Source organism: Pinus tabuliformis, chromosome 7 (genome assembly GCF_031772625.1).
Source record: "Pinus tabuliformis cultivar Carrire ecotype Pingquan chromosome 7, CPIR1, whole genome shotgun sequence".
Taxonomy (NCBI): domain Eukaryota; kingdom Viridiplantae; phylum Streptophyta; class Pinopsida; order Pinales; family Pinaceae; genus Pinus; species Pinus tabuliformis.
The window spans coordinates 1,605,220,426-1,605,364,604 of NC_142293.1; the positions used below are offsets into that span (position 1 = coordinate 1,605,220,426).

General features: G+C 38.7%; 1 protein-coding gene across 4 annotated transcripts; it reads left to right on the forward strand.

Moving 5' to 3' along the window:
• The first annotated feature begins 21,959 nt into the window (after window positions 1-21,959).
• On the forward strand, window positions 21,960-118,618 carry LOC149254284 (protein EMSY-LIKE 3-like). 4 transcript variants are annotated; one of them, XM_089460121.1, is made up of 10 exons: window positions 21,960-22,116; window positions 43,758-43,957; window positions 44,309-44,418; window positions 44,523-44,772; window positions 44,947-45,183; window positions 84,325-84,393; window positions 84,475-84,705; window positions 117,436-117,504; window positions 117,667-117,721; window positions 117,915-118,618. In XM_089460121.1, exons 1-10 carry the CDS (start codon window positions 22,089-22,091, stop codon window positions 118,034-118,036), a joined length of 1,371 nt encoding a protein of 456 aa, XP_089316247.1. In that variant the 5' UTR covers window positions 21,960-22,088; the 3' UTR covers window positions 118,037-118,618. The 4 variants fall into 4 exon arrangements, with proteins under 4 accessions (XP_089316247.1, XP_089316249.1, XP_089316246.1 ...); XM_089460123.1 differs by having other exon boundaries at window positions 21,961-22,116; window positions 43,755-43,957; window positions 117,828-118,618; XM_089460120.1 differs by having other exon boundaries at window positions 21,961-22,116; window positions 43,755-43,957.
• Window positions 118,619-144,179: the final 25,561 nt, after the last annotated feature.

The following is a 144,179-nucleotide window of genomic DNA, read 5'->3' on the forward strand; positions in this document are numbered from 1 at the left end:
AACCACTATGCGTATGGAAACGCATTATTTATAGCAAATGTTTACATAACTGATTTCCTAAGAACTGCGCTGACAGAGGACATGTGAACAACAACGTCCAGGGATCTAGCATCATGGCTACCATGGTGATTAAATCTATTGAGGGTGGATGTTGGATTCACCTTATGGAGCAGTCCACAGGTGTTGATATGTCCCCAGAGATCTAGGAACGACCACGCAAGTCTTCATGTGGTGAAAAACGGAGTTCTGTCACCGTAGGACTCTTCTGTTGACCACCGCTTGACCACCGTTGACTATGGCCTCCTTTGATGAATTTGACTGAGCCAATAGGACTCGGTCCATGTCCACGTCATTTCCAACTTGCCCATGTGGCTCGATTTGCCTGAAGACACCTGCAATATAGACTTTAACAAAAAGGCTACGGAAAGTTGAATTGGCTGCGGAAAGTGACAAGATTCCGCAGCTTATGAGCAAAATTCTAATTCAAACAGCAGACACAAGACATAGTTAGAAAACCACTTTATGTGCTTTTTAAAACTCAATATGCAATGATGTTAACAACTTAGGAGGTCCAGGTAAATGGAAAAAGTCTAGAAAGGTGTATAGGAAAGATGCAAGTTTGGGGCTTAACAGGACTCTTGTAGCCCTACAAGAAATTCCAAATGCACATCAAGGTATGAAAAGATTTCCACATTCCATTGTTGCAGCAAATTCTTTTGGAGATTTACTTTTGCATGACCAAGAGTCAAATCTCATTGCTACTATAGAGCAACTTGGTTGCACTACGTTGTGCAACATGGAAACACTCAAGAAGGAATCAAGCCATCATTCTCATGAGCCATTGTTGGATTGTACATCACATTGGAGGTTGGGGTTTGAAGCCTTGAAGATTGATGGTAGACATCTTGGAGTAAGAAACCTTTTCTCCCTTCAAGATGACACTTTCTCAATGAGCTCTTCTCAGCTCAAAGAGGAACTTCTACTTTCAGATCCAAGACCTCATTGGTTTTGGAAGACTATGGATGAAAGGGAGGTCTCAAGGAGAGATCTCATTGGAGATGCACTTCGACACACCATGGAATGCAATGCTTTTCTTCCCTTCTCACAAGAGCAGATAGAAGATGGAGGACATCTTAGGATGGATAACATCTCTCATGCTTGTGTTGGACATCCCTTGAGCCATACACATCATGATGGGAGGTTTTTGCCTACCACCTATTTGATTCTTGATAGGGTCTCATTGATCCTTGAGAAGCTTACATTTCAAACTCCCATAAAGTGCAAAGACAGGAATTTGATTTGGGAGGATGGTAGCCCTCATGGGAGGAGTACCAGGATAAGGAGAAGAAGGAGGCATCCACAGGTGATTGAGTGGATGTGGTTGATGAGCAAGGAACTAGGAGGCTACTTACAGATCTATGATACAGGGCAGCAGGAGGCTTGGCTGCGCTGGTTACTCTTGAAAGAGTTTGGCCATCACTTGGAAAACACTCTTCCTAAGAATGGGAGGATGGAGAAAAGATGGCAGGATACTTGCATCATTGAGCAGCATAGAGAATGGATGCATGATGTTGATGTGTCTTCATCACATGAGATGTATGATGGAAGTATGAGGAGGCAGCAAAATACTTTGTTGCTTTGCTTGGGAGAGCAAGGGCAGATTTTCTCTCACACTTTGTATGATGTTGCAGGAGGAGGGGATGGCACTATCTCCTTGATCTTTGATGATGATTGGGAAGCACTTCCATCTTGGGAAGTATTCCACATTTGTTGCAGCATTATTGGAAGAATCTTTGACAAGGAGCATGTCAAAGAACATAGTTGTATATTGACAGGAGCTTATTTGCATAAGCTCACAGCGTTGTCACCTTGGAGTAAAGACTTATGGATGAAGTGTGCCCAGCAGAGATATGGTGGATCCATAACCCATAGGTCCCAGGATCACTTCATATTTGTTGCACTTGATGAACAAAGAGGAGGTAATGATGATAGAGACATCTATGGCATATTCTTCTTGACTTGGGTTTTCAAGCATAAGGAGGATTATCTTTTTGCAGCACATGGTTCATTCTTCTTCATAGCATGCCAAAACACTATGAAGGACTCATGTATGGACCCATGTACCATCTTACTTCTAGCATATGGTGAGAAGCTTGTTTATACGTTCATTGATTTGCACACTCTTACCATTCTTATGCAGTGCATTGCTTCACAAGAGGGCAAGCTCGTCAAATTGCTCCATGAATTGTATTGGGCCAATCTACATGATGGAGGCAGCCATCTCTTTTGCGGCCTTGGGCAAATGTTTTATCACCACATGTATGTTTAGTTGCTGACATGCATGATTAACCATGTAAAAAGAAACATTTTTCCATGTACTTTTATCAAGCAGCAACTTGCAAAACTGCGTTGTCACTACGGGGAAAGCTGTTGGTACCTTCTTGCATCACTTGTAACCTTCAGCATTTTCTTTATTTTGCTGCTGATCATGTCTTCATTTGCTGATATAGATCAGATTTGTATGGGAGGCTTGATTATGAGGGAGACACATGAGCTGGATGTGTCCGTGAGTGGGAAAAATTCTCACAATTTCTGCACTACATGTTCTAATGGGAGCATGAGAGGAGATATGGCCAGCACAGCCAAATGTTTGTTCTCTTTTGAGGTGGGCCATAAGATTGATATTCATCCATTGTACAACCATGGGCAAGTGCTTGATCATGTATTATTGTTGTTACACTCAGCCATTTACTATCCTTTAGTAGATGTGATGAATCATGGACATTGCTTGCCATGTAATTTTCTGAAGTTGCAGTGGATGAGACTGCGTTGTATCCTTGTGAGAAATTGTTTGCATCATGTATCATCATGTAAAACCTTCAGCAAACCTCTCATTAGGATGTCCCATGATGACCATGTCCTATTCTTCATGGATGGATTGTTTTGGGCCAGCTTGTTCTTCATTGTTGGAGGAGCCTTCTTTGGAGGATTGTTCTTCACTTTGCCATTGGAGGGCAATAATTTTGCAGCCCAGGATCAGCATACACTCTACACTTGTCATGAGTGGAGAGAAGGATAGCATGGGGTAAGCTATGATGCTTGCCAAGTTCAGATTTTCAGCCCACCTTCATTACCGGAGCTTGAGGTGGAAGGAGATTTTCAGGAGTTGCCTTGTTGGGAGGTGGCTAATTTTGTTTGGATGATTGCTTGGGGATGGAGGATCCACATAAGGGAGATGTTCCTCATTATATTCCAGACTCCATGCCTTGAGTGGCGATTCTTCAGTTCTATCCTTGCAGTTGCTTGGGGACAAGCAACATTTGGGAGGGGAGGATTGTAATGTTCCAAATTTTTCTTCAATAAATTGGAACATTAAATTTTGTCTAAACTCATTTAGGAGATGAATAATTGGGTAAGGAGGCCCAAAGATAATAAAAACATAAATAAAATCCCTCTAGTATGAAAAGGGATCAGCCATGGAACCAGATTTCACACCCTCATGTGTGAAAGGAGATATTTGCAAAGAGGTTTGACCAAGTCAACCAGCGCAGGGTATGAGTTGGAAAGCACTACATGACAACATAGGAGGGAAGCTTCTAGAGGAAGGGCCCATGAGGAGTCTCCAATTGCTATATAAATGGAGGGGAGGAGAGTTATTTGCATTCATGCATATGTTTATGATATTGAGTTGGTCATTTTGACTGCTTGAGCATGCTGGTTGTTTAACTAGTCTACAGCATTGTTTAGTGCACCGAGTGTCTCCGTTCGAAGATCTCACCCTCAGCCTCGGGGGACTTCGAGTGCCTACTCGGGTGAGGTTGTCCCATCGTTATTTTGGCTCGAGATGGAAGCATCATCCTCCAGGACAACGTTATTGCTGCAACAGCATAATACTGTGTTGTAGGGTGTTGCCGTGGAGACTCCACAACACCACTTCCATTGCTTGTTTTTCAGAGGGAGAGTCCTTCTTTCCTTTGGAGGATCAAAGTGGAAGACATTGGATCTGATTTGTAGATCTTGGCATCAGGACGATGTGTTCTTCATGGTATACTGCGCAGTTCTTTCCCCAGATCTACGTTATTGCTGAAGGAGTAGCGTTCCAGGGTTTTTGGCATCATTTTGGAGCTAGATCTCTCATGTGAAGGAAGCCTCCTTGCATCAAGGGTGATCCTTGGATTGGCCAACCAATCCAAGTATATTTCTGATCTGATATATTTACTGAAGTTTTTGCTTCACAAATTCTGAATCATTCTACAGATCTGTTGTAGTAAAACTCATATCTGCTCCGGCATTTTCATGTATTGCTAAAATCCCCAAGGGGAATGTAATAAAGAGCCCTTTGGGCATTTGGTTTCATTATAGATCTTTGTTTTCATGTATTTATCAGTTGCAGATCTATAATATAATAAAAATAAGCTTCATCCTCCTGGAAATAACGTTGAAGGGTTTCTGGGTCATTCTCTTGTCTTACAGCACCTCAATCTTGAGGGATTTTCTATGTAAAATTGTTGTTTAACCTTGCTTAATGCCTATTCCATGTTCCTAAACTCATTCTCTGATTGTTCATACTGTTTTACATCTTATACCTTTAGAAAATATGCTTCCCTTGCTTCAGTAAATTTCTGCATACTCAAAGTCATGGGAAATCAAGGTTTTTCTTGACTAGTCGGGAAGGAGGAACTGTTTAACTTAGTAAAACGCCTTTGTTTTTGCTGAAATTATACATGCATATCCTTATTGACCTAATCTAACATATTCCAGAACCTTGACCCTTCATTTTACGTATATTTTCTTATACACTCATTTTAGGGCCAAAATCCTCACTTTTCCCCACCTTTTTTCCCATAAAAGCTGAGTAAAGGTTGCTGCAGTATTTGGAGTGGGTTTCTAAGTGTTTTTAAACACGTTTTATGATATATGAAGCCCACTTTCCTGAAAAATTCGTTTTTCAGGCATGATTTGCTGAGAAATCCATTTTCAGGATATTACATTCTAGGTCTGCATCGGGGTGTTTTACTACAAAAGGGCACCGGTGCTGTAGTTGTATATAACACTGACAATTTTTAAAAGTTAACCTTTTTCCGATGCTATCGATTATTCAAGCGCCAATGCATTTTGTTATTTAGTGCACTGTGTTTTTTTATTTTATAAAAATAAATCTTCCACAATGCACCATGTTCTATTCGACATCAGCGCTTATATGGATAGTAAAGCATCAATGTGTTTGTATATTGTAGACACACCATAAAAAAAAAAACATCCGCCCACCCACCTCCGTTAATGACCTTCACTACAAATAGATTTTTGGGCTATTTTTATAGGGGCCTCCACAAAAACCTCTGCTAAAAGGTATTTTCCTTGTAGTGACCTAGTCTAATGATCAATAAATCTCATCTTATACATTGTATTCGTTATAAAATGAGGTTTCGCCCTCAAAGTGGACTGTGATTATTGGTTTCTTATCATTTTTAGGGTACAAGTTTCACAATAAAGTTCATCACAATAACTCCCTAAGTGAGTATACCTTCAACATTCTTCTTAAACTTTTGGTATTAAGGGAGGTAATGGAAATATTGCTATAAAATTAGTGATGGGGTTTGTCCCTAACCTATAAAGTCCTACTTGTATAGAGATATTTCCTTCATGGTTATGGTCTTCCATGAGATCTTTAATGGAAATATTGCTATAACATTAGTGATGGGGTTTGTCCCTAAACTATAAAGTCCTACTTGTATAGAGATATTTTCTTCATAGTTATGGTCTTCCATGAGATCTTTAATAGACTAACTCTCTGGGGCCATGGAGTGGCTCTTTTATCCAACTCCACCTTACACCATAAAACCAAGTATTAGTTAAATTATAACATCATCGTCATCATGAAACCAAGTATTAGTTAAATCATAACATCATCATCTAAACACGATAGAAAAAAAATTACATGGTACTTTACACCATCACACAAATCAGATAACCACATACTATCAAGAGAACATAACTTCATGGCGAAAATCAGACAATCACATACTATCAAGAGAACATAACTTCATCGTATAACATATTGTCAAATAACTACATGCCATTAGAAGAGGTGAAAATTTACAAACTAACTACTACCTGCCATCACAAGAACATAACTTTAAGAAACTACCATAAATATCAAAGAATTAAATGCTAGCTATCACATGCCATAATAAAAGCCAAAAGTAAATCTAAGTATAATAAAACCACATGTTATTAACATAATATCACCATGAGTAGCATAGAACTTCCTCACACTATCATAAATATCATAGAATCGAATGCTAGCTATTACATGCCATATTAAGAAAAAATAATAGAACCACCTGGAACCACATGTTGTCAACCTCATATCATCATATAACATAAAACTTCCTTACACCATCATAAGAAACATAACATCATGAAACACTCTTAATCTTATTGTGATTAACATCACAACAAATAATACATGTAAAAATGTGATAACTAGTCATAAATGATCATAACACATTTATCACGTCTGATGTCATCATAAAAGACCATCTTAAAATACTACTTAATATTCAAGTTAATTTGTACCAAATTCACTAAGCTAATGGACTATAACAAAAATAAAGTATTATAAGATATCTTTTTAATGTAAAATTATCTCTCTAATACTCATAACAATTAAATCTAAGTAATGCATTAAACTTCATAAACAAAATTTTGGCCATAAATTTTATAAAAAAAAGGCCTAAATATTAATCAAAGTAAACCAAATCCTTTAACATCGGCTCTCAAGTGACGTTTAGTCTTACATTACTCTCGTTTTTTAAGCTTAAAGTTTATATTGATTATCTAAAAGAGCGTACATCATTTTGTTTTGTCCATAGTTTGTTATTAGGGAAACCAAACTAGTCCACGGTTTGTTATTAGGGAAACCAAACTAATGACAGAAAAATAAGTTTTTGGTCTAAAATATCACATAAACATCATAAAAAATGTGACCTAGCAATGTCTCAACAAAACATATTGTTATCATATACAGACATAGATAATTGTTTATAACAAAATTGCAATCACACTGCCTATATCCTATAATAGTTGTAGGCATCCTTTTCAAGTTAGGCCACATTTTCCGACTGCAAAAGAAACCATGATGTTGACTAAGTTAACATGGATACATCAATTGGCGCCTTATGGGTATCTGGAGAAGTTGGTCCTTTTCCCTTAGAGAACATGGCGTCAATTCTAGCAAACCTCATCGCCATATCATGGTGTTCAAGTGACATTTTTTATTCTTTGCGAGAAGAGTGTTCAGCTAGAGAGAAATCTTGCCCTTGTGATCGTCTTTTTCTTCAAGCGCCTTGCCAAGGAGTGTTTTCATGTGCCAGTAGAGTTCTACTATACAAAGGTATTGATTTTGATGGCCATGAGTGTGGCCTGGACTGGTATCTAATTCACAACCTGGGTGAGAATGTTTTCATCTGAATGGGCATCTTTTTCATGCATGCCTCAGCCACTACTTGATTGAAAATGTGCTAAATATTCTCGGGAGTGGTTTCCTGATATCTTTGCATGACATTTTGAGCTTGCATCGGTCCCAGGAGCTACCCTCTCCCCTGCCAATATAACCACACTTGCCACACATCTGCTAGTGAGGCAAGGTGGGTGGGAGAAGATGGTCAGTTCTAGATCGATCACTGTGGAGGATGAGGGGAGTGACCACTGAGAGAGACACCTCTCTAGCACAACCAAAGATATGCTTTGATAAATAGAAGGAGGTATGAAGGAGCATGAAATTCTAGATGACTACATAAATCAAAACTAGACAGGAAAAATACCAACGAACAAAGTTTTTAGGCCAAACAAACTTCATGGGTGTTATAGACACTTAATGAAATGTATTAAGCTAAATAAAGAGATTTGAATTATGAAATAGCAACAAATAAATAATAAATGTAACCTTCACCAGAGGTGTTTTCCTACAAGCATAAGAATTATGAAGCCGAATAATGATGAAAGCAGACATCTTTCTACTATGCGTGTAGCAGGAGCCTCGTCCCTTCTCCAACATAGAAATTGCCATGCCGAGAGATGGTTGAGTTAGACTCATAGTTGAGAAATTTCCTTAAATTGCAAGCATAGGGGAGGCAAGGTCATGTTGAGAAATTAATGCTTATAGGAATTAGGGTTTGATTCCTCTTTCTTGATAATTACTTGTCAATTATGTTGCCTTCTTTTACTTCTTTATTAGTTTATCTTTCATCAAGCAATTACCAGTTTATATGTATATGAAGACCACGAGAATAAGAAACAAAAGATGTAGGCACTCAGCCAGGGCAAAACCCCTTGAAGGGGAAAACCCAGTCCAACTCTTCCACTCGTGCATTCAAATTTAGATGAGACTCTTCAAGACCTCTTAGGCCTAGACAAAGGCCTCCTCCAACCACCGAGCCAACCCTTCCCTTCAATACATGATCCTTGTCCATGTCTCCAAGTAACAATTCGCCAACAACTTCATTACATAATTTCGGCCCCCCAGCAACAAAACTTTGACCCCCAACAACAAAATTTCGGACTTGCACTAGACACAGAATTTTGGCGCTAGCAAGTGTCCAAATTTTTTGCATGTATGAGAGATAGATAGCCCAGAAACTCGAATTAGTTCTTCCCAACAAATTTCATCCTTATTTAGCCACTTCACTCTCTTTTTTGCCTCCCTTCCTTGAAGATCGAACTTATTGAATGAATGCACCAAATAGGTCGAATTGCCTCTCTATATATAGCCTTTATGCTGGGTCGAATTGCCCTAATGTAGATTGACTTCATGGGGACAAGGTCGACTTGGTGTGGAGGTGACAAATTACCTTTTTTACTAAAAAATAATTCTTTTTACATGATACAAAATCCCAAGATGTTGAATTTCCACGATCTTGGGTCTAGTTTAGAATCTTAGAATCCTTGACGCTACCAAACCAAGAATCTCAACAAGAACTACTTTGCACAGCGGAAAATATAAAGCAGTAAATCACATATGCACAAGTATACACAATTTTTAACAAATATTGTACAATATTGTACAACTCAATCTTTGTTATATTAAACCAATCTGAATAATGCAACAATATATGGAATACAAGATACAATGACAATCTTCACTGCAACTTCTGTGTCATATATTTTCCTGTTGTTCCTTTGTTTCCATACTGCTCTCTAGCTTCCCCTTAGTCCTTCAAAGTACAACACATAGAAACCAGGAGGGTTACCATCTAAGACTGTGGCAAGTCACTTTTTCTCCATGTACACGGGATGATCCAATCTGCTCTCTAGGCTGACCAATCCTTGAGCTTCAATCCACCAATCTAGAAATCACTTTTGTCCATCAAAGTGTTGCACATTAGGCACCAAACTTCACCCAACCTTCACCTCTCTTCGTCACTTCAATATTTATTGTTTAGGGCTACTTTGGGTAGCCAACACGCTGCCCTCCATCAAACCAATGACACCCAATCCAATCACTGTATGATCTACTCCTATGAAGGCACCCAATCACCAAATCAAGCCTTTAACTTGGCTCCCACAGGTTGCAATAGAAACTGATCCAAATCATGGATCCAACACCTACAAGAATATTTCACCAAACATACCTTAGCTCATTGTTTTAAGGTCTGCCTTCATTGCTGCAAACTAGGCCTAGTTAGGGCACACCACAGTCCCTTTTCCAGCCTTATTCTTCTCCCATATTTGCTCCAAGAGGATGCAGTTGCCCTTCCTTGAGAGGATTGGACCCTTAGCTGAAATGCTGGGCTATTCTAGCCCTCACAAAACACTCAGCCTCCCTCCAATCTACTGCAGCGTAATAAAACAAGGTTGTTTAAGCCTGCGACAACCTAGATAAGGGTCTAACTACCCTAAATTGACCCTCAAATAGTCCCTCCTTGCCTTGTCCCTTTAGTACAGCTCCTCGACCCTCCAACTAGCAACTCGATCACCTAAAATGGGCCTCAAAACAAACCTTTCCACCCTTGTTGTTATGCCTTCCTGCTGCAGCTAAGAACATGGGTATCTCTCTCCACCAACGAGTTTCTTTCTTGTAATGTGTTGCACAAATGGATGTGTAAAATGAATCTAATTCACCTTGTATTTATACACACACAAGTGCTCCTAAAAACATCCATTATGGGGCTTGTCCAGCTGTCAAGAGGCTTAATAAACTTCAGCTGATATTAACTCATTTGGTGCAAACCCACTCCATAACTTCAAAAATTCATAACTCCATTTTTACAACTCAGAATCAAATGATCTTCATTACGTTAGATTTGTCTCGACTAGAGCTATCATCCTCATCTATCACATGTAGAAATGTGCCCATGGTTTTGTCCCAAATCATGGTGGGTGCAAAATCCCAACCTTGGGTTCCAAGCCCACAAGTGACTCTTGTGGCGATTTTCCCTCCAAACCCTGAACCTTAAGGCTAGGAGTACCTCCCAAGCTACTAAAAAATCAACACTCCCTCTTAGCGAGGGGGGTACTTCCGAGACTAGGAAGTAACTCATATTCATCATCACTACTCGCAACACTTGCCCAACCCTTGGCTCTCAACACTGCAGTAATCCCTATAACATGAACTACGCCTCTCTCGGAAGTGTCGTTGTCACTGGAAGCATCTTGCTTCTTCTTCTTTTCCTGTATCATTTTCCAGTCCCTCCATGATTCCTTCTTGCCAGATGTGGAAGAACCCTTGCTTCCCACTACCCATGTGCTCTTCTTGGGTTGCAAAGTCTCCCTCTGAATTTACAATCTCCCGCTAGAACTTGACTCCCTCTAAGTCTCTAGAACCTAGATCTTCTTCTCGAGAACCTGTACCTTTGAAGCCTGCACCTACAATTACTTCTCTAGAACATACACCTGCTTCTTCCCATCATTTATAGGCTTGCCCGTTAGCCTGTTTAGACCATGCACTCTAAATCCAAGCACAATCCCATTGGAGCTAGAACCTCTAGGTTTGAGTCTTACCTTCCCATCCTAGAACAAGACCTCAAACCCCTTCTTCTCTATCATCGAGAGAGAAATCATGCTATATCTGAGTCCTGATACAAATATTGCATCTTGGACACGCATCACTCGTCATATCTCCATCCTGAATGGCACAACTCCCATCCTCGAATCTCCTTCTGACTCTTGTCTCCCAACACCATGTGCAACTTCGTGTCCCATTCAAATACAACCTTGAAAACCTCCTGTGGCCCTGTCACATGTTTCGTCGCACCACTGTCCATGTACCATCCATCCTCATCGATAATACCCTGCGATAAATGAGAGATCATGGCAAAGTCCTCCTCCTCTAATCTACTAGTGAGAGCATCTATCTCAGCAGAAGTGGCAACACCGATGACCTGCTTCCCTTTCTTCTTCTCATCATCTCCCTTCTTCTTCATCAGACATCTCGACAAAAAATGACCCATCTCACCACAATTGAAACAATTGACTTTACTCAAGTCCTTCTTCTGCTTACCCTTCATTCGTGTTGCAAGTGCCATGTCATCCTCTAAATCCCTCTTCTTCAGATGAAGATCCTTGTCTTGCAACTCTTCCTGAATGTAGTCGTCCCACAACTTATTCCAGTCAGGAAACTTCTCTCTGATAACAATCCCTTTGATGAAGGGCTTTCATTCATCGGTGGACCCTTTCAAAGCAATCCTCACCATATCAGAATCTAAAATAATCACACCGACGACAGTAAGCTCATATTTGACCTAAGACAATCTCTTCAAATACAAAGTCGCGCCTTCGCCCTGTATCATCTTGGTGGACTTCAACTTATCCTCTAATACCAATACTCAGTTCTCGTTCTTATTATGGAACAAATTTTGAAGATCCATCCACATCTCATGTGCAATGTTCTTCCCGGATAAATGAGGTATTAGGGAATCCTTCACACCATCAAGGATGATCAATCTCGCCCTCGTATCCAAATCTTCGTACACTTCCAACTCCTTTGGGTCAATTGGATTCTTGATGGCTTTCTCGACGAACTCCTAGATTTTTTTTGACCCGCAAGACCTACTTGATCCTTTCCTTCCATGGACTATAGTTGGACAACCCCTCCAACCTATCCTCATACCGGATCCCACCCTGCAACTTCGACATTGTCACCTACAATGTGACCAACTCCCTCTTAAGTTGTACTTCATTGTTCACAACTTTGATTCACTAACTTCCAAAGTAGCTCAGACGTTCTGATACCATGTTGAATTTCCATGATCTTGGGTCTAGGTTAGAATCTTAGAATCTCTGACGCTACCAAACTAAGAATGTCAAAAAGAACTACTTTGCACAACATAAAATATAAAGTAGTAAATCACATATGCACAAGTATACACAATTTTTAACAAATATTGTGCAATAATGTACAACCCAATCTTCATTATATTAAACCAATCTGAATAATACAACAGTCTATGGAATACAAGATACAATGACAATCTTTGTGGCAACTTCTATGTCATATCTTGTCTTGTTGGTCCTTCACTTCCATATTGCTCTCTAGCTGCCCCTCAGTCCTTCAAAGGACAACACATAGAGACTCCAAGAGGGATGCCACCTAACACTGTTGCAAGTCACTTTTTTTGCATGTACACGGGCTAATCCAATCTACTCTTTAGGCTGGCCAATCCTTGAGCTCCAGTCCACCAATCTAGCAGTCACTTTTGTGCATCAAAGTGCTGCACATTAGGCACCAAACTTCACCCAACCTTCAACTCTCTTCATCACTTCAAGATTGCTTGTCTAGGGCTACTTAGGTAATCCAACACTCTGCCCTCCACCAAACCAATGGCAACCAATCTAATCACTGCAAGATATGCTTCTATGAAGGCTCCCAATCACCAAACCAAGCCTTCAACTTAGCTCCCACAAGCTGCAATAGAAATCGATCCAAATCATGGATCCAACACCTACAAGAATGTTTCACCAAACACACCTTAGCTCACTATTTTGAGGTATGCACTCATTGCTACAAACTAGGCCTGGTTAGGGTACACCACAATCCATTTTCTAGCCTTATTCTTCACCGAGATTTGCTCCAAGATGATGCAACTTCCCTTCCTTGAGGGGATTCGACCCTTAGTTGTAATGTTGGGTTGTTCTAGCCCTCACAAAACCCTCATCCTCCCTCCAATTTGTTGCAACATGCTACAACAAGGTTGTTCAAGCCTACGAAAACCTAGATAAGGGTCTACCCACCCTGAATTGGCCCTCAAACAGTCCCTCCTTGCCTCGACCCTCTAGCACAACTCCTCAGCCCTCCAACTAGCAACTCAGTCACCTGAAATGGGCCTCAAAACAACCCTTTCCACCCTCATTGTTATGCCTTCTTACTGCGGATAAGCACAGAGGTATCTCTCTCCACCAACAAGCTTCTTTCTTGTTATGTGTTGCATAAATGGATGTGTAAAATAACTCCAATTCACCTTGTATTTATACACATACAAGGGCTCCTCAAAATGTACATTATGTGGCTTGTCCAACTGTCAAGAGGCTTACTAAACTTAAGCCAACCTTAACTCATTTGGTGCAAACCCGCTCCATAACTTCAAAAATTCATAACTCCATTTGTACAACTCGAAATCAGATGATCTTTGTTGCGTCAGATTCGTATTGATGGGAGCTATCATCCTCATCCATCACATGTCAAAATGTGCCCATGGCTTTTTCCCAAATAACGATGGGTGCAAAATCCCAACCTTGGGTTCCAAGCCCATAAGTGATTCTTGTGGCACTTTTCCCTCCAAACCTTGAACCCTAGGGCTTAAAGTACCTCCCAAGCTACTAAAAAATCAACACAAGAAGGGTCTAATAAAAATGACAATGACTCTAATGACTTAAGACAAAACCTAAAAGCCTTCAATGGAGGCTTTGACCTAGAAAACATTGACCCAAGCATGAAACCCTTGCTTTAATAAGTCATTTTTCTTTAATAATATTTTTTTTTTTGACAAGTACAATTATGAAGACCAACACTAGTTACATTCTTCGACACTCACTCTTAACTAGGGTGGTATTCATAATTACGTACATATAAGAGTACATGGAAGACCTCAAACTGAAATGAACTACGAAGAGTTCTAACACACTCAGTGCTACAGATTAGAGACCTGACCATGGTACTCTAATCAAGTGGGACTAAGATGGACTCAAGCTTTAGCCACTCTAGGTACCATTAGGTTTTTATTCTCTACCATCAACCTAGGGATCTAGGTGTGTATCCAATGTTGGAGCTCCATGACCAACACCACCCTCAATACTTTGGGATCTAGACATAAACACATAGGCCGCCTAGATGTCCTCCCAATCATCTTGCCATAATATGCTTCATCTCTTCCTATCAACTAAATCTATAACATCAACCAACCCAGCATGCTTTTAAAATATTCAAACTTCTTATTCAGAAAAGATTTCATCAACACATCAACTAGTTGTTCATCTGTTGGGATATATTTTAGCTTCACGGCCCCATCTTGTACCAAACTCCTAATGTAGTGGTACTTGTTATTGATATGCTTTGTCCTTGCATGGAATACGGGGTCTTCAAACATCTTAATGCTACTTTGATTATCACAATTTATCATTGTAGGATCTAGAGGCTTTCCAAACAAATATGAGGGGATTTTTCTTAACCAAACAACTTCCTTTCCTACTTCACATGCAACAACATATTCTTCTTCAACACTACTTAACACAACAAGATCTTGTTTTCTACTCATCCATGAAATCATTGCAGATCCCAAACTGAAACATCCACCGATAGTGCTTCTTCCATCAGTGTCACTTCCAACCCAATCGAAATTGGTAAAACGTGTTATCTTGACTTTCTTTCCATCATGCTTTAGACAATGATGTATTGTGCCATGTAGGTATCTCAAAATATGCTTGGCAGCTATCCAATGGTCATGACGAGGATCCAATTGAAATTGACTAAGAATATTTATAATGAAACACATATCAGGTTTCGTATTCACCAAGTACATCAGAGAACCCACCAACTTACGATAGCTAGTAGTATCGTCGAGACTACAATTAAAGCTTCTCAACTTCTTAAGATTAGTGATCATGGGAGTAGTCATAGGCTTGGAATCCATCATACCAAATTTTTGCAAAATCTTGATTATGTATTTACCTTGACCCAAATAAATCTCATCGGGTTTCTGCCAGACTTCCAAGTACAAGTAATAGTGCACGAATCCCAGATCTTTCATCTCGAACTCATCTGCCAACATTTTTTTGCATTCTAGCATTCTGCGCTCCATAACTATAATAAACAAATCATCCACATATAGTAGTATAATGATTGTTTCAATTCTTCAGCACCTTAATGTAGAGGTTTTCATCAACATAACTTTTGATGAACCTAATTCTTAAGATATATACATCATCCTTGCATACCATGCCCTAAGAGCTTGCTTCAAGTCATATAGGGTTTTCTTGAGTTTGTAAACATGTTTATCTTTGCTATTTATTTCGAAGCCTTCCGGTTGTTCAATGTATACTTCTTCATTAATGGTTCCATTTAGAAATGTTGTTTTGACATCCATTTGATGGATATTGCATCCCATAGTAGCAGCTAGTGAAACCAAATATCTTATAGTAGTATACCTAACAGTAGGATAAAAGGTTTCTTCATAGTCTATACCTTCCTTTTGTGAGAAATCCCTTGCAATGATTGTAGATTTGTATTTGCCTATGTTTCCATCAACAAGATGTTTGATTTTATAAATCCATTTTGAGGTGACAACTGATTTTTCACTTGGTCTAGGAACGATTTTTTAGACCCCATTCTTCATGATGGATTGATATTCTTCTTGAATCACCTTCTTCCATCCTTCTTGATGAACAACTTCTTCAAATGTAGTTGGTTCAACTTTTATCAATTTTGTCATGTATGTTGCATATCCCGAATATCTCTTTGGTCTTTTTCTTTATCAAAAAGTTCCTTTAGTAGCTCCATGCCCTTCAACATCTTCAAGTGTAGCTTTTAACCAATTTGGCCTCTTCTTTGTTTCGGGAATGATCACAGGTTAAATAGGCTCACTTGGTCCTTGTTCTTCTTCTTCTTGGTTTGTAGTTGTCTTGTCGTAATGCTCTTCTTCTTCAAATAGTGGTAAATCTTCATCATTAGATTCAATTAGTATATCCTTGGATATTTTGTAGGCATTATTTTCATCAAATATAACATCCCTACTAACTTCAATTTGTCTTCCTTCCTTGATGTAGATTCTATACGCCTTTGAAGAAAGACTGTAACCAACGAAGATCCCTTTTATGCTTGTAGAATCTAATTTCTTTCGCTTGTATTTTGGAACATGGATGTATGCAGGACACATAAAGATTCAGAGATGGTCTACACATGGCTTCTTCCATGTGAATGCTTATTTTGGTGTCATATTATCAAGAATTTTATGAGGATTCCTATTTTTTATATATATTGTTGCTTTTCCCCATAGAAATCTTGGTAGATCTTGATCAAATATCATAATTTGTACACATTCTTCAATTGTTCTATATTTCCTTTATGCAATTCCATTATGCTCGGGGTTGTAGGGAACAATGAGCTCCCTCTTACTACATGCTTCTTTACAATATGCAATTAATTATTTTGAAGTATATTCCCCTCCAATGTTGGATCTCAACGTCTTTATTTTTCTTTCGGTTAAGGTCTCCACCTTGGATCTAAATTCCTTCAATTATTCAAATACTTTCTTATTTGTCTTGAGAAGATAAAGCTATGTCTTTCTAGAATGGTCATAAATGAAAGTTACATAATAAAGATGGCCTCCAAGAGATTTGTTAGAAATTGCCCCACACACCTTGGAATGAATGAGGTCTAATATCTCCTTAGACCTTGTATCACTACTTGTAAAAGGTTTCCTTGTATTCTTTCCCAAAGCACATCCCTTACACACTCCTTCATGATCTTCCTTGATGTTGGGGATGCCCTTTACCATTTGACTAAGTGAGGGTATTATCTTGTAATGAATATGCCCATATCTTCTATGCCATAGTTCAATAGGATTGATTTCCATGTGAACTAGTGCTTGAGGAGATGGAGTTATAACTTTATATAGCCTTCCTTCACAAACTCCAATAACTTTTGTTTTTTCAATACTTGAATCCTTTCCCCAAACCAAAACTTTACCGTCTACAAAGGCAACCCTATCTCCTTTATCTTCTAAACAAGAAATGGAAAGTAAATTCTTTTTCAATCTTGGGACATAGAGTATGTTGTTGAGGTGTAGCTTTGCTCCACTGTCTAGCTTCAGTGATGTATATCCAAGGCCCTTGATTGCATAGTTGTTGTTGTCTCTTAGCTCCATTGCATGTGATGATGGTTCCCTTGATAGAGTATTAAGTTGTCCACTTTCTCCTGTCATATGTCTTAAGGCTCCACTATCAATGATCCATGCGTTGCCATCATCAGAAGTACCTGTAAGTGCATCCAAGAATCCTCCACTCTTGACTTTCCTAGATAGATTATAGACGGTTCTTCCAATCCAACTTCCGACAATTCTCATGATATTGAATCCCATATTCAAGTAACTTGTCATAGATAACCTTTTTTTCCAAGCCAACAAAGTGATCTTCAACCTTCGTTGACCTTAGCTCTGATACCATGTTGAGAAATCAATGCTTATAGGAATTAGGGTTTGATTCCTCTTTCTTGATAATTACTTGTGAATTATGTTGGTTTCTTTTACTGCTTTATTAGTTTATATTTCATCAAGAAATTACCAAATTAAATGTATATGAAGACCACATGAACAAGAAACACAAGATGTAGTCACTCAACCAGGGAAAAACCCAGTCCAACTATTATACTAATAAATTCAAATCAAGGTAAGACTCTTCAAGACCTCTTAGACCTAGACAAAGACCTCCTCCAACTACCAACTCAACCCTTCCCTTCAATAGACGATCTTTGTCAAAGTTTTAAAGTAACAACTCCCCAAGAAATTCAATCCAGAATTTCGGCCCCCCAATAGGAGAACTTCGACCCCCAACAACAAAATTTCAGACCTACAGTTGACATAGAATTTTGGCCCCAACAACTTCCTAGAAACTTCACATGTGTGAGAGATAGCCCAAAAATTCAATTAGGTCTTCCCAAAAAATTTCGTCCTTCTCCAACCACTTCACTCTCTTTTCTAACTCTCTTCCTTGAAGATCAAACTTGTTGAGTGACTTTGACCTACCCCTTAATTAGAAATGGAAACAACGTAGAGCCTTGCAGGTTGAAGAAGTTGGATGACACGTTACCCTTGACGAAACTTTTCTTTGGAAGAGATTGTACACTCAGGAGGAATTATCTCCGTAGCATTAATCTTTCCCAACCCCTGTTTCCATGAGCCTTTGATATTTGCAATGCTTGATACATGTACCATGGGTGCCAAGGTATTAATGAGATGCACCAAGTGGAGGAGGGTTGGCCCTGCTTCCTCCCTTGAAGGAGTAGGGAAATGGTGGAGGCCCTGACCCCCTCCTCTATCGCATGTTTTACAGGAATGCCACATCGATCAGGAAAGTCTGACATTACTCTTTGAAGGGTTCACCTTTCACTTAAGACTAACCTTAAGGGAAAACCTTTCAGGCTCATTTCAAAGTAGCTTCACTTTAAAATGTTGTAAGAGATGAGGTTGCAAGGAAAGGATTAAATGGTAAGTTGTTTTTTTTTTCCTTCCAACAAGGGTATAAGGAAAGGATTAAGTGGCACTTTTTTGGTTTTTTAAATATTTCCCTACAATTTATTTTTTTCAAAGAAAAACTATTTTGTTATATGTGTAGATTCAAAATTTTTAGATAGATTTATAAATTTATGTTGAAAATTTAAATTAAAATAGCTATAATATTTTTTCATTATAATACATACATTAAAATTATTTAAAAAAAAATGATTATAATAAGTATTAACAAGTAAATATAAAAATTCATAGTATGATAATAATATTATATGTACAAGTTTGTTGTTGTTGTTGTTGTTTTTTTTGTTTTTTTTGGCTTTTTGTTTTTGTTTTTGTTTGTGACTAGAGGAATTTGCAATTGGGTTGGTCTCGCACTTGTTTGACATGGGTTGATTCCAATAGCTACCACTATAACTCCTAGGTGTCTAGGTATCCCAGTTCCGTTGGCACAGGTGAATTGAGGGATTTGATCCACCAACATCCTAACACATAACACTTCATTTTCATAGTTATCCCTAATTAAATTGCCCCCAAAGACTCTTATGTATCCCATTCCTACTTCAAAAGAATTTATTATATTAAAAAATATATATTCTCACATAATTTTTAAAATGTAATTATATTAAATTATTTTTCTCTACTTATTATTAAAAATTAAATTATTTTTTGAAAAATAAAAAATATTATTATAAATAATTATAAAGTAAAAATATTAAATTAGTTTATAGTAATAATTGTGAAATTTCTTGATATTGTTAATGTGTGAATGGATTGATGATAGTGTCCAAAGTTTCGAAGCATACATAGAGGCCAATATCACTTAGAGAGCCAAAATTCTTAATGCTCAATTAAGGACTAATTCTCATCAACTCCCTTGTGAAACAGGGCGTTGGAAAAAGCCAAAAGAAGTGTGGGAGGAAAGAGTATGCATTTTTTGTTCGTCCAGAAAAGTGGAAACAGAAAAGCATTTCATTTTAGAATGTGAGGCCTTCAAAGGCAACAAGGGAAGTTATGCAGATATGCTGGCAACTATCTCTTGGGATAATCTATTTAGCGAGGGGTTTGTTGAGAAGCTGAGAGAATTTATTGTGAAGCTTCACAGAAAAAGGGACAAATACATCAAGCAGATGAAGAAACAATCTGTCCCATAGGCTATCTTTAGCCTTGTGGACTTTAAAATAATTTCTTTCTTTCTTTCTTTCCCCAAGGACTAAAGAAAGTTAAGTGATTAGAAAATAGAGCATGTAGGGTTTTAAAAGTGAAGTGGAAGAGGCATTAGAAATGCTAAGTCAAAAAGAAACATTAGGATTGTTAGGTCAAAAAGAAATTTTAGAATTAGGAAAACTAAAAGCAAATGATATAATTATAGAAATGAAAATCAAAGAAAGAAAGAAAGAAAGAAAGTTATTTTAGCGCCCACCAGGCTAAAGATAGCCTTTGGGACAAATTGCTTTTTCAATACATTAAGATTTTTATTTTATTTTAAAGATTTTGAATAAATTTAAAAGAAATTGAAATTTGATTTTTTTTTAGGAATTGAAGATACAATAATCAAATTCATTAAATTAATGAAATAAAGAGTGAGATTTTTTTTGGAAAAAAGAAAGAGTTGGAGAAAGGGGTTAAAAAATAACAATAATAATTATTATCACTTAGCTTCCTTGGTCCATAAGGATGGGTGGAGTGTCCACCTGACACTTGGGACACTATCCTCAATCAATTCACACAATAACAATCCATAAATTTTTGTATTCAGGCTTTGTGATCCATAATGAATTAAGCAAAGTCTTTCGGTAGAAATCACATAAGAGAAATTTTTGGCCAACTCGTTTCTGGTCGTGATGATGAACCACACTTGTTGGTTCGAAACGCGTCGACCAAAAATTTATGTTATGTGATTTCTACCGAAAGACTTTGCTAAATATCCATAAATTTCACCATTATCACTATTATTATTATTATCCAATTTCAAGGTCCCAACCAAGCCAAACACCAAATTGATGTATGAGACCCCCTTGTTTGTGGGACAAGGGACCCACCTCGGGCAACGATTTGTTTGCTAAGTCTATAAAGGCATACATACTCTACCCCTCCGGTTTTGAACCTGTAACCTCTTATGAGGAAACACATTCTCTTAACTATGATTATGCTGTATGAAAACATATTTTCTCTTATTATTATTATTTCTATTATTATTATAAAAACAAAAATTTATTACATTCGCAATTTCTCATTTGATAATGATAATTTATCATCTTATAGATTATTTGATAATGATTTTATATTTTATATTTTTTCATATCCATTAAAAATTATTAAAAACTTTTCAAAAACCTAATACAATTTATCTTTTTATTTTATTATTATTGTAATTTATCTTTTTATTTTATTATTATTGTAACATTATTATGTTAAAACTATTTAAAAATTACACTCATATATATATATATATATATATATATATATATATATATATATTAAAATTGCTTAAATATTGCATTCATAGTTGATAAACATAAATAAGATAAATTTTAATTCGATTATGGAATATTACTCAAAGGAAATTAATAAAATAGAAAATTGAGTAAAGAAAGGTTCTCTACTTTGGTACGAAAGAGATGTTATAATGTCTTGTCTTGTTAAACATTTAACTCTTTCAAATTACATATACAAAAATAAAATAAAATAAAAATTAAGTTTTAATTAAAATAAAATAGAAAAATAAATTAATAATTAAACCACACTAAATTCATCTTATTATATATTTACCAAACATTTTTCGATTTTTTTAAGGTACAAATTTTTACTCTAAAATAGATTCGACCTCTCTTAATCTTGGCGAATTTGTATAACAAATTAGGAAATACCTATATAAAAAAAATAATAATAAAAAATAAATAAATAAGTATAATTTCGAAACAACGTAAATTAACTTTTGAAATAATACTTTATTGTATGAACAACCACAAACAACTCAAAACAGAGGGTTTGATAAATATGTTAAACTACCACTATTTTAATAACACAACAAACCCTTACTCGTTTCTCACGAGATTGAAATTTGAAATCGAAACGACCCGTCAAATAAAGAGAGAAATATTTACCGTCGTAAATAAATTTTAACCACAATTTACCCGATAATTCTCTCTTTTCCTGCCCAGTTGGTCTCTCCCTTGTAAGGACTCGTGTCTTCCGCCAAAGACGCCCCATCTAAATATAATGTGTATATATCCCCCATATATATACGCCATGGTGAGTAGCTTTTTATTGGTGTTTCACTTGTAAGAGATACATTTGTTCGTCAAAGAAGCGCTCATTGGGGCATTTTTCGGCGGACGATTCCTTGAATTCAAAATTTCCAGAGCACCTATGGATTATGGTGACTCAGATAGCAGCGGTATGTTACTACTTCTCTTCTATCATCAGTATTTTCTATGGCTTTTTAACTGAAAAAATGTAACGGGCCAGACGAATCCATTTGAAAATTGAATGAACAGTCGCTCGTTTATTTCTCCTTGTTGGCATTGAGGCCTGCATAATGTTTTCGTGCCTCGGCTCCTTTGGGGATCAATCTTGTGACCAACAGGAGAACCAACTAGTGTTGGGACTCTTAGGAAACCTAGATAATATGATCAGAATGCAAGGGACTGTCATATAAGCGGGCATAAATTATTGGAGGAGATCCAAGGTTCCATTCTCAGGGAGTCTTGTATCTGTTGTAGGCGTGTATAATATTGTACATTTGCTAGAGCAATATAGGCACCTGGTAACTTTGCTAAAACTTTCATTCTCTTTCTTTCCTTTTGTTTTTTTGTTTTTTGTGAGAAGTTGCTTCTAAGAAACATTAACATACCCCGGACCCAGAGTGCTACACTGCAGCATACATAGTCTTTTCGGTTCATATGTCGGGCCTTAGTTATTCTGCCCAAATTGCCTAGGACTCGTATTTGGCCTCATCCTTTCTGTAATGCTGCATTCAGGTGGGGCAGATCACAATGAGAATTGAACCCTTGTGATCACAATGAGAATGGAAACCTTGTGAGTGGCTTAATACTCTATGGACTTGACAGCAAACCAAGGATCCATTGGCACAAGTACAAGATTTTATTGTAGACCAGCTAGGGATATTTGAATGGGGCTAGAATGGAGAGTTTAAATATTACGACGTTCTTTTCTATAATATGTATTTTGGTGGGGATAGCAGGTCTACATTTCGTTTTTTTCTTTTCTTTTTCAGAAAGTTGATTTTCATCTCTATCTGTTTTTTTTTTTCGTTGGCTAAGCCCATGAGGGCTTGAACCTTGAATTTCATTGTTTACATGATACTTCATATAATGGAATTGCCAATTGAGCTGCACCCTGTGGGCATCTCTATCTGTGTTTTTATTGTGTAAGCTGTTGTCTTTTTGGTGGGGATTGCAGGCAATGCTTTGAAAAAATAATTGCAGGTCTATGTTTTGTTTATTTTTTCAGTGGGTTGATTTTCATCTCTGTATTTTCATTGAGCAGTTTGATATGTTTTTTGAGTGAGCACCCTTTTTTTAACCACGCTGGGAGATGGTAAATGGCCTTATTTCAACGTGGGTTATACCTTTTATTCAGGTGCTATAACCAATGGATATCTATTATTTCTTTCACCTAGGACTTGCACGTAGTCTTATTTGTTGAGATATGCTTCATCTGTGGGCCATCAAATCCGCTGAGACTTGAAAGACTAAGACCTTTCCTTTCGTGGTAAATTGCTGCTATTTACACGGGAAAGACCTTGCTGGTTGGGTTAGACTTTAGAACTTGCTATGTTGCCAGGAAACGTGGGTTCGGGGACGGGAACGGGGACGGGGACGGGGATGGCATTTTTGGAAACAGGGTGCGTGGGTTCGTTGGGTAATATAATAATATTAAATTATAATAATTATAAATTATAAATTATAAATTTATAATTAATAATATATATGAAATTTGAATTTGTATATTTTTTCAACTTTAAACGAGAAAACTTTAATGATAATCATTTAAACATGCACATCATTGAACATTCAACATTGACATTGAAATTTCAAAATTTATCACCAAAAAACTGTTCATTGTTTACATATTAACATGAATCATGGTATGGAACAGATTTTGTCACACACAGCTGACTGAGATACACTATCCAAGTTTCCTACAAACTCAGGAGTACGCTCAACATTTTAAACTTTATTTTATTGGGCTGCCTTGTGTGTTTGGTGGGACAGCAGTGAAATATATGCTGCCAGCAGCCATAATTTATACTTTAATGTAGCCACAAGCCTTAAAAAAACCACAGAATTTATATGTTAATGTAATGATTCAATTTTTCAAAAATTAAAATATATATACTATGAACTGTTTTACTTTTTCCTGAACAATTTCTGAACCATTTAATTGGATTTTGTTGATCCATGGTGAAATTACATTGCAAGGGCAAGCAACACCATTGTTAGAGGGTAGATAATGAATTGGCTTGAATGTTGTGTAGATGATTGAGTTGAAATACATTCTCACTGAACGGTTTATATTGTAAAGAATAGCACAAAGTTATATTTAGTGTATGAATGCATTTATGTAATGCCATTCATTAATGCAAAAAATGATGAATATTTTCTGCGCTTTATTAATCTAATTGCAACTATTTCAGGTTAAAAGAACTGAAACGTATACTTCTCATATTATAGTATATAGTATAAAAAATTAAAAATTTAACAAGTCTGGGCTGAGTAGAGGTAAGTTTGTGGCATTGTCATCTCTGTTTAGGGCTTCAGTTGGGTACAGGAGTCTGCACAGGGAGGCCGAGGTCTGTTCCTTAGTGAACAGTGAGCTGTTTTGTGTAAATAGTGGCATGAATCAAGCCCTACAGCTCAGCGTTTGACAACAACAAGGAGGAGGGACTATGCCACAGCTGTAGGAGGCAAATTGAGTGTATAAAAGTGGACTAACAGTTGTGGCTCATGTTGCAGACAGTCCGAAACAACAAGAAATTGTGACATTCATTCCGGCAAGCCTTTAAAAGAACCCAAAGAACCCAACCCGAAGAACCCAAGAATCCAAGAACCCATTAAAGGAAAAGAACCCAATTTTTTTTTTTTGAAGAACCCGGTTCTTCATGGAAGAACCCGGTTCTTCTGGGAAGAACCCGTACCCGAATCCGGTACTTGGGTGCGGAAACCCGGGACGGGTTCGAGAACCCCACCCCCGGGTGCAGGAACCCGTGCAACATAGTTTAGAAGTAACTTTGCCTTTGACTTGCCACCATTGTTACCTAGTCTGGATGGGATAGCTATCTCTGTTGGCCACATGAATGCTGCAACATGTTTTTAGGGGGTTTGGAACTTTGGTCTGGATGGGATAGCGGACTTTGTTTGCTACATGAACACTGCAACATATTTTTATGGGGTTTCATATTGATAAAGCGATTTAAATCTTTATTAAAGTGATTTGATTTAATTTCTTGACTGCAATTTACTAAACTTTTAAATCAATGTAGATTAAGTTAACCCTGGATCTATCAAGTTTTGAAAAGGATCAAACTTTTTGAGCTATAGTTTTTTTCCTCTCATCAAAAATATTTTTTTTTGTAGGTCAAAATCTGCTAGTACCCACTGTCTCAAAGAAGCTGCTTAGTTCTCCTGCTATATATTGAGGCCCCATGCCACTTTTAAAAATATGTCAACTATCCCATCCATTTACACCAGCTTATCCTTGTTTTGGATCAAAAATACATATATAACCACATATATGCTGTTGACTTATCATTTCTGAAAAGACAAAAACATATAAAAAGTAGCATTTTCATTTAGTTCCAGGTGTCATGAAAAAGTTCTGTATGTTGGAATTCCTTTGTTGCTGTGATTTTCAATGTGCCTAGGTCCATTTCCTTTCCAGCCTTGGACAATCTATTTGCCTCTTGATTTTTGTTCCTGTAGACATCGTCAAAGGAGATGTAACAAAAGAATGAAAGGTGTTGTTTAATAATTTGAAAAAGTGGCTGCAAGTGGTAGCTCATAACTCTAGAAGCTCCTTTCAACCCATTTATGACTAACATGAGCCCCCTAAATATGGAGATAGGAGATCTTGTGTTCTTGAGCAAGCTGAAGAAGTTTTAGAGCCATCAGGTCTGCGTAGTTGTTTGAAACAGGGCCAATGCTAGCTGAAAAAGAAACACAGTGTGACTGGGAAAGAAAAAGAGGCCCACTAGCACCTCCTTCAGATGGAGAACCTTGGGCAGCCCCATCTAAAAAACCCAAAGGGTCATCAATTTTGATAGAGATGTCACTTTGGATGGAGCTAGCCAGAGAGGTTTTGTGAGGCACCTAATAGTTCATAATTGCCAGGCTTTGAGTGGCTACTTTCAAAGAGGAAATTCCAGCATTATTAAAGATTGCATGGTTTCTCTCTATGCTGAGCCTTGTGTTGACCTAAAAACCAATTTTGGAGGGCCTCTTCAATGGAAAGGCTGTGAAAATTTCAAGTCTGAAATCCTATTGTAGTGATTGGAATTAATTCTTCTAATTATTAATTAATTAAAAAATTTATTTGCTACAACAAATATCGAATAAATCACATTGCAACCTTCACAAATAAAATTGCGGAAAATAATAGCACTGGAAACTGAGAAATATTCTAGCACATACACATAAAAATTGACACTTATTTTTGGACAAATGTACCTGAAAAAACCCAACTTGGGAAAAGCGGTACAACAACGGAGGGTTTTTATTATTATGCAGCACCGAAATTATTTGAGTACAATCTGGACGCTGGAAATTGACAATCCTGCAGAGAAAATACTAGCAAAAATCTAGTGAGGAATTTTCCTCACCCCACAAGTAATTTGGGCTTTTATTGCAGCTCCAAGTGAGCCGTCCAAGTAGCCTCTGCGCAGGCCTATGTCATGCTTGCACAGTCCCTTTTGCATTATGGCTGAATCAGTTGCTCCTCAAGCCGTCTAGTCTGCTTTTGATTGAGAAATTGTCTCTCTTGGCCTCTAGAATGTCTTTCTGGCCTTTGGAATTGAAACTTTGCTTCTTCCTATCAAAATTGAATTGCCTGATGAGGCTTTTGCGTTGCCTCTACGTAGCCTCTTTGTGGCTATTTCTGCCTCTATGCAATGTACTTCGCCGGATCTAGAAAACTTCCTCTGGCTTCACTATCCTTGCCCCTCTCTGGCTTTGCTTCCTTCTTTGGTTCAAACTCTTTCGACCGCTGCCTCTGGAAAATCAAACTCTCCAAGGAAATCGATCTCTGTGTGTGTGTGTGTTTTCCATCTACCCATCGACTTCTTATAATCTTTTGTTGGACCTCCAACGACCAAGATTAAAACTTAATCAAAATCTCCAAGGAAATCGATCTATGTGTGTGTATGTGTTCTCCATCTACCCATCGACTTCTTCTTATAATCTTTTGGTGGACCTCCAACGACCAAGATTAAAACTTAATCCAGGGTCATGATCATATCAGAGTTGATCTGTGTGAGTTTCTATATGATTCACACCGTATCTCAATTAATTTTGATTAATTAACTCTTTTTCCTATGTTTAGACTTAGAAAATATTTAAAAATAGGGTAATAATCTAATTGAGACACTTCTAGGTAGAATTTTCAGAAATGATTTCTGGGTTATGGAGAACTCCTGTGTTTTAGCCTCTCCACAAAGTTTTGAAACTAGAACACCTCTGATGCTACAAAAACTAACACTCCCTCTTAGTGAGGAAGGTGTTCTAGTCAATGTGGAAAAAGTCGAAGTCGGGATTAATTCGGCAAGGGTCCAAAAGTTGAAAAACTTGGCAAAGTCGGGAGTTTTTTGAAAAAGTCGGCAAAATTAAAAAAAAACACAAAGTTATTCATTTATTTTTTATTTTTTTTAACAGCTAGAGTATCCACAACATCAAATAAATGCATTTCCACATAAACATGTAAAGAAAGCTAATAATATAATATGTATATGAAGTCTACTGCTACATCACATATCAAAATAGTGAATCAACTCTTGAATTTTGAGTCCTGTCTGAGTCTCAACTCCCAAGAGTCAAAACAAAACAAGGTCTGCAAAACTTATTAGGTTTTCTTCAGATAAGAGATTTGGAAGGCTTGATATGCCACAAATGTAATTTTTAGACCCACTGAACAGTGAACACTTAAGCATGGAACATTACAGTGGTCAGCCACATATATGTAGAATCCATATATGGATAATGGCTATGTTCCGCTGCCCGCATAGCCATATATATTTATTATTATATGTTAAAAGTTATACATATAACGAATGTGGAATTTTGGATAATGGCTTTCCGCTGCCCGCATAGCCATATATAATATTAAATATATATTATATTATGCATATTACATATATGAACATTGAATAATGATATTACAAATTTATTACGAGACAATCTGCTGAAACTTGAAAGATTTAAGAAACATTTAAGTTTTTAACAACCTACAGGTATCTCGGGTAACGGGTTAATTAGAAATCTGAAGACTGAAGTCTGAAACATACCTTGCGGGCTCCTCTTAACACAATGGCAACTTTGCAAAGTTCAAACGGAATGTTCGAAAGTTGAAACCCTCGATTCTCCATAGCACGGAATAAGCTAAAACAGTGAAAACACACAGCGAAAATGAAGCGAAATGAACGATTGCGGCATTTTATCCACGTGTTCATAATGGAAGCTGATTTTTTCAATCGACTCTCGATTAAATCGGGATTAATTCGATAATATTGCGATTTTTTAGTTTAAGAAAAAATCGCCAAAAAGTCGCACGATATAATCGTTTTGCCCAAAAAATCGTGATTTTAGGAATAAATTGTGAACTTTTTAGAACTTTTTCCACACTGGTTCTAGTGCTGCACCATTGCTACGACAACCTGTCTCTGTATCACCCTTTCTCACGCTGCTGATGTTTGGCCACTGTCACTGCTTGCCACTACTCACCAAACACTCCGCAACTTTGATGTTGCATTTGTGCTGTTCCTGACATTGCTATACTGTTGCCAACTTTGCATCTGCACTGCAACAACCTCTCATCTGTTGCTGTTGCAACTAAGAAGCATTCGAAATATTGAATCAACTGTATTTGCACTGTCTATTGAAGAATCTGTGCTGTTGTTGACTCCGCACTGTGCCACTTTGCACTACTGCCAACATTGCACTGCGATCCTTAGCACCTGACTGTTGCTAGTCTGCTATTGACACACCAGAATTTGACCGCACCACTGACACTGATCCAACCTGCTATTGAACACTGTGGGCCCTTGTAGCAAGGTAAAGATCCATGAGGATGGCACCTCAATGGACCTTGCCCATGTCTGTGCTGCTCCGGGATTATACCTCTAGATTGCCTCACCTCTCTCCTAGAGGGACTATACCTCTAGATCGCCCCACCTCTCTCTTGGAGGTATAGTTGTAAACATCGCGAAATCTTCCTCCAGCCTGGAGGGAAACTTATCGATCTTAGCAGACGCTGCTGCCTGGTCCTGCTTCTCCTACTTGTCCATCCTGAGAGGACACTGTGCACTGTAGTGGCCGAACTCATCACATTTGAAGCACTTGACCTTGGGCATGTCCTTCTTCTTCTTCTTTTCCCCTGTCCCTGACTAGGACTCTTTGATGCTAAGGCCACATTCTCCTCTTCCTTCTCACCCTTCATGCCCTTGCTGTTGCTACTGCTAATGGTACTCTTTACTAGAGCCCTCCTCAACTCCTCTTGCTGTAGGTTGGACCACATCCTGTCCCATTTAGACTTGGAAGAACTCTGAAATAGCTCGGAGAGAGCATCCCACATCTCCTTGGCCATACCTTTGTCTGCAGCACGTGAGACTAGATGATCTTGGACTCCATCCAAGATCATCTGCTTCGCCTTTGCCATCTCTTTTATGTACTCCTTTAACTGATCAGGGTCCTGGGATATTGCCACCACATTCTCTACATAGGCTTTTAGGCCATATTTATCTAGAAGGAAGGACACCCTAGCCTTCTAGATGGCATAGTTGGAGGCTCCCTCCAACCTATCCTGATCTCTAAGCCCAATTGTGGTCATCTCTAAATCTGGTAAAAAATCTCCCTCTTTCCCTCTACTCTGTTGCTGGATTTGCTACACGCACTCCCTTCTGGAGTGGGGAAATATGCTCATAGTTACTGCCAATCTACAGCTGGAAAAATTAGATCTCTAAAACTAGAGATCCCCTGAGAGAAATTTTCCCTCTGTGTCTGCTATTTCTTTTCCATTCGGTGTTGATTATGCTTCTGCAAACTGTTGCAAAACCCTCTGCCCCGAAACAAAGAATCTGCTTAACAAAAATGCCTGAGCTACTGCTCCTTTTGCTTTCTAGAATGACTCAACTGGAAAGCTGAATTTTTCTGCCAACCTGCACTGAAAAAATCGAACTTCCCTAAGCAACTCGATCTGCTTGCCTTAGGCTCTGCCCAACCTCCATAAACTTGCCCGGTTGCTCCTTGTCTCTGCTTCTGAGCTTCCTCATCTGATCAATCATGCTTTAATACCATGTGAGAATTTCAAGTATGAAATTCTATTGTGGCAAGTGGAATTAATTCTTCTAATTGTTAATTAATTTAACGATTTATTTGCTATGAGAAATATCGGAAAAATCACACTGCAACCTTCACAAATAAAATTGTAGAAAATACTGGAAACTGAGAAATATTCTAGCACACACATAAAAATTGGCACACTTATTTTTGGACAAATGTCCCTGGAAAGACCCAACTTGGGGAAACTAGTGCAACAATTGAGGGTTTTTATTATCATGCAGCAACGAAATTATCTAAGTACAATTTGGATGCCGAAAACTGGCAATCCTACAAAGAAAATACTGGCAAAAATCTAGTGAGGAATTTTCCTCATCCCACAAGCAATCCAGGCTTTGATTGCAGCTCCAAGTGAGGTGTCACCCTTGTGCAGTCCCTTATGTGTTTTCCTTGAATCAGTTGCTCCTCAAACCATCTAGTCATCTGTTGACTGAGAAATTGTCTCTCTTGGCCTTTGGAACGTCTTTTCGGCCTCTGGAACTGAAACTCTGCTTCTCCCTAGCAAAATCAAATTGCCTGATGAGGCTTCTGCATTACCTCTGCGCAACCTCTATGTGGCTATCGCTGCCTCTTTGCAATGTACTTCACTGGATCTAGAAAACTTCCTCCGGCTTCACTGCCCTACACCTCTCTATCTCTGCTTCCTTCTCTGACTCGAACTCTTTTAGCTGCTGCCTCTGGAAAATCGAACTTTTCAATGAAATTGATCTCTTTGTGTGTGTTCTCCATCTACCCATTGACTTCTTATAATCTTCTGTTGGACCTCCAACGACCAAGATTAAAACTTAATCAAGGGTCAAGATCTAAGTCACAGGACACGTCCCTTAGGGTCACGTGTCCCGTATTTCACATGTCGAACATGAAATGACCTAAAATGTGTCCAAAACATTTTTATCGTGTCCTCCAATCGTGACACACGTTTTTGACGTGGAAAAAACGTGCCCTAACGTTTTTGCCCCTTAGGACACATGTCCCACAAAAAGTCACTCATAAAGCCCGCACATGGTTCATTTTTTTGGTTTTTTTCGGTCATTTTTCGTTGTCGAAGCTCGCTGGAGTCGTTGCTATGTTGGAACTTGGTCATTGTTTGCTCGTTGGAGTCATTGTTGTGTTGCGTTGGAAGTTCCTTTAGCGATTCCCAAATGTCAACTTCACATCGACCTGGGTCCTGGATAATAGTGTTTATGATTTGGGGCTTAAATTTCTTGTTTTTGAGCGTGTGGGGGCTGGGTCAACATTTTCTTGTATTCCATACGCCCATACCTATATAATTTGTATCAATGTATTCAAGAGCCTTTTCATGTGTTGGCTGCCATTCACGATTTTTAACTTTTGAAATAGCTTTCTTCATGGTCTCTATAGCTCGATTCATTTGCTTGTTCTCTAAATATGCATCGACAAACATTTCCCATGTTTTGAAATTTGGTTTTCCTCTTTTTTTCTAAAACATGTTCAAGAAAGACTCTGTGGCCTGCCTTTTCAGTCATTCCTTGTGATATAGGCATCAATTAGTACATTGGGCACTCTGATATCATAACTTAGGCCATCAAATTCCCACTCTTCAAAACATTTTTCGACTCCTTGCATATCTCCAAGTTTGACCAACGAAGAATGCATGCATATATAGCCATTGTATTGTTTTAATTGCAAATTTCAATGGCAACAGATAGTTGACTTAAATATATAGGGCTCTACCTAGTTGAGTCTGTCTCGCAATTGCCCACATTTTCCAAGATGTGCAACTTGAGTAAGTCAGATTCATATACTAGTCAACAAGAGAGCTAGAACTGTCGAGAAAGAAAATATTAGTGTCTGATGTCATATGTGCAATATGTAGAATGCCCCTGATCAGTAACTTTTTTTCCCCTGGGAAAAAGTCGTAATTTTCATTAAGGTTAAGAAAATTACATTTTGCAGATGCCGTAGCATATTCATATGCAGGCTTAAGCCTGTCGAGTTCATTTTATAACTGCTATATACAAAAAGTCTCCACGCAGGGAGCATTCAAAAATAAGTCAGAACTATGTTCAAAATTTATACTGGCTCTTCGCAGAGAGCAATACATACTGCTGTAATAAAACAAAAAGTTGTAGTTGTATCTACATACTGTAATGAGCAAAAAACTGCATGTGAATATAGGCTTATAGCCCATCATTCCAGTTGTTCATCAAAAGGACGATGATAATACTGATAAAATGTGCCGTCGACTTCCTCTTGGATCCACCATTCTTCCCCTATTCTGTGCGCTGCCTCTTTTGAGAGCTGGTCTGCAGTGGTGTTCTGTTCCCTGTAAATATGATGACAGACAAAAGATTCAAAGGTAGTGATCAATCTCTTTGCTTCGTCAAGAATATGTCTCAAAGCAAAAGCATGACAATGTGATGCATTATTGAGCCAATTGCAAACAACTTTGGAGTCACCAAAAATCTGTAAATGTCTGCATTGTTTAAGGATAGCAAAGTGAATGATGTGCTTGGCTGAGCTGAGTTCTGCGAAGTTGTTAGTGCCTCTGCCTAAGTTAATTTGTATCTTGTAGCAGTGTCTGTCATTAATGTGAAGTATGGCCCCCCCCCACAACCATCATCTTGGGCAGAGCCATCAAAAAAAGCCCAAGGCTTTGTATTATCAATGGGGATAGGTCTGAGAGTTCTCGGTGGGATGGTGTGGTCCTCATCAGGTAACAAATTATAATCAGCAACTGTGTGAAGAATGATCGATGGCCAGTGAGGCATTTTAAGTTGGAAGATAGATTGGTTACGGGCGATCCATATAGCCCAACAAATCAGCAGAGGTAGGTTCTTGGCCTTGCCTGTATGCTCTAAGCACCAGTTAGACCAAGCCTCCTGAAGGGTGTTCCCATGCCATTCCTTCAAATGCGGGATATGTGATGATATTGACTGCCAGAAGGTAATGGTCGAGCTGCAGGATAGGAACAGGTGCTCAGTGCTTTCATCAGCATTAAGGCATAGATGACAGCGAAAGGGTCCATAGAAGGATCGCTTCATGAGATTAGAGCCTGTGGGTATTTTATCAAAGATAATATTCCACATCAGAAGTCTCGTCCTGGGCGCGGCCTTGAATTTCCAAATCGACTTCCAGGTGGGATGAATGTCAGGTGGTTTATGTGGCTCCATAAGTCTGAGATATCCCAGCTTAGGTGAGTATACTCCATGTTTTGCATGTGCCCAGATAATCTCATCTGGTCCCTCCGTAAGTCTGATCTGTGCCTGTGTGAGAGCAGAAGTATAATCCTTCCAATCATCTGTCCATTGGTTAGGCAGGTCTAGAGCTCTGGCGGATAACCAAGCCTGCTGGAGGAAGGAGGAGTTAGCTTGGTCACCAATGTGTTTGATGTGCGTGATGCCTCTGTCATGGAGATGTTGGATGAGATCAGCTGGCAGTCTGTGTGTATTCCCGCATCCAACCCAAGGGTCCACTCCAATACGTACTGCATTCCCTTCTTTTATCCTCCAAGTGATGCCATCTCTAAGCAGGGGAATTGAGTCAATGACAGCTTTCCATATGTTGGAGAAATGATTATTGTGTCCATGTCTAGTACAAATCCAATCTAATATGGATAGAGGCTTGATGTATTTGGAATAAGCCACCCGGGTCCAGAGACTGTCTGCTGTGAGTAAACTCCATCCAAGTTTGGCCGCCAGTGCTTTAGAGAAAATGGCCAGCCTCTTTATGCCCCATCCTCCCCAACTCTTAGGCTTAGTTATGGTCTCCCATTTTACCCATGCAAATAAGCGCCCCGGCTGGTGTCCTTTCCAAAGGAATCTGCAGCATATGCTCTGCAGCCTGTTTAGGATGCCCCTTGGAATCCAAGCAAGGGCCATCCAGTATACAGGTGTGGCTTCTATGACCGCTTTGATGAGTACTAGTCTGCCCGCTCGCGAGAGGTGTTTGTGGTACCAGACTTGTAGTCTCTTCTCTACTTTGGAGATAAGCCATAACCAGTCTGCAATTTTGTAGCCAGATGGTTTCAATCGAAAACCAAGATACTTTATTCCATCAGTTAATTCCAAGGTGACAAAAGGGAAGCGCTGTGTGGCATAGGTGATTTCATGCACCGAGCAGCCAACTGATGTAATAGTGGATTTATTATTGTTGATCTGCATCCCCGTGGCCTGCTGGAAAAGAAGGAAGGAGTTATGTAATGAGGAGGAGTCACCGATACTGCCGTTCAGGAAGATGAGAATATCATCAACGAATAAAAGGTGAGTAAGGAAGAAGTTATCCACTATTTTGATGCCAGTAATTTGTTGTCGATCTCTGGTGGATAAGATTATCCTACTCAGTCCTTCCATAATAAGGAGAAAGAGCAGCGAAGAGAGTGGGCATCCCTGCCTGAGCCCTCTCTCAGCAGTGAAAAAGGTAGTAGCTTCTCCATTGAGTAGGACACTGTATGATACATCAGTGATGCAGCTCATCATCCATTTGATAAAATCATATGGGAAACCTAGATGAGTAAGCAGCAACCTAAGGTACAACCAGTTTGTTCTGTCAAATGCCTTAGAGAGGTCCACTTTGAGTATCATACCTTTCTGCTTCTTGATCTGGAGAGTATGCATGAGTTCCTGTGCTGTGGCTATGGCTTCATGGATCTGTCTGTGATGCAAGAAAGCAAACTGTTCAGATGATATGTGTTGTGAGAGGATGGGCTTGAGGCGGTTTGCACCCTGATCAGTAACTTAATATGGGCTAGGAACTATATTTCAGTATTATATATATATATATATATATATAAAATGTGTCCCTCGTGTTCTGTTTTCGGGGTTGTTGTGTCTTGTGTTGAATACTCATATTTACGTGTCCTTCGTGTCTCGTGTCATGTGACTTAGGTCAAGATCATATCGGAGTCGATCCATGTGAGTTTCTAGATGATTCACACCTATCTCAATTGATTTTGATTAATTAACCCTTTTTGCTAAGTTTAAACTTTAGACTGAGGAAATATTTAAAAATAGGCTAATAATCTAATTGAGACACTTCTAGGTGGAATTTCCATGAATGATTTCCAGGATATGGAGAACTCCTGTGTTTTAGCCTCTCCACAAAGTTTCGAGACTAGAACACCTTCGATGCTACAAAAGCTAACAAAGGCCCTCCCAAACATAAGAGTTGCCTCTAGATTGTGGATATACTACCATACTATTTGCATAAAGGGACATTTGATGAAAAGTTGTTCCATTGATTTAGATGGTTGAGAGCATATGACACATTTGTTAGGGCTATGCAAGGAATGCTTTTGCAAGTTGTCCCATGTCGGGGCCTTATTACTAAGGAGTGACATGAATAATTTTGCCTTTGGAGGGCACTTTGATTTCCAAAGCTTTTCCCTCACCAGCGAGGATTTGGATGCAAGTTATCAAGGAACAACTTCATGTATCCAAATTTTGGCTCATAAGCTCCCTTGGGATTTGGAGCCCAAATGAGTTGATCCAGTTTCTCAGATAGAGTAACAAAAGTTTGTTGGAGTGCTCTAGTGAAAGATTCCTAGATTGCAGTATGGTCACCTTCCAGTTGTAAGTCCCCTGAAGAGAGTCACTCTTGAATTCCCCTAATATTGTCTCTCTTAGAAATATGATTTAGAAAGTGGAAACCCTCTTTGTTCTATTTGTTTATAAGTGAATCAAGGAACGCATGATTTGTTAGACTGTGAGTCCCTAGACAATCACAAAGTCCAAGAATACAATTGTCATGACTTGTAATTCTTATATTGATGAGGTTTTGTGATGATCCATTGATGAGTTGTGAGTGTGATCTAGATCTAGATTTAGAAGATCTAGAATGGTCATTGATGTATTATAAATTCAAACCTTGAGATCAATACAGTACAACACAAAGGCTTGGCCTTTTCCGCTAGTTTGATTGTCTTATCTTGCTCTTACCAATTTGTAACATGATTTGTCAAACTCCCTATCCAAAGGTCTTGCCCTATGATATTCTCTGATATTCCATCGCAGTCCTTGGCTCACAATAGAAAAAGCTTGGATGATGGCCTTCGGGATAATGGAGATTTTCGTAGGTTTTTTCATTGGATCTCTTACCCAGTCAATGGTAGAGGAAGGATTGATGTATTTATGGTGAATCACCTTTGGCCCATAATCCTTCCCCTTCAATTAATCTCCAAATTTGTTTTGCTACTACTGCGAACCCTTCCGTTGCTTTTGGGAATGTAATAGATTTTCATGAAGATGAGACAAAGGGGCATTTTTCTGGTTTACCCGCCCATAAGAATCTAGTGGAAATTTGTCTAATTTTGTTTAGAATGTTGGAATTTCTAAGTCTAACCGTTAGAAATTCTTCCTGTACTATCTGATTTATTTCTTCCTACTTGTTCAGTTACTTAACAAGTTATTTAGCATGTAAATACTGAAAATAAATACAAGTACAGTATCAACACATACAGATCATCAACTGAAAGAAACAAGCACACAAGTGACACCGTTGATTTTGGACTAATGTCCTCGGAAAAACCCAATGCGGGAAAACCAGTGCAACTATTCAGAGGGTTTTATTATTATGCAGTTTCAGAATACAACTAGGGTGCCAGAAATGGCTCACCCAACAGAGAATTCCCTCGGCAGTAGTACCTCTCAGTCGGAGACAGATATTTGGACTAAATCACCGGATGAATGATCCCACAGCAACAATATAGCTTTTGCTGTTCTGTGTCACCCTGATAGGGACTGCGTCACCCTATCCAGCTCTCCAGCTCCAATTTGTCCCACGAAAATCTCCCAACGGTGCCTCTAGGGCCTGCGTCATCCTATTTGGCCTAGCGTCAGCCTCTCGGGGCTTTGCGTCAGCCTCTGGAGCCTCTGCGTCTCACACGCTGGCCCTCTCTGGCTCTGTGTAGCTCCTCGCTGCCTCTGCGTGGCCTCTAGCTGGCTCTGCGTCAACCTCTTTCGGCTTCTGTGCTGATCCTCCCAGTACTAACTCTGCCTGTCTGCTATGTATTCATTGCCCCTCAGCTGCAACTGAGATCACTCACTCAATTTCCTTAGCAAACCCTGCCCGAGAAAATTGAGTTCTTGATCTCTCTCGGTGTATTCTCCAACTGACCCTTAAGTTTCCTCTTATACTTTTCTCGTTTGTCCATCAACAACCGAGATTAAATCTCTAATCAACGGCTAAGATTAGATTTGGCTTGATCCATGACTTTTGGACCATTCTAACTCAGTTTTATATTAATTCACATTAATATTTTATTTTTCCTAAGTTTAGACTTAGGAACTCTGTTAAAAATATTTAATATTTTTAAATATCCCAAACTGGTTAGATTCTACCCAAACCATTTATGGGTCTTGGAGATCTCATGTGCTATAGCCAATGTTTTAAAACTTTGACTCCGACTCGGAAATGGACGAGGGTTGACTCCGACTTCAACTCCGACTCGGTATCGACTCGGCCAGTTTGATTTCAATGACTCGGTTGTTGTAAAAAATACATTAAATATTTATTGTTTTATAAAAACATAATTTTAAAGATTTTCATTCATGTTTCCAAACACAAAGATTTAGAATATAGAGAGAAGACAACGATCAAAGTAGGCTCATGAATATATCCATTATATCAAAATGGCACCTAGTGCACTGTCCAATACAAAGTGCATACTTAGCCACCAATGGTAGGGTTCTTTTTTGCCTTAGTCTAAAGACAATCACTAGATTACAACAATAATAATACCAATTCTCTGCCCCTAATGAAGTTTCAAAACCCTTGATTTAATTATGGTCAAGCTCCTAAACAATCAGAGGTAAATATGTATTTATTAGTCCATTGCCAACACGTTTGCCTTTTTAAAAACATTGTATGGCTCAATTCATTGTTTCAGTTTTCTAATTCATGCCACTAGGATAACCATACTCTGGCCTTGTAATTTTCAAAACTTTCTCACAGTAATAGATTACTTTAGGGCTATAAATATGCAATAAACAACAACCCAACCATTAATATGTAGGAGGCAAGACAACTTTTGACAAATGTGCTTCAGGATTTTTGCTAAAGAGGCTAGCCGACTGAGTTGTTATCGAGTCGGCCGAGTGGCCCGAGTCGTTATTGAGTCGGCCGAGTTGTTACTGAGTCGACTGAGTCGATGACTGGCTCGATAATAACCCAAGCAACCGTTCCGTTTTGGCCACCGAGTCGACCTGGCCAGACATTGACTTGGTTTGACTCGGCTAAGTCGGAGTCAACTCGGTCGTTTTTTAAAACAATGGCTATAGCCACTCCACCAATTTTCGTGGCTAGAGCACATCCGATGCTACCCCAAATCAACACTCCCTCTTAGCGAGGACTGTGCTCTAGTAATACTCCTCGCTGAGTATCCCTGATCATCTAGCATCGGTCCCTGTGCTGATGCTAGGCCTCCTTGCCCAACATCCTCTGCACTGTTGCATCATGTACTGCTACCCATGGCCCTGCCACTGCCATTGCTGCATCTGTACGACAGCTCCCTCTGCATCCGTGCTGCTGCCCATGGCCCTGCCACTGCCACTGCTGCATCTGCACTGCATCCCCTCTCATCATGCTGCATCGTGCTGCCCATAGCATTGCCACTGCTAACTGCTGCACTGCAACTCAGTTACTGAGAAGTAAGTAACTGATCCTCCCAACTCTGACATCTTTGTCAGGCTAGAAACACTCCCGATGCTGAAGCTCCCTCTATCGCTGACAAGTGCTCCCTCTACTGACCTCTGCGCTGCTGCAACAACTCCATGCATCTTGCACTGCTGCCCTACGTTGTCCCGAGACTCCTGCACTGTAGCATTCTCTGTCACTCCATCCACATCAGTCTCTACCGACATCCGCCAGTCCTGCTACTCTTCTTTGGGGCTCCTGTAGCCTATAATCCAAGAGGTTGGGTACCTCGAGGATCTTGCACCTCATCGCCTGTAGTCCGTCTGACTACACTTTGATGTCTCCCCACTTCCTCTCAAGTGGTGCATGAGCACTCATGGCATAGTCGTCATCTGTTTCCACTTCTTCTATGCCCTCGCTGGCGCTCCCTTGGTCTCAAAAGCCTCTCCCTTGCTCTTCTTCCTCGAACATTGGTTTGCATAGTGACCCAGTTCTCCATAGTGGAAGCATTTGACCTTGGAGAGGTCCTTCTTCCGTTTCTCCTGCCTGTAGATGCTAGAGCAGCATCCTCCTCTTCCTCCTTGATTCTGACTCCCTTGCTGTTGCTTCCTGTCTTGGTTAGCTGTCTGATATCTTCTTGACGAAGATCCGTCCACAGTTCCTCCCAATTCGGAAGGCTTGCCCTGCCTAGTGGATAAATACCTCCCAATCCTCTGAGACTGTGTTCAATGTGGTCCTCACCAACATCTCCTCATCCGGTGTGGCCCCTATGGAAGTCAGCTAGTCATGGATCTCTGTCAATCGCCTGAGGAAGATATCTATCTGCTCTACCCTCTGCATCTGGTATGGCTGCAACTGATTTTATAGAAGCATCTTCCTCTGCACGGAAATATGCTGATACAACTTCTTCAGGGCATCCCACATCTCATTTGGTGTACCCTTCTCGGCAATATGTGGTACCACATGATCATTGACCCCGTCAAGAATGATGCACTTAGCCTGGCCATTGCCTCCTCATACTTCTCATTTTCAACCGGGTCAACTGGGATCGCTATCGCTTTCAAGGCGAAGTGTTTGATGCGATACCTGTCTAGAATGGACAAGATCCTGGCCTTTTAGACTACGAAGATCGAAGCTCCATCCAGTCTATCCTGATCTCTTAGTCCATTCATTGCTATTTCGTTGCTCCTCTTTTGACTCTTTCGAGTCTCTCAACTTCCCGTTTGGAAGTTCTCAGTTTGACTCCCTCTGAGCCGCGATTTCCCTTTTGGAAATCCCTTTGCCAATGTCGAGATGCCCCACTCTAATCATTTGTGCAACTGTACCACTGATCGGGATTTCTTGGCTAGAAATCCTCGGCAGCTACTCCCTCCTCCTTGGTCTGGCCCTGTTAGGTACTGTTCTGACTATAGTACCCCACCAGCTTCGCTTCGCAACTTACCCATAGCCTCCTATGCCCCAACAACCTGGAGGTTAGAGCCTCTAGGCTCTGCACAATCCCGACACCGACATAATTTGCACCTCTTGGCCACAGTGTCGATCCTCCCTGACTGAGAAAGATGACTGAGCACTGCATAGGTCAGGTTTGCTCCTCTCTGCCTCAGCGCTGATCCTCCTCCTGGCTCGAACTGATGACGCTGGCTCTTTGCGTCACCCCTTCCTTGTTGCTTTCTGCTAAGAACAACTTCTGTCACTTGAGATAGCTGTTTTTGCTGCTGCTGCTCTGCTCGGCCGATGCCTTTAGTTATCCAATGATCTGCAACCATGCTCTGATACCATGTTGGAATTTCTAAGTCTAACCGTTAGAAATTCTTCCTGTACTATCTGATTTATATCTTCCTGTTTGTTCAGTTGCTTAACAAGTTATTTACCATGTAAATACTGAAAATAAATACAAGTACAATATTAACACATACAAATCATCAACTAAAAGAAACAAGCACACAAGTGACATTGTTGTTTTTGGATTAATGTCCCCGGAATAACCCAATGCGGGAAAACCGGTGCAGCTATTCAGAGGGTTTTATTATTATGCAGTTTCAGAATACAACCAGGGTGCCAGAAATGGCTCACCCAACAGAGAATGCCCTCGGCAGTAGTACCTCTTAGTTGAAGACAGAGATTCTGGCTAAATCACCGGATGAACGATCCCACAACAACAATACAACTTCTGCTGCTCTGCGTCACTCTGATAGGGTCTGCATTACCCTATCCAGCTCCAATCTGTCCCACGAAAATCTCGAGCGCTGCCTCTAGGGCCTGCGTTAGCCTATCTAGCCCAGCTTCAGCCTCTCGGGGCTTTGTGTCAGCCTCTGGAGCCTCTATGTCTCACACGATGGCCCTCTGTAGCTCTTCACAGCTCCTGGCTGCCTCTGCGTGGCCTCTAGCTGGCTCTGCTTCAACCTCTCTTAGCTTTTGCGCTGATCCTCTTGGTACTAACTCTGCCTCTCTGCTATGTATTCATTGCCCCTCAGCTGCAACTCAGATCACTCACTCAATTTCCTCAGCAAACCCTGCCCCAAAAAATCGAGTTCTTGATCTCTCTCGGTGTATTCTCCAACTGACCCTCAAGCCTCCTCTTATACTTTTCTCGTTGGTCCATCACGACTGAGATTAAATCTCTAATCAACGGCTAATATTAGATTTGGCTTGATCCATGACTTTTGGACCATTCTAACTCAGTTTTATATTAATTCACATTAATATTTTATTTTTCCTAAGTTTAGACTTAGGAACTCCATTAAAAATATTAATTATTTTAATATCTCTCAAATTGGTTAGATTCTGCCCAAACCATTTTTGGGTCTTGGAGATCTCATGTGCTATAGCCCAAACCATTTTTGGGTTTTGGAGATCTCATGTGCTATCCCCTCTCCACCAATTTTTGTGGCTAGAGCACATCTAATGCTACCCCAAATCAACATAGAATGCCTCTTGAAATTCATGCTAGAGAGGCCTAATTGACAGGAGTTGTTTCTATGAATTTATTAAAACTAGTTGTCTAGCTTCTGCTCAATCTTTCTCTAGAAGCCATCTCTAGTTTGCCTTTAAATAATGGGATGGCTTGAGGAGGAAGCCCAGGTATTTTAGGCCTCTCCTGATATCCACAGGTTGTAAGGAGAATAGCAATTCAATCCTTTCTTGTTCCTATTCAGATAGACTCCATTGAAATGTTTGTGATTTGTAACCATCCCAGTTGCCAATGAGAAATTGAGAACACACCATGTTTCATACGTTTCCATCCAAGAAGATCAGGATGTCATCCACAAAGAGATGTGTGAAGAAGCAGTTTTGACTTATAGAGATATCTCTAATATTATTCTTGGATTTTGCATCCTTTATCAGTCTACTAAGCCCTTCAGTTACCAATAAAAAAGGCAGCGCAGAAAGGGGACACCCATGACGAAGGCCCCTTTTTGCAGTGAAGAGGGGCATGTCTGCCCCATTGATAAGAAGGGCAAAAGAAGTAGAATTGATGCACTTCATGACCTGGGAAACAATGGAATGATAGAAACCTAAATGGATAAGCAGATGTTGAGATATAACTAGCTTACTTTGTCTAAAGCCTTAGAGAGGTCTACCTTGTATACTACAGCTTTTGGATGGCCCAGCTGAATAGAATGAAGTACTCTCGGGCCAAACCAATGGCCTGATGGATTTAGTGCCCTTTGAAGAACCCAAACTGTTCAGAGGATATATTTTCAGAGAAAGTGTCCTTGATACGAACAGCAATAAGTTCAGAAATAATTTTGTAAATGGGGTTGCAAAGGGATATTGGCCTGAAATGTTCAAGTGATGAAGGGGAGTCATTTTTTGGGTTGTCGGCTATGACGGTTGAGTTGAAGGGAGCAACAATCTGACCTGAAGTCCTGGAGAATTTGACAACCTTTAGAAGATCTTGACCAATTCTTCTTTCGTGACCTCTGCCATAAGCTGATCATTTCCTTCCTGATCAATGAATCTGGCAAAAGCACTTGCTACATTGAGGATATGATCTATATTGGCTCTTCTATTTTCCTTAAAATTGGATTTGAAGTGATTCGAGCCTTCCTCTCCTAAGTCTCAAAAGGAAGTGGCAGGTGAGCCATCCTAGTGATATCCCAGATGGTATTTACAGGCTTCCTATGATTTGCAAAGGGATAATTTGGAATTGTCGTTCCTAGCCTGTAACCAAATAGCTTGGCTTTTCATCCTACAGTTTTTCTCCTATTCAAGAAGGTTGGAATTGTCGTCCCTAGCCTATAACCAAATAGCTTGGCTTTTCATCCTACATTTCTTCTCCTATTCAAGAAGGTTCTTCCTTCTGTTGTCTTCCAGAGACTTAAGCTGATCTCTAATCAAGTTGGACATGGGACCTTCCATATCCTTATCCAAAATTTCCTTGATTTTAAACTCCACTTCTGCCAGTAATTGTGTCCTCTCTTTTTTTCCTTGCCCAAGAGATAATGGCTGCTTCAGAATGTTTTAAATTTTCCTGCAATTGTAAGGCAGGGGAGGCTCTCTCATTCAGATTGTTTGGTCTCCAGCCTTACTTTATCTCTTTTATTCAGATAACGCGCAATTTTTTTTTTCCTTGAAACTGAATATGATAAGATAATCTTTACCCATTTACTCGATAATACCTCTATAGTACTGGGCTGTAGATCTAGCTCCTTTCAGCACAATGATGACTTTATGTATTTCTTAGAAGAAAAAACAACTTATTTTCTGATTGTGTAAAGTTTTAGACTTAACTGCCTATTTGATTATGCTGCGTTGAGTACTTGTAGGGCATTTCTTTCTTATAGCTTTTGATTGTGCGGTAGATACTTTAAAAAGTCCAAATTTGCAACCACATCAAAGGTTGAATGTAACTGAATGGCTTTTGAAATTGAAGCAGGAACAGCTGATGATCTTCCTCCTCATTCAAGTCGAATGCAAAGAGGAGGACGAGTATCTGGAAATGGCAAGTCTGCAGTACAGGAAATTCAGTTTGGAAGACAACACAATGATATGGAATCTAAGATTCATTTTCTTGAGAGGGAGGCCTACAGTGCTGTTTTGCGGGCTTTTAACTCACAGTCTGATGTAATTACCTGGGTATTCATCTATACTCATTCTTGTTCATCAGTTATGCTGAATGGCATTCAAGAGATGTGACCTTAGGTTTACAATGTTTGCAAATAAATTGAGTCAATTGCATGGTTGTGAAGTTTTGCTTGTTTGGTTAAAGAAATTATTTTTAGTGGCTGTGAAAATGTCACTTTGAACTTTATTCAAGGTATTCATTTGGGAGTATGGATGGTATATTTTGTATCGATCAAGTATTTCAGTTCAGGAATTTTCTTCGAGATGTGGATTATGTGGCTTTGTAGATAAATATTATTAACTTTGCAACCACTATTGGATCTGTTTTAAATAAGTCATGATTCCGTCAAATTGTCTTATCAGGGTAAAGAGACATTAATGACCGAATTAAGGAAAGAACTAAGGGTTTCTGATGCGGAGCACAGGGAACTTCTAGGGAAAGTTAATGCAGACAGTGTACTTAGACAAATAAGGTCTGAGGTTTGGTTGTTATTTGTTGTTATCTCATCAAGATCTTGACAACATTTTTTCCCCTTTCTTTGGCGATTTTTAATGCATTACTTTGAAGTGTCAACAGACAATGGAGAGAGTCAGGCTTTCACCAACCAGGATTTACATCCAATGCTGTACCTCCTTCCGGTCCTACACACAGTCCCACTGTTTCAGTATCACAAAAGAAGCAAAAGACTACACATGTAATGTCAAGTATGCATTTACAGCCTCCACCAAATCGCCATCAGTCACCAGCTCCGTCATCATCAGTCCCATTTGCAGCGACATCGAAGCAGGGAGATCCTCTGGGAGTTCGAGGCAGGAAATCCAAAGTAGTGAGAAAATTGTGTTTTCTGCTTTTAAATATTTTTTGATCTCTCTAAGCTATATTTGCAGGATCATTTCTGAATATTTCTACTTTAGAATGGCTTATGATGACAAGAAAGATAAGTTTTTTGTTTTTAAATTTGCAGCAGAATACTCCTAATATGGATCGAATTTCTTGTCAGGATCACTCGCTGCTGGTTGTGCCTACAGTAGTGAAACGTCGACCTGTTCCAACATCAGTTCCAGCATCTGGGATGGAACAAAATGTACATAAAAGACCACTGGGGAGGCCACCTGGAAAAAGTCATTCTGCAGTAGTAGCCAATGTTGATTCTTTGATAGGTCGAAAAGTGATGACGAGGTGGCCCCAGGACAATAATTTCTACGAGGCTATTATCACAGATTATAATCCTGAAATGGTACTAGCCCTATGCTTATCTGTGTGCGCACTACTTTTGAAAGCTCTATTTTTCACAAATATGAATTGTGTTCTGCTTTGTTCTTTGTTTCATGAACTTGAATTGTGTTCTGTTTACTCACAGAGCAATATCACGTTCTTTATCTATAAGATGAGAGACCTATTCCTTTCTTAAATCATGACTAAAAAGCGTACACATTAATGTCAGCAAGTTCTTGGAAAACAATAAATTTATAGTATTTCTTTATCTTTTCCAGATAAATTTATATTATAGTCTCAGAATTATTACAGTTAAGTGCCTGGAAATATGTTGGAGTGATGATGATAGGGCTTCTGTCAAAATGGGAGAGCATCATAACTAAAACTCCTATGAAAATACCTTTCTTGTTTAACCCCTCACGTTCGTGTTATTACAATCTGATTATGGCAACATTATATGTGCCATGACATGATAAGTCCTCCTGACTTTGGCAGCCTTGTACATGCTATGAAATAATGAAAAGGCATGCAAACCATGACCCAAGCATATAAACAAACAAACATATACATATATATATATATATATATATATATATATATATATATATATATCCCTGATTGTCTCTCGCTGCAATAATGTTACTCATCCGCCTCTTCACCTGTTAGGTGTGGTATCTGGTTGATCTGGTCCACAAGGAGGATGAAGTTCTCTTGGAGCATTCTCTATTCTTCCGAAGCAACTATAATTGTTTTCATAATGTATTATCTCGACATATTCATGTCTGCTTCCCTTTCATAACCTCACTCGTTGCTTTTTTATTTTCATCTTTCTAATCAATGTAATATTTGTAATTTTTTAAGGTTACTTTAAAGAGATGGGTTTGTATAATTTTGCTTCCTTTGCTGCAATAATGCTACTCACCTGCCTCTTCACCTGTTAGGTGTGGGCTCTGGTCTATCTGGTCCACAAGGAGGATGAAGTTCTCTTGGAGCACTTTCTGTTCTTCCTAAGCAACTATAATCGTTTTCATAATGTATTACCTCGACATATTCATGTCCGCTTCCCTTTCATAACCTCACTCGTTGCTTTATTATTTTCATCTTTCTAATCAATGTAATATACCTAATTTTTTAAGGTTACTTTAAAGAGATTGGGTTGTATATTTTTGCTTCCTTCAGTCAATCTGATCTTTATTTTTGAGGTTAGTATGTCTTCGACTCGTTAAAAACTTTTCGATGATATAAATTTCTTTCCAATCTGAGTCTAGGACACCAAGTTAAGCTCCCTTGAAGATCTAGTAATTGGTGCCATGTCAGCATGATTGTATTGCTGACATGTGATATTTGATGGGACAACCCAAGTCACCATGAGGTTGGTGCTTTGTTGACAGCAAGCTGCTAAACCCTGCCATATCATCAGCTATATCTAATATAAGTGCTTTTATAAATATTTAATTAAGATTATGAATAATTAACTATTGCAATATATTTGTTTATATATTACATACTATAAATATGTATATTATTAAGATTTCATGTATTATATGTAGTTTTAATATTCATTCATTTATGTAAACCCATGTTTTGAATCCTCCAATCATTAAATGTGCTGCATGCCTCGACATCATACCAATTAAACTCATCATGTCGCACGCTTTGGTACATCCAAGTGAAATCGACAACAGAGAAGGCATATCGGGACTTTTATTTGGAGATGGGATATTTTCCGCAAAAGTTTTGAAACAATGGATTGACCCCAAACCGCTCAAAGGGCATATGGTGCTCCACCATTGGTGATGGGATCTTTACGATCCGACCAAAATTGCTTGGCCAAAGTCTTGATACCATTTTTGGTGACTAGATGGTTTTCCCTTGTCTTTCCACATCATTCCATCATTCATCTTGCTCGACATCTCATTGGCGTGCTCCAAGTTGAGTTGTCACAAAAATTCCAATAACCAAATCAAATGAGACCAACAAGACCTCTAGACAACAACAAATCTTTCTCCAATCCACCAAGAAGATTGATCAATCTATTGTCAGGTTCTCCATGAATCAACACAAGACAACTCTTTCAAAGAAAATCAACAAGGGTTTTGACCCTCTCTACAACTCCTGAACTTCGGCCTGCAATGGCTTGTCCCTGTAGTAACCCTAGCTCGCATGTGTGATAGAAAAACACAGATGATTTTTTATTTATTATTATTTATTATTTTTAATTTAATTTTTTTTTTTTTGGACAAGTGTCTCTCATTCCTTTTCTCTAGCATTTTAATTTATTTTAGCCAGAAATTTTAATTAATTGACTCATGAGGGGATTATTTATTTTTCCAACCCTCTAATATTTAGCCGTGGTATCTAACTATGAGGGACCATGCACTTTTTATTTATTTACATGAAATATTACATTTCTAACCCGTGAAGGGGGAACACCCGTTCCATATAGATCCTCAATAATTACCCACTTTGCGACACAAAATATGATCTAGTAGACTAAGTGACTTGTAATAAAATAATCTAACCAAATAGTTGGAATTATTTCCAAATCACTTTTACAGAGACTCAATAAATAACACTAGGACTCATTTAAAATCTTGACAACAAAATCCACTCTAGCTTTTGGGTGAGGCTGGAGGGAAAAACTCTGCCGATCATCCGTGTTTAGAAACACATATGAATTTTGGGTGAGGCTAGAGGGAAAAACTCTGCCGATCATCTGTGTTTAGAAACACATATGAATTGGTGATACTAAAAACCTCCTAGGATAGAAATCATCATCAGAAAAATAAATTTACCGAGGTTGTTACATACATTTGTCTTACTAGGATCATTTAGATTACAAAATGCAGAATGGGTTTACAAAATTCCAGTGTACATATAGCTGATAATGGTGAACTTGTGGATCATCTGAGTGCTCGGACATGATGGAAATCCATGCACGAAAAGATGTATAGCTATGGGGTAGTTGATATGGAGTGGTCAACAGTGAACACTACCAAAAATTATATCATCAATGTAAACAACAACAACCAAAAGATTCTCATTATCAAATTTTATTTATAAATTGCTATCAGTTGTTCCTCTCTTGATGCCTTGCTGCTGTAGATACTTGTCTAGTTTGGAGTACCATGCCTTTGGAGCTTGCTTCAGTCCATATAGTGTCTTTTTCAATTTGCATACATCAGCGGGATTGTTTGATAGTTGATAGCCTTCATGTTGTTCTTTATACACTTCTTTTTCAAGTTCTCCATTCAAGAACGCTAAATTCACATCCATATGACATACTTTGAAATTCTTATGACACGAAAAGGCTAAGAACATTCTGATTGCTTCTAATTTTGCTAAAGAAGCAAACATTTCTTCAAAATCCAATCCCCCTACTTCAGCATAACTTTTGCATACTAATCTGGCTTTGTTTCTGATCATTTGTCCATCTTCATTTAATTTGTTCTTGAAAACCCATTTTGTACCTATAATCTTTTTACCTATTGGTCTTGGAGTCAATTCCCAAGTCTAATTCTTCTCTATTTGATCCAACTCCTCATTCATGGCATTTATCCAATATTTATCTTGGCTTGCTTGAGAATTTTTTTTGGGTTCGATCATGGAAAACATGGCAATTTGTGCCCTGACTAGAAGTGCCTACTAGTTTTCTTCTTTTCTGAACTCCTACTTATTACCAAGAATTTGATTTTCAGTATGTTCTTTTGTACATACCTTGAAGAAGATTTTGAATGAGTGTATTCTGCCTCTGTTTCTTCCTCTTTTATTGATTGTTCAAGCTGTTCTTTCTCCTCTTCACTAACGGTCTGACCAGGTGGATTAATGAATCTTGTCTGCTTGCTTTTGAAAGGTAATTCCTCATCAACTTTTACATCAATACAATCAACTATTTTGTGTAACCTTTTATTGTAGCATCTGTAGCCCTTGCTCTTTGTTGAATAACCTAAGAATATTCCTTCATCAGCTCTAGCATCAAACTTACCCAATTTTTCATCATTATTTTTTATGTAACATTTGCTGCCAAAAACTTTGAAGTGTTTTATTGATGTTGGTTTTCCATGCCACAATTCGTAAGGTGTCTTGTCACTATTCAGCCTGAGATGTGCTTTGTTCAAAATATGGACTGTTATATGTATAACTTCAGCCCAATATGTCAGTGGTAGATTTCTTTCATTCATCATTGCTCTTGCCATTTGTTGCACTGATATGTTTTGCCTTTCAGCTACTCCATTTTGTTGAGGCGTGTTTGCAGTTGTAAATTGTCTCTTTATGCTATTTTCTTCACAAAAGTCCTCAAACTCATTTGAAGCAAATTCTCCATTGTCTGACCTTACACACTTTATTTTGCAACCTGTTTGATTCTTAGCTAGAGATTTGAAGATTTTGAACTTTTCAAATGCTTCTGATTTCTCCCTTAAAAAATGCAACCTAGGTAAGTTTGGTGTAATCATCAATAATCAACATGAATCACCAACTGGAGCCTCTGATCTTGATGGTCCACATAAATCTGTATGAACTAATTGTAATGTTTTTCTGGTGGATAAATGCTCTTTTGTTTTGAAAGACACTCGAATTTGCTTTCCCATTTGACATGTCTTGCAAATTGTATTGTTTGGCTTGGTAATTTTTGGTAAATCTCTTATTGCTTCCTTTTTGCCGAGCATTAAAATATGATTGAAATTAGGTGCCCCAATCTTCTGTGCCATCTACAAAAGGAACATCATTGAACTTTACCTGGAGCGTCATTACCAAAAGTGACATTTCTTGATTTATTTTCATTTAGTGTTAAGAACTTACTTTTATCACCGTTCATATGCCTGGAGCATCCACTATCCACATACTAGTGGCTATTTTGATTTTGAGCAGATAAAACATGGCCACATTTGGCTTTTTTTTCTTCCAAAACTTGGCTTCTTCTTGCATTTGCTTATCGTGAGATGTTGATTTGAAGTTTCTGACTCTTCACTTAGTTGCTTTGTGACCAAAGATATGATAGGTAAAACCAATGTTGCACGAAGCGGGGACATATTTTGGAAGCGAATCCGTGGAAGCGTCATTTTCCAAAAATCTAGGAAGCAAAGTGTCTAGGAAGCGTCTACATATATATATATATATATATTTATATTTTTTTGCATTTATGTTAAAAAAATCCAAAATACCAAATTAGTTGTAGAAGACATGAAAACATTCATATTTTTACATAAATCAAGATAGATATGGCATCCATTGTAGATCAATGATTAATTATTCCAACAGCAACCATCTAGATGCATCAACTATCTAGAATCTAGATTCCTCTTCTCTTGTCTAGCCTTTGCCTCTACCTCGATTCTGTTGGGATATTACTCAACATTGCCCAATTTTGATCAAACGACCTAATCCAAGCCTTATATTATGGTATAGAAAGCTTAACATGCCTGATCAATGATTTTCACTTGAGTGGAGGGTACATTTTTGCTAAGGCCATGACAAAGGAGTTCAACAATCAACAACACCAACACTAGGGTACATATAGGGCTCAGTGCTCTTGATTAAATGCCAATCACATGTTCTCATACATGATATAATCCAGTGAAACGCCACAATCACATTGACGCTAAAAATTGTTATGTCTGCCGAATTTTGAATGAGATACGAAATTCTAATTTTTCCATATGAACTCTGATGAGGTTGGAACTACTCTCAAACATCTCGAGTCATTTCATGGTAATGTTAAAAATTTAAGTAAAAGTGGGATGAAAATGAAAGATAAAAGAGAGCATGTAGGAAGTGTTTAGTGAGCATTAAGGGGCATGTTGGGAGTATTCAAAAAGAATAGTTCCTCACATAACAGTTTGAAATTTCAAAAAAAAAAACCCCGCGGAACTGGTCCATCTTCTCTCGGATCTGCGGCGGGTACACGCCAAAACCTCCACGGATCCACAGAGGATCCTTTCTGGATTCGCAGATCGGGGAGCTGGAATAGCGGATTGGGCCCCCTCGGATCCATTTTTCTAGGAATTGCCAAAAAATGGCGGAACTGCCGATCCGATTTTCAGATCCACGGTTCCGCTGGAGGATTGGTGGCGGATCCGTATGGGACGCGGTTTCGCCTCCTGGTCCTTTGGGGGGTGAGGACGGTTCCTGCAACATAGGTTAAAACATTCAATAGCATCGAATAAGGGAGCAAAAGGATTGCTGTCCCTGCAATTATTTCTACATGAATCTACAAATTTGTTATTTCTATTTGACTGATAATAATCACTTCTTTGGTTTTTTGTCTGATTTTTTCTTCTGCAGTTCACAGCCTTGTGACCAAATTTTTTGCGGAAATAACAATAGTCATAGAAGAATCTTCTGTACCTGGGAGTTGATTGCCTTTGCGAGTATTATCTCCTGGGCGTTTGATGACATTGGCTTTGAGGAATGCAGGGCTTTTGATGATTTGTTGTCTCATTACGAATTTTCTTCGCTGCAGCTGAGTGTTGCTGTCGATTTGCTGCTGCTGATTTTTCACCTATTCAATGTGTTTTCTGTTGTAAATCTTTATAGGGTCTTGCTGAGATGCATTACTGTCATTTTTAACCCAAGCTAGTCTTTATTATAGGGGATCTTTGAGCATTAAGAATTTCATCTAACTTTTGAGATCCTTTAATTTACTTTAGATTCTGATTTAGTTGAGCCTGTGTTTCTCCAATTCGTTTCTTAGTGTGACTACCACTTCATCCAATTTTTCAGATTCTTTGCTTTTCTCTTGCTGCCACAATAAAATGTCTTCAACCCTCTTTGCTTCTTCCAATTCTACTTTTACCAGAAGAAGTCTTTCAGATTTGGGTTCTTCTTTTACATAATAGTTCTTTTTGTTTCTTATTCTTTTTCTTTAGTCTATCAATTTCTTCTAAGGCATTTATTAATTCATCTTCTAGGTATACTTCACTTTCATCTTCACTTAATTCACATTCATTATGTCCTTCATTTTGGATTTCTAAGGCCATAAGCATGAAATCACTAACCCCCTCATAATTGGAAGATCGTTCATGATTATCTTTAGAAGCACTACTATCTTCTTCAGTATAGAAGTTTTTCTTTTTGAAGTTCTCCTTCTTAGTTGTCTTATATTTATTCTTTTCTTTGCTATCTAAATTTATTTTCCTTTTTGAATGGACATTTAGATGCATAGTGGCCTATTCTTCCACAATTAAAATATTTGAAGGGCAACTTACCATTATACTTGCCAGTTCCTTTCTTCAGTCTTCTGACAATCTTAGCCTCTTCTTCATCAGATCTAGAACTTGAGTATTCTTGGTCATCTTTATGTTTTCTATCTGCTTTAAATGCTACTTCCCTTGATGTGGATTTGCCTTTAGCAATTCTCATTTCATAGTCTGTTAGAGATCTAAGTAATTGAACCATTGTTAAAGTTTCAATATTAGAAATTTCCTCAATAACTGACTCTTTAGGATTAAATTTGGCAGGAAGAGACGTCAACACCTTCTGAAAAATTGTGGACTCCTTTATCTTTTCATCTAGTCCTTTTGTGGTATTTATGATTTCATCAAATCTAAGAAATAATTCTGCCACATCCTCATCCTCATTCATTTTTAATGACTCAAACCATATTCTATAGACTTGTAGCTTGACCCTTTTTATTTTTCCATCACCTTCATAGTTGGTCTATAATTTGTCTCATATTTCTCTCACAGTCTTACAATGCATAACTTTAACAAACTCTGATTCAGACAATCCATTGAGGATTGCATTCATTGCTTTGGCATTAAATGAGAATTCAAACTTGTCTTCTTTATCAATTATTGCAGGTGGTTCTTCATAGCCATTTTCCACTGCAACCCAAACATCTTGCACCAAGGGACATTAGTTATGTCCTCATTCTCACTTTTCAGAAGGTATAACTTGTACCATTGAAAAGAGGAGCTTTATTGGTAGAACATCCTTCTTGGCTGTCGATGTATCAGGTTTAGATCTTCCTTCCAGTTGTTAGACTGATGCTGAAGGAACCTGCTTTGATACCAATTGTTTGAAACTAAGAAAACACTGAGGTGAGGGGGGATGAATCAGTATTTTAAAGCTTTTAACAATATTTGACCAATTTTAACAACGAGCAGAGTTATTTTAAATATTAAACAATTAACCATGAAGTCAATGCACAATAATACCATCAACATCACACACATAAACAACACATAGAGACACCATATATACGTCGAAACCCATAAAGGGAGAGAACCGCCAATCTTTTTGTTTTGATGTAAATGCAAGCTCTAACATCTTTTTACATATATTATGTAGGCACCAACCATGGCCGTCACCATGTTTTTAATTCCTTGAGCACCAAATCAATAAATTCCATTGTCTTGGCTCCTCTGTGATAGAACCATGGGTTGTGACCTTGTTTTTTACTTCAGGGGCTAAAGGTGTTCGTTTGAGTTTGGGGTTCTTTCCTTTTGTATCCCGAACACTTCATAGACCCGAATAATCAAACTGGGTCCCATGCTGGTTTAGGGTTCGGGACCCTTTCCCCTGCACACTTTCAATATTTGTCCAAATGCCTAAAGGCCCTATCGTCCCTATGCCTTGTTTTGAGCCCACTATAACAACCCGAAGGTCCGAACTACCATTTTTTGTAAAAATTTAACACGAAAGCCCCCATGAATCTATTGTCCTTGTCACTAACAATGGTCTTAGGAAGACCATGTAATCAGAAGACCTCCCGAAAGAACATCTCGACCATCTGAGAGGTTGAAGATCTCGATGAGATGGCGAAGAAATGGGCGAACTTGGTCAATCTGTCGAGCACAACGTAAATACATTCTCGCCCCTGTGCAGTTGGAAGCCCCGTGATAAAATCCATGGACACGCTCTCTCACTTCCTTTCCGGAATGGGGAGTGACTGTAGTAAACCTGCGGGATGTGACAACTCCACCTTGTTCCTCTGACAGTCTATGCACTCCTACACGTGCCTTAGTACATCTTCCTTGAGTCCCCACCATGAGAACCTCTCCTTGATGGCACGATGTCTTGAGGAACCCAGGGTGTCTTGCTAGAGGGGAATCATGGGCTGCCTGCATAATCCTCTCAAGCTGAGATCTTGGCACCAATTATATTATGTCCTCGTAGTAGATCATGTCATCCATCACATGAAACATGTCATCCTTGTGTGTGCCATCCAATAGCTCACAAGCCTGCCTGTCTTTGAAGTACTCAACCAAAAGTTGAGTCTTCCCTCATGAGTAACGTCCATCAAAGAGGACCCTTTCCCTTGCACACTTTCAATATTCGTCCAAATGCTCAAAGGCCCTATGGGCCCTATGCCCTGTTTCGAGCCCACTATAACAACCCAAAGGCTTGAACTTCCATTTTTCGTAAAAATTTAACACAAAAATTCTCCAAAACATGTCCTCCTTGCACAAACTCCAAAGCCCTACCACATCATAATATTGTCGTCATGCTAACGTCATTTGGGCCACGTGTTACTTGGACTTGGCCCACCTAGACACCCAAAAACGCCAAATCAACATGCCACGTCACTTTACTTATGTCACCTTGCCACATCATCAAGCAGTACGGAGGGAAAAGGTTTGGGTTCAGGTGAAAATTTCATTTTTCCTTTGTAAATTTCTTCAGAGCCCAAATGCTTGAAATCCATTTGAAGGCCCAAATGGCCCAATTAGCCCGAACCTGGGATGGGTCCCACGTAGGTTTGGGGGTCCGAGGCATTTTCTTTGTGTACTTTTCAATATCCGCCCGAATTGGCACTGGCTTGAATGATTGGGTCCCACACGTGTTCAAGGGTTTGGGGCTTGAATGGCTGGAACTGACACGAATGGCCCAAACTGGCTCTTTGCTTGAATTTACTGGCAGACTTTAAAATGAATTTTCTCATCAATCCTTGGGAGATTTTCTAAGTGCCATATACCGTTGGAAAGGTCTTTTTGAGGCTTATCCATCTAAGCACTTTGTAGGAGTATTTGAGTTGATCCGCTACACCCAAAATGCCTTCAAAGCAAACATCAAACACACATCAATGACTAATTGACATCAATGACAACATTTTTCTCAACATGTTGTTCTATGGATGGATGGTATCTCCTTAAAGGAGGCTTCCCTAGTAGATCTCAGAGATTAACCCAAGGATTCTCAAGCTAAATACGATCCAAATATTCTTCTAAATAAATGCCCAAGAATAATGTTCAATAAGATAGGGCTTCAGGTGAGATGATAAAATGAGTTCAAAGGACCTATGATGAAGTCTAGAGGGCTAAAATAGTCTTGGAGATGCTCAAATAGATCCCAAACACAAGCTACCTTTAATTTGATGATTGTTATAAATTTAGGGTTTATAATTAGCATAATTTAAAACATACAAAATTTATGATAACACTATCAAAGCAACCTATGATTAATGATAAACAATAAATAAGGAAGGCTATTTAATGAGTAAACAAAGGAGAAGGTTGCAACAATTTTTTTCAATGGCTAAAAATGTATAAAATTGTGAAAATTCTATCATTGCAACATCTGATTCTTTGCCTACTTATTTTCAATAAGTTATTTACGAAATTCCTTCAATAAACATTAAATTAAATTCTGCTGTAGATATCAGACCATAACACAGAAACAAACACATGCATAAGAATTAACACATCGACACAAATATTTTGGACAACAGTCCCCAGAAAAACCCAATGTGGGAAAATTGGTGCAACAAGGGAGAATTTTATTATTCAGCAATTCTTCAGTACAACGGGTACCAAACTGGCTTACCCAACAGAGAAAAAAATTCTCCAGCACTTCTCCCAGTCCCAACGTCAGCTTGGATGACCTCTGCGTAGCTCCCACACACTCTGCGTCAGCGCTTGCTTGTCTGCATCAGCCCTGGGCCACTCTGTGTCACCCACGCGGGCCCTCTAGTGACTGCGCAGTCTCTTGTTGCCTTAGCGTCTGTCTGAAAGGCCCTGCGTTTGCCTCTCCTGCCTTTGCGTTGGTCTTTTGTTGTTGATCATGACTCTCTGCTCTGTACTTGCTGCCTCCTACTGCTCTCCAAACCACTAGTTCGAATTTCTCAACTAAACCCGCTGCAGAAATCGAACTGACTGGTCTCCTTCAGTGTATCCTCCAACTGACCCTCAAGTCTCTTTTTATACTTTTCTCGTTGGTCCATCAACGGCCGAGATTAAGTCCCTAATCAACGACTAAGATTAGATCTGGCTTGATCCATGACTTTTGGACCATTATAACTCAATTTTATATTAATTCACATTAGTATTTTATTTTCCCTAAGTTTATACTTAGTGACTCCGTTAAAAATATTAATTATTTTAATATCTTCCAAGTTAGTTAGATTCTGCCCAAACCATTTTTGGGTCTTGGAGATCTCATGTGCTTTAGCCTCTCCACCAATTTTCGTGGCTAGAGCACATCCGATGCTACCCCAAATAACACTCCCTCTTAGCGAGGATTGTGCTCTAGTAATACTCCTCACTGAGTATCACCCTGATCATCCGGCATTGGTCCCTACTCTGATGCTAAGCCTCCATGCCCAACATCCTCTGCACTGTTGCATCCTGTGCTGCTGCCCATGGCTCTACTTTTGCCACTACTGCATCTGTACGGCAACTCCCTCTGCATCTGTGCTGCCGTTGGTCCTTTTCTCCCAACACTACATCTGCACTGCAACTCCCTCTGCATCCGTGTTGCTATCACCCCCATTTCTGCTACTGAAACGAGTTCTTTATCATCCCCATCTTTTCCCTGAAGTAGTCAAACTTTGTCCTTCCAAGGGCCTTAGTGAGGATGTTCGCCACCTATTCTCCTGTAGGAGTGTAGCTCAACTGTACAACTCCTTGTTGGACACAGTCTCTGACAAAGTGACACTGGATATCAATATGCTTTGACCGATCATGAAACACTGGATTCTTAGAGAGCTTGATGCAACTCTGATTATCGCACATGATCCTGGTCGCCTCCATTTTCATTCTGAATAGGTTCACAAGCAGTTTTCTAAGCCATATGGCCTCACACGACGTTGTGCTCGCCGCCATATATTCAGCCTCAGATGAGCTCAGAGCCATAGACCTCTATTTCCTACTACACCAGGAAGTCATTCCTGATCCAATGTTGAAACAATACCCATAGGTACGCTTCCGATCCACTGAACTTCTCGCCCAATCTGCATCAGTGAATCCACTCAATTTGATATCCTTACCCCTGGTGTACAAGAGTCCATAATAGACTATTCCCTCTAAATACCTGCGAACGTGTTTGGCTGTTGCCCAGTGTGCCCTCTTCGGTTCGACCATAAACTGACTGAGGGTGTTGACAGTTTAGCAAATTTCTGCCCTGGTATTGACCCGATACATCAGGGACCCTATGAGCTGCTCGTACATTGTGGGATCAACATCCTTGTCTTCTGATGCATCAATCTTCTTCCAGTTGGTTATCATTGGAGCAGCGATGGGTCTGCAGTCCTCCATCCTAAATCTTTTCAAGATTTCTGTAGCATACCTCCCTTGCCCAAGGAAGATGTCTCCCTTTTGCTGCTAAACTTCCAACCCTAGGAAGTAATGCATTAGTCCCAAATCCTTCATATCGAATTCTGTGGCTATATTCTTCTTGCAATCCCCAATGAGCCTGGATGATCCTGCCCACCCATCTTCTGCAAGTAGCCATCAATTCGACCATACCATGCTCTAGGTGCCTGTTTTAGCCCATACAAGGCTTTCTTTAATCTGCATACATGAGACTTCTTCTCATGTGTCTCAAAGCCCTCTGGTTGTTCAATGTATACCTCTTCTTCTATTACCCCGTTCAGAAAAGCTGTTTTGACATCCATCTGATGAATCTCCCACCCCATTTGAGCTGCAAGAGATATCACGGTCCTAATAGATGTATACCTGGCTACCGGGGCGAAGGTCTCCTCGTAGTCAATTCCTTCCTTTTGAGCATACCCCTTAGCCACAAACTTGGCCTTGTATTTCTCAACATTTCCGTCTGTAGCGTATTTGATCTTGTAGATCCATCTCGAACCTACTACTGATCTATCTTGAGGCCTTGGCACTACCTCCCAGACATCGTTCACCATTATGGAGTTGTACTCCTCTACCATTGCATCTAGCCAAACCTGATGTTGAGCTGCCTCCTGGAAACTGGCCAGCTCCCCATACTGAGCTACTAATGCCTGATATCTATCTGGCTGTTTTCGCTCCCTGCTAGTTCTTCTTTTGCCAGCAGGTGCCTCTGTTAGCTCCTCCTCATCCTGTGAATCTTCTTGATCCGAGGAAGAATCCTTTACTTCTGTTGGTTGAAGAGGTTTAACCAACGACTCTTCTTTTGATTGCTCCTTGGAAGGCATCTCACGAGATTTTTTGAAAGCCCTGTCCTCCATGAACTTTACATCTCGTCGAACCACTACCTTCTTGCTCCCTGGAAGATAGATTCTATATGCCTTAGCGTTCTTGCTATATTCCACTAGATATCCCTTTTCTGTAGTTTGATCTTGCTTTTTCCTCTTTTCCTTGGGTATGCTGCAATATGCTAAACTCCCAAATATCCTGAAATGACTGACTTCAGGCGTCTTCCTTGTGAAAACTTTCTTTGGAGTAATCTTGCCTAACGCCTGATGAGGAGTCTTGTTTTGAACATAGACTATTGTGTTGCATGCTTCTGCCCACAAGAATTTTGGCATATCGTGATCATACATCATGGCCCTAGCTGCTTCTACAATAGTCCTGTTTTTCCTTTCTGCTACCCCATTCTGCTCCGGATTGTAGGGAGTTGTCCACTATTTTCTGATGCCCTCCTTAGCGCAATAATCAATGAAGTCCTTATCAACATACTCTCCTCCATTATTTGAGTGCAAAACTTTTATTTTCTTCCAAGTTAGATTCTCCACCAGAGCCTTGAACTCCTTGAATCGACAGAAAACCTCATCCTTGGTTTTCAGAAAATAAATCCAAGTTTTCCTCGAGTGGTCATCAATGAAGGTAAGGAAATACTCGGCACCACTGAGAGCTTTGACAGACATAGGTTCGCAGATATTTGAGTGTATCCATCCTTGTACACTCTTGGCCTTGTGTTTACTCTTAGGAAATGCTGCCTTGGCATACTTTCCTAGAGCACATCATCTGCATACATCATCTCATTCCGTACTAAGATCCGAAACTCCTATTACAACTTACAATGCTCTTGAGAATTCTAAGAGCCCCATGGTGCGAATGTCCCATTCTTCTGTGCCATAGTTCGTTCAAGTCCTTGTTTCCATGATTGCCTATTAGTGCCATTGGTGATTCTAGTTGTAATCTGTACAACTTATTACTTTTGATCCTGATCTGCGCTTTCTTTTTCCAGCTTAGGTATTTGACGTATACCTTCTCCTTGATGAGGTAGACGTCATAGCCCTTGCCTTGAAGTTGCGACATAGAAAGTAAGTTCATCCCCAATCCTGGTACATGCAACACATTTGTAGTGCGGAATCGTTCTCCCGATTTTGTTTGAAAAACTATGGTATCCTTCCCTACTAGAGTACACTTTGCCTTGTTCCCCATGGTGATCTAAAAGCTCATCTTCTCTTCTCGATACTCTGAGAAACATTCCCTGATTCTCGTCATATGCCAAGAGGCTCAACTGTCTATATACCATACTTCTGATGATGCATAAATAGTCATACAAGCCACTTCTTCTTCCATCTTGGAAGCCAACTTGGAGAAATCGAAATCTCGTGCAATTTTCTAAAAATCTGTGCGAGTCCGTTGACGTGGATGCCTCTGCATCATGGTCTCGACCCATCACTGATTTTCCCTTCTTGTCTCTGATTACTTGCTTTGATACCATGTGAAAATTTTATCACTGCAACATTTGATTTACTTTGCCTACTTATTTTCAATAAGTTATTTATGAAATTCCTTCAATAAACATTAAAATAAATTCTGCTGCAGATATCACACTATAATACAAAAACAAACACATGCACAAGAATCAACACATCAACACAAATATTTTGGACAACAGTCCCCGGAAAAACCCAATGTGGGAAAACCGGTGCAGCAAGGGAGGATTTTATTATTCAACAATTCTTCAGTACAACCGGGTGCCAAACTGGCTTACCCAACATAGAGAAAAATTCTCCAGCACTTCTCCCAGTCCCAGCGTCAGCCTGGCTGACCTCTGCGTAGCTCCCAGACACTCTACGTCAACCCTGGGCCTCTTTGTGTCACCCACGCAGGCCCTCTAGTGACTGCGCAGTCTCCTGTTGCCTCAGCGTCTGCCTCTCCTGTCTTTGCACTGGTCTTCTGTTGCTGATCCTGACTCTTTGCTTTGGTCTTCTGTTGCTGATCCTGACTCTGCTTCGTACTTGCTACCTCTTGTTGCTCTCCAAACCACTAGTTCGAATTTCTCAACTAACCCCGCTCCAGAAATCGAACTGACTGGTCTCCCTCAGTGTATCCTCCAACTGACCCTCAAGCCTCTTCTTATACTTTTCTCGTTGGTCCATCAACGACGGAGATTAAGTCCCTAATCAATGACTAAGATTAGATTTGGCTTGATCCATGACTTTTGGACCATTCTAACTCAGTTTTATATTAATTCACATTAATATTTTATTTTCCCTAAGTTTAGACTTTGGAACTCCATTAAAAATATTAATTATTTTAATATCTTCCAAACTTGTTAGATTTTGTCCAAACCATTTCTAGGTCTTGGAGTTCTCATGTGCTTTAGCCTTTCCACCAATTTTCGTGGTTAGAGCACATCCGATGCTACCCCAAATCAACAAAAACAACCACTAAACTCTATATGACAACACTAAACAATTGATTGAAAAATGCACAAGGATACTATTTTTTCCTTTTTCAATTTAGAAGATGCAAAGCCCAATACTATTAATATGAGGTGCAAGGTATTTTTTGCTAATTTATGCTGATTTTGGTGTAACCTAACTCTACTTTACTCAAAATATAAAAATGGGAAAAATATTTTATTTGAAATATAGACAAATGACAAAAGATTAGTGCCTTTATCAATTTTGGGTATATGGAGTCAAAAAGGGTGAGGCCATTGGTAGAACACATTGATTGCAATGATCTAAAAGAAAGAGAACCTCTCATTCTAAGTGCTAGCGACATTCAATCAATTGGATATTTAATGTCAAGGAATGATATACTAAATTTCCTTGATGGATACTTGGTGACAAATTTTGCAAAGTTGATATTAGAGCCATAAAAGGTTCAATATATCAAGATGAAAACTTCAGGAAAACCCTAATTCTACAATATTTGCAAAATGGAAGAATATAATAAAATAACACAATCCAACATTGAATCACTTCATCAATCCAAGAGAATATCCCCCCAAGCCATACTTTCTTCCCCAAGACAATTCACTACCTTAGTGCTCCATTGCGTCCAAGACACAAGAAGTCATCGTCAACATGTTATCATGAACCAAGCCCACGACATCACTCCAAGCCTCATGAGGGTCGTGTCACAAGGCCAGGGCATGATGTCGTCATCCAGAAATTTGTACCATCCCTTCCAGAGGGATGTTAAGGCATCATCAAATTGGTCTAAGAACAAGATAATGATTATCTAGAAGGTGTAATGCTAGCTTGGGGGTGTCTTATGGTCTCTACAGTACATCTCTTTCTAGACAATGTCCTGGCTTCATTGTGTACGCTACAGAGGGAGAGGAGCAGGTCACCATCAGTACTAGCTACATCCCAAGATCAATGCTCCTTATAAAAGTGGTCAATGTCCTAGTTATGGTGTCATGAAGGTCATTAGGTGGGGTTGGACGTTCTCTTTGAAGTGCAAGAAAAGTTTGAATCAATCCCTCAATGGATGGCAATGTAGTTGGGAGCAAACATCTGAAACATATTGTCAAAAGCAAGGAAGATCATCATCATAAGTAAAGAAACCATAATAGTATCACACTCGGCCATATCTAATGCAAAAGGAACCAAAGTACTTACACAAATAGCATCTTTAAGTGTCTTCCTAGCTTAGGGTTTGTAAACAAGTTACCATGCCTAGATATGGGAGGGTTATCGAAAGGCCCTATTAGGTGCTTGCAACTCTAAGGGGAGGAACAGTTCCTAGGTTGACACATCAATACACAGGTTCAAGTGAAGAATGGCATGGTGGGGGTTTAATTTTTGGAGGATGCCATAGTCTTTGAACTGGCTATGGAATTCCATCATTCTTGAGTGTTATGATGTGAAGAGGGATTATTTGTGTGACTTGAGTTATCCCTTTCCTAAACCTATTTTTACCACCCCTCTTGTGTGCCTTTTTCTTCATAGATTTTCTTTTTCTTGCATAGCTTGGCTTACAATCTTTCATTTATGCACCATTCACCCCAATGAAGTGGTTTTATTGTTCATTGAGGTTGGGATATTGAAAGTTCCTTTCTTTTTGAGTGCTCATGCATTAGCCAGGAAATGAGTGAGGGCTAATGAGGAGGGTAGAGCCATGGTCACACAACGTCAATCAATGCCTCCTCTTTGTGCCCCCCTTAGAGAGTGGAAAGAAAGGCCTCAAGGAAGGTCACACTGGACTAGGGGTAGAGGATAACCATGAAGGTGAAGCATGGGAACAAGAATACAACCAAAAGAAGTCTATGATCAAATTCAATCTGTGATCCATATTAGAATGCCCTTAAACATCGAATGAAAGCACTTGATTACAACAGTGGTTAATGTAATTGACAATGGATGACTTACCTTGATCAAATGGGTAAGTTAGATGTCAAAAAGCATTGACCAGAGCATGGATGGAGGGCCTTTGAGGCTAGCGATTGTGGATCATTATAGGGTTGCTGGCTAGCAAGTTCATCATAATGGGAGAAAATAATTCTCTTAGGGGTTACCCACTTGGGTGGGCAACAAAGACATATTACTAAGATCAGAGGGGAAGTTCTTTGTGATTTCTATGTGGCTCTACAAAATCAGACATGTAGTAGATGATAGCATTGAGAAGTTCAAAGCGATGTTTGTGGTGAGAGGGTTCTTTTTGAGAGAGGGAGTGGACTATCAGGAGACTTTTGCTCCAGTTGCAAGGTACACTTCCATTAGAGTTGTTATGAGCTTGCATTTATTTATGGGATGGAGGATATATCAGATGGATGTGAAGTCAGATTTCCTTAATGGGACTGTTGTGTAAGACACAACTTTCCTTAATGGGTTTGGTGAGGAAAAAGTGTATCCAAGGCAGGAGCACTGAGTGGTAGAGATACTTGTGGACACGTATTTGAGTGGCACAATGGAGTATGTTCTGAGATATCTTGGAGATGGTGAAGTGAAGTTGCAAGGTTATTCTAACTTAAATTGGGCAAGTAGTGCAACAAATAGGAAGAGCACACAGTGTGTGGCTTTAGCTTGGAATAGACAATGGTATCTTGGTTCAGCAGGGAGCAGACTTCCATGCTCGCTTACTTTAGTAGAGAGCAGAAATCACTTCATATGAGACATGATACAAATGGGAGAAGTGAAGCTCTAGTTAAAAAGTGAAAGTCTTATATTTAGCTGTTAATTCTAAAAAAAATGTATCTCATGCATGCATGACTTAGATTGGGAGTAAACTCAATATATTGGGGTTCTGGTCTCAGCTAAAAGTATGAAGACAAGTCACAATAGAGGTTTTCACATACACACAAACAGTTGAGCAGGTTGCTAAGAGAGAGAGAGAGTAGGGATCTAGGCAGAGGTGATTCTGTGCAACTGATAAATGTCTCTGTAGTCATACACAAAGGCCATGCAGGCTACCCAGCAGATCATTAGCAGTTTTCTAGTTTTCTAGCAGTCTGTACCTCTCAAGCAGACCGTACATTCCAGCTATTATTTTACTTAAAATTCGTCCCACTTCCTCTCAATCTTCTCAACAGCAACTCCACAAATGAACACATTGATTATAAATGAAAATAAAGCTGATATATAAGATGTATAAAATGTTAAGAGGTACATCACACATGGATGCTAAAATATGATATCTGCCCTGGGTCACAATTCCTGACAGGATGATACAAAATCACATCAAAACAAAAAATAAATATATCTCGTGAGATGAATCATGTCAATGAAAACAATGTATTTTCCATATCCCATGAGATGAATCACGTCCATGAAAACAATGTATTTTCCCTTGTTTTCTTGATGGAAAATAGTCACAGTATCCTCAGGGCTCAATTCTCATACTCACTTCGGTAAAATGAGGGCTAAAAGACTAAGAATCTGTTTATAAGGCGATATTGACGCAGACAGGGTGATAATTTCCATTGATTCATGATAATTACTGAAATTATTGTGATAATTTTAAAAATGAAATTACCATGATAATTATAGCCAATATTTTTGACCTGGGGGATGACTTGCAATAATTATTGCTGATAATTTTTGGCTTGGTGAGTGACTCGCAATAGATCACTGATAAATGCAACACTGCATACAACTGATAATACCTTGATCTGTCCAAAAATTTAATCCATATCCCCTAAAAGTCCCATTTATCCATCTATTACATATTTTACAAAAAATATCTTCAAAACTGGAAAAACCAGTGAGTTATAAGCAGTCTTCAGTATCTCCATCATATGTAAGAAAAAGATGTCAGATTCTTTCATCAAAAAAATGTAATGGTATTTAAAACTGCAGCAAAACAGTGGTTCCTCAGCATTCATCATCTAGGAAACCATTAACTTGGTTCCTTCATCGTACTTGGCCATAAGAAGAAACAAAGAGGATGTTCAGTGATAACACCCTCCCTATTTCCACGAGTTTTAATATTCCGAGTTGCATTTGCAGTCCATCCTTTCACTGTTTATCTGCCACCTTGTTATGTCCACAATAAGCATTTTTGTAAGAGAAATTGTTAGAATTCCATGCACCCCAGGTCTGTTATATATTTTGGCAGTTTCATACGACTGAAAACATAAACACAGTGAAGTGCCTAACCTTAAAAGCAACTTTTGCACATCTGAAAATATACCAGCAATTAGATCATGCACAGTAGATAGAATTTAATTGCCAAAATCAATTTATTATAAGTACTTTAACAAGAAATTCAAGGGCTCCCACACCAGGGATAATGGCCTTTTAGAGTACCTGGACAATGCCCAATTGTAGGCAAACCCTTTGTCAAGTTTCCTATGGCAGAGGCCAATTCCCTTAAGTCCTCTTCTGCCCAACTACAATGTCCAATGGCTGTCCTTTGCCACCAAGAATTACAGCCACCAGTTTGCCCAGCCAGCTCCTTTAGGCACAGGCATCCATGAGAGGCCACACATTGCCCTTCCGCCATGTCAATTTGGCACCATTCCTAGGCCCAATGGCCTTCCTTCCTCAGCTGCCTAGGGTCCTTTTAGGCTGCTGATCACTCCTGCACTGGCTGCTGCTCCTTTATCAGCCTTCAATCAACCTTAAACAGTCTGGTTATTCCTTAAACCGGCTTGTTCAGATTTCCAAGGCCAGTAATAGCCTCCGGCTGTCCTCAAACTTGCTGTAGCAGTCTTCTGTTCACTTCTAGACAGACCTGCAATCCTTTATCTGCTGCGGTCTGCCCTTATCCTGTGCCGCAGCCCTTCCTCAAGTTGCAGCTAGCCTTCAAATCATACCCGGCAGTCCTTAGACCTTGCGGCCAGGCTCCAAACCACCTCGGCCTGCACCTTTTACCAGTTTTAAGTTTTAACACAGGTTCCTAGGGTTGCGGCTTAGTCTCTTAGGGCACAGGCCTCAGCTCGGCCCTCCTGAAACAGTTCCATGGTTCCACAAAGAATACCTTGCTTACCTAAATGCAGGCCTGCAATAACCTCAGAAAATCAGAACCCGAAAATCTCTGAAATCTGTCCTAAAATCCCTAGAGGCTTTGCGCAAGCACTGCACAGAGGGTGACGCAGAAGGTTTAGCGTATGGCTAGGGAGGCAATTTCGGTGGCAGAAATTAGCTGTGGGGTGAGAGAAAATTCTCACAATAATTTCGCTAGTATTTTTCTCAAATTAGATTGCCAGTAGAGCATTTAAATTGTTGTACTCATAATTGCTGCTGAAGAATAATAATGAAACCCTCATCTGATGCTTTGGTTTTCCCACATTGAGTTTTTCTTGGGACATTTGTCCAAAAATAACTGTCAAAATTCTTATGTGTGTGCTAGAAATTTTCAGTTTTCAGTGTTTTATTTTCCGTAGTATTTTTATGGTGAAAATTGTTGTGATTTTATTCATTGTTTGCCGTAGCAAATAAACTGCATAATTTAATGTACAATTAGGAGAATAATTTCCAGTTGCTGCAATAGATGAAATTTTCACATGGTATCAGAGCTAGTTTAGCATATTGGTAACTCCAATCAAAGAAGCAGGAATTTTATTGTTCAGATGGTGCAACAGTAGAAAATTTGTAGAGGCTGCACAAATTACCTAGCCAGTCAGTACAAATTGCTTGGGAAATTCGATTTTCAGTTGCCAGTCAGTACGAATTGCTTGGAAAATTCGATTTTCAGTTGCAAGTGGTAGAAAATGATCTATTTCCAAAGATTAGTAATTCCAGTAGGCAGAGGGAGTAACAACAGAGTTATTTTCGAGAGTAGATTACTAATCTGTGGCACAATGGGTTTTGTAGCAATTTGCAGTAGCAAAATCATTGTCGAGGGGAAGAGGAATAACACACAATATGGACATGGATCGATTTGATATTCAAGTTGCTTCAGAGTTGTCTTCCAGATTGGAGGATGAATTTGTTTGCTTATCAGGGTCAGCATGACAGGGTGTCTGGTATATAAACAGTGGAGTGTCAACTCATATGATAGGAGTTATAGAATATTTCTCTAGCTACAAGGAGCAGATGGACTTCCAAAGTACGATGAGAAACAAAACTAAGTGTACTCCAGTAGGGAGAGGTATTATCAATTTTCAGAGAGTCAGGGGCAAGCACCAACAACAATACTACAGATGTACTGCATGTGCCAAGATTGGGTGTGAACCTGATTTTAGTATCCCAGTTACAGGATAAGGAATATAATATCCACTTCGTAGGGAAGTGTTAAATTATGGTATGTTCTATGCTTAGAGCAGTTTACTTATTTTTCTTCTTATTAGCCACAGATTAGCAATCACATATACATTAAGTAAAGTGCAGATAGAACATTAAATGATCAACAGAAAACAAGCCAAGACAAGAGACACAAGATGTGGCGGCTAGCCAGGGACAAACCCCAATGCGGGGAAACCGTTTGATCAAATCTTCTTTTATTTTAATAGTTCAGCAGAGAGAAATAGTACAAAATCTGAATTCTATAATTTTATATCAGCAACAGCAAACCCTAGATCGACAAAGTCAAACTTGGTCAAACTAGTTGAAATTGACCTCAAAAATACTTGGTCAATTTCTGGTCAACTTTTCCTCGAATAGCTTGAAGAAACAACCCTTGAACAACCCCAAAAGTTTAGTCAATTTGCAGATTTCTGAAGTCATCTACAGCCCTAAACTAGGGCAGTCAACATCGGTCAAACAAGAGGTCAGATCACCTCGATTATCATGCCAAAAATTGTGACCTGCCTAGGAGAGGTAACCACACCCAATCCGCACTTCTGAATGGTCAACGCTAGTCAAAGAGATGACCTGCTGTCCTAGCGTCCTTCTTTCTGCGTCTTCCTTGCCCTAGGACGTCTTCCTTTCAGCCACACGTGTGAGAGAGAGAGGGGCTACTTTTATGCATAGGAGAGAGAGAGAGAAGATGAGTGAATTAAATTGTTCAAATGAGGAGAATGCTTCTTGTATTTATATGCAAACGTTGAGGTTGAATAGACATGACTGCTGGGCTTCTGAGCCTACATAAGTTTGATGGCTGACCTTGACAATTTGTCCATAATCAAAATAAATTCATATCTCCATAAATACTTATCGGAATCGGATGATATTTAGATCAATCCTACACCTCTCGATGAGAGGAATCTAGGAAAATTATCAGAAGCCATAAATAAGGTGATCCACATGGAGTTTGGCCCTAGTTGCCAATTTTAACACTCCCTCTCAACTAGGGAGAACTCCATCTGCAATTCGTCAGATCGTTGCTGCTATCCATCCATCAAATGCATTATCCTATACAACCTAACCCCACTTTGCTCTGCTCTGCTCGAACTATGAAGAAGAAGAGATGACCAAGGATGTATCATACCATCCTCCACTGACCCGAAGTCAGTCTCAGAGTGTGAACCACTCTCACTGATCCCAGATTAGTATCATTGATCATCAATGGAGGTCATCCTAGCATAGGGAGTACGATAGATACAGTGATGCCTCCATTGATAGTACTACTATGGTCCCTATCCTATGCGTCCATCGATAGTACTACTATGGTCCCTATCCTCATTTCCCTGCTCATTGATCAGATGAGAGGTACTTCCTATGAGTCCCAGACTGCATGGGTAGGATGCCTCGATAGGAGAACTAATCATCTTGTCCACAAGAGAACGAATCATCCTGTCGAGTGGATGCCACAGAGAACTAATCATCCAGGCTTACAGGAGAACTAATCGTCGTGCTCCACAGTCGCCACGGAGAATGAATCATCCTAGCCCACAGGAGAACTAATCATCCTGTTCCACAGTCGCCACGGGGTGTCACAGGGGAAGGTTGAACCTTTACCTTGTATATAGTGCACCACCAGGGGATGGTGAGTTTGCCCTGTGGTCGCATGTCGCTCTAAGAAGTACCCCGCGCCCCCCTGGAGCTCCCAGAGCTCAATACATCATACTCGACCCTCATAAGAGGGTCTCCGAACGACACCAAGTCGTTCCCGGAAAGTCATGAGTTTGACTTTTCCTAGGGGCTTTGTCAGAATGTCGGCAACCTGTTCATCTGTACCGATATGTTGGAGCCTTATTGCTCCTCGCTGCAACATATCTCGAATATAGTGGTACCTGATATCGATATGTTTGGAGTGATCATGAAATACAGGATTCTCTGATAAACAGATCCCGCTCTGGTTGTCACATAGAATCACGGTGGTATCCAATGTAAATTGAAACAACTCACTGAAGAGATTTCGCAACCAGACTGCCTCATAGGAGGCCATGCTAGCAGCAATATACTCTGCCTCGACGGTGCTCAAAGCCACCGGCTTCTGCTTCCTGCTCATCCAGGATATCGAGGCAAATACCAAAGAGAAACAACACCCGGAAGTGATCTTTCGGTCCACCACATTGCCTGCCCAATCAGCATCAGTATACCCAAGTAGTCTCACATCTTCGGTAGTGTATCTCAACCCAAGAGTGATTGTGCCACGAAGATATCTCAACAGATTCTTGGCACCAATCCAATGTGAGTGGTGAGACTCAACCATATGTTGACTCAATGTGTTGACTGCAAAGCATATATTCGGACGGGAGTTCACCAAGAACATTAATGCTCCGACGAGTTGACGATACTCGGTAGCATTTCGTAAAATAGGTCCGGCAACACTATTGCTTAACTTCTTGAAGTCAAGCTCCATCAGGGTAGTTACGGCTTGCAGTCCACCATGCCGAATCTCTCCAATATCTTCACCACATATTTTCCTTGAGATAGGAAAATCTCCTCTGGTTTCTGCCATACTTCCAGTGCTAGGAAATAGTGCATAAGTCCTAGGTCTTTCATCTCGAACTCAGAAGCTAGCTCCCTCTTACGTTCGTGAATGAGAGGTTTTGCATCTGTTAGAAAGATGTCATCAACATATAGCACCAATATAAGAGGCTTGTCATCTATAACGTTAAAGTAAAGGTTAGGGTCGACATCACTCCTAGTGAATCCTAGCTTCATCAAGTAGCTATCGATCCTCTCATACCATGCTCGGGGTGCTTGCTTTAGCCCATAGAGGGCCTTCTTCAACCTGCACACATGAGATTCTCGACTATAAATCTCAAATTCTTCGTGTTGCTCCACATAGACCTCTTCTTTGATTGAACCATGTAAGAACATAGTCTTGACATCCATCTGATGTAGGTTCCATCCTTGCGAAGCAGCAATGACTATGATCGAGCAGATGGTGGTATATTGGGCAACAGGTGCAAATATCTCGTCATAGTCTATACCTTCCTTTTGGGAGAAGTCACGAGTGACAAAACGAGCCTTATACTTTTCTGCACTTCCATCAACTGCATGCTTTATCTTGTAAAGCCATTTTGAAGTGACAACTGCTTTGTCCTAGGCTCTAGGGACCACATCCCAAACATCGTTTTTCTTAATGGACTCATATTCGTCGGTCATAGCATCCTTCCATACTTGATGCTTGACGGCGTTTGTGGATGATGAAGGCTCATTTTGGATGATCGTGCTCATGATAGTCAGGTATCCCTGATAGGCTTCTTACTTTCACGGAAGGTTCCTCGGGGTGGAATGTGTCCTTCAGCGTCATCAAGTGTCCCCCTAAGCCATGAGGGTCTCTTCCTAGAAGAGGAAGGCTCTTGCGGAGGAGGGTCAATAGGATCCATAGGTTCTTCCATGTTAGGCATCGACTCATCTTCTTTTTCCTTCGGTTCCCCGATGTCAGCTTCTTTAGATCCCCTTAAAGTAGGAAGATTGTCTACCTTGCTAAGAGCCATATTTTTGTCAAAGGTGACATCATGATTAATCTCAACTTCCCTTTGACCAGCTACATATATTCTATAGCCGTTAGTATTTTCGCTATAGCCCACGAACATTCCTTTCTTTCCAGATGTACCCAATTTATTCCTTTTCTCTTTCGGCACATGAAAATATACAAGGCTTCCAAAAATTCTAAAATAAGATACGTGAGGTTTGTTACCGATGAACATTTCTTCGGAAGTCTTGGAACCCAATGCTTGATGAGGGCATCGGTTTTGTACATATACGGCGGTATTTGCAGCTTCGGCCCATAGAAACTTCAGAAGTCTTTGATCATGGAGCATAGCACGAACAACTTCCACAATTGTACGATTCTTCCTTTCCACCACACCATTTTGCTCAAGAGTATATGGTGTAGTAGTCTCCCTCTTAATGCCAGCCTCTTTGCAAAAGTCATGAAACTCATTGGATTCATATTCAGTCCCATTATCAGTCCTTAAGGTCTTGATCTTCTTTTCAGTTTGATTCTCGATCAAGGCTTTGAAGTGCCGAAACCAGGAGAACACTTCATCCCTCTTTTTCAAGAAGTATATCCAAGTCTTGCGAGAATAATCATCTGTAAAGTGAGGTAATATAAATATCCTCCTAAGGAGTTCTTAGGCATCATACCGGATATGTCTGAGTGAACCAACTGCAATATATTAGAGGTCTTGCTTTGGCTTGAGGGGAATGGTCCCCTTTTGAGTTTTCCTTCGGCACATCTTGGACATACACCTTCTTGCTCTAATCTGAACTCGGGCATCCCGGTCACCATTTTCCTTACATCGGGTAGAGAATTATAATGAACGTGAGCAAACCTTTGATGCCATAGTTTGGACTGAAGAGATGTGTCACAAGACATGACACCTAGCGGACTTCCTCTGACCTGATAATGAATCAACTCGAAATGCAAGAGTAAAAGCATCTTTAAAGTTCTTTTTCCATACACGTACCTTGCCATCGCTGAATGCCACTTTGTAGCCTTTGTCTTCCATTGCTGAAATGGACACCAGGTTCTTTTTGAGATCAGGCACATATAATACATCTTGTAAGTGGATGGTATTACCTTGATTCAATTGAAGAGTGACATTTCCTACGCCTTTCACGAGATATTTTGAATTATCTCCAAGAACAATTTCCAGGTTGGTTTCCTTCTCTATCAGATTATAGAGAGCTTCTTTGTAACCAGTGAAGTGCCTTGAGGCACCACTATCAATAAGCCAATTTCCCAGCGAGTTCGGGGGAGCAGTAGTAGATAGAGCTGTTGGTAGATAATATTCATCTTGCTTATTGTTAACAGTGTTAGATTCATACCTGGAATTTCTTGCCTTCTTGAATGGTTGTCCTCTTCCTTGATTTCCGACACTTCATTTACCTCTGCCATTTGACATGCCATTCCTTTGATTGCCTTGAGAGGTATTTTGATCATCGTCCCGGTGTGAGTCCCTTTTATCAGGGCACTCCTTTGCATAGTGACCAGTTTTATTGCAATTGTAACATTGTCCTTTTCTTCCACCCTTTGGTCCAACCTTTCCTTTGAATTTAGCCCCGAAATTGTTTCTTCTTTTAGTGTGAGAAGAAAAGGCAGAGGGATGACCCTCCTTGTGAGAAGTATGGGCAGTTCTTGCTCTTCCATCCTCGTTTCTTCTTGAATGCATCTGGCCATAAATTCCTCAAATCCAGGAATTACGTTATTGTTGAGAAGAGTAGTCTTGAATATATACCATTCAAATGGTAGTCCTCCAAGAGTTGTGAGTGTCATTTCCCTGTCAGGAATTACTTCCCCAATAGATAGGAGATCGTTTTTGATCTCAGTGATCCTTAAGAAATATGCTTTCATACTCTCATATTTGCCCTTCGTAATTTCCTTTAGCTTGTTTCTAAGAAACAAGACTTGATTTGCATCATTAACTTTAAATAAACTCACCAGTCTATCGTAGATTTCCTTGGCGGTGTTCAGCTCGGAAACATAGGCCACCAAGCGCTTGTCGATAGTCCCGGATGATCTTCCTTGCTTTGACTTCTCCCTTGGTCCATTTGTTCCTAGCAGCAGCGGATGCATTTGATGGAGGCTCAACAATTCCACCTCTCACATGGTCCAACACTTCCTGTTTTTCTAATGTTAGATTGAGAGACATCTTCCATCCGTGATAGTCAGATTTCTCACGGAGTTTGTCTTCAGCAGGGAAATGTGTTGAGGACCCCATGATTTATTTCAGATAGCCTTGCCAACCTTCTCTTCGGTGATTACTCTTGCTCTTGCTTGGGCTTTGTCTTCACCTCAGCTCCGATACCTGTTAAATTATGGTATGTTCTGTGCTTAGAGCAGTTTACTTATTTTTCTTCTTATTAGCCACAGATTAGCAATCACATATACATTAAGTAAAGTGCAAATAAAACATTAAATGATCAACAGAAAACAAGCTAAGACAGGAGACACAAGATGTGGCAGCTAGCCAGGGACAAACCCTAATGCGGGGAAACCCTTTGATCAAATCTTCTTTTATCTTCAATAGTTCAGCAGAGAGAAATAATACAAAATCTGAATTCTGTAATTTTATATCAGCATCAGCAAACCCTAGATCAGCAAAGTCAAACTTGGTCAAACTTGTTGAAATTGACCTCAAAAATACTGGGTCAATTTCCGGTCAACTTGTTCTTGAACAACCTGAAGAAACAACCCTTGAACAACCCCCAAAGTTTAGTCAATTTGCAGATTTATGAAGTCAACTGCAGCCCTAAACTAGGGCAGTCAACACCAGTCAAACCAGAGGTCAGATCACCTCGATTTTTGTGCCAAAAATTGCGACCTGCCTAGGAGAGGCAACCACACCCAATCCGCACTTCTGAATGGTCAATGCTTGGTCAACACTGGTCAAAGAGATGACTTGCTATCCTAGCGTCCTCCTTTCTGTGTCTTCCTTGCCCTAGGACGTCTTCCTTTCAGCCACATGTGAGAGAGAGAGAGGCTCCTTTTATGCGTAGGAGAGAGAGAGAAGATGAGTGAATTGAATTGTCCAAATGAGGAGAATGCTCCTTGTATTTATATGCAAACGTTGAGGTTGAATAGACATCACTATTGGGCTTCTGAGCCTCCATAATCAAAATAAATTCATATCTCCATAATTACTTATCGGAATTGGATGATCTTTAGATCAATCTTACACCTCTCGATGAGAGGAATCTAGGAAAAATATCAAGAGCCATAAATAAGGTGATCCACATGGAGTTTGGCCTAGTTGCCAATTTTAACAGGAAGAGAGTGTTTATTAAACACTCAAGCTAGAAGAAGGTAAGACAGATTGGAGTCTGAAGCAACAAATTGTACAGGTTGCATCTCTACTCTCCAATGGCACTAATAGGCAGTGACAATAGTGGTGGGGAGGATCTGAATGAGTTATGGCATAGGAGAATGGGACATCTACACCATGGAGCACTCATGATGCTCAAGGAAACAATAATAGGAGTTTCAGAACTTGGCATGGAACACGATGATGTGTGCAGAGGATGCGTACTTGGGAAGTATGCGAAGGCAACATTCCCAAGAAGTGACAACATAGTAGATGGCGTGTTAGGACTTATACATTCAGATATTTGTGGCCCGATGTCCACTAGAGCTCTCAGTGGTGTTGAATACTTCGTCACCTTCATTGATGACCATTTCAAGAAAACCTGGATCTACTTCTTGAAGACCAAAGATGAGGTCCTCGATGTGATAGGGAAGAAGATCAAGGTGCTTCGCTTAGATAATGTTAGAGAATATATTGATAAGGACTTCACAGATTTTTGTGCGAAGGAATGCATTAGAAGAGAATGGACAACCCCGTATAATCCACAACAGAATGGGGTAGCGGAGCGGAAAAATAGAACCATAGTTGGGGTTGCAAAGACTATGTTTTATGACCAGGATTTGCCCAAGTTTCTATGGGCAGATGCATATAACACAACATTGTATGTTCAAAACAAGACTCCTCATAGAGCATTGGGGAAGAAAATGTCAGAAGGGGGTCTTCACAGGGAAGAAACTAGAAGTTAGTGACTTTAGGATCTTTGGCAGTGTTGCTTATTGCCACGTGCCAGATGAAAAACGCACCAAGTTGGATCACACTGTAAAGAAGGAGTTTCTCGTTGGGTATAGTGAAACCTCAAAGGCATACATGATCTGCATTCTTAGCGGTAGGAAAACTGTGGTGAGATAACATGTGAAGTTCATGGAGGACTGAGCTTTTAGGAGATCTTGTGAGATGCCTGCAGGTGATCATAATCAATCAACAAAAACTCCTTTGGTTTAGTAGTAGGAGCAACTAGTGTGACCAACAGGAGGATAGTCACAAGGGTCGAGTACAGTAACTAGTACCAGTATTTCCTTAGGTGCAGGAGATCCAAGGAGTTCTCAACAGACGGAGTGTGAAAATTTCTAAACTGAAATTCTATCACTGCAACATCTGATTTATTTCACCTACTTATTATTCTCAATAAGTTATTTACGAAATTCCTTCAACAAATATAAAATAAAATAAATTCTACTGCAGTTATCACACAATTACCCAGAGAAAAAATACATGCACAAGAATCAATCACATCGACATAGTTATTTTTGGATAATTGTCCCCTGAAAAACTCAATGCGGGAAAACCGGTGCAGCAGATGAGGGCTTTATTAATCTTCAACATTGATTGCTTTTACAAGGAATTATTTTACAGGGAAACTGAAAGAAAACACCTGAGACTTTCCGTTTGAGATCCTCTGAGACTTTGGAGACCCTGCTCCCACTTCTTTGTCACCCCTGCGTCACCTCTGATTGACCCAGCGTGTCTCTGAGTAGCTTTGCGTCCCTCTGAGTTAGCCTGTGTAGGCTTTGCGTCAATCCTCTGGACTGCGTCTCTCTTTCTGCGCTGTCTTCCACTGCCCCTGTGTCACCTCCTCCTCGATCACTGCCTGTTGCTGAAGCCCTCATTTTCCTCCACCTTGCTACTCCTTCTAAAATCGATCTCCTCTTCCTTGAGAATCGAATTTCCTTGAGATACTGAGTATCTGCCGGTGTGTCTCCAATGACCCTCAAGTCTTCTCTTATACTTTTCCTGTTGATGAATCAACGACCATGATTAAATCCCTAATCAAGGGCTAAGATTAAAACAAACTTGATCCTCGTCTCTTAGAAACTTCTCATCCTTATCTTTATTAATACCCATTAATATTTTTATTTCCTTAAGTTAGACTTAGGAACCCATTAAAAATATTAATTATTTTAATAACTCCTCATCTGGATGGAATTTCCCAAAACGATTTCTGGGACTTGGAGATCTTATTTGCCTTAGCCTCTCCTCCAAATTTCAAGGCTAGATCACATCCAATTCTACCAAAAATCCACACTCCCTCTTAGTGAGGAATGTGCTCTAGTACTGTTTCACTATAGAAACATCACACTAATCTTCCGCATCGATACCTGTCTTGATGCTTGGTTTGCTGCCTCACATCCCCTGCACTGCTGCGTCCTGTACTGCTGCCCATGACACTGCCACTACCACTGCTGCTCCTGTACTGCAGCTCCCTCTCAACCTGCTGCATCACACTGCCCATAGCACTGCCACTGCTTATTGCTGCACTGCAACTTCTGATACTTATCCATTATTGAAATGGATTCTTTACCATCCCCATCTTCTCCCTGAAATGAACAAACTTTGTTCTTCCTAAGCCTTGGCGAGGATGTCTACCACCTGTTCTCCTGTAGGTGTACCTCAATTGTATTGCCCCTCGTTGGACATAGTCTTTGACAAAGTGACACCTGATATAAATGTACTTCGACCGATCATGAAATACTGGATTCTAAGAGAGCTTGATGCAATTCTGATTATCACACATGATCGTAGTCGCTTCCATCCTTTTCCTGAATAGATTCACAAGCAATTTCCTAAGCCATATGGCTTCGCACGAAGCTGTGCTAGCTACCATATATTCTGTTTCAGCTGAGCTCAGAGCCACAGATTTCTGTTTCCTACTACACCAGGAGGTCATTCTTGATCCAATGTTGAAACAATACCCAGTTTTACTTTTCTGATCTACTGAACTTCCAACCCAATCTGCGTAAGTGAACCCTCTTAACCTGATATCATTGCCTCTGGTGTACAATAATCTATGCTCGACTGTTCCTTGTATATACCTGAGAACATGTTTGGCTGCTGCCCAGTGCGCCCTCTTAGGTTCTACCATGAACTGAGTGAGGGTGTTGACAACATAACAAATGTCTTGCTTGGTATTGACCAGATACATCAGGGACCCTATAAGTTTCCTGTACATGGTGGGATCAACATATTTATCTTTTGATGCATCAATCTTCTTCTAGTTGGTGATCATTATAGTAGCCATAGGTCTACAGTTCTGCATCCTGAATCTCTTCAGGATTTCTGTAGCATATCTCCCTTGTCCCAGGAAGATCTCACCCTTCTACTGCCAAACTTCCAACCCCAAAAAATAATGCATCTATCCCAAATTCGTCATGTCGAATTCTGTGTCTAGGTTCTTCTTGTAGTCATTGATGAGCCTGGATGATCCTGTCAGGAAGAGATCATCCACATATAACACTAGGATTAGAGGTTCATTCTCTACACCCAAATAGTAGAGATTAGGGTCTGCGTCACTCTTGACGAACCCCATCTTCTGCAAGTAGCCATCAATTCGACCGTACCATGCCCTAGGTGCCTGTTTTAGGCTATACAAGGCTTTCTTTAATCTGCATACATGATATTTCCTCTCATGTGTTTCAAAACCTTCTGGTTGTTCCATGTATACTTCCTTTTCTATTACTTCGTTCAAGAATGCCGTCTTAACATCCATTTGATGAATCTCCTACCTCATTTGCGTTGCAAGAGATATCACGATCCTAATAGAAGTATACTTGGCTACTGGGGCAAAGGTTTCTTCGTAGTCTATTCCTTCCTTCTGAGCACACCCCTTAGCCACGAACCTGGCTTTGTATTTCTCCACACTGCCGTCTGCAACATATTTGACCTTGTAGATCCATCTCGAACCCTGCTGATCTGTCCTGAGGCCTAGGTACCACTTCCCAGACATCACTGACCATTATAGAGTTGTATTCCTCCACCATAGCATCCACCCATACTTGATGCTGAACGACCTCTTGAAAACTAGAAGGTTTCCCAACATAAGCTACTAAGGCCTGATATCTGTCTCACTACCTTCGCTCCCTTTTACTATTCCTGGGTGCACCAATGGAGTCTTTTGCATCCCGTAGAATTTGTTGGAGTTCCCAACTCGTTCTTCCACTGGTAGTAGGTACATCTGTCAACTCCTCTTCTTCCTGAGATTCCCCCTGTTTTGAAGCCTTGTCTTCAGGAAGATTTTTGGTACTAGTTAACGTTGGTTGAAGTGGTCTCACCAACGGCTCGTCTTTCGACTGCTTCTCGGAAGGCATTTCCCGGGATTTTCTAAAAGCTCTATCCTCCATGAACTTTACATCTCGCCAAACCACTACCTTCCTACTCCCTAGAAGATAGACTCTATATGCCTTAGCATTCTCGCTATATCCCAAAAGATATCCTTTCTCAACAATAAGATCTAATTCTTTCTCTTCTCTTCGGGTATACGACAATATGCCAAACTCCCAAATATCCTGAAATGACTGATTTCAGGTGTCTTCCCAGTGAAGGCCTTCTCCGGAGTGATTTTTCTCAATGCTTAGTGAGGAGTCCTGTTCTGGACATAAACTGCTGTGTTGCATGCTTATGCCCACAGAAATTTAGGCATATCCTGATCATACAACATTGTCCTAGTTGCTTCCACAATAGTCTTGTTTTTCCTTTCAGCCATTCCATTCTTCTCCAGATTGTAGGGAGCTGTCCACTCCCTTCTGATGCCTTCCTTAGTGCAAAAATTGGTGAAGTGCTTGTCAACATACTATCCACCATTCTCCGAGCGCAACACTTTTATCTTCTTTCTAGTCAGATTCTCCACTAGAGCTTTGAACTCTTTGAATCGACTGAAAATCTCATCCTTGGTTCAGAAAGTAGATCCAAATCTTCTTGGAATGGTCATCGATGAAGGTGACGAAGTATTCGACACCAATAAGAGCTTTTGTGGATGTCGCTCCGCAGATGTTTGAGTGTATCATTCCTAGCACACTCTTCGCCTATTATTACTTCTGGAAAACGCAGCTTTGACATACTTGCCTAGAGCGCACCCTCTGCATACATCACCCTGTTAAGTACTTAGTTCTGGAACTCATGACACTGTTTTCCCGAGAATTCTCAGAGCCCCATGGTGTAAGTGTCCCATCCTCTTGTGCCATAGCTCATTCAAGTCTCTGTCTCCATTAGTGCCTATTAGTGCCATTGGTGATTCTAGCTATAACCTGTACAACCTGTTACTTTTGATTCCAATCTGAGCCTTCTTTTTCCAACTTGGGTGTTTGACATATAATTTCTCCTTAATGAAGAAAACGTCATAGCCCTTGTTCTGAAGTTGAGATATAGAGAGTAAGTTCATCCCCAATCCTGGCACATGCAACACATTGGTTGGCCGAAGTTGCTCTCCTGCTTTGGTTTGAAAAACTATGGTACCTCTTCCTACTGGAGTACACTTTGCCTTATTCCCCATGGTGATCTGAAATTCATTCTTTCTTCTTGATAATCAGAAAAACACTCTCGGATTCCTATCATATGCGAGGAAGCTCCACTGTCTATATACCAAACCTCTGAGGAGGCAGAGCTTGCAAGGCAAGTGACTTCTTCTTCTAATTTGGAAGCTAACATCGAATATTCGTCCCTTGTGCATTCTTCTAGAAATCTGCACGAGTCTCCGTGAGTGGATGCCTATGCATCATGCTCTTGACCCATAATCGATTTTCCTTTCCTGTTGTTGGATCTCTACTTTGATACCATGTGAAAATTTCTAAACTGAAATTCTATCACTGCAACATCTAATTTATTTCACCTACTTATTATTCTCAATAAGTTATTTACGAAATTCCTTCGGCAAATATTAAAATAAAATCTACTGTAGTTATCACACAATTACCTAGAGAAAAAATACATGCACAAGAATCATTCACATCGACACAATTATTTTTGGACAAGTATCCCCGGAAAAACCCAATTTGGGAAAACCGGTGCAACAGATGAGGGCTTTATTAATCTTTAGCAACAATTGCTTTTACAAGGAATGATTTTACAGAAAAACTGAAAGAAAACGCCTGAGTCTTTCCGTCTGAGACCATCTGACACTTTGGAGACCCTGCTCCCACTTCTGCGTCACCCCTGCATCACCCATGCGTCACCTCCGATTGACCCAACGTGGCTCTGAGTAGCTCTGCGTTCCTGTAAGTCAGCCTGCGTAGGCTCTGCGTCTCTCTTCTGGACTGCGTCTCTTTTTGCGCTGTCTTCCACTACCCCTATGTCACCTCCTCCTCAATCACCGCCTGCTGCTGAAGCCCCCCTCTTCCACCACTCTGCTACTCCCTTTGAAATCGATCTCCTTTTCCTTGAGAATCGAATTTCCATGAGATATTGAGTATTTATCGGTGTGTCTCGAAATGACCCTCTAGTATTCTCTTATACTTTTCTTGTTAATGAATCAACGACCGAGATTAAATCCCTAATCAACGGCTAAGATTAAAACAAACTTGATCCTTGTCTCTTAGAAGCTTCTCATCCTTATCTTTATTAATACTCATTAATATTTTTATTTCCCTAAGTTTAGACTTAGGAACCCATTAAAAATATTAATTATTTTAATAACTCCTCATTCGGATGGAATTTCCCAAAACGGTTTCTGGGTCTTGGAGATCTCATGTGCCTTAGCTTCTCCTCCAAATTTCAAGGCTAGAGCACATCCGATGCTACCAAAATTCAACACAGAGCAACATCGTTAGGATGAGGAGGCGCTGGTTGAACCTCCCACCACTAGTGGTCAAGCCAGTAGAGAGGTTCGTCAGACAATGAGAGATGTTGAGGAGTTTATCGAAACTCCTAGGATGAACAAAAGACAGCGCATACAACCTAACAGGTACCGAGCATTGGTGGCTCAGGTTGCAGAACCTTCCAACTTTTAGGAGGCCACACAACATCAAGTGTGGTTAGACGGCATGGTAGAAGAGTATAGCTCTATCATGATGAATGATGTTTGGGAGGTGGTGCCAAGGCTTGAAGACAGGTTAGTTGTAGGTTTTAGATGGACCTACAAGATCAAGCATGATGCAGATGGCTGTGTGGAAAAGTGCAAGGCTAGGTTTGTGGCAAAGGGGTATGCACAAAAAGAAGGATAGATTATGAGGAGACCTTCGCCCTAGTTGCCAGATACACCTCTATTCGGTCAATTATATCTCTAACAGCTTAGATGGGATGGCAGATTCACTAGATGGACGTCAAGACAACATTCTTGTACAGGGTGATAGAGGAAGAGGTGTACATAGAACAACCAAAGGGCTTCAAGACTCATGATAGGCACACTCATGTGTGTAGACTGAAGAAATTTCTATATAGACTCAAGCAGGTGCCCAAAGCATGGTATGGTCAGATTGACAGCTACTCGCTGCAGATGGGATTCGTTAAGAGTGATGTAGATCCCAACCATTACTATTTGATGGTAGAGGGTGAGCCACTCATCCTAGTTTTGTATGTGTATGATCTCTTTCTAACAAGATCTTCAGGGATCATAGAGGACTGCATGAGGAACCTGGCCCCAGAGTTTGATATGAAGGATTTGGGTTTGATGCACTATTTCCTAGGATTGGAAGTGTGGCAGAAGAATGGTGAGATTTTCCTTGGGCAAGGAAGATATGCTACAGATATTGTGAAGAGTTTAAGAATGCAGGATTGTAGACCCATGTCTATGCCCATGATCACCAATTGGAAGAAGATAGATGCATCAGATGACAAGGATGTCGACCCCACCTTGTATATATAGCTTATTGGGTCTCTCATGTATCTGTTCAACACTAGGCTAGATATTTGCTTTGCAATCAATTCTCTCAGTTAGTTCATGGTAGAGCTGAAGAGGGTACATTGGGCAGCAACGAGGCATATTTTGAGGTATGTACGCGACACAATCGAGTATGGGTTGAGATATGCCCGAGGGGATGATGATAGACTATGTGGGTTCACAAATGCAGATTGGGCAAGCAATTACTTATATGGTTAAAGTACGTGTGGGTATTGCTTCAACGTTGGATTAGGGATGGCTTCGTGGTGCAACAAGAAGCAGAAGTTGGTAGCTCTAAGCTCTGCAAAAGCAAAATACATGGCAACAAGCACAACTACATTCGAAGCTATATGGCTTCGGAAGATGCTAGTAAGCTTGTTCAGACAAAGAATGGAGGCGACCAAAGTCTACTGTGATAATCAGAGTTGCATCAAGCTCTCTGAGAATCCAGTGTTTCATGACAGGTCAAAACACATATATTCAGTTTCATTTCATCAGAGATTGTGTACAACATGGGGCGGTCCAGCTACAGTATGTTCCCACAGAAGAGCAAGTTGCAAACATACTCACAAAAGCTCTAGGGAGAGCTAAGTTCATGTATTTCAGAAAACATATGGGTATGGTGGAGAACCTGTTCCAGTAGCAGGGACAAATTTTCAGTTGCAGATGTTGCAGTTGCAATAACAACAGATGAGAGGGAGTAGCAGTGCAGATGCAGTGTTGGCAACAGTATGGTAGTGCCAACAACAACACAGATGCAGTGTTGGCAACAGTATGGTAGTGTCAGCAACAACACAAATGCAACATCAAAGTTGCGCAGTAGTTGGTGGGCAACAACAGCCGAACATCAACAACGTGACAGGAGATGATACAAAGACTGTGTTGTAGCAAGGTGTGCAACACTAGAACTCATTCCTCGCTAACAGGGAGTGTTAGTATTTGTAGCATCAGATGTGTTCTAGACACGAAATTTGGTGGAGAGGCTAGAATGCATGAGATCTCCAATACTTAGAAATCGTTTTTGGAAATTCCACATAGAAGTGACTTAATTAGATTGTTAACCAATTTTTTTAATGTTTCCTAAGTCTAAACTTAGGAAAATTTGTGAAAATTTGTTAATTAATTAGTATTAATTAAGTCAGGGTGAGAATCATCTAGAAACTCACACAGATCGATTCCAAGATGATCCTGGCCATTGATTAAGTTTTAATCTTGGCCATTGGTTCTCCAACAATGGATTATAAGAGGAAGTTGATGGGCACTGGGAGAACACACCAAAGCAGATACTCAGTTGCCCAGGCAGTTCGATTTTCTCAGTGGCAGTGATCCAACGAGAAGATAGAGCTAGAGGGTGAGTAGCAGATGGTAGAGGAGATTAGCAACATTCTAGGAGGAAATACTCCAGCCCTTGGAAGAGGCAGTGAGAGGAAGGCCGAAATCCCCAGAGGCTCTGCGCAAGCACGTCACAGAGGGTGACGCAGAAGGTTCTGTGTATGGCTAGGGAGGCAATATCGGTGGCCGAAATTCGCCGTGGGGTGAGAGAATTCTCACAATAATTTTGCCAGTGTTTTCCTAGGGACATTTGCCCAAAAATAACTATGTCAAAATTCTTATGTGTGTGCTGGAATTTATCTTTTTCCAATAATTTATTTTCCGCAGTATTTTTATGGTGAAAATTGCATTTGTGATTTTATTCATTGTTTGCCTTAGCAAATAAACTGCATAATTTAATTTACAGTTAGGAGAATAATTTCCAGTTGCTGCAATAGATGAAATTTTCACAGAAGGGACGCGACCCTTCAAAGTGTCACACCTCTTCAGCTCCCAGCCAACCTTCTGAAGCTGATTCATCAAAGATTGGAAGCTCATGTTATGAAATGGCACAGAACCATTCATCCATTCAGCCCAATATACATGATACTTTTTATAATCCTAAATTATATGTTTATATCATTTAAGGGCATGCTGCAGCAAACAAACACATTCTTGACAAACAAATGCATTCCATTGATCCATGAACGTAAGATGGATCTAGGCTGGTAAGATAGCATCAGGAACAATAATTGACTAATCGTACCAAGATAAGCGAGGTGTATACTGCAGGCAAGTATGAGAGAGGTGTGTAATGTCCACGCCTATGCTGTGGTGACGTGGCATAAGTTGGTCCAGTGTAATCTTTTAAAAAATAAAAAGTTAACAGCCCAATATGGACTTTCATTTGTATTTCTAAATTTCTTTTAGCTGCACTTGGAGATGCGTTAGGCAGTCCCTTGGAAGATTTCATATATGGTCATTTTGAACTTTGGTAAAGTGTCTTGTGGATTTTTTGAATAACAAGGATAAAGCATATGGTTACCAACAAAAATCAGTGCTACTTGGCTTACCTTTATTTGTGGTTTCTCTTAGCTTTAACTTTCAATGGATATTTTATTCATTATGTGTAGGGAGGCTTAAAATAAATGTAACTAAGAATAGTGACGCTGCTGGCACTTTGCCTCAATGCGTTTAATATTATGTAATTTCTACCCCATAGATTGCTTTTGGTCATCTTTGAGTGTGGATAAAATCCCCCTTTTCAATCAATCAATTAATAACCTAACCATCCTCATTTAAAATTTTCTGTTGACTGTGATATGATTTTCTCAGGGAACACACGCATTGGTTTATGACTTTGAAACTCCAAAGGAGACATGGGAATGGGTTAATTTGAAAGAGGTATACTCCTGAACAATTTTCTTGAATCTTTCCCACATGAATCCAGTAGTTTTTCTATTATTCATCAATCTGTATTTCCAGATATCACCTGCAGATATTCGATGGGATGGTGCTCCTCCTGAAGGATTTGGTCAAGGATTTGGAAATGGCAATAAAAACTCAGTTGGTTATGGAGGTATATCACATTCTAATAAGGGTAGAGGTGCCCTCAAGGGCCAGTCTATAATAGACTCTACACCTTCACAAAATGACATAGGTAGAAGAGATCCAGGAGATATTGAGTTACGACAAACAGATAAACTTATAAAGGAGGTAAATGCAAATCTCTTCAGAAGGGAATTTGACATGGTAGTTCTATTTTTGGATGTTTCTTTTATCGTAACTGTTTATTTATGTATATCATCAGTTGACCAGATTTTGTGTAATCATACTCTTGGTTGAGATGTAACTTCTATTCAAAATTTGACATGTCATATCATGCATATATTGTTTGATTATAATTGTGTTTTGTCTAAACATCATATGTAATGGTGTATGTTTATTGTTGCAAACAAAAATGCTTTGTCCACTAGTCTTCCCCTGCCTTATTTCATTCTGGATTTGTTTGTTGCAAGTATCATCAATATGTGTTGGACAGCACCCAATAATATACTGGCTTGTAAGAGTAGTGAGGACAGGCATCTAGTTATATTAAAGCTCAACGGGAATCTCACCACAGTGAATCACTAACTGACCAAGCACATTATCCATCAGTATTCTGTGGGACATGGCTAGGACAATACAGGAGATGCCTTGTTTTAACAATAGATTCCTCACAACTTAGTAGCACTTATGGAAGAAAGGTTTCCATTTCTTGTATCAACCTTGAAGATACAAAAGGCATGCTGACATGATATTCTGGCCTAGCATTGTGTAAATGATCTGCCAGAAAGCAATTTTCGTTGCAAGAATAAATTCATTCTGGTGCTATTGCCTTCATATCATCTCTGAGTTGATATATTATTTAAAAATCCAGGGCTTTCTTTAAGGGTTCGTGATTTCATAACTCATATACACAAGGAAGAGTTTTTTTGTCTGATGAATATACAAGGAAGAGTTATTTACACTTGACATATATGTTCAATATATAGAACATTCACATTACACATGCTACTAGCTATACATATAGTGACGTGTACATAAGATAAGCCTAGGAGTCAACACATGGTGTAAACCCCAGTTATAAAACTTGAAAACTAGATTGTGGTTCTCTAACATTGTATTTGGTGGATGCAGTCTTTTACTTTGCTTTTACTATTGCTATTATATATTTTATTTCCTTATTCCTTTAGCTTTTACCTTCCAGCTTTTAGGAGTCGCTTTTGCAATCCAATTGCTTATCACCACTGATGTACTTTGAGTTTCATTTGTCAACATTATTAAAATTATCTTGTCTTATCTAACCCATTATCACCTGCAAATACCTTTGCACTTAAGGACTCAAAAAGTGTCCGGATAACTATAGGTTTGCATCACTGATTTAATGTCATTCTGCTTCTGAAATGATGCATGTCAATTGAGGGGGCTCTCCCTAAATGGTTTGAGGCTTCAATAATGAACTCCTGGGGAAATATGGTGTCCGAAATCTGCAATAAATCTCGCTGGTCTCAATAACATACTCAAACATCTGCATTTTCCTCAAATTAATGATAGTTAATTTCAGATTTATGATTATGTCAAAAAACTTAGAAATCTTTTAAACGTCTGATAATGTTATGTTGTTTCTGCAATAAAAGTTGCAGAACAGTGAAGTAAATGGAAAAAAAATGCAAGGAAAACACCTTGTAAATCAACTTTTTTTAAAGATGATTAATACCTTGTCCTTGAAATTTTGGAGTGAAGTGAAAAGAAAACATGCAAGCTGAAAGATACCTTTCAAATCTTACAGATATGCTAGACAGGAATTCTTACAGATATGCGTGCTCATATTGGTCACCAAAAGATGCCGATTTGATCTTCATTATTTAAAGTTGAAGAAAGAAGAAGGCTTCAAGCGAGTTGGATAATAGTCATCACACTCTTGGTGATCAGAAATGATCACACCACGACTTTTGCAATCTCCTCATACACTCAAAGTTCAACTATGGTAGTGAATGTGGGAATTTCAACCCTACAATTGCATCAAGTGTTTACGAAAAAAATGAAATCTCAATTGAAAAGAATGGGAGCAATAAGATGAAAGGATGAAGACACCGTTCATTGTTTCCTTTGCTTGCACTCGTTCTTATAGCCAAGAGAATTTCTGAAAGTGGGGGAAGCTCAAGAATAGAACTGAACTTGTTTTGGAGAATATCCTAGAATAGAAAAAAGTGCCCTCTGCTTCGTGCACACTCAACTAGGGCACAACAATTGGATAAGAAAAACTCAAAAACATGCTATGTGAAGTGCCTTCCTTATGCATTGATAAAACAATTGGGGAATCATTAAGATCTACTTGGAATGTCACAAGTGGAGGTGGTCTCTTCTTGCCAAGAATAACATGTATACACATGGGACTCCTTCCCATTTACCTCAAAGCCCTAAGGTTTCTCTATGGACACTTCTATGAAAATTTCTAAACTGAAATTCTACTACTGCAACAAATATTAAAATAAATTCTACTGCAGTTATCACACAATTACCCAAAGAAAAATACATGCACAAGAACCAATCACATCAACACAGTTATTTTTGGACAATTGTCCCGGGAAAACTCAATGTGGGAAAACCAGTGCAGCAGGTGAGGGCTTTATTAATCTTCAACAACAAGGAATGATTTTATAGAGAAACTGAAAGAAAACACCTGAGACATTCCCTTTGAGACCTTCTGACACTTTGGGGACCTTGCTCCCACTTCTGCGTCACCCCTGCATCACTCTGCATGGCCTAGCGTGGCTCTGCGTCAGCGTGCGTAAGCTCTGTGTCTCTCCTCTGGACTGCGTCTCTCTCTGCGTTGTCTCCCACTGTCCCTGCGTCACCTCCTCCTCAGTCACTGCCTGCTGTTGATGCCCTCCTCTTCCTCCACCCTGCAACTCTCCCTCTGAAATCGATCTCCTCTGCTTGAGAATCAATTTTCCTTGAGATACTGAGTATCTGCCGGTGTGTCTCCAAATGATCCTTAAGTCTTCTCTTATACTTTTCCTGTTGACGAATCAACGACTGAGATTAAGTCCCTAATCAACGGCTAAGATTAAAACAGACTTGATCCTCGTCTCTTAGAAGCTTCTCACCCTTATCTTTATTAATACCCATTAATATTTTTATTTTCCTAAGTTTAGACTTAGGAACCCATTAAAAATATTAATTATTTTAATAACTCCTCATCCGGGTGGAATTTCTCAAAATGATTTTTGGGTCTTGGAGATCTCATGTGCCTTAGCCTCTCCTCCAAATTTCAAGGCTAGAGCACATCCAATGCTACCAAAAATCAACAACTTCTTCCTCAATGATCCCATTCAGGAAAGCTGTCTTCACATACATTTGATGTATCCTCCATCCCATAAATGAAAACAAGGAAATAACAACTCTATCATAAGTGTACCTAGCGGCTGGAGCAAATGTCTCCTTGTTGTCCGCTCCCTCTCTCTAGGATGTAATGTCCCCAACTCAAACTGGGAAAACTAACAATAAATTCACTGTCCTTTTCTTGGCTTACCCAAGAGGAAAAGGATGCATAGCTACATTGGGTTTGGGGGCATGCACGGGGATTAATGCGCATGGATAAGACTTAGTGTGATTGGGAGTTATTTGGTTCACATGCATGAGTGAACTAAAGACCAATGGGGCACATGCACTATTTTAGGAATGAGTTGGCACTTTTCTTGTTGTTAACTACAATGCGTGCATGCATGGGGAGATAATTGAGTGTGTGGTCCTGTTAACTAGGCACATGCTTTTTCCTCTCCCACTTCACAACAACTTGACATAAGAGTATCTCCACTAGACTAAGCCCATGCTTCTCTCCATTTCTATTTCTGTTGAACTCAAGTGTACTCCCTTAGCTATGCGCATGGCCATCTCATCCTAGTTCACCATTAGTTAATTAAAATGCATGGAAGTTGAAGGCAGAGTTTTGCATGGATAATTCGACTTCCATAATTTATAAAAGGAGAAGGTCGCTTTGATAGTTGGGTAAGATATACATTGTGAGTTTTCTATTCTATGTTGCTCTAACTTCGGGCTTAAGGTCTAACAATGTTGAGTATCCCTGGTTTTAGAGAGACATATGGGCTCCCCCTAGTCAGAAATGTGTGTTTTGGTGGAAGATTTTTGGTTTGTGAGACCCTAGCATATCATATTTTCTGGGCTGCAATCTCTCATCAAACATGGAGGACAATTTCAGATTTGTGTTTATTTTAGCAAGTAATTTTCATAGTTTTAATTTCGGATTTTTATATGCAAGTAAAATTTCAGATTTTATTATGCCCTCATTTTAAAAATATTACATAGGAGAACCATCTCGCGACAAGCATCGCTTTGAACTTCTTAGTGCTGCCACTTGCAACATGCTTGATCTTGCGTAGAGCCACCTAGAACTCACAATTGACTTGGCACTATGCCCCAAACGTCATTCTTCATAATGAAAGTGTACTCCTTCACCATGGAAACCCACCATACCTGCTAGTCTGCTGCTTCTTGAAAGCTGGAACGCTTAAAATCTAGAATGATGCTCATGAATGCCATATAGTTTTGAAACTTCTCGAAGGCTGCTTCTCTCTAAATGTGCTCCTAAGAGTTTGAACAAACTCTTGAGCATCCCTCAATGTTTGAGTGATCCATTGAGGTCTTTTGATAGAAATGAATGGAGCTGGTATCTCCCCTTTTCCATGTGAAGGTTGTTGTACTACTCTAGCAATGATTGTTGATCCAGACTCAACATTCAGAGCTTTTGGCTCTTCATTCTTTTTTTCTAGGTCTAGAAATTTCTTAGTCCTCTTACTACTTTGGAAAGCAACATTGCCATGCTTTCCAAGTGTGCGCCATTTGCATATACCACACTCTACTGAACATTAAAATTTGGAAGATCTATGAGTCTCTCTCTCTTAGAAAATAGGCAATGTCCTGTGATGTAGGTTCCCCATCCTCTTACGCCACAATTCACACAAGCTAACACTATCATGCATGAAGACTTGAATAGGTTCACCTTACAATCTGTACAAATTACCTTCTCTAATCCCTATTGCTTGAGATACACAAATTACCTTCTCTAACCCTTATTACTTGAGATATGTTCAAGCTGGATTCCTTTGATTTGATCATGACTTGGTAGATCTTGAACTCCACAACAAAGTCCTTATATTCCATAACTTGAAGTAAACGCAAATTCTTCTTGCAACCTGATAGAAACAAGACATTGTCAAACTCTAAATAATTACTTGTGTGGAGCTGGAAGGGGATGGTACAAGCTTCTGATACTAGGTACTTGGCATCATCACCAAGCTCAACTTGTACTACTAAATCTTGCTTCTTTAGACTAGAAAACAACTCTCGAGTTGATATCACATGTCAAGATGCCCCACTGTCCACATACCATGCATTGGTGATTGTGTTTGATTTGATCATTTCTATGGATTTGAGTTTGTTACACAATATCATCTTCTTTTTTATGTTCTAACTCTGATAAAGACTAACTAAGGCATCAAACATCTCTTTTGTAATCTTCTTCTCGGATACATGAGCGATTGGATGATCCTTTATGGCATCCAAGATCACCTGCTTGGCCTTCACCTCCTTTTTGTGCATTGTCAACTGCTGCGGATCTATAAGTGGAGTCATAGCGTCCTTAACAATATCCCAAAGATCATTCTCTTTTAGTGATAGTGTAACCCTCACCTTCCATGCTAAGAAATTCAAGGCACCATCCAATTTGTCCTCAGACCTAAGGTTAGTTGAAACTTGATGCCATCTTTGAGATCTATTGCGCGATCTCCCAAATCTAAAACTTAGTTTGAAACCTTGTAACTGATAGTTCTTCTTTCCAACAGTTGATTTACCATGTGAAAATTTCAAGTCCTAGGTGACTGTGTGAAAATTTCACCACTGAAATCCTATTGCAGCAAGTGGAAATTAATTTTCTAATTGCTAAATAATTTAACAATCTATCTGCTACAACAAATACCAAATAATTCACACTGCAACCTTCACAAATAAACTGCAGAAGAAAATAGTGCTGGAAACTGAGAATTGTTCTAGCACACACATAAAAATTGACACAAATATTTTTGGACAAATGTCCCCGGAAAAGCCCAACTTGGGAAAACCGGTGCAATAGTTGAGGGTTTTTCTTATTATGCAGCAGTGAGACATTTTGAGTACAACTGGATGTCTAATTTGGCTATCCCACAGAGAAAAAAATTGGCAAAAATCTAGTGAGGAATTTTCCTCACCCCACAATCAAATTTGGGCTTTGACTGCAGCTCCAAGTGAGCCGTCCAAATTGGTCTGTGCAGGCCTGCGCCACCCTGGTGCAGTCGCTTCCAACGCACAGCCTGAATCAACTACTCATGTAGCCGTCCTGTTTGCCATTGCCTGAGAAACTATTTCTTTGGCCTTTTGGAACCCTTTCCTGGCCTCTGGAATTGAAACTCAGCTTTTATCCAACAAAATGAAACTGCCTCTAGAGGCTACTGCTTAATGCTTGTGTCAACCTCATTGTGGCTATTTTTGCCTCTCTACAAATGCACTCACTAAATTTGGAAGCTTCCTCTGGCCCACTGTCTCCACGCCTTGTTGACTCTGCTTCCTTACTGAAGTTCAAACTCTTCCAACACTGCTGGCTTTCTGGAAAGTTGTGCTCTCCAAGGAAATCAAGCTTTTTGTGGTTCTCACAAGTTTGTTCTCCATCTACACATCAACTTCTTATAATCTTTTGTTTGACCTCCAATGACCAATATGAAATTTTAATCAAGGGCCAAGATCATATCGGAGTCGATTTGTGTGAGTTTCTAGATGATTCAAACGTTATCTCAATTAATATTCATTAATTAACCATATTTCCTAAGTTTAGACTTAGGAAATATTAAAAATTAGGCTAATAATCTAATTGAGACACTTCTAGGTGGAATTTTCAGTAACAATTTTTGGGTTATGGAGAACTCATTTGTTTTAGCCTCTCCACAAGGTTTCGAAACTAGAACACTTCCGATGCTATAGAAAACTAACACTCCTTAGCGAGGAAGGTGTTTTGTCCAAGGCTAGTGTTGCACCTCCTGCCACAAAACCCTATTTCTGTACCACCGTCTATCACGCTACTAATGTTTGGCCACTGTGACTGCCTGCCATTGCCCACCAACCACTACGCAACACTGATGCTACATCTGTGCTGCTGCTGACACTGTTGTACTGCTGCCAACTATACTAAATCAACTGTATTCAGTACGATGCATCTGTTCCCTGGGTCCTAACTGCTACTACCTTCTACACTGTATTGAAGAATTTGCGCTGCTACCAACTCTGCACTGAGCCACCTGCTCTGCCATTGCACTGCGCTCCTGAGTATCTCATTGCTACTAGTTTGCAACCAGTCACTCCAAGATCTGATCGCATCATTGAAATTGATCCATCCTGCTATTGAATAATGTGGGTCCTCGTAGCAAGGTAATGATCCATGAGGAGGACACCTCAAAGATCTTGCCCAATCTCTACAGGTTTGGACTATAGCTCCAAGTCGCCCCACCTCACTCCTGGAGGTATGGCTGCCTTCTTAGTGAAGTCTTCCTCAAACCTAGAGGACAACTTGTCAATCTCGGCTGATGCTGTCGCCTGGTCCTGCTTCTCCTGCTTGTCCTTCTTCCTGAGAGGACACTGCTTATTGTAGTGGCCAAACTCGCCACACCTGAATCACTTGACCTTTGACAGGTCCTTCTTCTTCTTCTACTATAGATTGGCCCACATCCTGTCCCATCTTGGCAATGTGTTTTTGCCCAAGATACTTTGGACAAACACCTGCCAATCCTCCGAGACTATTTATTGCCAGTCGTACAAGCTTTGTAGGTTGGGACGCCTGCTTAACGATTGCTAGTTGATCTCGGACCTCCTGAATCCTAGTGAGGAAGCCATCTATGCTCTCGTCCTTTTGCATCTTGACGCTTCTCAGCTTCTCCTGGAGAAACATCTTCCGCTGCTCAGAAGAACTTGATATATCGTGGCAAGGCTATCCCACAACTCCTCCTACTATAGATCGGCCCACATCCTGTCCCATCTTGGCAACTCCTCAACTCCTCAACTCCTCCTACTATAGATTGGTCCACATCCTGTCCCATCTTGGCAATGTGTTTCTGCCCAAGATACTTTGGACAAACACCTGCCAATCCTTCGAGACTGTTTACTGCCAGTCGTACAAGCTTTGTAGGTTGGGGTGCCTCCCCAACGATTGCTAGTTGATCTCGGACCTCTTGAATCCTAGTGAGGAAGCCATCTATGCTCTCGTCCTTTTGCATCCTGACGCTTCTCAGCTTCTCCTGGAGAAACATCTTCCGCTGCTCAGAAGAACTTCGATATATCGTGACAAGGCTATCCCACAACTCCTTGGCCGTGTTCTTGCCAGATATATGCGAGACTATATGATCTTGGACTCCATCCAAAATTATCCGCTTTTCCTTCACCATTTCTCTTCTGTACTCCTTCAACTGATCTAGGACTTGGGGTACTGCTACCACATTATCTATATTGGCTTTCAGGCCATGTTCATCTAGAAGGAAGGACATCTTAGCCTTCCATATGACATAGTTGGAGGCTCCCTCCAACCTATCATGAACACTAAGCCCAGTTGTGGCCATTTCAACAAACTTGTTGAAAACTCCCTTTTTCCCTCTGCCTGGCTGTTGGAATTGCTATTCGCACCCCTTGCCGGAGTGAGAAAATCTGCTCATGGCTACTGCCAATTTGCAACTGAAAATCGGACCTTTGAAACTCGAAGTCCCCTGAGAGAAATTTTCCCTCAGCTGTGTGAGCTTTTCTCTTTCCACTCGACGTGGATTTTGCTACTGTAACTACTGCAAAACCCTCTTCGTCCAACCAAGGAATCTGCTTAGCGAGGCACTGCTTTCTAGTTTTTCTATTGCCTGCTGGAAATGCTTCTAGGATCTGTGAATTTTTCCTACCACCTACACTAGAAAAATCGAACCCTCTGCCCAACAGTTCGAATTGCTAAGCCAACTTTTGCGCAAATCCCAGAAACTCGTTTCGCTGCTCCCTTTGAACAACGAATTTTTGCCTTCACTTCTGAGCTTCCTGGCTGATCACTCACCCTCTGATATCATGTGAAAATTTCACAACTGAAATCCTATTGCAGCAACTAGAAATTATTTTTCTAATTATTAATTAATTTAACAATTTATTTGCTACGACAAATACCAAATAATTCACACTGCAACCTTCACCAATAAATTGCGGAAGAAAATAACGCTAGAAATTGAGAAATATTCTAGCACACATACTTAAAAATCGACACAATTATTTTTGGACAAATGTCCTTGGAAAAACCGAACTTGGGAAAACCGGTGCAACAACTGAGGGTTTTTATTATTGTGCAACAGTGACAAATTCGCAGTACAACTGGATGCCAAATCTAGCTATCCTACAGAGAAAAATACTGGCAAAAATCTAGTGAGGAAATTTCCTCACCCCATAAGCAAATCCAGGCTCTGATTGCAACTCCAAGTGAGCCATCTAAATTGGTCTATGCAGGCATGCGTCACCCTTGCGTAGTCTCTTCCCATGCACAGCTTGAATCAGCTGCTCTTGTAGCCATCTTGTCTGCCATTGGTTGAGAAACTGTCTCTCTGACCTTTTGGAACCCTTTCCTGGCCTCTGGAACTAAAACTCAACTTCTCTCTAGCAAAATCAAACTACCTCTAGAGGCTATTGCGGAGTTCCTGCATCATCCTCACTGTGGCTATTTCTGCCTCTTTGCAAATGCACTCACCGGATTTGGAAAGCTTCCTCCGACCTCACTGTCTCGGCTTCCTTACTGATGGTCGAACTCTTCTAGCATTGTTGGCTTTCTAGAAAATCGAACTCTCCAAGGAAATCAAACTCTCCATGGTTCTCACAAGTGTGTTCTCCATCTACCCATCGACTTCTTATAATCTTCTGTTGGACCTCCAATGTCCAAGATTAAATATTAATCAAGGGCCAAGATCATATCAGAGTCGATCCGTGTGAGTTTCTAGATGATTCACACCTTATCTCAATTAATATTGATTAGTTAACCAGATTTCCTAAGTTTAGACTTTAGGAAATATTAAAAATAGGCTAATCATTTAATTGAGACACTTCTAGGTGGAAATTCTAGAAATGATTTGTGGGTTATGAAGAACTCATGTGTTTTAGCCTCTCCACAAGGTTTCGAGACTAGAACACTTCTGATGCTACAAAAACTAACACTAAGATGGGGACCGTGATCAAAGCAAACAATTAAATAGAGTAGAGATGCAAAGAACTACAATTGCCAAATTCTAATGGTAAAAAATAATAAATATTTTTGTTTAGGAATCCCCATTTTATTCCTGATTATGAACCACATTGGGTGGTTTGAAACACGTCGAGCAAATAGTTATGAATGTGATCTTACTGGAAAATTTTCTTGAATCAATAGGACTATAGAAGCGTAAATTCAATTGTTTTAGTTGTTGGAGAAGTGGAGGTGCATGAGAGGGATGCTCACATTCACTCGCGAGGGATACCCTAGTATTGACATGCAATTCATGGTAATGGTTAAAGTGCATTGTCATTTATTTTTCATTTTCATCCTTTTACTTAATAAATTTTTAACATTACCATGAAATGACTCAGAATGTTTGAGAGTGGTTCCGAGCTCATTGGATTTCATATGGAGAAAGTAGAATTTTAGATCTACTAGATTTTGTCATGTACTAGAGTATGGAACTTGTGTTTAATCAAGAGCACCAAGCCCCTCTATGTACCTTGATGTTAGTGACATTGGTTGTCAAACTCCTCTATCACGACCCTACTAAAAATGTACCTTGATGTTAGTGACATTGGTTGTCAAACTCCTCTATCATGACCCTACTAAAAATGTACCCATTACTCACGCAAAATCGTGACTTGACATGCTACGTTTTTTTCTATCTTATGTTAATGCTTAGAGGGTTATATTAATGGCAAAGATCCCAAGATAGGCAATGATTTTGATGATATGGAAGTATTTGTTGTAGCATGATTTTTTTGGATGCTAGAGGCCATCTAGAGCCTATTTGTTGATGTATTTTCGATTTAGAGATGGATTGCACTTGATGCTATTTTGGTTATGTGCACCCTTACATGCTATATAAATGAGAACTTGTAACTTGTGGACATATGGTTGATGAAGATTATAACTTCTAGATGATTGATGTTATATAGTTTAATCCATGTTTAAATGCTTTTTATATCTAATTCATCATTCTACATGCTTTTGTTGACATATATGCATCAAAATATATAAAAATATATATTATATAAAATTCGCTCCTGATTCGCTTCAGACCGAGGAGCTTTTGAAAATGTCTCTCCCCACACCCGCTTTCCACTTCCACTCTTGCTTCTTGCTTCCGCACCCGCTCCCAAGCAGCCTTGATATTTATAGCTTCAATTCAATAATTATTACTCAACCATGTAAACATCAACATTGCTCTAACCATACACATCAATGTTCTATTTATCTTTTCATTCACTCCATTTTGCTGTGAAGTGCAGGAGTTTGTCAATTGTCTCCTAATTCCTTTACCTTGGAAATAATCCTGGAATTCATTTGAAGTAAAGTACCTTATGTTATTGTTTCTCAAGGTGACAATTTTTCCTTTAGTTGCAGTTCAATAAGTTTTGAATAGGCTCGAAAGTCCACAACATCAATATGAGGAAGCTGCAATCTCCTAGTTGCTTGCTATGTACATGCTGGAAATGACAATCTATTTTGTTTATGATAAATGCAAGCTTGATATCACTGTTTTCAAATGATCATTTGTCGAGTTGATATCAATAATTCCTTTTTCTATCATAATCTGATGTCCTCTTTGTTGAATCAATGATTCCATACCAAAGACAACAATTTTTTTCCTAAATGTGTGAACATACTAAACATTATAATTCATTCACTCCAATTCCTGGAAGAAATACCTTAATTGAACCTTGCTCCCTTGGTTTGTGTGTAGTACCATCTACTAGGAATATTGATTTAAGTTGCATTCTAAATTCTTTCCTGGAAGTCATGTTGGGTGAACACTTTATCCACTATCATGCAACTTTATAATCATTTTTAAAAGAGTGAGTTGTCACAATTGATATTGCTACTTCTGATTGTTGAAGGGCTGTGAATACATATTAAAAAACGTTTTTTTTAGTATTGGCATATTCAACCAATTAATTTATTTATTTATTTGTAGCTATCTTATGAAAAGTAATATTACAATCTGATGCATAGTGTCCAACTCTTTTGCATCAAAAATAAGTAATTGTTTTCTTTCCCTGCCTCCTTTATTAGATTGTGAATTTGAGCTTCTCCTCCTAGTGGGCCCTTCTGATTCCAATTCATATTTCCTCTTCCGTTATGTCTTCCGCTTCCTCATCTGAATTTAGGTTGAGGTTGAAAATAAAACAAGTCCTTGAGAGTTTTCCCTGCTGTCCAAGCATCCACCACAGCAGACCCTTCATTTGAAGCAATGCTACTAATAGGTGCTAATGCCTTCTTGTCTTTCAACTCCACTCTGGTCATTGTGCAATGTTAGAGGGGTTTGTGGGTTGTGCATTACAAATATCTCTCCTCAGTTAATTGTAGATTGATGTGCTTTGTAATTCAACTCCATGCTTTGTAATTCTTTGATACCTCCAATTTGTCAAAATAATTAGAAAGACTAATAACTTTAGATATTACGCTAGTGATTACAACTTGAGGCTATAAACTACTATCTAGTTTGACACCAATACAAAAGTGCAGTAAAGATAAATTACACCTTAAGTTACCAAGATAGAATTGCATGTGTGCAAAAGGACACATTATAGTGATGTTGCAATGAGATTGTGTGCCTTGATTATGCCTTTAAGAATTGAATTTGTCAGTATGTTGTCAGTTGTGAGATACGCAAGCACAATCAATCAAAATTGAACTGAAATAAAACCACCAGAATAGAAACACGATTCGGTATATGCACCAGTCTCCACTCAAAAAGAGAAATATAAGAGCTTGACCTTGACCCTCACATAATCTTGTGAAAAAGATATTGATTGAGCTTTACTTTGCTCTAATGAACCCTTATTGGTACAAAAATGTCCAATAGGTTTGCAATATGGTCTTTACTATATGCAAGGGATCAATGTTTTGAAATTTGAAGTTTTTGTCACTTCTAAATTCCCCACAAACAACTTAATTGATATCCTTCCATTTCATCTTTGGTATCCTAAAATCTCATAAATATTTCCCCTTGAAAAATAAATCAAGAACAATTTATAATGGTATTCGTTCTTTATCTTGTTTATTATGCTATGCTATGATTTCATTCATATATCTCCTTTTACAAACAAGTCAAGAAACAAATCTACAAACCCCTAGGGTCTAATATAATCCCTTAACCTTGATTTTCCTTGGAGTTGGTAGTAACTGCCCAATCACTTCACCAAAAACAGTCACTGCCAGATCTTGTTCACTGGAATAAGGTAAGCAGGTAAACTTAATTCACTGAAGTTTGCTAGTCACAAACACATTGATGTGCATAAACAATTTATGTATTTATTATTCAATATTCAGATCATGGTTTACAAGTCCTTGGGCGGTTCTCCTTTATAGGAGTTCACTGGCCACAAGGGTTAAAGAACATGTCTTTTGACATAAGTGCCATTTCATAATTAATGGGAAACTTAATTTAATTAATTTATTACTTATTAATATTAATTTATTATTTAATTATATATATATATATATATATATATATATATATATATATATGAATATTTTATTCATAACATTGCCTCTCCCTTAAAAGGCTTTGTCCTCAAAGCATAGGCAATGTTGGGTGTTGTTGGTGAAAATGATCTGTCTCCCATGATGAATATTCTTTTGGTAGTTTTTCCATTTGATAAGGTATTCTTTAATAGTCTTGGATCGTAGTACCTTCTCTCTGGTAGCGAGTATGCCTTCAGGTTCTAATATGATCCTTCCTTCTTCATTAGTCTCATGTATCTCTGTTTGAGTTGTTTGATTTTGACCTAGTACTTTTTTGAGACTTGATACATGAAATGTGTTGTGGATTCGACAATTGTTTGGTAGCTTCAATCCATAAGCCACACTACTTATTTTTTTGATTATTTGGTATGGTCCATAATACTTAGGAGATAACTTATTTTTCCCTCCTTGTTTTAATGATCACTGCTTATAGGGTTGAACTCTGATGAAAACCCAATCTCCTTCAAATTCTCTTTTTGTGCGGTGTTGGTCGGCTTGCTGCTTCATTCTATTGCATGCCATTGTTAATTTTTTTTTAACAAGTTAATAATTCTTTGGCTTTGTTCTAAGTGCTTCTTTACTGCTTGAACATTAGAATTGTGCAGCACAAAATCCTTCCACTTGGGTGGTTCATAGCCATATAGGGTTTGGAAGGGAGTCATTTTAGTTGAAGTATGATAGGTGGTACTGTACCACCATTCTGCCGGATGTAGCCACCGAGACCATTTGTTTTTCGGTGATGAAACAACGGAGATATATTTCCAAACATTTATTTACAACTTTAGTTTGACCATCTGTTTGGGGGTGATAACCTGAACTCATGTTGAGAGATATTCTTGCTTGGTGGCAAAAATCTTTCCAAAATTTGCCTTTAAATTTTGCGTCTCTATCATTGACAATAACCTTGGAAAACCATGTACTTTGTAAATGCTTTTACAAAACACTTCTGCAATTTGCTTGGTTGTGTCAGTTTTTTTGATTGCCATGAAGTGGGCATATTTGGTGAGTCTATCTACTACGAAAAATATCTTGTCTTTAACATTAGACATAGGTAGTCCTTCAATGAAATCCATCGAGATTTCCTCCCATTTTTTATTTGGAATATGTAATGGGTGTAGTAAACCAAGAGTTGGAATATTTTCACCCATATTTCTTTGACAAACATCACATTCATGACATACTTTTGGATTTCCTTACTCATACCTTTCTAGTAAAACGATTGCCAAATGTTGTAATAGGTTTTGAAGAATCCAACATGCCCAGCTGCAGGAGAACTGTGAGATTCTTTAAGAATTTTCATTCTAATTTTGGATGATGGAGTTAGATAAATTCTACCTTTGTACCATAATATGTCATTTTTCCATTCAAAGTTGGCATATTCACTGATATTTTCAATCATAGAACCACAGTCCAAATCCTTGGCATACTCAGCTCGTATTTCGTCTAACCAGTTAAGAACAATTACCAAGGCGACACATGTTGTGTTTTCATCATCTTTCTGTGATAGTGCATAAGCTACGACATTTTCCATTCCCTTTTTGTGCAGTATTTCTAGGTCAAATGCCGAAAGTTGCTGCATCCATTTTTGTTGTTCTGTTGATAATGTTTTTTGTTGAAGTAGGAATTGAAGACTATTGTGATCAGTTCGGATTGAGAACTTATTCCCGAGCAGGTACTGTCGCCATTTAGTTAATGCATGTATGATGGCAAGCATCTCCTTTTCGTAAGTTGATTTCAAGCTTTGCCGTTTGTTAAGCTTCCTGCTTTCGAAGGCTATAGGATGGGCGTATTGGATTAATACTGCTCCAATTCCAATTCCTGAAGCATCACATTCAACTACAAATGGCTTGGAGAAATCTGGAGTTGCTAGTACTAGTGTGGTTGACATTACTTTTTTTATATTCTCGAACGCTGAAGCATTCGTCTGCTTGGTTATTCCATTGGAAGGCGCTATTTTTTAACAAGTTTGTCAATGGCGCAGTCAAATGTGCATAGGTCTTTATGAACCTTCTGTAATACCTAAGTAAACCTAGAAATCCTCTTAGTTTTGATATGTTGGGTTTTGGCCATTCTTTAATCGCTTTAATTTTGCTGGGATCCACTTTGACTCCTTTGGATATGACATGTCTTGGGTATTCAACTTTCTTCTGCCCAAAGGTACATTTTGATAACTTTGCATAAAATTGATTCTTCTCCAATATGAAAAGTACTTCTAGATGCTTGAGGTGCTCATTTCACATTTTACTGTAGACGAGGATATCGTCAAAGAATACCAATACGAATTTTCGCAAGTATGGGTGGAAGAGTTCGTGCATGGTTTCCTGGAAGGTGGCTGGTGCATTTGCTAAACCAAATAGAATTACCTTAAACTCGTAGTGCCTTTCATGAGTTTTGAACACAGTCTTCTCGACGTCTTCTAATCTTACTCGAATTTGATAGTAGCCTGACCTCAAATCTAATTTTGAAAAATATTCTGTGCCATGGAGTTCGTCTAGCAATTCATCAATAAATGGAATGGGAAATTTGTGTTTAATAGTAATTTTGTTTAATCCCCGATTATCTATACATAATTGGAAGGACCCATCCTTCTTCCTGACTAACACTACTAGTGCAACATATGGACTTCTGCTTTTCATAATGACTCCACACTTTAACAAGTCTTGTATCGACCTTTCTATTTTTGTTTTATGATGATGGGGGTAGCGATATGGTTTTACATTTATTGGTGTTGAATCTAGTTTGACTTCAATGATATGTTCAATTTTCCTTTCAGGAGGTAATTTCACCGGTAATTCTTGAAATACCTTGTCATATTTTTGGATTAAGGATGTAACTTGAGACTGTTGGTGAATCCCTTCCATCAATAATAATTATTGTTGGCAGTGTGTGACAAATGTCGAAGCTCTCTTGCGAATAAGCTTCTTCATTTGCTGAGCAGAAATGATTTGGGTAGGTGGGGCTTGGAATCCGAACAACTTATACTTTCTCCCATTCATTTTGAACTTAATGAATTGTTTTTGGTGATTTGCAGAATACGTCCCTAGTGTTTGCAACCATTGTACTCCTAAAACAACATCTACACCTCTTAAGGGGATTGTATAAAAACTGGTCTCCATTTCGTATTCGTTTAGTTGCATTTTAACTTTATGGCACTTCCCTACTCCATCTATTTGTTTCCCATCTGCCACCATATCTTTTAATTCTGCTATGGGATAGGCAAAATTTCTCCACATGTCCAACATTTGCCATCTTTTTTCTTTCGAAATTTGACTGTTGTTTTCCTCCTTTGTACATAGGTGGTGGAATATACTTATCAGTGTTTTTTGAAGAAGACTTCCTTGACTTTCCTTTTGAGTAGTTGCTTGATTTTCATCACTGACATATGGTGTTTTATGGAATTTATAGTTTTGTTCAATAATTATTGCTACATGTCTAGCTTCTTCAATGGATTTAGGTTTATATACTTTTAATTCTTCTTGAATATACTCTTTAAGCCCAGATCTATACATTTTTAGCAGTTCTTCGTCATAGAACCCCCTCTGCCTTATAGCTAATACTTCTCATTTGTGGGTGTATTCGCTTACAGATCCTTTTTGTTTGAGGTGAACGAATTTAACGTAAATATCGTCTTCTTCTTCGTCATGGAACCTTTTGAACATGGCTTCCACAATATTTTTCCAATTGAACGAATGGGCCTCACATTTGTTGGACCACCATAGGAACCGATCGTACGATTCAACTTGCAGGTTGTTGGATGTGGTCAGGACCTTCTCTTGTTCTCCTATTGGTGGGTTTGCTCCGAAAATGGCATCCATTTTATTTACACACATAATGGCGCGTCTATGGTCCTTACCATTGTACGTAGGTAATTTCCTTTTAATTTTTTGGTAGTCTCTTTCGGGACACTGTATAGTACTGACTTCCTTGGAACTGTATATGTGGTATTTGTGGGACTTCATGTATCGACATAAATTCATGACTAGTGAAAACTTCACCTTCTGGAGTCTCGGGACTTTGTGGCAATTCTTGAGTGATTAAGGGATTGAAAGATGGATTTACTGCTCCCATTAACTGGCTCATCATGTTCTCTATCTTTTTGATATTATTTCAATTTGTCTTTTGGCCTTGAGTACTAATTATCCTATCTTGACCTTTTCCGAATTCATCTTGTTTCTTTTTGACATTGTCAAGGCGTTGGCGCTTTCTATCGAGTTCCTTCTAGAATTTTCTTTAATTCGCATCGTCACTGCTACTCTCCATTTTGTTCTTTTTCTTAATAGACCCAATTTTTCATTTTTCATTTTTCATTTATTTAAGCAATGATTTTTATTTATTTATTTATTTTTTCTTTTTTATCTATGATTTTTTTTTTTTAAGAATTAAATTAATTTAATATAATTGGTTCACTTTGTTATAAACTATTATGTAACTATAGATAATATATAGTTACTATTGAAATGGATCGAACGACTGGAGGTCACACCATTTGACCAGAGAGTGACACTGCTTGACCCACGGTAAAAACAAAATGGCGGATGGATCGCTGTCGAGATGTGTCTGTCTGTTGACTGAACAAGCGAGTTCGGATTGTCGAGAAAGGCGACAATGGAGCGGAGACAGTCAATGATTTCCAGCGGAGACGTGGACGAGAGGAAGGCAAATGCTGTTGACTAGCTGTTTGGACGCCACGATTGGAACAAAGGTGTCGACGGTCCGTTGGAAGCACAAGGTGTGTGAACAACGCGGTGGGGTCATAGTATGTGGACGTGGAGCGTGAACAGGGAGCAATGGACAGGGAGTGAAACATTGCAACCTTCCACGGTGAATGAACCCAGCACAGGCGAGAGGATTTGACGTTTTGATACCATTAGAACAAGGTAAACTTAGTTCATTGAAATTTTCTAGTCGCAGACACATTGATGTGCATAAACAATTTATGTATTTATTATTCAATATTTAGATCATGGTTTACAAATCCTTGAGTGATTCTCCTTTATAGGAGTTGATTGGCCACAAGGGTTAAAGAACATGTCTTTTGATATGCCCTTTCATAATTAATGGGCAACTTAATTTAATTAGTTTATTAATTATTAATATTTTTATTTTTTATTATATATATATATAATTATGAATATTTTATTTATAACATTCACCACCAAATCATAGTTACTTGCTTACTCTGTTGTGGTTCCTAAGTTTTGGAGGGGATGCCTTTTCCACTTCCTTCTTAAAGGTTATTTGTATAAAGGTGAACACATGATTCAATAAACTTCCTCTTCACTCTAAGGATTAATGATGAGGGTTCCAATGGCAAGAAATATCACAACAGTTCATACCAAATCACTTTACCAAATGTGATTAGAACTACTTTGAATGCAACAACCTGTGTTCGACATTAGGAAATTGCAGAGGAAAATATAGGTTTCTTAAACAGAAAATGTGGAGGAGGCAACTTTTGGTGGAGAAATTTTAATGGGTTTGTTCTTGGGCGACACTTTTATGTTTATGCTGGGTTCACCGGGGGTTTCTTGAACATAAATTGCCAGTCCTTAGTGGAGCATTCAAAATTCAAAGATCCGAGTTGGATTGTTTTTTGGCAAAATTGGAGGGGGAAACGAAGCATTGTGATGGTTCGTCTTGCAAATGTAGCCCATTAAAACTACTTGGGGAGTATATGATCAGAAATGAAAGCTTGAAGGGTGCAACTTGCTTGAAGTTCAATGGATGAAAGAGTCAAGGAGCTTGTCCATGTGGAGTGAAGGTGTCTCTAATCCATGGCTATCTGCAATTTTGGTACTGACGATGAGTAATAATACAGTTAGTGTATCGCTGGCCCTTCTGCAATTTTGGTAATGACAGTGAGTAATAATACAATCAGTGTATAGCCGGCCCTTTTGAAATTTTCTCATGGGCTTAATAAAAGCCTCCATTGAATTTGAAATCTGTGTGTAACTGCTTCAGTTTGTTGAAAATTGACAGCCTAGATATGAATTTCAAGAAAAAGAAAGTCTGAAGATAGTAAATCACCTTGCATCAATTGGTAATCAAATATTGTTGATGAAAAATCACTTCTTATCATTAATCAATCCTAATAGTTCAATCTCGACTTAATATTTTATCATCAATATTATTATTATCCTCTTTATGATATTATTATTATTATTAAAAGAAATTTCAAGACAATCGTGGCTCTCAATAACATTCTCTTACACTCATTATTGGCATGACATATTCTCTTTACACTCTCATCAATGCTCTTACACTCTCTTACACTCGTTAAAACACGTCATTAAAGATTCTCTTACACTCCATAAAAGCTTGTCATAAAAGATTTCTCTTACATACTCTTTAATGCATATTTTACACTCCCTTAAAAGCATGAGTTACAAATGCACGCGTACCTCCTTAGTGACATGAGTTACATTTCCTAAATGGGCGTGAGTTACACTTCTTTTGACATGCGAGTTACTCCTTCTTTATGGCATGAATTTGTTGTTCCTCCTATATATATGTGTCTCATTCTTTCTCCCCTCACTACGTGTGCATTGTGAAAGAAAAATTTGAATTTGAGAAAGAGTTGGAGAGAGTTGAAGAAGATTGTGAGAGAGAGACTTGAACAAAACTTGGTGAGCCAAGTTTGATTTTGTGCTTCAGTGTTTTAGTGTTGATTCAGTTGAAGGGAAAGTTGATTCAGTGTGTGCATTTGTTGCTGCTATTAGTGATCTTCATTCTATAGCTTGTTCAGATTTGGGTGAACTTGCTCATTCTCTTGATCTCTCATTGTACTGCTGAACAATTGATTTCTAATAGAAGAAGAATCTGGTTGGGTTTTTCCCTTGTGGGTTTTTCCCTGATCATTGGACCTAAATTCTCTGTCTCTCATTGTATTCTTGGCTCTCTTCTATTGTGCATTTGATTTATGTTTTATCTACAATTGCTTATGTAATATTGCAACATAAAGAAATTTTGTAATACGTGATTGTTACAGTATAGAACATTAGAATTTCAACATGTTATTAGAACTTTGGTGAAGACAAACCTAAGAAGATAAGAGCTATCATCTTTATATTTTTTGCTCCTATTTTCTGCTGTCCTTTCTATTTGTAGCCAATTTTGTACTAAAATATCTCTTGTTGTCCACTCTATTTACAACCCATTTTTTGTTGAAATATCAAGTGTTGTCCACTCTATTTGCAACCAATTTTCTGTTGAAATATCACTTCTTGTTCCTTTTACTTGCTGCTCATTTACTGCTGAAATCTTACTACTGAAATTTAAACTGTTGAATTTTACCACTGAAATTTTGCTGCAACTGTTCTACCAAGATTTCAAGGAACCCAAGATATGATAGTAATTAAGATGTTGCATGTGCGAGAAAGTGTTGTCTTGAAAAGAAGTATAATGCATGGAAGATTATGAAAGAATCACTGATAGAAATTGAATGCTGAAGATAGAGGGATTCAGACTCTCTCACCTTATATGAGAAATGTCATAATCTTATGGATTTATAGTAAAGTTTGATATTTCAGTTTACTAACAACAGTGGTTGTAAGTAAGAATCACGATGTTTGAAAAGATGGAATGATAGTTTTCTAAACTAATCTCTTTTGCAACGGTCAAAGATGGATTATAAGTAATATCATTGTAGACAGTGAAGTCAATATGTATAATTATTATTACTTGTCTTCACCCTGGGATCAAGATTTTTACAAAATCAGTGGAAGACCTTGTTGAAAATAGTACCAAGGAGAGGTGTTGCTAGGCTTTTATCCCCTTTAGCCTAGTGAACACATTAATTACTTTTGTCTCAATGATATTTATGAGTTATATTAATTTCATAGGTGGAAAAGGTACGTAGAAGTGTTGTACCATGTACTTTTTCTAATATTAAAGTCACTTGTACTTTATAAAGTGGCTTTATGTGAAAAGTACTAAGTGTATTTTTCTAATATTAAAGTGAGGTGAAAAATTAATTTATGAGAAAAATTCGAAAAGATACACAACTTGAAAAAGGTACGAGGAGACTTTTAAGCATTGTTTTAAAAACCGGCTGGTTTGAACCGGTCAAATCGACCGTATCAAGCCGATAGAAAAACCCAGTTTGACCCCTCCCTTCATCAGAAAATTAGAAAAACTAGTCCTAATCGATTGATTTAGGATGAAACTGATTGGTTTATGGTCAAATCGGCCGGTTCTGTCCGAACCGGCCGGTTCACTGCCAAGATTGCAAAGGACCCACACAACGCAGTTTAGGAAGGTCCTAGGGTATTTTGGAGGGAAAATAAGGGTTGTTTCCCTCCAAAAACACCCTCTCCAAGCCTTTAAAAGGAGCTCACCCCCCTCATTTTCCACACATCTCATTTGGAGTTTTTGTGAGTTTGATTGTGAACTTGGAGAGTGTTGAGTTTTTGCAAGAGTAGTGGAACAACATAGAATTTGAGCTAAGTAGCAGTCATCATGCCTCCAAAAGCCAAGGATATTGCATGGGCTTATCGTGATATGATTGATGGCAAAATGATCTACAAATATTGCCAAAAATCTATTGGAGGGGGTATTAACAGGTTCAAGCAACACTTGGCTAGGATAGGAGGCCATGTAAAGCCATGTGAAGCACCAAATGACTCAATAGGGCATATTAGGGAAGAATACCTTCAGAAGTTTGAGACTCAAGTCACTGAAACAATAGAAAAGTTTGTGACTCAAGCAGTTGCAAAGTTTGGGAGTGGAGACTCAACCAACTGAGTTTGATCATGATGACGCATGAGAAGCTTCAAGTGATAATGCTGATCACTATTATCATATATGTAGTAGTAGGCTAGTGGCCCCATAGTTTGTAGGCTTTGTTTTTGCACTCTAGAGGCCATTTAGAGCCTCATTGATTATATATTTTGTTACTGATATGTATTGCACTTGGTGCCATTTTGATATATTCACCTTTACATGGTATATATATGAGCAAACTTTGCATATTTTGTGTCTATTGGTTTGGAATCATGGTTTTAAATCTTAAAAATATTTTTTGCCATTTAAAAATAATTATTTAATGTATTTTTTTAAAGATCGGTTCATTTGGATCTGACCAGTCCCGGTTTGACAGGTTTCGGTTTGAAACCCAGTTTATTAAGTGGACCGGTCTGGTCACTAGTTCCTTTTTTTAAAACTATGTTTTTAAGTGATGGGGCCAATGTATGAGGGGGGTCATTTGGGAGAATTGATCTCAACCACACATCTTGAGATTTGAGGATGAAATTTCAACCATTGGATCCTAGGTTTAGGGATTCAATCTTTTCCAAGGAGACAAAAGAGGAAAAGGGAGGCTCATTCTTCACTTCACACTTGAGAGAGAGCATGAAGAGAAGAGAAACTTCATGGAGGAAGAGAGATTGCAGCAGTGATAACGGGATCGAATTTCAAGGAGGGGGCCATACAACAACATGAAAATCGAGGAGACAACAGCTACGACAGGCACAAATTTCAAGGTAGGGAGGCATAAACTTTGAGGAGCTGTAGCACAAAATTTGAGGAGCAGAACAACTCAAATTTTGAGGAGGTTTTTGTTACTATCTAGCCCAAAATTCAAGGCACGAATTTTGGTACATCAGTCACAGGTAGTGCAAAAATCGAGGAGCTTCCAGGAACGATTTTTGAGGCAAAATAGTCACCTTTAGTGCAAAATTCAAGGCACCTTCCAGAACAAATTTCGGGGTAGACCTAGGAACAAAATTCGGGGAGCAAGACAAAGATGATTTGCTAGATTTCTTGGCATGGAATTTTGTGGAAATTTGAAAAATTCAGTGGGCACAAATTTCTAGTATGATTGCAATTAATGCTTCAACAAAAGAGAGATAAGCACTATGTTTTATGTACTTATTTTTATAATTTCTCAAGCAATAAAATCCTCCTTTGAAGACGGTTTTCTCCAAGAGGTTGTGGGGTTTTTCCGAGGTCAACTTGACCAAAAACTAGTGTCTCAAATGTGTTGAATGCTTCCATAATTTTTGCATTAATTATCAGTTGATAGGAAAATGAAAAATTAGTAGAAACACTCTTTAATGTTTGCAATAAATGTGTACTAAAATTTATATCGGCATGTCAAAACATGTGGGTTGGGCCTAAACAAACACATGCAAACTTGTAAACTGGGTTAAGGGTGCAGATCATTAAATTTCTACAAACCTATCCATGCATTGATTCATGATAAGTAATCATCAATGTAAACTGTGGCACCAAAAGTTCGCTCGTCTTCATTATAAAGCATTACCTCATGTGAAAAATATGGTTGAGATTAGAGTGGATCATGATAGAGTTTGCCAAGTGGTGTTAAGAAGATAGATTTCTTTTACCAATGACATATGACTGATGGACAATGGTAACTTATAGAGGCCGAATCAAGAGGGAGCTAACAATCAATCCCCATTAAAAAATAAGTATCTTCAAGTCTCATGTTGTTTCTTTGTGTCATTAGGGTGTAGAATAGTGTAGGAAGAGTAAACTCCAAGAGGAAGCTGGTGCAAGGATAGTGCAAGGATAATGAAGGAGCCACTCTCACATCTAGAAATGAAAGAAAGACCTGCCTCATCACCAGGTATACTTTCATTATGTTTATTTACTTTACTACTATTGTTCTTGCTCTTGTTTTGGGATCAACAGGTACATTTGATGAACATGAGAACCAAGTCCTTTGTATCGAGATTTAGGAAGATGTTGAGCCATCCTATGACTTGAGTGGACATGAAGTGGACAAGAGCTCAAAACTTCTGCAAGGAAGCGAGAATCAAGCCACAATACCATATAACTCAAAACAAAATGGTGTGGCTGAGAGAAAGAATAGAACTATCATGGAAGCAATCAAAGTTTTGTTGCATCATGAAAATCTACCAAAGGTTTTATGGGGAGAAGCTGCTAACATAGTTGTCTGTGTTCAAAATAGATCTCCTCATCGTGCCCTAAACAAGAAGACTCTGAAAGAAGTCTTCTCTAGTGAAAAACCCGAGGCTGGGCACTTGAGGATCTTTGGCTACCCTATGTACTTCCACATGCCAAAAGAAAAGAGGAACAAGCTAGAAGCTTTAGGTAAGAAAGGTACATTTCTTGATTATTATGAAAATTCCAAAGCCTACAGAATTTATGTACTTGGATAGAGAAATATAGAGTTTAGAAGGGATGTAACATCTGATTAAGATGCAACTCTTGGAAAGGCAAGAGACACTCCTCTTCCTCTTGCTAATGTTGATAGTCAAGATGATGCATTCGAGATACAAGAATATCCTGAGCCTGAAATTGATCATGTTGATGAACCCATAGAGCCTATGGATCCTTTGGATTTTCCTCCATGTGATCCTCCTGCTAGAAGGAGACATTTATGGCTTCGTGACACCCTTCATGATGCTGATAAACATGTTGCTCCCAAAGGAACCTTCAAAGAGCAAAAAACCATGCCGGTTCTAAGGATATGTTGTAGCCATGAGCAACATTATTCAAGCTGAACCATGCACTTTTGAAGAAGCTTTGAAGGCTCAAGTGTGGAAGTGGTCCAAGGCTCCAAGGTAAATCTGTTGTGTCTTGTAAATGACTATAAAATTAAACATGGTGCTAATGGCAGGATTGAAAAATATAGATTTGTGGCCAGAGGGTTCTCTCAGAAAGAGGGAATAGACTATGATGAAATTTTTGCACCTATTGCTCGTTATACAACCATCCGATCTATTGTGGCTCTAGCTGCTAGCTAAGGATGGTCCCTTCACGAAATGGATGTGAAGATTGCTTTTCTGCATGGCTTCCTCAAGGAAAAAGTATTTGTGGAGCAACCGCAAGGATTTGAAGTACATAACCAGAAAACTCATGTGTGTAGATCGAAGAAAACCCTCTATGGTTTGAAGCAAGCTCCAAGAGCTTGGTATGCTCACATTGGTAGCTTTTTGATGAAGCTTGGTTTAACCAGAAGCAATGCTAATCCAAATCTCTACTTCAAAACGGTCCAAAGAATGACTTTGATTTTGGTATTATATATTGATGACTTATTCTTGATAGGTGGAGAACCCCTTACCCTCTAGTATGAGCTTCTGAATTTGAAATGAAAGATCTTCATTTTATGCACTACTTTCTGAGTCGAGATTAATGGCAAAGACTTGGTGAGATTTTCCTTTCCCAAGGAAAATATGTTGTTAAGCGATTGGAAATATTTGGCATGTCAAAATGTAAGTCCATGAATACTCTATTGGAGGTGAATCCTTTTGAGTATCGACAATTGATTGGAGCACTGATGTTCTTAGTGAACACTAGACTGATCATATGTTTTGCGGTCAATACTTTGAGCCAATATATGATTGCTGCAAAACATGTGCTGAGATACTCGCATGGGACCTGTTACCCACCATTTTGTGGGTGATATCCCTAGGAGAATTTTTCTCTAAGATGGTCCTTAGTTGACAACCAACAACCCCTTGTAGCAATCAACTAGCTCGTTGTGCCATTTCTCTGCCACTTGAGCCAACCATGTGGCCCCCTGATCATATGTTTGAAGGTTGGCTTTTAGAACCTAAAGGTATGCCTTGTCAGTTGGTAATTGAGTATTGTAGTTTGCTTATCATGGACACTTCTAGGCATGGATTAGTGGGGGGATTCGACAGAAAGAATGGGCTAGGTTTGTCCTTTTGTCCCTTAGACCTCTTTTTGGATGTTAACCTTGGACCCTAGTCTTGTGGGATCTCTTTTACTGACCCTTGGGCTTTAGGGATGGTATTAAATGGGAAACCCCAATTTTGGTTGCCTGGTCCCACTCCCTCGTCCATATGTATTACTCCCCTTCCACTCATTATAACCCCATTCATCATTTCTCCCACCTATGTCCACATTCCTCCACTGGGTCCACATAGGGTTAGCTTTTCCCTTCCCCTTGCCCAGTCCTTGGGTTGGGCCTGCAATGATGCCCCAGAGGTTGATGCAGCTGAAAAGAAAAGTAAAAGCATAATTGGCCACATTCAACAGGTAATTGTACCACAAAATGCAAAAGATGGTCGGGACAAACACATTTAGCACATGGGTAAAAGACAATAAATCATCTCTACCCCATCATAATGGCCATCACCCTGTTTCCTACAAGCCCTAGATGAGCCTCTTTTATCATTTAGGAACCCATGATTGTCTGAACTCCTGGTGGGAAATGAACTGCCCTACTTTAAAGGGGGTATCCACTGCTGTATCTCACATCATGCTCTTACCACTTGAGCCCTGAGCAGTTAATTAAAGAAAAATCATAAAATGCAAAATGCATATAAAGAAGGGTAAGAAAATCAAGGTCGGGGCACCTCATGAACCACGGTTTCTCCCTCCTATACATTATATACCAAGTGTGGGCTTCCTTTTCTCTAGCTACCCTTGTATCCCAACATGTGGTCCAGGACTGCCCCTTTTCATTCCTTACCCGATTAATCTCTTTATAACATGCCACCACCTTTTAAAGGATGTGTACCTTGGACATACTATCCCCTTTATAAGTAGGAACCACCTAATAGGATACTTGGTTAACCCCGTTTGGAGCTTGGAGACATTAACACATACCAAAGCCCATTATGGAAGGGCATGCCATTATGAAGACCGTGGTTTGTAAGCACTTTTACTCGATTTCCTTGATGACTTGTTGTACTGGAAGGCTAGGGGACACATTGGATCTTATGCAGGATTGTCAGTGGTCTCCATCTTGGGTTTGGTCTCCCTATACAGGGTCCTAACCTTCCAGAGGGCTACATTGACATGTGTAGGGTGTGTTGAGAGCCATGGGCCAAACAGTAGATAACACTCCATGGATCCCTAGAGATGTTCAGAGATTGCTGGAGATTCACCTATTGGACTAGGAAGATGCACTTGGTTCACCTTTGCCCATACAACCCCACAGTTGTACCATGCACTTGGTAGATGACCCAGGACTTGTATGCTGATGTGACATCACTTACACCATCATCTGAGCCCTTACAGATGGTCTACATGCATCTTCGACTTACTTGGAGACCCATGAGGTCACTTGTGTGCCCTCACAACCATTGGGAGCACCACATGTTTATTATGTGGAGAACAAGGGGCCAACCCCTTGTCCATTAATTTTGGAAGTCTTATTCATCATTATGGCACTTATGGACTTCATCAGCCTTCTTAGAGGACCCAACAATATGTATTATTGATCATTTGACCTCTTGAGAGACTTGTTATTTTGTTTATGAGCTAGTTTGGTGGGCTTGTCACCAAAAGTTAGTTATTTGCACATTATTTTTATTTTATGGGCTAATGTAGGCTCAAATAGTTAAATCGAACTCCTTAGAGGTGTATAAATACAAATGATGGGAATTCATTTCTCATCATCACTTGGTTTGGACTGGTATCTCTCTTGAGATTTTCGTTATTCCTTCTTGGTGGACAAAATTTTGGAGCATGGATGAATTTTGATGTATGGATTGTCTTTTCTTATCTTGGAGCTTCTTGATTGGCAAGTTTATTGGTGGTTGGATATATTCTCTTACATGTAAGTACAAATTTAATGCTATTTATTCTTTTACTTTGTCACATACATTGATGATGAGATTTTCGCTATACTAGGGCTAGTTGCTACATGCATTTACTGCGAAATTGTGGAATTATGTTTCTATATAACATATCTCTATGTATGGGCCATGTATGTTGAATGAATTCTCCTAGGGATAATTCTATGGTTGAATTTATCTTGACAAGCCATCTTACCTTGCAAAACGAAGTGTAAAAGCTTTAAGGTCACTCTCCTTTGCCCTAATGACAAGCGAAGTTGTCCTTGAAGCCTCCTTGACCTAGAAACGAAGTCCATCTTCATATTCTTCTTGACTCCAATCTCCCCAAAGGATTAGGCACTGGTCTACCATAAGGTGATCACTTAAAGAACCATTTTTCTTCACCTCTCCTTCTTTATTCTAGGTCTAGCCACATTAGGGCTCCTAGGGCATCATTTTCTCGACAAACCACCCATAGAAAAACTTCGATCTCTTGGCCTCTACTGCGTTGGTGTCTCTCCTAGGCCCCAAAATTTGAGGGAATTCCGATGGTGTGGTTGTGAGATATCCCAAGCCCTAGCTTCAAGATTGGTTTTTGCCCTAAGTTTTCCTAGGCTAGTTCCTCATAGGGATCATTTTGCACCTTTGAGTGAAATCACTTCTTTAATGCCTTTCTCCTCCTTGTTTAGGTCAAATCTATCATTGGTTGCAGATCACTTCCTCTTGACCTAACTTGGGTCCACTTGATCTCGTGTGGTCCCATACCTTGTCAAAGTCAACTCTTCAAAAACAACTTGGGAAACCAAGTTCAACAAGGATTTTAGGGTTTAGGAAGCTCTTTTTCAATTCACACTCCTTAAACCTAGCGCTTAAATCCTCATCCCCTTCTCTTAGAAAACCTTGTACCTTGCTTAAGAAGGAAGCAAGTCCCATTATTGAGCCCCCTTAGGAAAGGGTCCCCGTGATCACTTCACATCCTTCTTAGTTGATCTATCCTTCTTAAGTGGTTCTCTATATATATCGGGTCTCCTCCCATTCATGAAAGTCCATAAATAGTAGGAAGCTTTAGTTGTGGTGACAATGGGCTTTAGCTTCATTGTTGCTCTTGACCTAGCAAGTGCCCCTCCGAGACCCCCCTGCTAGTTTGAGTGGTAATAGGACCATCATTTTTGGATTGAGATATAATGTTGAAGGTGTAAAGCTACATGGGTACTCTGATGTTGATTGGGCTGGTAACTTTTCAGACAAAAAAAAAGAGCACATTTGGGTGCTACTTTAGCTTAGGATCTGCCATGATATCTTGGATGAGCATGAAGCAAAAGTTTGTAGCCCTCAGCACAACTGAAGCTGAGTACGTTGCCGTTAGCATGGCTAGTTGGGAGGTAGTATGGCTAAGGAGGCTCTTTGGAGTGTTGTTTGAGCATGTTTTGGACACAACAATAATTTACTGTGACAATAAGAGTGGGATTTGACTTGCAGAAAATCCGTGTTCCATGACAAGTCCAAGCATATTGAGATCAAATATCACTATATCTGGGTTATGGCGCAGAGAGGAGTAAGATTCCGTCATATAATGACTAATGACCAGATTGCTGACATTCTTATCAAGCCTTTGCCTAAAGGTAAGTTCTTGGTTTTCAGAGAGCAACTTGGACTGATGGATGTGACCTTTCCTAGAGAGGGTGGTCATGGATGATGAGCCTTGGTTGTGTAAGATCCTTGTCATGTGTTGACAAGTGGATCCCCCCAAGCAGAGATGAGACTTGGTTGTGCGAGATCCTTGTCATGTGTTGACAAGTGGATCCCCCAAGCAGAGATGAGACTTGGTTGTGCGAGATCCTTGACAAGTGGGTTATCCCCCCAAGTAAAGATATGACTTGGTTGTGCGAGATCCTTGACAAATGGGTTATCCCCCCAAGCATAGATGTGACTTGGTTATGCGAGATCCTTGAGAAGTGGGTTATCCACCCAAGCAGTGATGAAACTTGGTTGTGCAAGATCCTTCTCATATGTTGGCAAGTGGTCATCCCCCCCAAGTGAATATAGGGTGATGGATGAATCTCCCCTATGATGATTCTTCATTAGAGTGAGACATTATTGTTCCAAATGATACATAGCAGAGATGAACAAAGATGAGAAAATATCTTTGTTGCCGTAATAAATTCCTCCCTAGCTGAGAGAGAGTGTTGACAATTGGCAACTCAGGGATGAATTTCTAAAAATAGAAAGTCTAAAAATAGAATTTCTAAAAATAGAAAATCTAAAAATAGAAAGTCTAAAATTAGAAAGTCTCAAGATAGTAAATCACCTTGCATCAATTGGTAATCAAGTATTGTTGATGAAAAATCACTTCTTATCATTAATCAATCCTAATAGTTCAATCTCGACTTAATATTTTATCATCAATATTATTATTATTATCCTCTTTATGATATTATTGTTATTACTAAAAGGAATTTCAAGACACTCAATCATGGCTCTCAATAATATTCTCTTACACTCTCATTATTGGCATGGCATATTCTTCTTACACTCTCTTACACTCATTAAAGCACGTCATAATTTATAAAATATTCTCTTACACTCTTACATTCAATAAAAGCATGCCATATAAGATTTCTCTTACGCACTCTTTAATGCATATGTTACACTCTCTCTTAAAAGCATAAGTTACGAAGACGTGCGTACCTTCTAAATGGCATGAGTTACATTTCCTAAATGGGCATGAGTTACACTCTTGGCATGCGAGTTACTCCTCCTTTGTGGCATGGATTCGTTGCTCCTCCTATATATATGTGTCTCATTCTTTCTTCTCTCACTAGTGCATTGTGAAAGAAGAATTCGAATTTGAGAAAGAGTTGGAGAGAGTTAAAGAAGATTGTGAGAGAGAGAATTGAACAAAACTTGGTGAGCCCTTGGTGAGCCGAGGTTGATTCAATGCTTCAATGTTGATTCAGTTGAAGGGAAGGTTGATTCAGTGTGTGCATCTGCTGCTGCTACCAGTGATTTTCATGCTACAACTTGTTTAGATTTGGGTGAACTTACTCATTCTCTTGATCTCTCATTGTACTCTGTATCTCTGCTGAACAATTGATTTCTAATAGAAGAAAAATCTGGTTGGGTTTTCCCCTTGTGCGTTTTGCCCTGGTCATTGGAACTAAATTCTCTGTGTCTCATTGTATTATTGGCTGTCTTCTTTTGTGCATTTGATTTATGTTCTATCTACAATTGATTATCTAATATTGCAGCATAAAGAAGTTTTGTAATACATGATTGTTACAGCATAGAACATCAGAATTTCAACACAGTTATGTGGCTCTGCATATATATGTAGTTCTGTTTTGAGGCTGATTGCTGAAACTGCCACCCATTACCCCTAGGTGGATTTTTAACCAGAAAGGTTAGGGATACCGTGCACCCCTAACTCTGCAGAATCATGAGTTTTAGTCTTCATGAATATTGACTAACTTATATGCCACAAGAGTGAGATCATTCTCCTACTCCACTGAAAATTCTGTAAGAGTCAGTCTCCGCAAATCCTGCCTCATTTATCAACAGGAACTCGTATTGAACATTTATACATGTCAACCTAAGCAGCGTGCAAGATGATCATAGTCCATTCCTTCAAAAGATCCTATTGCTCGATTCTGGCCATGGAGAATAAAGATGCCATTTTGTTACCCATTAGACAATTGCATTGAGACTTAGTTGCCAGGACATACTTTCTTGGCACTTGCTACTTTCTGTATGCGTAAATGGATGTCATGAGAATGGAAATTGACCTGCAGTGGTGTATCATTTGGCAACAATCTTGGAAATATATAGTATATACATTGAATCTCCTCCAGCATTACCATAGTGTTTGTTAGTTTATTCCCTGTCAGTGTCTACTTGAGAAATATAGCAAGAGTGAATTTTGCAGCTGTAGCCAGTGTTAGTCTCGGATTTTTCAAGAGACATGTAGAGGAGCACCAGTAATCCCATTAACTATTGCAAAAATTATTTCAGTTATCTGTTGAGTGCATCAGACTAAAACCACATCCTTCTGCTAGCCTAGGTCATAAGGTAATAGGATATTCATATAACAATCCCTTAGCAGAGAAACTTCTAAGATCGTAACCCATTCTGGGTAAACCACTAGTTACTTCCCTTTGTATGCTAAACTTTCTATATGTTTTTACTTTTGTGCATTGACTTGAGTGTTTCTTTCTGCACAAAAGTTATTATTGTTCCTTTTTTTAAAGAAAATATGAAACATCCGCATTAATTCGGCATTTGATAGAAAGACACTTGTGTATTCGAAATGCATGCTGAATGAAAATTGCAAAATGCATGGAAAGAAGTAGAATATCTTATCGTATCATGCGTTGTGGGATAGTATTCTCCAAGAAGTTTTGGAGTGGACCACTTAATAAAATCATCTTCTTTCAATCTCAATTTTTGATTCATGTTTCATTCGTCCAGCCTTATGGGGGACACAAAATTCCACAGTAGACCACTTCCCATAAAATTGATTTATTAATCTTTGGAAGATTATTTAAAGTGCACCCACTTTGTACTTTTGTTTTCTGACAGGTGGAAAGGCTCGTTGGAGTAAGTTATCCCGATCCTGCAGATTTCGAGAAAGCTAAGAAGGTGTTAAAGGTAAGAACAATGCCTTTTGGATACCTTAATTTTTTTCTTCTACTTAACTGTAGTCTAGATTATAGTTGTGTTGCTTAAGTAAAGTCCAATTAATGTTACTGTGACAGTGGATGTCTGTGGCAGCTTTCTGTTACTGACTGTCAGATAATTATCTTCTAACAGGCTCATGAATTATCTCTACTTGAAGCAATTGAGAGATTAGCTGAAGTGTCTGATGGTGAGAGCAATGTTTGTAGATGTTTTGATTAAACTTCCATACTTTCCTGCAACTTTCTAATATTGCTTCTCTTTCCCAGCAAAATTTAAATATCTTTTTTTGGCAGATGATGGACGGAACCCTCCATCACGTACACACTCCGTTGACTACAGTAGAGTGTGACAAACTAACAGAAACAAACGTGCCTCTGCAGATGAGTATGACACTGAAGACGATGCCAGGGGAGAAGGCTCAGACAGAGAGCCTTTTGTTGGGGAAGGTGGTGTAGCTTCAGACAACATGCAAGATGGATACGATGCAGATGAATATGGTTGATTATTTGAGATTCAATTTCAAACAAATCTTCAAAGATTTTCTTATGGGAAAGCTCATGATTGATTGGCTACTGGATAACACAACGAAGGCATGGTGATAAGTGCTCGGGTACTTTTGTTAACAATGCCTGGTTACCTTCAAATTAATTCTGATTTCTCTCTCTTGAAATAAATTACTCGACATGCTAAAGCACTAGAGCAGGCCTCTTTGAGAAGTTTCAAAATCTTCCAATGTGGCGGAAGGGACTTGCAGAGATTGTCCCTCTTTCCTTGGTACGAAAACAGGAGCTTTCATTTTAGTGTAAGAAATTGGAGGAATTGTATTTTGATATCTGAATGCTAACCAACATTTAAACTTAATGCTTTGTTACTTCTGGGTGGTTTCGTTGATTGTATCTCTTCGGAGGAGTTACGAAGCCAGTTGTAGGAGGAGAAAACCCCAAATTTTGCTGTGGTGTAATATAACTTGGCATAGAGTACACAGCATGAGTAAGGGTACCATAGCTTTCCCAATATGCAAACTGACTTGTCACTTTGTATGAGATATTTTTTTGCATAGACTGTGAATTGCACATTTTTTTAAGTTGTCGAACCTTCAACAGTTTGGCTAAACGAAGTAACAGTCGGGAGTCGAGAAGTTGGCGACAATGCATACGTTTATTAATGCGAACCTCTTATGTCGATGCAATATTTCAAAGTCTATTGCGAAAAGATTATGTTTTAATTCAAGCCTCTTCTCATCACAAGGAAATGGAAAATCATGCACATGAACTTGAGAAAGATTCTTATGCTGAAGTTTTGGCATTAAGTGTCTTTCAAGAGATCAATGTTTCCATATTCTTCATCTTGAGCCTGCACCACCTGGTCCGACATAACGGTCATGATGGCTATGCAGATCAGCATCCCCTTGTGGGAGGACGCGAACCGCTTTTTTGAGGAATCAAACCACAGTGAGGCATACAGCACTACTTCACTTTTACCGACCTTGTTTTCCTCTTGTTGCTCTGATTAGTGTTGTTTCCCCTTGGTGTTTCCAAGTTTTCACAACACATTCATTGACAAGAAATGGACATCGTTTTTAAGTATGAATAACTAGCGACTACTTTTTTTCCTGATATATTAGCTGTTGCATTTTTAAGAGTGGCATAACTTTTCATATGAAGGGTTTATCATATTGTAATATTCAATGCTGAAAATTAAAATCAAGATTATCTTTCAAGTGAAAAGAGAAATTCTTTGCAGTTCGACATCTCTCGTAAATATAAAGTTCAATAAACTGTAGATTTCCACTTAGTCATCCCAATGGAGGAGATAAACGTTTCTTCATTGGCTTCCATGCTTTATAATTAGTATCCCTTTCAACTTCATGTAAAATATGGTCCTGCATTAAGCTCTAGACGTTTTATACTATCCAGATTATTCATGTGAAAAGCCTTCTATCTGTTATCATTTCTTTATTCGGTACACTTAATTCCTATATCACGAGTCCCAATACTTACTGGAAACATGAAAATGCTTTGTGATTTTTGGATACATCTCAATTCACTTGAGTTTTGCTCTGTACCTGTCTTGGTCGTTCTTTTTATTGGATAAAAGTGACTTAGCTCGAGAAATAAGATATATGTTGAGAACATGTACAAAAGGAATTGACACCTACTTCATTAAAATCGGAGGGATCCATAGGTTTAGATTTTTGTGTATGTTTTGATTGAGTGCTTTTTTTTAATGATTCAAACTTTTTTGGTCAACACAAGCAAGATCAACTACTCTATTTTTTAAATAACATTGGGAAAGAAATGCCCTGCTAAGTTATGGATGTGTACGTGGGCACAGGCATAGGCATCTCATTATCTCATTTTGTAGAGATAAACCTGGTGGGTGTAACAAGAGCACCCTGCTTTCACCAATCCCAGAATAGACGATTGATCATTTTGATTTGAGTTTTTCATAGTTAGATAATAAAAATATCTCAATTTGGTTGTTTGTTGAATTAATTTAATTAATTAATTCGATGACTTAATTGCTTAATTCTTTCAATCGCAGAGCATGGAATGGATGCATTTGATAACTCTGTCATTTCATTGTTTTCATAGTAGCAAATGGCATTGCGTTAATGTACAAAACAAAAGAAGATTGTTCAGTATGACGAGAATAGCTAACATCAAACAGGCATTATAATTTGTTATTCACATAAATATGTTACAGATATCAAACACCCATCAGATTTCACTTCTTCATATTAATAAGGGAGATATTCATATTAATAATGGCATTGAAAGTTGAAATGTAAATAAAGACAATGCAATCAATGGATTATCACATTCAAACCAATTATCTCAAATACATGAAAATGTTAATGGATTTACAAAAGACACAACAATATGATTATGGTTAGTATGGGTAATTATCACATTCAAACCAATTAAATACATGAAAATGTTACGGATTTACAAAATACACAACCATATAAAATTTTTGGTATTAGTAATGGAATATGGTTTTTAGTATTAGTAATGGATCATTCACGGACAAATTGGATATTCATTTATTGTTATTAATAGAGTAGTTTTTAAGTGCGTTTTTTTGGAAAGTTTTCCAGTTTATTTTCCGGTCTAATTTGTCTAGAATGTGGCAGGGTTAATTGAAAACACAAGTTTGACAGGTGAACTCTTTACAATTGAAGTGTCCCATGGGTTTTTGAGGGTGTAGTTAAAAAACTAGTTTAAACAACACATTAAAATTTGGCCACAATTTATTTTGCCAGATTTCAGCCAGAAATCTGCCAGAAACTCCAAAATGTCGCACCTAAAGACTACATTATTAAGTTCCATGAATTTTAATGGTTTTAAATTGAATAAATCTACAAATCTATTTCTTGAGCATATTGGGTGGATGTTTTTTTTTCAACATCAACCTTATACTATTAAGAAAAATCTGCTGAAAATCCATCCCTATAAATATTTGGTATCCAACATTCTTTTAATATATCCATTATGAACTGCTTGATTTAGGTTAACACTATTCAACTTTAATTCAAGCGGTCTAAATACTAATAACTTATGCTATTTCCTTATTTCCTTTAAAATATTTGATTGATCAAATTCTTGTAACATAATAAAATGAATATATTTTTAAAAGTTTTTCAAATCTTATGTTTTCTTTGCATCAACTTTATTGAATAATTATATGGTTAAGCAAATAATATCAACATTGCAACAAAAAATATGAAGAGTATAGACAAGAAATATAAAACAATTTAACTAGAGTGCTAACCCTTGAAAACACATTGGTTATTTGGCAGTTTCAGGCACTTTTTTTCCTTCTCATCAAACAGGTTGACAAGAGGCGCATTCCACATTTTGGCACAATTGGCACAATTGAAGAAGTAAGCTCTAAAACAACGACTACCATGCGTACCATGTAAGAGCACGATTTATGGTGATTTAACGGGTCAAATACAACAAAAAGTAGGAACATCGTACATCACTGGGGATTTAGAGCATCGCTAGTGGCAAGACAATCTAGATGAGTGAAATTCCCTACCTTAAAGGAAGCCTTGAAGAGGACAAGGAAAGAGTCTAGAAGAGGAACACCCTAGCATGGATGAGGCCATGTAGTAGTACAACTAATCTTTTCAACTAAGGATGTCACTTCATGAAAAATGTTTAACTTCAAGGCAGCATTTTGGTTTCTTGATCATGAACCTAGTCCTTGCAGCCAAAACATTTTGTGCAATAAACCATTTAAAGCATATCACAACTGCTTTTTGGAGAATTACACATTATTCGAGGTGTATTCCACATGTGTGGAGGCATGTTTTCCCTTTGAGGAGAACAATTGGGGCAAATGCACATTTTTTGAGGCATTTTCAACATATTTGGAAGCAATGAGGGTTTCATGGTGAGAATATTTTATTGACGTTTTCTACATATTTGGAATAAAGGTCTTTACATAAGATGCCATGCGACATTGTTCAAATGAGTAAATACATGTTTTAAAATGATCTCATGCAAGAGAAATATGACAAGTGACAATATGGACCTATTTTATTCACTTCAAAGTCAAACTCAAGGACATCTCTAGTGCCTTAAAAATAGAAATATTATTTTATGAATCAAGATTTTAATTTAAAGGATATAAATAGAAATATTTTGCTTAATGCATGGTTGGAATTGTGGGAGTTTACCCTATAAGTATGGTTAAATAGCTCAAGGAGGAAGAAGTTAAGGGGCAAATTTTGGTAGGGGCAAGACAACAAATTCAGGGCCACGCTGAACAAAACACAGTTTATGGTCGTACCACTTTCTCAAAGCAAACTAATGGAAACGTTGGTGAGGAACTGTAGGTAATGGGTGAATCCAACATGAATGCCGAGGCAATTTTCATGAACAAGATGTTGGACCGAATGGATGAGTTGAACACAAAGATGGATGTGCTTGAGGTAGAGAATTCTGAACTTAGGGAGAAGTTCACAGAGCAGGGAGAAAGTCATGCAGACCTCAAGGTGCAATATGGTTATCTTGAATGGGATACGATCAAACCATGAATGAAGTTAAAGGACTTGAAGTTGCGAGGGACCAAGGCATGGAAGGGATCACAAAACTGCAGAAGAGTGTTTCCGAAGCTTTGAACGAGATTGCATTTTTGAAGAAATCGATTGGGCAAGGTTTGATTAGCGGAGCTGGCCACATCAAGATTAAGGAACTAGATTCGTATGATGGGATGAGAAGCGCGAAAACAATTGGAAACTTTCTATGGGATATGGAGCAGTACTTTGAACAGTTAGAGCTTGTGTTAGAGTAAGCCAAGGTGAAGGTTGTTGCACAATTCCTTACGAAAGATGCCAAGATGGGGCAAATGCACATTTTCACTTTGAGGAGAGCTATTGGGGCAAACACACATTTTTTGAGGCAGTTTCAACATATTTGGAAGCAATGAGGGTTTCATGGTGAGAATATTTTATTGACCTTTCTACATATTTGGAATAAAGGTCTTTGCATAAGATGCCATGTGGCATTGTTCAAATGAGTAAATACATGTTTTAAAATGATCTCATGCAAGAGAAATATGACAAGTGACAATATGGACCTATTTTATTCACTTCAAAGTCAAACTCAAGGACATCTCTAGTGCCTTAAAAATAGAAATATTATTTTATGAATTAAGATTTTAATTTAAAGGATATAAATAGAAATATTTTGCTTAATGCATGGTTGGAATTGTGGGAGTTTCCCTTATAAGTATGGTTAAATACCTCGGGGAGGAAGAAGTTAAGGGGTAAATTTTGGCAGTGGCAAGAAAAAAAACGTAAGGGCCAAGCTGAACAAAAGACATAGTTTATGGTCGTAACACGTTCTCAAAGCAAAATAATGGCAAATGTTGGTGAGGAACTGTAGGTAATGGGTGAATCCAACATGAACGCTGAGGCAATTTTCATGAACAAGATGTTGGACCAAATGGATGAGTTGAACACAAAGATGGATGCGCTTGAGGTAGAGAATGTTGAATTTAGGGAGAAGTTCACAGAGCAGGGAGAAAGTCATGCAGAACTCAAGGTGCAATACGATTATCTTGAATGGAGATACGATCAAACCATGAATGAAGTTAAAGGACTTGAAGTTGTGAGGGACCAAGGCATGGAAGGGATCACAAAACTGTAGAAGAGTCTTTCCGAAGCTTTGAACGAGATTGCAATTTTGAAGAAATTGGTTGGGCAAGGTTCGATTGGCGGACCTTCCCACATCAAGATTAAGGAACTAGATTCATATGATGGAATGAGAAGCGTGAAAACAATTGGAAACTTTCTATGGGATATGGAGCAGTACTTTGAATAGTTAGAGCTTGCGTTAGAGTAAGCCAAGGTGAAGGTTGCTGCACAATTCCTTACGAAAGATGCCAAGATGTGGTGGAGGCAGAGAGAGGATAAGATTGCCCATGGAGATGTTGAGGACATCTTGACTTTGGAAGAAATGAAAGAGGCGCTGTTGGCTCATTTTAGCCCACAAGATGAGACATGGGACACACGTACAAAGATTAAATACATCAAGCAAACCAAGACATTGCAAGATTATCAACGAGAATTTGCGAGTGTGATCTTGGAGCTACCCGACATGGCAGAGAAAGACAAGGTTTTCAACTTCATCATTGGATTGACCATGGTATAAGGGAACCATGGTATTAGTTTGATGGTATAAGGGAACCATGGTAATGACCCGTGGTATTGTATGTATGAGGCTAGAGACTCCAAATGGAAAGGTGTCAAGGATTATTGTATGAACAGACATATGGCTTATGGAGTGTTCTCCTTCCTTAAGGAGTGAATGTATGGTGTTGCCCTACCTTAAGGGTTGAGTCAATAAAGAAGCATTTCTATCTATTTCTATCTTATTATTTCTGGGTTTATTTTTATTATCATATATTTTTGGATAAGATCTATAACAAGTGGTATCAGAGCTATAACAAGTGGTATCGGAGCACTTTCTTGGGCAAAAGTGGAGTTTTTTTTTTGCAGGATTTCTGGGGCGGCGAGAGTGTAGATCAGATCTGTACGTTTTGGGGAAAAATCTGCAAAATCTAATTGTAGATCTAGATTCTTTATTAAAAAATACCCGATTGAAAAAAAAAATCGGCCGAATCGGAGTCCGGATGAAGGAGATATCGCTGATTTAAAAATCAGTGGAGTTGCAGACAATTTTTCGGGGCAACGAGTTTGTGGCGCAGATCTGGACGTCCTGGTGAAAGATATGCAAAATCTAATTACAGATCTGAATTCTTTGTGAAAAAATACCCAATTTCAAAAAAAAAATCAGTCGAATTGGAGTTCGGATGAGGGAGATATCGCTGATTTAAAATCAGCTCTTTTTTTTTCAGAAATTTTGGTGATGAAGGGAGAGTTGCAGCGCAGATTTGAAATTTCAGTGCCTGGATCAAGATTTCTATCACATGGGAAGATGCAAAATAGTTGTTCCATTTCCAAAAACATGTCATAATAGGGATTTTGAGCAATATTGATGGAATTGTGGCCATTTCAAATTTTCGCCAATTTTTTTTGTGATGGCGGGCGTAGATCAGAGGAACGTGTATAAATTTGATGGCTCTCATCCAACCAGATGGCTAGCACAAATGGAGAAATATTTCAGATTGAATTATATCATGGATGATGAGACTCAGCTGAGTGTGGGAAAAATGTACTTGGACAATGAAAGATGGCAATGGTGGCAATGGCATCAACGTTGCTATGGAAAGCCCCTGACTTGGGACACATTCAAAAAATTTCTTATGGACCACTTTTTAATCTTGTGGATAAGCTCACACAAGCAGATACACAACCTAGCAAAGATTTTATTTTTACATGAAAGAAGGAAACCAAGAAATATAAAGAGTTATTTGTTGCTGCTATCTCCTTATTGCAGGTTCATGGATTGATTCAAAAGGAGAATATCATTGTTTCTATAAATCCTAGTTGCAAACATAATTTTATCAACGTTAATTTGGCAAAAAAATTGTAAGTTCCAGCAAAACACATTGAAAACACGCAGGTGGATGATGAGGATGTTCAAGTTTATAAGGATTTGAAGCTTTCTATGGATAAATATGTGTTGCATGGTGATTTCTATGCTTTAGATATGGATAACATGGATGTTATTTTGGGATATCCTTAGATGGAATCTGTGGGTATTATCAATATTAATGTGCAGAAGAAATTCTTGAAGCTCTGGTATAAAAAGAAGAAAATTACATTACAGGATATTTCCATCAATAAACAAGTAGAGTACATGGAGGCCGAAGCAGAAGATGTTCCAGGGACTGACATATCAGATGATGAGCATGTGATGATAGACAATCAAACACAAATAGAGACTGAAGCAGAAAATGTTACAGGTGCTGATACATTAGATGAGGGCTCAGTGGTTGAAGTAATATTGGAAGATAAGACACCACAACAGGCACCGCAGCATGCACCAGATAACAGTCAGGGTCTAGTAAGGGGTGAATTAAAGAAAAAGACGCCGTGGGTTAAAACTTCAACATATCATCACCCACATCACCCAGGAAGACAACAACCAACAAGATGGCAACCAATTAGCCACAAGGACAATTGGTTGCCATCTTGGCTCTTTTTTTTTTCAGAAATTTTGGTGATGACGGGAGAGTTGCAGCACAGATTTGAAATTCCAGTGCCTGGATCAAGATTTCTATCACATGGGCAGATGCAAAATAGTTGTTCCATTTCCAAAAACATGTCATAATAGGGATTTTGAGCAATATTGATGGAATTGTGGCCATTTCAAATTTTCGCCAATTTTTTTTGTGACGGCGGGCGTAGATCAGAGGAACGTGTATAAATTTGATGGCTCTCATCCAACCAGATGGCTAGCACAAATGGAGAAATATTTCAGATTGAATTATATCATGGATGATGAGACTCAACTGAGTGTGAGAAAAATGTACTTGGACAATGAAAGATGGCAATGGTGGCAATGGCATCAACGTTGCTATGGAAAGCCCCTGACTTGGGACACATTCAAAAAATCTCTTATGGACCACTTTTTAATCTTGTGGATAAGCTCACACAGGCAGACACACAACCTAGCAAAGATTTTATTTTTATATGAAAGAAGGAAACCAAGAAATATAAAGAGTTATTTGTTGCTGCTATCTCCTTATTGCAGGTTCATGGATTGATTCAGAAGGAGAAGATCATTGTTTCTATAAATCCTAGTTGCAAACATAATTTTATCAATGTTAATTTGGCAAAAAAATTGTAAGTTCCAGCAAAACACATTGAAAACACGCAGGTGGATGATGAGGATGTTCAAGTTTATAAGGATTTGAAGCTTTCTATGGATAAATATGTGTTGCATGGTGATTTCTATGCTTTAGATATGGATAACATGGATGTTATTTTGGGATATCCTTAGATGGAATCTGTGGGTATTATCAATATTAATGTGCAGAAGAAATTCCTGAAGCTCTGGTATAAAAAGAAGAAAATTACATTACAAGATATTTCCATCAATAAACAAGTAGAGTACATGGAGGCCGAAGCAGAAGATGTTCTAGGGACTGACATATCAGATGATGAGCATGTGATGATAAACAGTCAAACACAAATAGAGACTGAAGCAGAAAATGTTACAGGTGCTGATACATTAGATGAGGGCTCAGTGGTTGAAGTAATATTGGAAGATAAGACACCACAACAGGCACCGCAGCATGCACCAGATAACAGTCAGGGTCTAGTAAGGGGTGAATTAAAGAAAAAGACACCGTGGGTTAAAACTTCAACATATCATCACCCACATCACCCAGGAAGACAACAACCAACAAGATGGCAACCAATTAGCCACAAGGACAACAACCCCCGCATGACAGATAGAGCAGAGCGAAGATCCACCTACTACACATCAACACAGAAGAGCTGCCACGGTCAACTTCCATCTCAAGCGAGCGAGGCACTAGCAAGATCGAGGGTTCACCTTTCTGTTGGATGGCTAGATGCACGTGCATGGTACTAATGGACTACTCTTTTGAGTAGATATTATTTATGTTCTTCCCATGTTTCGGGGATGAAACATGCTAAGGGGGGTGGAATGTTATATACCTAGGGGGGGATAATATGGGGTACAAAGAGAGGTACCAAAGGGAATAATGTAATAATGGGATGGGCCATAGTAATAAATAAGGTGGTTAACCCGTATCATGTAAGGGACCACAAGTAGTTACTAATAATGTAATGGGCCCATGGTATTAGTTCGATGGTATGAGGGAACCATGGTAATGACCTATGGTATTGTATGTATGAGGCCTATATAGAGGCTAGAGACTCCACATGGAGAGGTGTCAAGGATTATTGTATGAACAGGCATATGGCTTGTGGAGTGTTCTCCTTCCTTAAGGAGTGAATGTATGGTGTTGCCCTACCTTAAGGGTTGAATCAATAAAGAAGCATTTCTATCTATTTCTATCTTATTATTTCTGAGTTTATTTCTATTATCATATATTTTCGGATAAGATCTATAACAAGTGGTATCAGAGCTATAACAATGAGAGAAGAGGCAACGGGGAAAGTTGGGTTGAAGTTCATTCCAACTCAAACTCGTCTTAGAGCAGAGAACTCTCAGTATTTTTCTCCTTCCCATCTTTACTGCATTAAAATCCCTCCAGAGATTACGAGCAAGAAGAGCCAAATTAAATTGCTTCGTATCCTTAAGACCCAACCACCCGAATCTTGAGGGCGAGGCAACGAGTCTATCTTCATGAGGCATCATTTTTTCTTTTGACCAGCTCCTGACCACAGAAACGTGGCAATAATAACATTGATTTTGTGTATGATTTCCGCAGGTAGAAGGAATATATGCATCTAATACATGACTTTCCCCTGAAGCAATGGTTTTATCATGATCACTCTGCCTCCGAGGGTCAGCCATTTGTGGTCCCATAGAAAGATATTTTTCTGAAATGTAAGGATTAACCAATCCCAGTCCAACACTTGATTATTGCATGGATTGAGGAGCAACCTAAGTATTTGAATCCCAATGAAATAGGGACAGATTTTACCCCAAAGAGGACCACTATTTGTTAGAAAATTTTATGTCCATCTCTTCTGATATTAGCTCATATTTTTCTTTATTAATTATAAGTCACGAGCCTCTTCCAAATTTAGACAAAATCTAATAGAATGCTCCCCACATAGAGAATTTGGAAGCTCCAAAGCACATTATATCATCCACAGAGAGAAGATGTGTTGTGGAGAATGCGGTTGAGACCTTGCATCTAGATATGACTCCATTTGATTTTTCTATGTTGACACCTATGCTGAGATAATCCATAACCAATATGTAAAGGAGTGGGGAGAGAGAACATCCTTGTCTTAGACCCCTGGAGATTTTGAAAAAATATGTGGGATATCCATTGATTAAGACAACCATAGAGGTTGTGGTCACATAAGCCATAATCCATATAACATGGGGACGTGGAAAACCAATTTTGTGAAGGATCAGGTGTAGACATTCATGTGGTTGTCCTTATATATAGTCAAAAATTTTTAATTAACTGATTTTGCACTTATTGTGAGGAGCATATTTAGAAGGACATTATAATTTTATGCATATTGAAGTGAATCCATGTGGTTGGTTAAAACATGTTAGTAATAACATAGCTAGGTATTCATCCATATAAGTTCTAAACCTCTTGAATATTGATCTTGACTATATCACTTGTTGGATATCCATTGATCTTGACAATCCACTGTTACCTTAAAATTCTAAGTATATCATAAACATATTTCGTAGGGTTTCCCTCTATGTTCGAGTAGAACCAATCTAAAGTGAGAGAAATAGTTCTCATCATCATAGTAGATAAGCTTCCTAAGTGCCTTTGTGGTTGCACTTAGTTTTGGGACTTTGAATATTTTTAAGTTTATGTATAATAATCTAACTACACCTTCTATATGTTTCAACTCCTCTTGATTGTAATCAACTTTAAAAAAACCAATAGAATTCAAGATGATGATGTCATACCTGGGGGCAAATATTTTTGGATGGAAGAAAACGAAAGTATTTATTTATTTATTTTTTTAAATTGTATTTTTGAATTGATCTTCTAATAGGTTTATTCAAAATTCAACCGTGGACACATGTTGGGTGCAAAGTTAGATTCCACATTCAAGTACCAACTACGGATACTTTTGAGTAGACCCCAACAAAAAAAAAATGAAAAAACATGATTTTGCATCCAACAAGTACCCATTCTGCGTAATTTTGAGTACACTCATACCAAGAAAAAATGAAACTTTTGAGTAGAAGACCCAAATTGAGAAAAATTGAAAGCACATCATGTATTTTCAATTTTTCTTGGTGTGGGTCTCCTCAAAAGTTTGTAGCGTTGGTACTCATTGGATGCATAATCACATTTTTTCATGTATTTTCAATTTTTCTCGATGTGGGTTTAACCAAAATCACGCACAGTGGGTACTCGTTGGATGCTGAATGAGTTTCCATACTTGAAATTTGAGTAAACTTATGAAGAGACAAGTCGAAAATACAATAAAAAATGTAGTTATTTATTTTTCTTTAAAAATTTGTAACTTTTACATATGAGATCCATTTTAAACCTCAAAATTCCCCTAATAATATACCTTAACCTTGACAATACACCATCACTTAATATAATGCCCTAATCTTAACAATACACAATCACTTAAAGTCTAAACATTTATTCTAAAGTTTGTTCATTTGTTCTAAAGTTCGTTCTAAAGTTTCCCCTTAATAGTGAAAAAAGGTTGATTTAAAATGAGAGAAAAAGTTACTATGGTGACAATGCACAACCTTGCTAAATTTCTCCATAGTTGCACTTTATTTAGAGGCTTAAATATCTTTAAATGCATTGCTATGAGATAATTGGGAGTAATTAACATAAAATATAAGGTGAAATATCCTTATTCATGCTTTAACTTTGAAAGACGTATATACAAATATAATGTAAAACATATTTTCAAACAAGGCCGCATAGCTAGCGTTCCTTGCCGCTTAGTTTAATAAAATATTTTAATGTCATGATGTGTTGTATGTACTCCAAACAATAATAAAATTGTAAAATGAGTTATATGAATATTTGTTTAACCTTTTTTTATTAATTTTTTTAATATAATTAAACATTTTTTTGGTAGATAAAGGTTATATATATATAATTGACATTGAAGAGAATGATAACAAGTTAATAATTATTTATTTAATATTGAATGATAATATTTTATATAATAATCATATTATAGTACACATGTCATGTCATTAGAGTATATAGATTGATATCATGAGAGTTGTACAAATGGTACACATGTTATTTTTACATTTTTTTTCAAATTATTTTTTTGTAAATTAAAAAATAAAACCCATAAAAATTGTCTATTCAATACTTTACAACAATGAGAAAATGGAATTTTTGAAAACCCTTTGTGTTTATGGTACATAGTAATTAATATATAATGTTATTTTTCAAATTATTTATATTTATTGTACATAGTAATTAGTGATATAGTACATAGTAATTAATAATAGAGTACACAAAAGTCAATCCGTGCCATCATTACACAATAAGAGGGGAGACATTTTAACAAATCATATTTGAGATAAACAGAAATAAATTTAATTTCATAATGCTAAACTTTGAATAGATTTTAAATTTGTTTAGTCCAAGAAAAACTAATAGCAAGTCAATAAAAAATTGAATATGTTATATCCTCCAACGGCAAGAATAATAATATGAAGTCTAGAGTAATTAAAAAAAAGTATAGTAAAGTCCCTTTATTCATATTGACAATATACTTTTGAAAGATTATATTTACATTCACATTTTAGTTTTGTACCTCGAATAATTCAACTAATAAAGTGTCTTCATAGACCAATTTTAAATTTATTTTTCACTTTTGATTTCTAATAATACTTAGTTTTGAATATGAATATTAGGTACAACTTCTACTTCATATTAATTTAATTTGATAGTCATATGTATTGCTAGTCTTTTTAGAACATGGATCTAATTTTTATATAAAACAAGTGCTAGACTATCTTTCTTTTTTTGCTTAATCAAGAGTAGGTCCTTCCATTCCATTATATAAAAATAAAATTACAAAAATATTTTACAACCCAAGGCTCTGTGGCCCAAAATATAGTCGGGCCCCACCATACCTTAATTACTGAGCCATAAGCTCGCAGACCAGGCCAAGGGCCCACAAAACTTTATAAACCACCATCAACCATGCGATCTGGCTCCGAAGATCTAACGGTCGAGGGGCTATTTCGGGAACTCTTCTAGCTCACCCTTTAACAAACTAATCGGACCCGAAAAGATTCCAGAACCGACTCTAAAGCCATTTCGGGTCCGCCTGGGGGGATAACTCTTGGGCATTTTAACTGCCCGAAATCCACGAGATGCGAGCAGTTCCGAAAGGATCGAGCAACTAGCACGGAAATTAACACCAGTTGCGGACCCGAAGTCTTATTGAGACATAGTTTAAACAATTTTCGGGTCCGTATGGGCTGTTAACCGGCCCGCTGTTTGCTCCGCGAAATGCACAAGATTGCTTTGAATTCACCAACCTGCCCACACGTTAACCAACAAAGACTTGTCCTGTATGTGATATGGGCCAGTGTGAAGACTTGTCCTGCATAAGTTTTCCCGCCCGAGAACCCTTGGTTTATGTGGTTTCGAGTGCATTTTCCCACCCAAAAAAACCAAGGCCTTCATTAGTAATGTAGACCTTAGGAGTTCTAGGTATATCCCGCTCGTAATTAACCATGAGCTGCTTCCTCCTGTAGACCAAAATTCCTTTGTTTCCGTCATTCTCCATCCAGTTGATTTCCTCTGCTTTGATAGAACTCCCTGTCTAAGTGTGCTTGTCTGTCACACTCTTCCCTCAACCGTCCATGGGGAGTCCTTGTCCATCCATATTTCATGTAGCTCTTGGAGCAGAGTACTCCTTCATTTGCCAATATGACCGCTAATGTGTTGGCTGTTCGGCGTACATGAAAGAAACTCAAGGTTCTCATGGTTTGCAGGTGGGAGTGTATGCGTTGATAAACTGGCAGACTATCTTAAGAGAATGGTTGCTTGGATATAATTTGGGAAAATAGATAACATATATTTTGCACATGTTTTTTTAAATAGAAATGATGTGTCCATCAAATGCCATGTCTTTAACCATTTGAAATATGAGAGGGATATTCTAGTTATTATACCTTGTCAAAGTATGATAATGGAAAACTCAAGCTAAATACTTTTCAATATTATGATATTTATTTTCATATAACACTTTACATTCACATTAGCCTTTTTAAATATAGCTTTATTTATAACATTTAAGGCTGGTAAATGTAAAATCTATTTTTTTCTAGATAAGTAATTTAATTAATATATCTAAAACAAATATTGCAACAAATAAGTTCAATTTATATATTTCTTTTTGTTAAATAAATAACATAATTATCATATAACAACAAAAAACACCACAATAAACAAATTCAACCAATATGATATGATTTTTTATATTAATTTGATTTAGAAGTACATGTTAGAGTAGCGTTTTGAATTACAAAAATATATTTCCGAAAACCTATAAGCAATCTCAACTAATGGCATGATTTGTTGGGAAAATAGAAGATGACGACAACGTTGAAATGTCCCCTTACACTACCATAAATTACTATACTGGAGCAACACATGATGGTTCAAACTGATAAGAAAAATGGTGTTGGATAAGGAAACAAAAAATATGGGTTGAAACTACCCACAAAAAATGCCCTCAAATTGCTTATAATAGTTGATACGACCTCCTCAAGTGATCCCACAGTATGGAAATGGGTGAATTAGCCCCCATTTTCCCCATGATTGTAGATGGAAAATACAACCTCCCAAAAATCCTAAGATCTCCAGCTGCACCCATGACCTAGCAATGAGATGAATCTTCAACAATAAATACCTATGAAAGATCTAAGTGATCTTTCCTTCTGATTAGCTAGGGTGGATTTGTTTCACCTCCAAAATCAATTCGCTCAAGGGTTTTCACCCTTAACACTCCAAATCCACAAAATATCTCCAAATCGATAAGAGGAAATGCTTTTACATACCCAAAGAGTGAGCTCCAATCTCTCTTTTATCATCAGAATACCTTGGGTTATCAAAACGCCATGGGTCTCTTTTTCTTTTTGGATTTATCATTTAGAGAGGGACATTACAATCCTCCCTTCCTGAGATTGCTTGCCCTTAAGAAACTACAAACTAGGATGCTGTGGAATATCCTCTCCTTCCCACGTAGTATCCTCTACTGGCAAGTATTTCCACTTGATAAGATACTCTCTGATCACTCTGCTTCTCAATTTCCTTTCTCGGACTCTCAAAATATCCTTATGGATCAATACCAACTTCCCCTTCTTGTCTAGTGGGGGTAACTTTGCTGAAGTAATAACATGTTGTCCCAATTCCTTCTTGAGGCATGATACATGAAAAACATTATGAATCTTGCTCCCCTCTGGTAGCTCAAGCTTGTAAGCTACTTCCCCAACTCTCCTGATTACTCTGTAGGGACCATAAAATCATGGTTTCAACTTTTTTGTACCACTTTTCTTTAGAGAATATTGTCTGTCACTGCAACCTCAAGAAAACCGAGTTTCCTACCTTAAAACTGTGCTCAACCCCACGCTTGTCTACATACATATTTTATTGGTTTTGGGTAGCCTGTAAGCTTTCCTTCAAGATCTTAAAGATATCTTGAATTTTTTGTATCCAATCTTTGGCTTTAGGATCCTTATTTCGAAAATTCCAAATCTACAAATGAAGGAGCATCATAGCCATATAATAATCAGAACATGGTCATACCAATGGACACGTGCTAGGAGGTGTTGTAGCAATGTTATCCTAGATGAAACCACTTAATCTAATCCTTCTGCTATCCTGACATATAGTTACGTAGATACCCCTCAATCCATTTGTTTACAATCTTCATCTGACCATCTGTCTAAGGGTGATAAATGGTAATAGGAGTCAACTTGGTTCTAACTAATCTAAACAAGTCCTGCCAAAATTCATTAAGAGATACGTGGTCCCAATCACTAACAATGTAAATATGTAGCCCATGGAGCCTAAACACCACCAAAAAACAACTCTACCACCTGCATTTCCTTATACTCCAATGAAATTGCAAAGAAATGCGCAAATTTGGTCAACCAATCAACAACTATATAAATGTTATCTTAGCACTGCACCTTCGGTAGACCTGTGATGAAATCCATTAACACACTCTCCCACTTATGTTATGGAATGGGAAAAGGTTGCAATAAACCTGAAGGAAGAGTATGCTCTAATTTTTTTGCTGACAGGTCATACACTCCTTCACATGTCAACCCTTCCATGAGAACCTCTCTCTAAGCTAGTTGTGGTTCCCTACCAAAAGTGTATCATGAATAGACCTCATAATATTCTCCTTGAGTGTGGACTCATGGACTAAATATATTTTGTCCTTATAGAAGATAATTTCATCCATTAATTTGAAACTATCATTCTGAATTTGACCATCCATCAACTCATAAGCAAACTTATTCTTGGAATATTCCACTAGTAGTTGTGATTTTCAATCAACTAAATATCCATAAGGGAACAAATTGTCAATTTCCTAGAAAGGGCATACACAACAATATTTTTCTTACCATTCAAATCTTGTATCTTTCTCACCCATTTTTCCTTCCTCTCATTCTGGTACTTCTGTTCCAGTAGACATTGCAAATTGTTGTGGTTATTCCTAACCACAAATCTACCACCAACCAAATGTTGAAAAATGTAACTAGTGTCGGTATTTATAATGTAATAAAATGTATTTTTTATCATTGACACATTTATTATATTCATTATTATTATTTTATTTTTGGCCAAAGCATGTTCTTCATGCTTATAGAGTCAATTGAGTCAAAAATAATTTATTACGAGTCAAAAGAAATGTATTTGAGCCAAGTCTCATTTGGACGTTTTGTAAAGAAAAGAATAAAATAATTTTTAGTTTTAGTCAAAGAGTCAACACAAGACCAAGTCGGCCCTCTTTGGACAAGTTGACCTATGTGGCAACCATTCAACCCTCCTAGACATCTATAAATACACAACAACTTGACCTCTTAAAAGATCATTCAAAAAACACACATTACATCTTTTTTTGTGATAAACAAGAAGAAAAGAAAGCCAAAGTCAAAGGAGAAATAAAATACGAGTTTTTGCCCTAGTTTTGCTTACACTTACAATTTTTTTGCTATTTTTTGAGGCTATTACAGGGCTGAAATTCGGTCTCTACTCGAGGACTGAAATTTTCTGTGATTTGACTAGATTTCAAAGAGTTTGACCAATGTTGACTTTTGTTGACTTTTACTTGATTTGAGGAAACTTGGAGGAGCTTTGACTTGGATCTTAGTGGTAGTCTTGGTAATGGATATCACATTTTGATCTGATTCTATAAGAGAAGGATTATTGGGTTTTCCCCCTTGTGGGGTTCTACGCTGGATTGGAGCCTAATTTCTGGTGTTCTTTGTCTCTTTGTGATCTTTATAATTTGAAGTTTTGTATAATTTATTGTTGAAGAGAACATATAATTAATAAGAAGATAGCTCAAATTCACAAGTAATTATCAAGAAATAAGAATCAAGATTTAATCTATCTAGCACTTGGTTTCTCAACATGGTCTCAGAGCTAAGGTGAAGGAATGAAGCTTGAGGATCATAGTTTATTGGTAGTATTGTTTGAATACATCTTGGTAGAAGCTATCTCCCGTCTCTCTTTTCAATGGAAAGAAACATGAAGGAAGGTCTAAAGTATCTAAGGAGTCTCTTTGAATCCATCAAAGGATACATTACTAACTTCATCTCTAATCTATCTAAGTAAATCAAGGATGGAAGTATTTACTTTTCACTTACAAGTTCATTTGGAGATGAAAGCACATGGATAATTTATAATGGAGCTTCAAAGCATATGATAGGTGAACGTGGACATCTCAATACCATATCTAAAGGAAGTTCTTCTCACAAAGTCAAACTTGGAGACAAAAATAACTATTCGGTCAAAGGGATTGGATCTATCTCCATAGAGCTGGAATCTAGTGGAAACATTCATCTCAACGACATCCTCTATGTTCCAAATTTGAAAAATAATTTGCTTTCTACTTCTTGTTTAGAAGATAAAGGAGAGAAGGTAGAATTTATTGATGGAAAAGTAATTGTTTGGACAAAGGGATCTAATATAGAAAATGCAAGGACTATTGGGATTTGTGAGGGTAGGTTGTATAGATTTCTAACTCCTCCTCCTCAAGATTTAGTACATTTGGAAATCAATCCTTGTGAGTTTTTGCACATAATGTATGGCTATCTCCATTGCAAAATATTACCATCCTTAAGTCAAATGCTTATTGGTATGCCTCATTTAAAGGAAGAACAAGAAGGAGTTTGCAAAGGGTGTGACCTTGGAAAAAATGTGAAGAAGCCTTTCCTTAGCAATGACTAGATACAAGGAAATCTTGCACCTAATCCACTCTGATGTTTGTGGGTCCATGTCAAAAAAATAACTTGGTGGTCATCAATACTATGTAACATTTATTGATGATCATTCTAGAAAAACTTGGATATATTTATTGAAGTCTAAAGATGAAGTATTCGAAAAGTTCCAAGAGTTTAAAGAAAAAGTGGAGAATATGGAAGGAAAGAAGATCAAAACCCCAAGATTAGATAATGGAGGGTAATATACATCTAAATAACTTGTGGCCTTTTGTAAAGAAGATGGGATTAAGAAGGAGCTAATAGTCCCTTAGAATCCTCAACAGAATGGTGTAGTTAAAAGGAAGAACCGATCTATAAAAGAATGTGTAAGATCAATACTACAAGACCAATACTTTCTAAAGTTCTTATGGGGAGAAGCTTTTATGACAATGGTCTATATTCAAAATAGAAGTACTCATCGAATTCTTGACAACATGACCCCATAAGAAGCATTTACTGGAAAGAAGCCTAATGTTGATCATCTCATAATTTTTGGATGCCTTGTATACATTCATTAGTCCCAAAGGCAAGAGGAAGGAATTGGTCCCTGCAAGTATTAAAGGAATCTTAGTTGGTTATAGCACCTCATCCAAAGCATATAGAATCTACATCAAGGAATAATTTCATATTGAAGTAAGAAAAGGTGTTACATTCAATGAAATCATTGCATACAAGAAGTCCAAGGATCTCCCCATTAAATCTGATGAATAAGAAGGACTTATCTTTCCTAATGAATAGAGTCCAAGGAAAGAAAATCCTTCAGAACCTACAATTGGTGATCATGAAGAACCAAAAGGATCAAGTGAATTCATCATTCCATAAACTCAAAAAATCCAGCTTGGTTAAGATCAACTCTACAAGAAGTCGAAGGACATACAACAACAAAAGGAACATTTAGAGAAAGCGGAAAACCCAAGAGATATTTAGGGTATGCATCATATATGACCAAACTCATTGAAGTAGAACCTACTTCTTACAAAAAAGAATTAGAACATCAAGTATGGAAGAATGCAATGTTAGAAGAATACCAATCAATAATGAAGAATGGCGTTTTGGAGATTTTTACCAAAGGAAAAATCAGTTGTGACGTCAAAGTGGGTGTACAAAATCAGGGATGCAACTGATGGGAATATTGACAAATATAAGGCAAGGTTTGTGGCTATCGAATTCTTTAAAAAATAAAGATTTGATTATGAGGAAACTTTTGCTCCAACATCCAAGTACACAATAATTAGATCTCTCATCTCTATTGCAATTCTATGGGATGCAATATACATCAAATGGACATAAAGACAACTTTTGTAAATGGCACAATTGATGAAGAAGTCTACATTAAACAACCTCAAGTATTTGAAGTGCATGGAAAATAAAATCATGTTTGTAGGTTAAAGAAGGCTCTATATGGCTTAAAGCAAGCCCCTAGAGGATGGCATGCCAGAATTTATGCTTATCTATTAAGACTTGGTTTCATCAAAAGCACTACAGATATGAACCTATACATTAAGGTAGTAAAGAATTGTGAAAATTCCTAGTCCAAGGAACCCCTACTGCAACAAATCTGAATCTACCTCACCTACTTCATTTTTTTTTAAATTACATTCATCAAGTTATTCTTTTGAATGCTGAAGCAAATTGCTTCTACAACCTACACTAATGAAATATTTGATCACATGAAACAGAAAATAGAGCAAAGAACAAGATACATAGGACACACTTATTTTTGGACACAATAGTCCCCAGAAAAACCCAATGCGGGAAAATCGGTGCATCAATTATTAGGGTTTATTATTATGCAGGAGAAATCTCTGAATACAACTCTAGGATGCTCATCTAGCAATCCTTTATAGAGAAAATACTTGCGGAAAACCTGAGTGAGTTTTACCTCACTTCACCCAGTAGAATTCTGGCTGATCCAGCACAAGGCTGGCTAACATTGAATATTTTTGCGCTGGCTTTGTGCTTGCCCTGCGTCACCTTCTCTGCCCTTTGCGTTAGCTCTCCTAGCGGTTCCAACAGTTCCCGACAGTTTCGGCAGTCCCCGACAGTTCCGGCAGTTCCCAACAGTTCTGATAGTTCCCGAAAGTTCCGGAAGTCCTGACAGTTCTGGATTCTACGTGATAGGAAAATTTTCTGCGTTAACTCTCCCAGCTATTGCGCTACCTTTGCGCCAGATTTCATGGATATTCTAGCATTTCCCAACAGTTCTGGCTGTTCCCGACAGTTTCAGCTTCTTCCTTGCTGGCTCTCTCTGCCTCTCTATCTGTATTCTATGGAAAGTCCTTATCCCGAATTCTCACTGCCCCTCTATTGTAAAATGATCACTTTTTTCAAATTTCTCAGCTTCCTAGCCCCAGAAATCAAACTCTAGATCAATTCTCTGTGTGTGTGTGTTTCTAAATGAACCCTAAGCCTCCATTTTATATTTTTCCTGTTGAGACTTCAACGGCCGAGATTAAGTCTCTAATCAATGGCTAAGATTAAAACATGACTTAACCTGCCTTCTAGATCATTCTCACCCATATTTTGATTAATACCCATTAATATTTTAATTTTCCTATGTTTAGACCTAGGAACTCCATTAACAATATTAATTATTTTAATAAAATACAATCAAGGTGGAATTTCACCAAACAATTTCTGGGTTCTTTAGAACTCATGTTCCTTAGCCTCTCCATAAATTTTCAAGGCTAGAGAACTTCCGATGCTGTAAAAAACTAACACTCCCTCTTAGCAAGGAAAGTGCTCTAGCAACAATGTCCACCTACATGCTGCTATGTTTCTGAATCACCTCCTTTCTGCACTGCTGCTGCCACCAACACTGTGCTACTGATGCTACTGTACTTCTTCCCATGACACTGCCACTACCACTGCCGCATCTGTACTACATCTCCCTCTCAAACATTTCATCTGCTATGTTGCTAGCATTGCCACTGCTAACACTGCATTCGTACTGCAACACAGTTGCTAAGAGAAGCAACTGAAAAACATCCAAAATTAGTTGAACTTAACTGTGTTCAACATAATACAATGAATGTTGGAATCTGACTGCTACTAATTCTGAACCTCTATATCTTCTGCACTACTACTGACTCCTGCACTGTGCCAACTACATTGCTACCAACCTGTTGTGACCACCAACAACCCCCCTACTTCTTTAGTATTAGCAATAATGCTAAAGAAGTGGGGACCCTTAGTAAAAAAATCCAAAAAAGATTTTATAATTTTTTTTTGTATTATACTCCTCAAAGATACATCAAACGGAGAAGAGTGAAGCATTTCTTTATGAGTACATTAAAACAACTGTGAAGAAGCGGCGCTAAATTCATCACATCGCATATATTAAGAAACACCCATAAATGAGAATCTTAAGAAATCTCCGATGGCCGGTATGTGACATCGCATATCGCAACGTCGCATAAACAGCACACGAATAACTTGACAAATTGTAGCGATATGCGATCTGCGATGCCGCAATGCTGCGATAAAAGTGATGCTGCGATAAAAGCGATCTGCGATAAAAGCGATCTACGATAACAACGATCTGCGATCTTGCGATCTGTGATAAATGCGATCTGCGATCTTGCGATGCTGCGATCTGCTAGTCGCAGAAATTACCCATCGCAAATTTTCCTTGACTCAGCATTCAAGAAAAGCTGTCCCTAAAACCAAAAATTGGGTGCACGCCTTAAAGAAAATTAATGAATGTACGCCAAGGTATTCATGAAGGACAGTTTTGTGTTTTTCGAAGAGTCAGTTCACTGTGGGTGTCATGATTTTATACATTCGTAAAGCTTAAAGCTTTCATGTCAAAATTTATTATCATTACTTTTTTCCTTTGCATGAATTGCAAGAATAAAAAACAGGGAACAACATGAAGCAATGTGTAGGAAACTTCTAAGGAAAGAGGGAAAGCGTCAATGCTCGAAGAACAGAGAAGAGATGCCCTCATACACGGATGTCGCATGCAACAGAAACGCAGATTTCAGAATGTTACTGAACAGATGCTGATATCAATAGGCGATTTGACACTCAAGGTCAAAAACTCACAAAAGCAGCATGTTTACAAAATTATGAAGCTCATGCCCGGTAAAGGAAAAAGTGCTAAAGGCGGAAAATGCATCAGAAAGGCCCGAATCAAAGAACGGAGGCAGTTTTTGATGCGCGATTAGCGCTAATCGCGCATCGCTAAGAAAATTGTTCAGAAAGCAAAGTCCCTAACTTGCTTAGTCATCCACGAGTCCGGAAGCTGAGATAGCAAAAGCAGAGGCAGTTTAAGAAGAATCTGGGTTGTTACCAAGCATACATGCAGTAAATTCGCCCAACCAGAAGATAATTCTCAAAAATATCTTCTAGTTTACTAAAAAGAGGTGCCAGCGCTTTCCATTTCTATTTTCGTGGCTCAAACGAAAGTAGAAGACGACCAGCCGACTCTTCCCAGTCAAATGTTGCATGCTCACAGCACTAAGGAGCAAATGCAGAAATAGTTAGAAATTAGATTCAATTTTTAGAAATAAGTTTGCTTAGACAAAGGGCGGTCATTTAAACCGTATCCGAAATTTATGTAATTAAGTTATTTAGTTAGTAGTATTTAAACCCTTCTCATGCATTTAGAGAAGGGTCTGGAAATTTGTCAAAAACTTGTCCTCAGAACATGCACTTCTGCACCCTCAGAGGAGGTTTGATGAATGGATGGATCGAGGTTTATTAATGTTTGCATTTGATATCTGCTACTGATCTTGCACTTCTGTACTCTTAGTAGATGTTAGAACAAGTAGAGATAAATCATTTTTGCTTGAAGCTTATGAGTAGGACCAGTCATAAATGATACTTTTATCTCTTGGCCATTTCTGCTTATATTCTTAAAGTGATATACAGTTTTAGTTGTTTATATGTTATTGCATGAATGCATGAGTTACCATTTGGCATTTTTGTACGGTGGAGTCATTTGTTTGTGTTTGATATATCAATAACTTATTATGCGATATGCTGTTCACAACTGTTTTGCCTAACTTTTTATGCAAAGTGGTTCATCTTGATTGATCTCCATTCTTATGATATCTGAATGATCTTTATTACCAGTTATTGTTTGAAATCTCTTTAGATCGCATAATAGAAGAAATACACCCCGGGTTAGCATAGATTAGATGTGCTGTTTTCATTAGATTACAATAGCATAGAATTAGATTAAAGTAGCTTAGATTAGAACTCTTAGATCAACATCATCCAACTTTGCACACACACACACCCTTAGATTGGGAAACTGGTCCCATTATCCCCAGTCGGACCCGCTATACCAAACGGATAAGGAGTTGCCAACCAAGGTCCGGACCGGGTGGGTATCCCCCTTGTTGTCGACCCAATTTTCGGGGCCTTCAACATATTTGGCGCTAGAAGGAGGGCCTGAACTATGAATGGCACTTAAATCAAAATCTAAATACCATTCTGAGAGTAAATCGCCCTTATCATCTCCCCCGACTTCTCCAATATATTTAAATCCAGAGTCGGAAGTCGCTCGAGTATCAATCGCTGCTACACACCCTGATATTTCAGACCAATTTACCATTAAACCTCCTGGAGTCGAATCTCTGATTCACAAAATTCAGGGATTTTCCATTTCTCCTCAGAGGTCTGATAAATCTCAAAGCAGTGCGACTTCGCCGTACAATCCTGCTCATCCCCTAACCAGACTGAAAAGTGAAAAATTTGGCATCCAACGAGTTGAGTTGCCTCTTCCCACCAGGAAAAGAGAGAGGAAATCACCACAAGAGTCTGACAGTGAGACTCTTTCGTCTACATCGCCCATTTCAACTACCTCACTGCGCAGTCAACCACCCACACCTCCATTCCAAACCATCATTCGTCCGTCTACCACAATCCCTCTTCAATCATCCACGATCATAGTATCCTCAGAGATCATTTCCTGCACTTTTCTCTACTAGCAGCTCAACGATGGCCCAATCTCCATGGAACAACCCTGGGGCAATCTTGATGCCTGCACCCTTGAGCCCAATACCGGCCCATCCTGAGAAATGGCTGCCTAAATTCAATCTAGAAGCAGGCATGCTAGCAGAAGAACACATAAACAATTTGATGCTTTCTATCAATCTCAACGAAGTTACTAACGAAGATGCTGTTGTTCGGCTTTTTCCCTATACACTGCAAGGAACAACCGGGTCATGGTATTTTTCATTACCTTCCGGGTCTATCACAAGTTGGGATATCTTCCACAATCAATTCCTTATCAAGTTTGGTGATGACAGATCAACAACAACATTAATCAATGACCTATCCAATCTTAAGGCCCAAGCTAAAGAACCTATCAAAGATTTCGATTTACGGTTCAATAAGATTCTCAACAAAATTCCTACTGCTTCCCAACCCAGCGAAGAAGTACGATGTGAATGGTATATTACTGCTTTACCATCAAACATAGCAATCTTCGTGGATAGAGCAAATAAAACAACCTTAGTTGAAAACATGACAGAGGCGATAGCAGTAGAGAAACACGTAATAGCCCTGGAAAAGAGATCCACGATAAAGGAACGAAAGTCTAAAAAAGTCACCTTCAAGGAAGACTCCAAGAAGAAACAAACAAAAGACCCTTTCGATTTGGAAGGATTGCAGAAAGTATTAAAGACCATGTCTAATGAGATGATTGACATAAAAAAACAAGTAGCAGAAACTTCTTTAAAAAAGCCCTACAGAGCTTTTAAAAGAGGTCCTTCAATGGATGCAAAACCACCCAATGTCATCTCCAATGCTGAAACTGAGGAAGAGGAAGAAGAAGAAAGTGCCACTGAAGGGAAAACCGATGACGAAGAAGTTGTGGAATTACAAGGAATGTGGGATTTCATCCTCCCACAAGAAGAAGATCAAGAAGTATTTCCGGTTAGCACACGAAGCAAAAATCACCTTGATCCCCCCCAAACTACCCCTAAGCAGAAGGGCGCAAGCCCTACAACAAAAGATAAATTCGCAACAAAGAAAACAACAACTAAAGCGACTCAATCTAGCCCAGTCCGAGCAGATCAAACAACTCCATCAAAAGCACTGATAGTGTCGGATGAAATGGAGTAGAAT

What these genes read in the sequence shown, in the direction of transcription:
- LOC149254284 (XM_089460120.1), top strand. Translation starts at nt 22,089, where the DNA reads ATGGATTATGGTGACTCAGATAGCAGCG. An exon ending in TGGTGACTCAGATAGCAGCG is followed by an intron (nt 22,117 to 43,754) that starts GTATGTTACTAC and finishes TTGAAATTGAAG; the next exon opens with CAGGAACAGCTGATGATCTT. An exon ending in AAGCTAAGAAGGTGTTAAAG is followed by an intron (nt 117,505 to 117,666) that starts GTAAGAACAATG and finishes ATCTTCTAACAG; the next exon opens with GCTCATGAATTATCTCTACT.